At 43.3% G+C, this 144,179-nt stretch overlaps 5 protein-coding genes across 10 annotated transcripts in view; 2 read left to right on the top strand and 3 right to left on the bottom strand.

Annotated features, from left to right (window-relative positions):
* kif26bb (kinesin family member 26Bb) overlaps positions 1-1,173 on the bottom strand; it is a 24,764-nt gene extending 23,591 nt beyond the window's left edge. Inside the window, exons 1-2 of the mRNA XM_078289947.1 lie at positions 1,114-1,173; positions 511-894 (exon numbers count right to left, since the gene is read on the bottom strand). Coding sequence (XP_078146073.1) covers positions 511-894; positions 1,114-1,173 — 444 coding nt within the window. The remainder of the gene's footprint in view (positions 1-510; positions 895-1,113) is intronic.
* Positions 1,174-2,472: 1,299 nt separating this feature from the next.
* hnrnpub (heterogeneous nuclear ribonucleoprotein Ub) lies at positions 2,473-16,717 on the top strand. The gene is made up of 14 exons (XM_071920032.2): positions 2,473-3,086; positions 4,522-4,636; positions 6,861-6,940; positions 7,218-7,357; positions 7,687-7,786; positions 8,401-8,513; positions 9,020-9,283; positions 9,499-9,618; positions 9,998-10,126; positions 10,242-10,410; positions 10,785-11,066; positions 11,424-11,701; positions 12,997-13,143; positions 13,917-16,717. The coding sequence occupies exons 1-14, from the start codon at positions 2,618-2,620 to the stop codon at positions 13,965-13,967; spliced, it is 2,457 nt and encodes an 818-aa protein (XP_071776133.2). The 5' UTR covers positions 2,473-2,617; the 3' UTR covers positions 13,968-16,717.
* A 1,904-nt stretch (positions 16,718-18,621) lies between these two features.
* lft1 (lefty1) lies at positions 18,622-21,031 on the bottom strand. Its single transcript, XM_071920055.2, has 4 exons — positions 20,767-21,031; positions 20,313-20,559; positions 19,567-19,806; positions 18,622-18,946 (listed from the first exon to the last, which is right to left on the bottom strand). Exons 1-4 carry the CDS (start codon positions 21,029-21,031, stop codon positions 18,622-18,624), a joined length of 1,077 nt encoding a protein of 358 aa, XP_071776156.1.
* A 6,534-nt stretch (positions 21,032-27,565) lies between these two features.
* Positions 27,566-114,663, top strand: cdc42bpab (CDC42 binding protein kinase alpha (DMPK-like) b). 6 transcript variants are annotated; one of them, XM_071919981.2, is made up of 43 exons: positions 27,566-28,738; positions 57,102-57,193; positions 63,126-63,209; positions 64,895-64,990; positions 66,793-66,941; positions 75,991-76,084; positions 77,024-77,224; positions 77,761-77,899; positions 78,405-78,514; positions 79,294-79,373; positions 80,297-80,463; positions 80,632-80,754; positions 81,000-81,133; positions 81,718-81,839; positions 82,340-82,460; positions 83,016-83,126; positions 83,564-83,811; positions 85,918-86,023; positions 88,465-88,589; positions 91,134-91,239; positions 91,762-91,910; positions 92,261-92,352; positions 92,962-93,038; positions 94,365-94,403; positions 95,240-95,359; positions 96,091-96,174; positions 96,307-96,412; positions 96,859-96,995; positions 97,408-97,547; positions 97,761-97,842; positions 98,588-98,807; positions 99,705-99,767; positions 100,446-100,699; positions 101,347-101,471; positions 101,755-101,969; positions 102,487-102,584; positions 102,760-102,844; positions 103,477-103,600; positions 104,662-104,779; positions 105,472-105,589; positions 106,193-106,350; positions 107,611-107,685; positions 110,399-114,663. In XM_071919981.2, exons 1-43 carry the CDS (start codon positions 28,561-28,563, stop codon positions 110,528-110,530), a joined length of 5,397 nt encoding a protein of 1,798 aa, XP_071776082.1. In that variant the 5' UTR covers positions 27,566-28,560; the 3' UTR covers positions 110,531-114,663. The 6 variants fall into 6 exon arrangements, with proteins under 6 accessions (XP_071776082.1, XP_078145874.1, XP_078145873.1 ...); XM_078289748.1 differs by lacking the exon at positions 107,611-107,685 and having other exon boundaries at positions 105,487-105,589; XM_078289747.1 differs by lacking the exon at positions 107,611-107,685.
* A 1,743-nt stretch (positions 114,664-116,406) lies between these two features.
* On the bottom strand, positions 116,407-143,271 carry fzd3a (frizzled class receptor 3a). Its single transcript, XM_071919997.2, has 8 exons — positions 143,228-143,271; positions 131,164-131,360; positions 129,312-129,774; positions 128,370-128,669; positions 127,572-127,823; positions 119,205-119,353; positions 117,611-117,868; positions 116,407-116,985 (listed from the first exon to the last, which is right to left on the bottom strand). Exons 1-8 carry the CDS (start codon positions 143,231-143,233, stop codon positions 116,727-116,729), a joined length of 1,884 nt encoding a protein of 627 aa, XP_071776098.2. The 5' UTR covers positions 143,234-143,271; the 3' UTR covers positions 116,407-116,726.
* Positions 143,272-144,179: the final 908 nt, after the last annotated feature.

The following is a 144,179-nucleotide window of genomic DNA, read 5'->3' as shown; positions in this document are numbered from 1 at the left end:
TATAACAAAAAAGATTTATCAAAAAATTTGGGAATATGCCTCTTTTTGAGCTAGTATTATATTTATATTACACCTCCTATTGCAGTTGAACAAAAGAGAAAAAAGAGAGAAACACCTACAATTCCAATGTAGTAAACTATGCAAAATTATGAATCTGATCTACTTGGGGTATCAGTTAAATCAGATTTGACGCCTTATCAAAACTTATAGTCCAAATTTTGTTGTGCACATAAAGGAGATTCAATGGGAGGTTGTTTTTTTTTTTGTTTGTTTTTTTATCTATTATGGTCAACTCTTACCCTGCTGAAAAGTTATGAGATGTGTTTATATGAATAGGATTATCCTGTTGCTCATGCCAACACTTGAGCCAGCACATAGCCTAATTCTGATAATAGGCTAAGAGCTTAGGATTTCTGCCAGTCTAAAAAGGTGTGCAGACTGAGTTTATGTGTGTTTACCCTCCACTACATCCCTGACCAACTCATTCCACAGCAGAGGATGGTGACTGACTTTACATCCTACCTGGGAGGAGGAGAGGTGATGGTGGACAGCCAGGCTCAAAGCTTGTTTCTTCAGAGCAACCAGGGTCGCTGAGCACTTTTCACAACACGCAACTTTCCTATCAGACCTCCCGAAGCCTGGATTCCCCGACATAGCGGCTCTGTAAGTCCCACTTCCAGAGGAAATAGTGCTGAAGTGGTCCTCTACGGATCCGGGGAGAGACTTCGAGGATGGGACAGCGTTGGCTCTCTGGCACATAGTCCTGTGTGGGTCGCTCCTGGACCCTCCGGCACCCTCAGGAGAAGGGCGCTCCTTAGGGTGGCAGCTGCAGCCTTGCTCGGTACCCGAAGAAGAAAAACCGCTGGGTTCACAGTGATGCGGCACTTCTGAGCTCTGAGAAATATGAAAACGATACTCTAAAGAAGGATGCATGTGGGCTACGACGGTGGGAAATAAGAAATCAAGTGACGTGAACAACTGTGAAACCACACCCTAATGTTTATTCTAACAAATCAACAGTAGGCTATTATTCTTATCGGACAGGCTGAATTTTAGCACAATATTTTACTATGTTAACAATATCCTGTTCATAAAGAATAAAGTCTAACTTACCCAGTGTGTTCCTCTCACCGTGGCAGGACATTTCTCTCCTCTCCGCGAGAGAGAAGACATGACAACTTGTTAATGCAGGCTTTAAAGGAAATCCGAACAAAAGCAGACTGCACTTTGATTTACTTTTGCCAAACACCCACGAATGTAAAAAACAAATATTTTACTCATGGTAGGCCTATAGGAATTATTGGCCAAACTGAGAGGCTGGAGACACTTGCTCAGTGGTGGAGTGATGACAGTGGCACACTGGAGAGGAGGGAGCGCACACTGGCAGACACTATCTTCATACAGTTATTGAATTAACTTTTGCATTTATTATATTCTCCTCAGGGAGGCAGTAAGGAGCAACTCCTCAAACACCCAAAAGAAAAGACTGGATGTACAGTCTATGGTTGTGGACTAATTTCAAGCGCAAATGTTTTTGGTTTTGTTTTTTCCTTTTGCAACCTGATGCTTATAAACGCAATCATTAAACCACACACCCATTCAACAGCTTATTAGGCAACTGAATTGTGCGTCTTCCTGCTACAGAATTTGTCAGTCCATATACTTAGTCTGCATGGGCGTGGAGACTGCGCAGCGAAAAATCACTGCAATATTCCTATATAATATTCCTATATGAACTTAAAGCATGTCTGTGGTGCTCAAGTGAGTTTATACTGAACTTATTCCTACTTGATATTTCTATCTCCTGGCGTCAATATAATAGTCCTCAAAGCAAAAACCAATCATATTTCCACATTATTTTCCCTTAGAAGACCCCATCTTCATATAACTTGCATCTCTTTGATATTAGGCTACTTACTACATTAATTGACGTCCGTAAAATAATCGTGCTTGACGGTATTTTATATCTTATATGGTCACATTATATTATAATATTCCTACACGATAATGTAGGCTATAGGCTGTGGCATGTTTTACTCATAGTAGCTGCATGATATGCTATGAAGTTTTGTTATGATATTTGCATAATATCCTAAAGTGTATTAAGTGATTACTATAGTTCTTTGGGATACAATAGTGGATACACACTCCACAAATAAAAGTGGGTAAACAGACTTTAGGTAGGTTTACCCGCCACTACATCCCTATAGGCTACAGCTCAATCATATCCTGTGTATTTTTTGTGGTAAATATGATTTCTCCCTTTTCTTCCACATTTATCCTACTTCTTCCACAGCTCAAAGCTTGCTCTGAGATTTTTTTGTGTTTTAGTGTGATTAAAATGCACGGCTGTGACAGATGGCCCTCGAGTAAAAAAAACTGCCTGCGCTGCTCTCAGGGTCATTACGGTAACAGACGTCATCATCCTCCCCCACACCGCCCGCTAAGCAGAGCTCTTTTTTTTTGCCGGTGAAAAGGGCTAGGAACGCGGCTGCCATTTGGCGCAGTTTGAACTACATCCGCTAACAAAGGCGTCCTGTTATTTATTTATCGTGTTATTTGTGGATTTTATTTAACATAAACAGTAGCACGTACACATTTGTCGTTAATATTCGCCATGAGTTCTATCAACGTGAAAAAATTGAAAGTAAACGAGTTGAAGGACGAGCTGAAAAAGCGTCAGCTGTCGGACAAGGGGCTGAAGGCCGAGCTGATGGACCGCCTGCAGGCCGCGCTGGATGAGGAGGCCCTGGCCGGAGACTCTCCGCTAGACCAGGAGCCAGCGGACGAGGGTTTTGGTCCGGCCGCTGACCAAGAAGGCATGGGAGAGGAAGAGGAGGGCGAAGGAGAAGAAGGCCCGGTTGAAGAAAGCATGGAGGCCAACGAAGAAGAGGAAGAGGAGGAGGAAGAAGAAGAAGAAGAGGAGAATGGAGATGGCGGTGATGTCGTTGCGGAGGACGAAGAGATGGGTGAGGGAGAAGAAGAAGACGAGGAGGAGGAGATGGATCCCATGCTTAAGGGCGATGTGGACGACATGGAGAAAATAGACACAGAGGACGGTGAGCCCGGAGACCAGGCTGCTGAGGGTGAGTCGACTGGGTTGGTTCAGAAAATGTGACTGGCTGGATGGACTGTGACTGGGTGTCAGTTTTGCAATGCCGCTGGAGCCGGGTGGGGAATGATTGAATGCGTTACAATGGAGCGTCCATGTTGAGCCAGATAGCGTGACCTCGCTAGGCTAGCTAGCGGTCGCCACAAATTGTAGCCAGTCAGCTAGCTTAGTATCGGTAACCAATTCAGTTAACCTAGCTAAATATCGATAGCCAGCCCGCTAACGTTAGCTTTAGTAGTGGTAAATCGTAAGCTAACGTCGTCTAGCTACGATTCCATTGTGAGACAGTGAGAAGTAAACTATCTAGCTAGGTAGCTTAGCCAACGGCTTTTCGTTTCGGTTGGTTAGCATGTTAGCTTGCCAGCTAACGTCATGGTATTAGCTGACAAGCTACATTTCTTTGTGTCTGCGGTGCAGTGCTAGCTAGCTGGCTAGCCGGTTAGCTAGTCCAGTTGTTCCCATATTGATCCCCAGAAAAAATAGATTGTTTCATATGAACAATATTCCACTAATTAGACGTTGGCATAGTAAGAAAATGTATAAGAATGGCCACTGATCATAGATTTTCCTGTCTCCACTGTTAGCCCCAACCTACAGTATGGACACTTCTGTAGTTACAAATTAACAGTAGTATCTAATAAAATCTCATCAGGTAGGCCTACGTGATCCTTGGGATGAAATGTCTTCAAATAGGTGACTGTGGCATAATGTGTATTGATTTAGGAGTATTTGACATTAAAAGGTCTGGGAACTCCTGAACTAGCTAACCTAAGCTATCCAGAAGATGTTCAAATCGAGACGAGATAAGGCAGGTGTTTGTCTAGGTTACACGTGGTAAGTTTGTCCGTGGTTTGAATGGAAAACGTCAGCTATTTTGTCAGACGACGATAGAAAAGAAGAATTCCCAATAAATAGATTAGCCAACCTAGTAATTACTCAAGCTAAGATGGGGGAAGGGGGTCAGTGCAGGTCTAGGCAGGTTTCCCCTTTTCCTTGCATGATGCATTTGTCCCAGACAATAGACTTGTCCCCTAGAAAAAAAACTATACCCAAGTCTCTTTGAAAACAGTCTATTTTAAGCCCTTGATTTCAGGGTTATTGTCCCCGTTCTTTATTTTGCAGTGATTGTTTTCCCAATCCCAGCAAACACTGTTGTCATAATGTTCACTTGGACCAGCTTACATTGTAACTACTATCTGGTCATTAGAACTGTTATAATTCATGGACTTTGATTGTCTTATATTAAGTGTAACCATGAGGTGTTACCTCTTAGTTAATATAACAATAATAATGGTCGACACATTGTAATTAATGAACGGGCTTTGTGGGCCAGAACCCCACTGCCAGTCCGACCTCTCTCTCTCTCAAAAAGGAGCACCTCATTCTATATCTTTGTTTTATTTCCAAAGGGGATGCGGACAAAGACACGAATGCTGATCAGAAGAATAAGAAGGGTGTTAAGAGACGCCGGGAGGAACATGGAAGGGGCTACTTTGAATTTATTGAAGAGAACAAATACAGCTGGTAAGGATGGGACAGAGCAAAAATGGCCTTCGGCATCCCTGAAGCGCCATCCATAGCTTTGTTGAACTGTATTGGCTTTAAGTGCCAATGCACCTAACTAGCAAGTCAAAAACCCTCATTTTCAAGTATTATACCATTTATTAATAACTTTACTTTCACACATGTTTTGAGGGTCATCCCTGACTACTTAAAGAACCTTACCATTTACCTTTTGCAGTGCCCACTCACATTGTGTCTTTAATGGACTGCATTCTGTAGCAGAAGTGCATCTATCAAGTCTCTATGAATTTTTACATCTGTTCCTCATGCCACTTATTGTTTGGAAAGCCCATTGTGTCCTCAAGGTGAATCAAGGCTGCTCAAAGAGAACCCAGAGGGAAGTAGCAGATGTGCACTTTTGAAGGGAGGGAGGGTGGGGGAGGAAAAGAGGAGGGAGTGGAGGAAGGGTCCACCGCTGCAGAGTAGCACACAAGGATGTAGCAAAATTTTCCAAAGTGTTTTGGAACGTCCACGGAAGAATTCGCTATTGACCGTCCATCGTTCGGCCTCGCACTGATGTATCTTCTTCTTTTCTTTTTTTTAAGTTGTTTTACTGGTTGTATGATGTCAAAATGCTATTTCTGTCCCACGTATCATGTCTTGTGTGTATGTGATCATGTACGAGAGTGTGAATGCATGTGTTTTACGAGTCTCCTTTCTTCCCCTGCGCAGGTGACATCATGCATGGTGTGTGTGTGTGTGAGGGTGTATGTGTGTGTATACATGTACCTACTTCTTGGTCAGTGTTTTGTTTTCATTGCGCTATTGACTCAGTGTGGGGAGCGACTGGTAGGAAGCGGCGTCTGTCTACGGTTCTTGCGGACATCAGCTGTCTTTTTTTTTTTCTTTTTTTTTTTTCCATCTCAATAAACAAGTCTGGGATTTTTAACAGTTTTCTGTACCGGACCTAGATTGAGTCGCCCAAGGACCCAGGATAATTAGAACATGTTGGCATTGCTGTCTCTTTTCAGGGCTGTGATTTTGTTTTGTTTTTTTCCTCCAGTTTTTTCCCCCCCAGAATTTCATGCGGTTGACGATAGCTTCCCTTCATTTCCAATGGAGATTCCAGTTTTTCCTGCTTTTGCCCATCACCCCTGTTTTTTCCCCCTCCCTGATAACATCCCGGTGCTTTAATTTGCCCTGTGTGCAATCAAAGGCCCCCCAGGCAGTTACAGGCCTGTAGAGCCACTTCTGCCAGCCTGTGTGTGTGTGTGTGTGAGACCTGCTGGCTGGCTGCATTGACCATATGCTCCAGCTCAGACAGAACATGGCCGTTCTCCCATGTTACCATAAATCTCCCCACGGCAGCCATTTGTAGATCGCACAAGGCTGTTTGAGGATAAACAAGATGACAGACTCGGGGAGGTGTTTAGTCTGGAATAAATAATGGAGACAGGATGATGAACCCCAAATCTGATTCTGCCTAAATAATTATTTTATTCTACCGTACTTTATCATTCTCACACTTGAAGCAATGATCTACACTACACACAGCATTCTAATTGACTTTATTGGATTATTGGACAATATTTTGACAAGTTTCTTAAGTGTCCACAAGGGATTTTGGTATCAAATTCAATCTACAGAGTTGGTAAGTTGCTGTAGTATTTCATTTTGGCACAAATTCATGGCCTACTCCTGTTACACATTGACTCCTCATTTCAGTTAAGTATGGAACTATCTTGTACTTTATAGTTACACAGGACAGTTTGAGGTAGTCATGACCTTTTCAGTGAGGATCCTACACACAGGGAGTTAAATATAAAGACACCCATTGTTACTGGGACTGACCCCACAGCAATCTCAGAAACCATAAACACTGAAAGGGGAGAGGTCTGCTTTGATTTTTATCGTTTTCACCCACCGGTAGCCTTGCACACTACGGCTAGCGGAGGTGTTTTCTTTCTGTGTCTCTCTCTAGTTTTAGATTTCGCTGGATACTGCAAGGTAAGTGCTGTCTGCCACGGCTGACAATAAATCTAACTATCCAAAAAGCTTGAAGGCTCACGCCTGCCGGATTTTCTGTTTTGTATTCTCTGTTCCCCCAGTCTGTCTCCCCCCCCCCCTCTATCTGTCTCTCCCCCCATGTTTTTCAGCAGGTGGTACCCAAGTCACCTTTACAGGCTCCATGCAGCTACATTGACCTCTGACTCCTCTAACTGACTGGCTGTGCTCTCTCTTTCAGGGCCTCGTTCAAGTCCCCCGTGCCGCCCCTGGAGGAAGAGGATGAGGAGTTTGACGACACAAAAGTCTGCCTGGATGCTTGTGAGTATTACCATACCTAAATGTGACAATTTACTATAACCATGGAAATTAGTTTATTTCACATTTATTTGACCTAGTTGGTTATCCAAAATCTTATTTGCGTGGGAGGCCTGGCCAAGAACGAAACGGCAACATGGAAGTTTTAAACAGCTAGTACATTATCAATATCATGTTAAATTTACTATGTATGGCATCACATTGACTACCATGGTAAAGGTTTTAGTTAACCATTTCACTTGGACACAGATTTATTTGTGTGTGTATTTGTGTACTCTAGACAACTGCGACCTGCACTTCAAGGTGTCGCGGGACCGTTACAGCGCCTCCTCTCTCACCATGGAGAGTTTTGCTTACCTCTGGTCAGGAGGCAAGGCCAGCTACGGCGTGAAACACGGCAAAGTCTGCTTCGAGATGAAGGTAAAGCCAACCCCTCTCCAATTGTAAAGTTTAGTATGCGGGTCTTTGGACACGCATACTAAAGAGATTTTCTGTTTTCTTGCCCTACTCTACCATGCTTTTTTTGGTGTGTTTGATTCATGATTATATTCCTGAACGTTAATAATAATAATACCTCATGTAGCGCTAAACTAGCAGAGTTTACAACATGCTCATAAAATATAGAAATGGTAAAAAAAAAAAGATAAAATTCAAAAGGCCTTCAAAGTTACCATTTGTGTCATCGCATATGGACTAGTGGACATGGATACTGACACTTTTTGCTCATGTGTTTTGCGTCATGTCAACAGATCACAGAGAAGATTCCAGTGAAGCACATTTCCAGTAAGAACATGGACATCCATGAGGTGCAGGTGGGCTGGTCCCTGGCTACTGGCACTCTGCTCCTGGGTCAGTATCTATATTTCCTCTGTAGTCTTTCTCTGTAAGCCTTATATCGTTGGTTTTTCCACTTCCACTTTGGCAATCCATGCACGTAGATGCCAAGTCTCAAGTCAGTCTTAACTGAGTTATCCAATTCCCTCTATGCACACTACTTGGTTTTTAAAGACAAAGTTGGTGCCCAAGTTTAAGCTGTGATGGAATGCTAAAATTCATATAAACTGAATACTTGAGCTTTCTTGCATTCATTGGGTGCCTGCATAGTAAGCAAACCCAGTATTAAAACATGGCTAAATCAATAAACGGCACTTAAAATGTATGCATGAAGACAGGTGAAATCAGATGAGGAAAAACTTGAGGTTGATGTGCTTTTTAACAAAGAAGAATATACTTAAAGATCCCTCTAGTGGTGTATGGACAGCATGACATGTAAATGTAAAATGGCTCCACTAACCACGATGCATTATACTAATGGTGGCCTATTACAAACACAAATAATTCACTCCCACACACACTATTACATTGTCCTAATGACTCATACCTAATGTCCTAATGCAGAAATGCCGAACTGTCTGTTAATTGTCACGAAAGTAATGTTTTTTCTTTTTTCCATACATTTTTAGGTGAGGAGGAGCACTCATACGCCTACTCTGGGAAGGGCAAGAAGACCACCAACTGTGTGACAGAGGACTTTGGAGAGACCTTCGAGGAGAATGACGTCATCTGCTGCCTTATTGTAAGACACCCTCAGATTCAGTACTACTTTTTTTTTTTTTTACTATGTAGACAAAATGGAAGCCAAGTCATTAAAAAACAGTAACAACATATGATCATTTAAAAAAAAAAAATAAAGAGGGGCAGATTTCTAATGTGTACAGGTGAGATTAAAAAAATATATAATCTATCATTCTCACAGGACATAACCAATAGACCAAATTTGATATAACTATCCCATATGTTGTATATCTAGGAGGTGTGCCCTAACAGAAACTTATCTGAGATGTTAGAGGAAAAGGCTATTCTGTACAATACAAGTATTGTATTAATATTATCAGAAAGAACAAATCCACATACAAAATCACAAAAAACTGGGAAGTATAATTTAATTTGTATGGATGAATGTGGCATATGTGCCATTTTTCTATCATTTCAAAACCTGATGATTGTTTCTTTTGAATCAATTATAAAATCGCACATCAGAGCATTACTTGCATCTTACAAGTCTGTTTTGCCTTTCCTCAGGACTTTGAGGGAGAAGAAGTAGAGATGTCCTTCTCCAAGAACGGCGGGGAGCCGGCGGCAGCGTTCCAGGTCGGTAAGGACTCTCTGAACGACCAGGCCCTCTTCCCCCACGTCATCTGCCACAACTGCGCTGTGGAGTTCAACTTCGGCCAGATGGAGACTCCCTACTTCCCTCAGCCCGAGGGGTTCACCTTCCTGCAGCAGATCGCCGTGGACGAGCGAGTCCGGGGGCCCAAGGGACCAGAGACCAAGGCCAACTGCGAGGTAAAACGCACTGACCGTAGACATCATAGTTTGTAGCAGAGGCATGATTGTCGTCTTCTCAATTTAAAGTCATTTGTTTGGTAGATTTGCCTTTTTGGGGGATTGCAGCCATATAATGCAAATTAATTTCCTTGGTAAATATTCCTGATTTCCTGACTTTTTCTAGATAATCATATTGATCCTTTCCCCCCCCTCTTTTTTTTCATCTGTCATAGATGATAGTGATGGTCGGCCTGCCAGGCTCAGGGAAGACCACATGGGTGAAGAACCACGTCCAGGAGAACCCTGGGAAATACTACATCCTAGGCAGCGACACCATCGTGGAGAAGATGATGGTCAGTACTGATGATTATTTTTGGTAGCGCTAGAAATAAGACTGTGCTTGGAAGATAAGTGGCAGGAGGGTGGCCAAGTAGTTGGATCAACCATTCTGTAACCAAAAATCTCAGGGTCAGTCCTCGAAACAGCCAGTATATGCACATCAAGAGTCATGAACCCTTTGAACCCCCACCTGTTCACCAGCTTTAAGTCAGTTTGGATAGGAGCATCAACTAAATTGCTAAAATGTAAATTGAATAGATTTTGTGTACATCTGTGATATCCGTTTCTGTCCTGTCATCCAACGTCTAGCTTCTTTTGTAGCCCCAGTATGTTTTGTTTCATTGTTCAAATTGTGTATTCAATCAAATATTAATGTAATCTCATTTAATACAGATTGGCAGCTTGAAACGCCAGTCGAAGGACACTACAAAACTGACTGCCATTTCCCAGCGTGCACCACTCTTCCTGGGAAAGTTCATCGAGATTGCTGCTCGCAAGAAGAGGAACTACATCCTGGATCATGTAAGTGGCTATTCTTGATTCCACACACTGCTTGTGCCAATATCATACGGATATGAAATGTACCAAGACGGTCAAATCAAACATTAAAATCTGAGTATCATTCTTCTCTCCCCAGACTAACCTGTCCGCCCCAGGCCAGAAGAGGAAGATGTGTTTGTTTGCAGGCTTCCAGCGTAAAGCCGTGGTGGTTTGTCCTTCTGACGACGACTACAAGCAGAGAGCCCAGAAGAAGGCCGAGAGCGACGGCAAAGAAGTGCCTGAGCACGCTCTCCTCAAAATGAAAGGTAATAAGGTGTTGCTTGCCCTTTTCTTGACAAGATTTTCCGCAGTATAGGCTCACATTTTTCACATTCACTGTGCATCTCTTTATGTCCTTATTTAATAAAGAATTAGTTGCAATGTTTTTGTGGGGTTTTTTTGTCCATTGTTTCGGATACCGATGGATGCATTTTATTTCATTTGATCACATTTTCACAAGTTCAAAAGCTTACTTTGTCTTTGCGGCACCATCCTGGGTTGTAGTGTAGAATTATCAGCTCATTTTGGGGGTTGAAGTTCCTGACAAAATAACTTTCTGTTTTATATGCTGATGCCTCTGTAGTTGCACATATATTGTGCATCCCTAGTCATGTTCTTGTTTGTTGTCCTCCCTTTACAGGCTTCTTCTCTCTGCCTGAGGAGGGAGAGAGCTTCAGCGACGTAACCTTTGCCGAGCTGCAGAAGGAAGAGGCTGGCAAGCTGCTTGAGCAGTACAAGGAGGAGAGCAAGACGGCCCTGCCTGCCGAGAAGAGGCCCAACCAGGGAGGCATGCCGCCGAAGAGAGGCGGTGGCCAGCGCGGCGGCGGCCGGGGAGGAAAGAACCAGTTCAGCCGCGGCGGAGGACCTGGACAGAGGGGCGGCGGCCGCGGAGGCTTCCAGAGCAGAGGCAACTTCAGAGGAGGTAGGGCGGACATTTTGTCTCTGCTGTGTGATAAAATGGGGGGTGGGGATGCAATGCCACTCAATAAGAAAATATTGATGTAACATTTGTGGAGTCTTAAATAATAATGCCAAAACTGTAATTTCAGGATGTTTTTCGTGTCAGAATGGTTCAGGATTTGTCCTCCCATTCCCAAAAAGAACAGATTTATCTATTATTGACAATACGTGTCTGTTAGCTTGACTCCAGTCTGTCTCCACTGAAATATCCAGTGAGACTGACATTAGCAAAGGCTGCAGTTGGGAGGCAGTAGTGTTGTATTCCAGTTTTGAAACGGGCTTTAAACCCTAACTTATATTTCCTCTTGTCTGTCTGTAGCTCCCGGCCCTCGCGGCGGCTTCAGCCGTCCGCCCCGCGGCTTCCTGCCTCCCCCAGCCTTCAGAGGAGGCTTCCCCAACCGCGGCAACTTCAACCGGGGTGGCGGCCTCATGCCCAGCCTGGGCGGGTCCCCCAGAGGCGGACCAATGAGGGGTAACATGGGTCCTAGGGGCGGGTCCATGAATAGAGGCGGCCCAATGAACAGGGGGAACATGAGCAGAGGAGGTGGAGGCAACATGAACCGGGGAGGCGGTGGAAGCAGGGGCAACTTCAACCAGGTGGGTTTGATAATAAGACTGATACATGAATTACCTAAATCCACAGGTAAAAAAAAAACATTGGTTGCTTGGCATAATATTGAGAAATGTTGGAGACTAGGGATGCAAATTTTAATAAATTTTCTTAATCGATCGTCAGCCACGTTAATGACCAATTAATCAATTAATCATTATGTAAAAAAACAGAAAATAGAAAATACAAAATGTGTGTTTTTACACCTGTCTTTAGGCCTACTCAACAAGTTAATCAACCAAGCATAATTCAAGAGATTAACTAGTCGGGATTAATTGTTTAGTGTTAAAGGGTAACTTCGGTATTTTTCAACCTGGACCCTATTTTCCCATCTTTTTATGTCTAAGTGACTAAAGGGGACAACAATTTTTTAAATTGGTCCAGTATTGAGCGAGATCGCTTCAGCCAGCAGCCGCGAAATCCGGTCCGTGTGTAACTTCCTGCAACAACTCAACTTGAGCGAGACTTGGTTACACACAGACCAGATCAAGCGAAAGGTAAAGAAAAACGTTTAATTTCTCTGTAGGGTCCTTTCCATAATGTTGTCAGACACTTATAATAACAATCTGAGCCTGTCAGTGGCAAAAACAAGCACTTTTAGTGGACGTACATTGACGGTGCGATTTGCCCCGTCGGATTACATTGCAGCTCGTTTCGCGGCTGCCGGCTGAAGCGATCTCGCTCAATACTGGACCAATTTCAAAAATTGTTGTCCTCTTTAGTCACTTAGACACAAAAAGATGGGAAAATAGGGTCCAGGTTGAAAAATGCTTAAGTTACCCTTTTAATTACTTGTCTTAACATTGTGTCCAATGGAACCCAACTGGTGGAATATGCAATGAAGTCTCTGCACTGCACTCATGTTAATGTTTAGTGTTGAGCAGTGTTAGAATTGTCCGATTTTAAAAAGTATCAAGTTACTCTTTACAAATACCGTTAACACATGCTACATAGTTCAGAGAAAATGTGGATTTTTTTTTTTTTTTTTTGAGTAACGTGAAGTTAAATTGCGCCCTCATGGTGGTAAATGATTTCAGCAGAAAACAGCCTACATTGTCAATTAATCAGTTAATATATGCTTGATCAGTCAAATTCTTAACGGTGATTAATCCATCATCGATTTATCATTAACATCACTATTGGAGACCTATATTCTGTTGTTTTTTAACTTTTCAGCTTCATTTTTCTGGTTGTATGGATCTTTAATCTTATTTTAACTGCAATTAAAAGCTCTTACAAAGTTGTGAATTTAACTTGCTTTTCTCCTTCTCTTCCTATGTAGTTCCAGCAAAGAGGCGGTAACCGTGGCAACTTTGGCAACAAGAATAGCAACTTTGGCAACAGCAGGAATGGTGGCAACTTTGGCAACAGGAACGGCAACTTTGGCATGGACAAGGCCCAGGCCTTCAACCAGAGCTGGCAGCAAGGGGTCAGTATTACTGCAGCATCACATCACACCAGAGCTCCAAGTACAGATCCATATCTGTGCCGGTGTTTACAAATGATAATGTAAATGTAAACAATTTAAACCTAAAATGCATTTAAGACTCATTTATCGCTCTTTTCCTGTCAGTTGTTTGAATTGCTTATTCAGTTAATTTGATGGTGAGCAAAGCCAATACAGGTTGACTGTGGCTCAGCAGAAGGAGTCATACTTCATTTTCAGATTGTTCCTTTATCTAAACAATATCACTCATTTAGAACTTTTTTTTTTTTTTTTAATGACCCTTTTTCTTTATTGTGAAATACTGTCCATATGAGTGTGTGAGGTTTTTCAGACTAACGGCTGGGGAAGCTGATTACTGAATGTCACACTGATGCATTACTTTAGACAGTCAAAAATGAAGGTATTGAGACAGTCACCTTAACATTTTTTTTTTTTGCTGTTGATCCATCTATGGTCTAATATGAATTTTCCGTGAGGATATAAATAAGGAAACAATGGTTTGTGGATTTGAGAAAAATAAATTAAGGCCTTAATTTTTGAAAATGAATGGATGGCCTTGAAAGTAGCAGCAGTTTTAAATTGAAGGATTTCACCAGGATTTCTTCACTTGACAAGATCAGGAGTGGGACGAAATGAGGCCTCTGTGATGCTGAATTTCGACCAGTGTCATGCTTTCTGCCTTTTCATGCCTTCTTAACCTGCATTTTGCCTCATGTATGTGACTAAACTTTGCGTCTCATGTGTGTCCTGTGCAGTTCTGGAACCAGAAGCCATGGAGCCAGCAGTACCAGCCCGGGTATTACTAAGAAACTCTGTTCTAACGGACTGGTGGCCGACACTGAGACCCACCGCTAGCCACGGAACATCCCTCCGCCCCGCTTTTGTTTTGTTTTGTTTTTATTTTTCTTGTCCTAGAACCCACTTTTAAAAAATTTAAACCTACCAACCGACGACGATGACTTAAGCGATATGGAGCAACAACATTCCACATCAGAGAGGAGACCAGGCTATACAAGTCTCTTTGAAGCTTTATATATATATATATATGAATATATACATGTACAACGTGGGTTCAGTCTCATTCAATCATCTGTTGTTTTTTTTTTTTTGGTTGTTGTACATTTTATGATTTTTTTTTTCCACCACTTTTAAATCACATGCTTTTAAAAGAAAAAAAAAAGAAAAGAATCTCATGTTTGGAGCATCAGGAACCAGAAACATGTTGCCGGCCCGGCAGATGTTAGGAAAGTTTTTCAGGGTTGTGCATTTTATCTGTGCTGTGATTTTTTTTTTTTTTTTTTTTTTTTTTATATTACGAATTGTAAATATTTGTGTTTTTTTTTTTTGTTTTGTTTTTTGCTTAGTTTTATTTGTATGAGAAGTTTAAGAAACGCAGTAATGATTGAAAGGAACTCTGGCTTCTTAAGAAGTGCGGTAGCTGATCTAATATTGTTAGACTGTACATGTAGAGTCCACTGTCAACAAAACAGTTGAATTGACGCAGCAGTTGAATTTAAGCAACTATTTGGTTTTTGTCTTTTGTTCCCACTATCAAGCCTGTAACCTAAACTCCATAGACGTACAATAAACAACTCGTTGGCTTTTTTACATCTCTTACTGGCTTATGACTTTTGATTCAGTTCAAAGGTGCGTAAAGGACCTTTGAATGGGCGATGGCCTAGTTTGCTACTTCAAACGATAAGGACATCAGCCCCTCTCCGGCCCCAGTTGACACCTCATTAGTCAAGTATTCCCTTCATGTGTCCCGTCTTTGATACACCGTTTCTAGTACCTTTAGGTATTCTAATGCATATCGCTTTGAGAAAGTATTTTGGCCAAGCCATTTTTTTTAAGGATATGAGTAAGCCATTTTAGTACTGCATTATGCCTTTAATTTGTTAAATAATGCTTTTAATTTATATGTCTTAAAATTAGGGCACTGACTACGCTTGGTTCTCAGGTGTATGTTGGAGAAAATTGTGGTTCCTAGTTTGAGTATCTTGTCTAAAGGTTCCTTAGTGTGGTAGAGTTGTGACAAAACAATTAGCATTGAATTAGTGCAATGTATCGAGGAAAAAAAAACTAAAAATGAGGCACGTCCAACAGGACCACACAATAGCATTTTACAGTGTTGCATGTATATTTTCTATGTTTTATATTACCGCAATGATTTCTTTTTTTTTTTTTTTTTAATGAATAGAGATCTGAGGCTAGTTTAGCACAAAAGGGTCGAGACAGGCTGGGTGGCAGCAAGGATTCACGGTGGCTCATTTTCACCAGCAAACCAAAGGGCTACACAATGTCACAACACGTTCACAATCAACACCACTTACCAGGGTCGGGTCCGTTCATGAATGAACTCAATTTCAATTCAGCCGAGGAATTGGAATTGGAAAGAACCTGCAGGAAACAGAATTGGAATTTCAGAAAGTCGGAATTTAATTCAATGAAATTCCATGTTTTGATTTTTCTTACCACATATCTGAGATTACAAGTAGTGTTATATATTATCAATACTGAATAGCATAAAATGTTAAAGGGATGTTTCAGGTGGTATTTGATGTGTAACATGTAATCGTACTACATACATTATGATTGAATGTATTTGATTTGTTTAGCTGTCTATTTGATTTAGAATGTTTAGCGAGTCGAGACAAACTCTCAGAAGTGGAATTTCATGGAATTCAATTCTGTTTCCTGTCATTCCAATTCCAATTCACATTCTGTTTCCTCAGAGCTGGGTGACATTCCAATTCCAATTCCATTTCCAATCTAACTCCAGGAATTGAAGTGGAATTGACCAAGCATCCTCAGTTCAGTTCATGAATGGCCCCTGACTCTGCCACTTAACAGCTTGCAAAACCTTTGAGACAGACGAGAAAAGAAGCTGAGAATTAACCGTTTTCAACTTTAAGAAAAAAAACAAAAACAAAAGGACCCTGTGTTTGGAAGCACTTCAGAGATACATATTGGTGACTTTGTGGCCCTGCAAATGATGGCAGCTCCTCATTTTACAGCTCATAATGTGTCACACCACATTATTCTGGCAGAGGACACCCACCAGTGTTTCTACAGCTTGTGTCGCAGCGCTAGAAAAACAGAAACATCAGGCCCACTAATGTCCAACCAGAAGTTCTAATCGTTAGAGTAGATCAGGCAAAAGATGGTGTTTGGTGTGTCCATTTTTTTTACCTGCCCATGTTGATTATTTAATGAACATGTATATAGCTCACCACTATTTCAACCATGCATGAATGTTCATTAATTGACTTCAGGTAATGCTGTGTTGTGATTATGAAAGTGTTAGTTTGCCCGACTACTGGTATATGATGAACTGTCGATATATTTAAACTTTTGGAGAGTTTCCGCCCTCCCGTTTTATTGTACTGGATGCATAAACTTTAGCAGGTTGCAAGTATTGAGTTTGCAGTATAGTCTATAATAATAATAATAATAATAATAATGAAACAGACACACTATATTTTTATCGCTTTATGTTGCAGGTTGTATATCAGGTGTTTTATTAAACCAACAGCGCAAAAGCTTTGAGACTTTCTGACATTTGTTGTCTTTTCTATCCGACAATTTTTTGATATTTGTGTTCAAACTTTGGATTGTTTTTTGCTTTTTGCTTTTTTAAATTTCGTCTCAACTCTATTAAAGTAAAAAGAAGCTGATAAAGAATGAGCTTGTGATTTATTATATTTTTGAATAATTCAGCAGAATCACCCTGCTTTATAATGAAGCACTAGGAATAATTTCTTCCTGTGACATTCATTTTTTTCTTCCCAGTGCCACCTGAGTGTTTTCTATTCACATGCTGGAGGTCTATGGGGGGGAATCCACTTCCCCTCCAGACAGACAGCTTGACTTTGCCTATAGGCCACATGTTTGCCTCCATCAGCAGCATATTAGTGAATGACAAGACCCCCCGCTCAGACAGCAAACAGGGCATTAGGTATTGGCCCTGATTACCAATGTTTGGCCCGGTCTACATCTGCTAAGCCTGATGTAAACAGATGAAGACCTATTCTAGGTTAATGTGGATTGACTTCATGTTTCTCTGTATGTGGCCGTGTCGCTTCATCCCACTGTCAATATGCCAATACACACACCGAGGGCCGGTTACAAGTGTGTTTACCCATCATTGTCAGTGACAGTGTAGCCTCAGTGTAGCAAGTGTCATAAGTCATTAGCAAGGGGGGAAGTAACTAATTCCATTTACTCAAGTTACTGTGATTGAGTAGCTTTTTTTGTGTGCTTGTACTTTTCTGAGTATTTTTCAAAGTCAGTAATTACTTTTACTTAAGAACGGTTTTACTGAAATATTGTACTTCACTACATTTTAAATCACATCCATTACAGAGTATAGATTTTGTCTCTCCATGAGCAACAGAAACTGGATCATCATACACTGACAAATTGTGGAGCCATTCAGCAAAGAAGAGAAATCTGCCTTTACTTTGATTGTGCACTTTATTTTGTCATTTCCAAATTTTCCAATTTAAAGGAATCAAGTTTGAACTCTGTCCACTTGTCCTTTTAGAACTGCACATCTAACAATGTTCTTTTCTAAAAAAAAAACAAAAAAAGTAGTACCTTTTACTCTGAGTACATGTTAAATGAGCCACTACCAACCTACTTTTACTTAAGTAGATTTTGACACCAGTACTTTTACTCCTACTTGAGTAAAATATCAGCAAAGTAACAGTAGTTCTACTTGAGGAGGACATTACTCTTTCCACCACTGGTCATTAGGCAAATGTATTTGCTCTGCAGTACAATTTCCTATAAGTGTAAATAAAGAGGTGAAAGAGCCAGCTGTGCAGCTGCATGTGGCTCCATGTGAACTCCCTACAACATGAATGTGAATGGGCCTGCAGCAAGGAAGAGGAAGGACAGGAGGTGTAAATGAAACAAAATATTTTATTTTCCAAACATAAAATATGTCACTCATCCATACTATGTACAGCTTGAAAATATAACACATCTGAGATCAAATCAGACATGACTGATGAGGATTCAATACAACTCATACAATTGCAAAAAAAGATATCAAAATTCATTATATACAAAATATATTACAAAGTGCTTGTGGAAAAATATAGAGTTGGTTTGTGGCAGCAGGACTGACACTGCCTGCTGTCTCCCCGAGAATACCCATTTAAATAGAAAGTACTAGACGTGTTGTTTTAAACCATTATACATAGGATACCCTAACGAAAAATCACTATAATATTCCCATAATACTCCTATAGGGACTTACAGTGTGTCTGTGGTACTCTGTGGTGAATTCATAGTGACTTTATCATACTCGATGATATTGTCATCTTTTTATAGTGTCACTATAATATTCCTAAATCGTTCCTATAGGGACTGATGGTTTTCTGTGATATTTGCATAGCATCCTTCCTATAATGTATTATAGGATTACTATAGTCCTTTTCAGTGAGGGTAACTTCATACTATGGAAACGTTGTCCATCGTGCACGCGCACCTCTCTACAATCATGTTAGGGAATTCTGCCACTTCTATCTCGGTGTAGTCTCCCTTCTTGACCAGGTACATGATGGGTAACGGGGCGCTCTCGGCCACCGTGCACCGCCTCTCCCCGTAGCCGTAGTTACGCCTGGGCTGCTTGCAGCCTCCGGTGCATCTGAAGGCCTGGTAGCCGGCCGGTTCAATGATCCAGTACTGCGTCCAGGTGAGCGCGCGGAAGTTGATGAAGTGCTGCTCTCTGCAGCATGTGTCCTTGTTTTGATTCACCTCGCAGTCGCCACGAGAGCTGAAGAAGAAAGGACAAAGAGAGGGACTGTTAGGTGACTGTTGGGTGTCATTTGGGTATGGCAAGGTGTGGGCACTTGCTATAGTACATCTACATAGGTGAGTCCAAATTTTGATACTGTAGTTTTATCATTCTGATGGAGAGCAAAAATCTATTTAGTAGCCATATCTAAAAAAAAACAAAACAAAAAAAACAGCCATATCTATAGGCTAAGGGAAGCATTAAGGACCAACATCCTGTGTGTGTCTGTGCAAGATAGTTTGGTGACTTGAGTCTAAAAATATATCATATTGTCCATATTATGTATTGTCAGTCATCAATAATTGACTTGTTCCACTGTCTCTCCAGAAATGTAAGCTAGTATAATATATAGCTACCGGATAATTAATAAATATATATATATATAACTGAATTTGGAAGTTATGGTGGCAAATGATTGTCTACTAGACGCGGGAACTTGGCCATACCTTTGGGTTCAGATAATTGACGCCCCTGTGCCACACTACTACTCACACGCAACGGCGCGGATAATTAATGCAAATGGTGGAAAAAAGGAAAAAGGATATGGGCTAATTGTCACACTGATACAATATCCTGTATATCAAAGCGCGCGCCCTTACCCGTACTCTTCGAGGTTGAGTGTGTAGAGGATGAGCTCGGGCTTTCCCAAGGTGTTGTCCGTCTGGTCCTGGGTGGTAAAGTGGACACTCTTGGCCATCTCTGCCGCGTAGCTGCCAGGTCTCTCGCCCTCGATCCACACCTCCAGGTGCATAGGTGTCTTCTGCTGGGTCTTGGACCAATAGTGCACCGCCTGGGTCACATCAAAGCTCTTCCAGCCAGTCTCGTGAATGGGGATCAACCTAACACGCGAACACAGAGGGAGAGAGGGGCGATTAATTAAAAGAAATGTATCAGTTTATAGAACTCATAGTTCCGGCCCTCGCTTCTGATTGGTTGAGCCACGTTCGAAACCTTTAGGCCTTATAAAAACGTCTCAACTGTGAGTTAATCTAAATATTAATAGGCTACAGTGTACAAAGGCACATATTTTTTTTATGTTTTGATCATTGGTGCCATAATCCAGAGTGAGCAATCATATAAAAACCCAATTGAGATGTCAAAGATAATTACCGTTACTTATGTGTTGCTTAGCAACCACGTTGTTTGGTAACTATTCGAGAACTATATTACTAGGCGGAAGAATAAAATTTGATAACCCATTGAGGCCTTGATTAACAATGATTTCTGCTCTAAGGCCACTTTAAACACAAGTCACAAGATTTAAATCCTAAGAGAGAGACTATAATTTTTTGACAACACGTCACGAAAATCCAATTATTCACTTGAGTATCCTGTTCTCTCTTACCGTGAGTCCACCAGTGATGTCCGGTTGGATCCGTTGGGCAGCACCTCCACCCAGTAGATGCTGACTCTGGCGTTGTTGACGGGCCGGTGGCTCTTCCTCTCCGCCATGGAGCGCTTGTGGTAGGGAGCCCGCTTGTAGAGCTTCAGCTCCGCCATGTTCACCTCGCTGTTATCCGGGATCCTCGCCTCCATGTCGAACACCACGCGTTGCCGAGTGGTGTCAGAGTACACATACTCCCCAGAAATATCTAAATAAACAGGACATTTAAGCGATTAGGTGATTGTTTGGGTGGGAGCGATTCGGCGGCGCGTAAAACGGCCTTTGCTCACCAAGTGTCACAATTACGCATGGAAATATTTGCGTGATTCAACAGGTATCAGTGTCAAACCTAATTACACACGAATTCCAATCAGTTTCACCTAATAATTATTCAAATATTGGTAAAGGTTATTACCTGCATTGCCGGGGATCCCCCTCAGAATGCCCGCCAGGCTGGGCAGGGACCTGCGTTTCCTGCTGTGGTGCAGCTTCAGCATGGACATGTACTTGTTCTTGATATGCGCAGGAATAACCAGGTTCTCCAAATCCCTCTTGTGGATCTTCGGAACCTCGTCCAAGCCCAGTTTCTGCAGCAGCGCGTCCTTCATATCCTGGTGCGTAAAAGCCTTGGCGAGGGCGAGGAGAGCGGCGCACAGGACACAAGCGCGGAGGAAATCCATCAGTAAAACTTGAGTGGTCCAGCAGTGAAGGGAAGAAACAGCAGTACAGTAGCAGTCTGTTGCCCAGAGAGAGACAGTGTCCCTCTGACACTCCAGTGGCCCTTATATGCTTGTGGCCCTCCCAGTCGTTCGCACTTTGTCGATGGGGGTGGGGACCGTTATCAGAACAAAGGTGCGACAATAAAGCCCGTCCTAAACAGGATATCTAAGTGGCCATACTTCAAACAGCAACAATTAGACTCAAGTGCCACCCGTTTTGTGTTGGTGTAATTTCACCATACTTCCACGAAAACTATGCTTATGTCGGTGTCCTGTGTTGCATTTGATGTCAGAAAGAGGAAATCTGAAACAGCAGTTGAAAGTTATGAAATCTTATTTATGGTGTATTAGATAGTTTAGATTAAAGTTGAATGGGGGAATTGAGTTGTTGCAGCAGCAGATAGCAGGATGGAGGTTTCTCCCTGACCACAACTATATAAAAAGTGTAAAACCTGCAGTGAAATTTGATTTTCTTTGCACATTTTATTTATTCATTTAATTGTTCAGCTGTGGTTTTTTGTAAATTAATTCTTAATTTAAAGGCTCAATGTATCCCAGAGTTTGCCCCTCCATTGATTAAGTGCAGGTTTAGTATCACATGATGGTCTAAATGCTATTTCAGAGGCTTTTCCACCCTGACAAGAAGAAAATTCTGGGGGAAACACTGAATGCTTCTAAGTTTTTGGCATGAATGGTCAAATTTAAAGATATTAAATATTGGCACAAAATATTGGCTATCAGTGACTAAAAATATCAGTATCGGCCTTCAAAAACCCATATCTGTTGAACCCTAATTAATAGTAAATTCAATAACAGTGGGATTTGAAACTCCATATGGCTTTATGTGACTTGCTATTCTCATTTCCAATAAATCTAAAGAGCTGACTAAAGTGGCACCTGAATAGTTTTTCATCAATATCTGTTGTGAGCAGCCATAGCTTTCTGCTTTCTTTTAAATTGTTATTTTTGTTGTTATTTTCTCGTTGTTTCTTGATCCTCTCTCTATCATTTCTCCATAACCGAATGCTTTCCCCGCTCGTCCGTTCGAGCCGTCATGTGTCCTCTGCCTCAGCAGATGCGCTCCAGACAGACATCTCTTGACCCTGTGAACCTGAAGTGCCCCCTCTTCAGTAGCACCCTTGTCTACACACACCCCACACTCTGATGTGTACATTCCACTGGACGATGTCAGTCTGGCAACAGTCTGTCACACAGCGGCCTTATTTCTGTCACAGGCTCGATGTGTCTGGCAGGCAGAGAGGCCATCTCAGCCAGACGAGGTGGACAGAGATTAGGACGAACATAGCTGTATGAAAACCGGTCAGGGTTCATCATGGAACAAGTGTAGCGGGGAGGAGGAGGAAGGAGCGATGCAGGGAGGGAGGAGGGGGACTATAGGATTAGATGTTTATTCCGAGCCCCGGCACCCATTCTTGGCCCTCTCCAGCAGATTAAAATTATTAGCCAAACAGACAGTTAATCCAGGGGCCGGGGGGCCGGCGTGGATGTGGATTGGGGCAGGCTCTTCACAGGTTGGTGATTATCTGATTCCATTGCGAGGATTTGCCTTGCCTTTTTTGTCACACAAACATTAGAAGAGAGTCCTCTCACTGGCTGCCCAGAAGGCCCTGTCCTGCGGTTGTGTATTGGCTCTGTTTGCTCAGAGATGTCAGACAGACTGAAGGGGCACACAGGAAGAGCAAATGACAGATGACTGCCAGACCACACACTCCAGCCAGTCCTGCATCTTGCCAACAAGCAAATTATGACTGAAATCTGAATTAGTACTGCAGACCTCATATCCTACCATCACACAACCCATGTACGTTACAATCATGGGATACATTACTTTTTTGTGTTTTACACAGTTGTAAAATGAATGAGAAATGTCTAAATGCATGTGTCAAAGAGTCACTGTTTATGATAATTATTATAATACTGTGTAACTAGTGTGTAGGCTAATAACATTATTATCATAGATTTACAATAACATGATTATTCTAATTGTACAATACAGTATGTCATTATATTTTGGGTTTTAACTTAATGTATTACAAATGTATTACCAAACATCAGAACAAAAAAAAATGCAGTTTTCTTTTTGCAAACAATTGCAAAAAAATGTTTTATGTATGTATGAATACATTTCTAAGCCATGCAATATGCAATGGCACAGGGAAATGTAGGGATTATGATGTGCATGTGTTGTATAATCATTGTTTGTTCTTATATGTTTGTTTCATTCCTAAATTAGATATCTGTCATTTGAAAACTTTTCCATCTATTCTTACAAAATGATTGCTGGGATGAAGGTAAATCACATTATGGCTTACTAATTAAGTTTTGAGTCCCTTGTTTACAGAATAATTATGTTTTTGAGGATAGAATCATCAGTGTTGACAAGTGAAAATAAGGTAACAACATTTTCCCCAAAATTATATATATACACTATACAATTATATACAATGATAGGAGCATTTTGGAATGTAACCCTTCATATGTACAGTACTGTACAAAGCAGAGTTTTCTCCCTCAAAGCCAACTGATCTGCACTGAGATGAATCAGGAAAGGTAATAATTGGGCAATCAGATTGTCTGATGTCAGAATCATCAGTGTAGACATGTAAATTCAGGCCAAATCCATTGTCCAGTCCAGCCAAAGGCCAGTCTAAGTGCCTTCTCTTCAGAGCCTAAAATACACATGGTACGCTCTCCCTCACATTACAACCCCTAATTCGGTAAATTAAGATGCCCTTTGTGTGATATTTCTCAGTCTTTCTTCCTTCCCATGCCAATCAAAGACAAGTTTCCTAGTTCAAAGCTACATCTGATGCTCCTAGGTGCCATTTCTTTTCAATCAAAGGCCAACAAGCTCCTACAATCAACAACACAGGTGTTAATTAACATCCAGACATTTGCATTCAAAAGCAGTCCAATTTATAGGTCATTCCCTTCCATTTGTGAAACATGAAATCCCCTTGCTCGCAAACATAGAAAGTGCTATTGTGGAAGGTCTGGTTTAAATCCTTGTATAAGTTTACAATCTGCTCTCAAGACAATGCAAAATATGACAGAAGCTCTTAAAGGAGGGAGAAGAGGCCACAGGACCGTTTTGCATGTGGTTTGCACATTTCAGCCAAGCAGGCATCTCGCTTTGAGTCTCTCCCTGGAAACAAGGTGGAGCTGCTGCCTGCTCAAAAGTCAATATTGAAATTGTGTTGGTGGTCAGGGCAAATTCCTAATTATTTACATGGGTGTATTGTCACCGACTTCCTGATTACGCCAGATCTTGCTATAGCCCTCTTTATCTTAACATCAAATATTTGGGGGAATGAAACGCGCTAGTTTGCACCTTAATAGCCCATGCAGTTGCAGACGTCAAGCACTCAGAGTCTGGATCAATCTATAGAGCTGGCTGCCAATAATCATTGATGTAGTCTGAGTGGCATCAGACGGAGGGGAAAGCGCTAGACATGTGCAAGGACAATATAATTATTGCTCAATGGCCTCCGCATCTCGACAAAGTACAGGACAGTCTAATTGCATTTCGCACAGTTAATGACGAATCAATCAGCGCAGAGACGGAGGTTTTTAATCCCTGTGTAGATTTAAGGAAATAGGATCAGACATGAGTAGACTGATTAGATAGGACTAACATTAAATATTTTCGTTCACTTTTAATTAATCGACGGAGGGGAGACTTCAAGTGTGCAGGCTATTTCTTGTTGCATGGCAGATGGAAACGACCAAGACCTATAAAATCCCAAACTGATTTAATCCTGTAAATAACCACAATTACGCATCCTGGAGGATATTTGCTGTGGCTTTGATATTTCAATAAATACTGGAACCATCAGACACCATTTACATTCAAATCTGATATATTGGTGAGTTCAACGAAAGTCCGTAATATCATTAAAAGCGGCTGTTTTTGATTGCATAGTCACAAGAAATACAGAACAGTTAACAGTTGTGGGAAGGCAACTTGAACACCAGAGGGCGCGATAGTGACGCAACAAGAGGATAGAGGCTTTAAAAAGTTGGTTTGGCACTGCAGCATCATGGGAGAGAGAGAGAGAGAGAGAGAGAGAGAGAGAGAGAGAGAGAGAGAGAGAGAGAGAGAGAGGGAGAGAGGGGAGATAAGTACATGTTCTCAATTTTGTTGTACGATATTAAAGATATTGATGATTATCGCACAGGACATGTTTCCAGACCAAAACATCAATCATCTCAGTATGTTTTTATTGTAGAATGTACAAAACTGCTGTTTGGCTGTTTCTGATAAGCAGCCATGCCAACAAAGTCAGTGAATTCAGAAAGAGAGCGAAGAGCGAGAGAGAGAGAGAGAGAGAGAGAGAGAGAGAGAGAGAGAGAGCGAGGGAGAGAGAGAGAGAGAGAATTACAAAATGCATTAAATTAGACTCGGTCACCTTCATAATATATTTTATAGGACACATTGTGAGGCCTATAAATTTTATTGTATTTGTGTTTTATCACAGTGGCTCTGCTGCTTTGAATCCTCTTCTCTCTTTCATGCACACACACACACACACACAGACACACACACACACTCACACAAACACACACAACTCCCATGTCCATCTCCCTCCCCCCTAAAATTCAACTGCTATGTAGGCCATAAATTATTAATAGATGTACTTTGAGTAAGCAGCTCCCTTCAAAGAGATGTGACTTTTCTGAACAAAAGATGACAGATACTCTATAATAATATAATTTGAATAAAACCTCACATGTCTGCAGGCTTTCCAAGTTTATCTGCTCACGGTAGCTTCATAATACCGCAGATGAGCAGCTAATGATGTTTAATCTTATTAAATTTATAATTTATAACCACTTTGAGTCTCTGAAAACCGGTCTGTGTGTCACACCTGTGGATGTGTGCACAAATCCCATTTGGGGATCTGCATATACAAAAAGGCTGACTCACTGTGGCTGTGGGGTTTCAGAAGACCTCAGGGTCATCAGACATTCTTCCTGCAGGCCTGTTTTGGGGAGTGGGACACTTTTTAGTTTGCCTCTCTCACCTGTGTGAGCAGAGGAGGCAGACATGTTAGGTTTAGGCTAGGTGTAAACAACCAGAAAATCTAGGCCAAACTTTACACACCTTAACGTTGAGACCCCACTAGGGGCCATGTGATATGGAAAAACAATCTATCAAGTTAAAACAACTGCAATAATATTCAAAGATTCATTTTCAAATTAAACATCACTGCCAATGGCTTTCAGACTGTACATATTGTTGTTGTCCTTGACCGGCTCATAAGAACAGTTTGATTTCTGATTTTGATGTACAATTTACATCAATTTGATGTGTATTCTACTATGAATTTATGTTATAAAGTTTAATGTCAGTCTAAAAAGGTGGGTAAACTTTATTCTGCAAATCAAAAAGTGGGTAAACTCAATTTAGGTGGGTTTACCCTTGATTACATCCCTGGATGTAATTTGTATGATATAAAAACACAATTTTCTCCCTTCACCTTCCATAAAAAGGTAGGAAACTCCTGATATAGGCCTATAGGCTCCAGCCACAATAAAGAATTGGAATAACCATATAACACAACACATATAGGCAAACTATGTACTATTTTGTGCTGAAATTGTCAAAACTGGGAGCTTGTCTGAGTGTGGTCCACCAGATCAGATCTCAGCACAGTTTTCACTGACGCAGACCATTCCGTATCCTCTAGAAACTGGATGTTTGGAGCCAATTAAAGGGCCAGTCGTTGTTGTTCATTGTAAATTGTGTCATTCCCCTCCGCACCACGCCACCAGCAGACTGACAGCAGGCAGTTTCCTTTCATTCACAATATTGACAGTCCTGTCCTGCACCCCCACCCCGCCGCCTCCCTCCGCACAGCAGATGCTGTGACGGCAGTGTGACGGGCGCCATGATGATGATCTGGGATTTTGCCTGCAGCAGCTACCAGAAATGCTACACCACGGGGAGATTGGCTGTGAGCTGTAAAACAAATGACGGGTTACGCCATCACACAGCAAAGATGGCGGATTAAGCGGTCCCGTGTCCGTGCGCATGCGTGAAAGTTGAAGCATCGGCATAGAAATATCGACTTTTTCCTTTGAAAATGCTTCACATAATGGGCTTGAGCCGTCCCACGGGCCACGTTACAGAGAAGACATTATTAATTTAGGAAAATGAAGGTAAATGATCAGTATGAATTCCAAAATGTATGTTTTTAAGGTGCAAGTAGCATCCTGAAGCAAGCGTCCATTTGTAACTCATTCATATTTTACAGCTGAGCACTTCTTCCCCGCGACTCTCCCATGATCCAGTGCACGAGTCCTCAGACAATTTACTTTACCGAAATGCCTATCGAACGGCGTTACGGATAAAGCTATCTTTTTGACTCTCTTCTCTTTCGAGGCTCTCTGGTAGCAAGCTGCTGTAGCTTGACTGTGCAAAGACGGCAAGAAGCGACCGGCGGGGGAGGCAAAGGAAAGGAAGGGGGGGAATTTAGGCTGTGTCCCGTATTTGGAATAAGCAAGACTAGACTACAGCTTTCTTCTTGACGTGAAACGAGCTCCTCTGTAACCTTCAAAAGGACCCGCATTTTTGACGGCTACGGGCTATGGGACCTCTACCCCGACCGTCGTTTTAAACTGTGAAGAAACTAACAGACGTTTGGTTTCTGGACGAAGAATGGGATTTAAAGGACATATCTGCCAGCATTGAGTTGTGAAAACAAGGGGATATTTTCCAGTTGGGTAAAAAATTAACCCTATTGTCGAAAAGGGTCAAAATTCAACCTAGTCCTGTTGAAATTGTACTTAACACAGTCGGCTCTTGGAAAAGGGGGAATGTCGGCAGTTATGAAAGGAGAGAAGTAACGTTAACGTTAGCTCGCTGGCTAGCTAACTAGCTAACCTAGCAGCCTGCTAACTAAGCCGCTGTCGCCCTTCCATTCCTAGAGCAGAGGAGGGGCGCTGGGGCTTTGTAGCATTGCAGATCTGCCTTGCATTTTTGGTTGCTGCAGGAATGGAGAATCCCAAATATCTACCACAACTCAGGGGGATCTGCTGAACTGCATTGACGCGGCGTTACATTTTTCTTTGAGGAGACCCGAAAACAAGACTCCAGAAGGGGAGGAAATAACTGCCAGCTAACGTTAGGGTTTCATCAAAATCTGCCGGCCGGGGCAGGGTCTGTAATTGTGAGTTCTTCTTTTATGTGTCCTGTGGGAATAGGTCTGATGAAAATGAGGAAATACTGCACGTCTTATCCACCTCCCAGATACTGGATCGTGAGAGGGAGGTCATGAATAGATTTGTTTTAACCTGGAATTAGCCTCCGCTTGCCCCCAAAGCAAAGTTTTTTGTTTTTTTTATATTCAAGGTGAGAGAACTTCTTACAGGCCCTCTGCGTTACTAGGCCGAGGAGGTGTTTGATTGCTCATTTTTCTACACAATTTCCCCTCCATCATTTACTTAAAACACCAACAGCCGGAATCATGTCGGGAGAAGTGCGTTTGAAGAAACTGGAAAAGCTGATCCTGGACGGGCCAGCTCAATCCAATGGCCAATGCCTCAGTGTGGAAACGCTGCTGGATATCCTTATCTGCCTTTACGATGAGTGCAACAACTCCCCGCTCAGAAGAGAGAAAAATATTCTGGAGTTTTTGGATTGGGGTAAGACTTTCCTCTCCTTTTCCTTTTTGTATTCAGCTTCCTTTCTTTGGTAAGATGATAGGCTAATGTTGGTGGTGCAGTGGCCCTCCCTTCCCCATCACATTCCTTTTATAGTAGTAGTGGGGCTCAGTTGGCCTGCTCTTCTCAGGCTGGCCCTCCCCAAAAGCAAGGCCACTTTAGTTCAATTTAGTTTTCACAACCAGTTTGCATGCCATTTTGTTTTCCTTTTTTATGGGCGTGTGAGAGCTTTTCGGAGAACTTTATACCTAATAGCCCCGTTTTTGTTTCTTAACAACTCGACTTTGTTGTAACAAATGTTAAAAAAAGAAAAGTATGGTGTTGTCATTTGCTGCATATGCATCGCAGTAGCACACCCTAAAGTTTGGGTAAGGAGTTTGCTATGTTGTAACTTTCCCACTCCCATGTTGAAAACAAAGTTAAAAACACACAGGAGTCAGGAGGACCACACACAAACAACTCAGTCATTTGTGGAAAAGAACTGTGTGTGTGTGTGTGTGTGTGTGTGTGTGTGTGTGTGTGTGTGTGTGTGCATGTGCGTGCGCGCGTGAGTGACATCGGGGGTTTGGTTTGTGCATGAACGTGGAATGTGAACAACTCACCTTTTTTATCTGGCGGAGAGGCCCAGCTAGTTGCCGGAGCATGCCTGCCTGGCCTGCTTGTCTTTTAAAGCCTTGACACACGGGCAGCAGTTTGAGGTAACGCAGGAGCAAATTGTTGCCCTCAGCCTCGGAGGCAGGGACGTGAATTGGCAAATGGGGACAAATTAATAACATAGTGGGCTGTAAGAAACAAGCCTGTAATAGAAAAAAAGTACAGTTGGTCGTATTTGCTAGCAAAAGTTTCTATCTGTACTGTTTTCCATGTAACACAAGCTTTAGGACCATGCTCAATAGGCAGCAGTTTGACCCAGTATAGAGGGGCAGTGTTCCTGACAGGCAGGGTGGGAAGTTGCCATCAGCCAAATGGTGGCAAATTTTGGCTGTGGCTGCTAAGTTTGTCTACTCTACCAGTCACCATCTGGAGGGCCTATTCTACTCTAAAAGTGTAGCTGGCTGGTAAAATAATGAAAGCATCTGGTGGATTTGGGTGATTTTGTCCTGTGGGAATAAAAGGATAGTTTCCTGCCCTATCAACAGCTATGGTCAACATTATTTATTGATTGCTCATTTGTTTCCTGCAGCACACACTGTTTTTGCCCCACTTGCCAATCCCCAGCCCGTCTGCTGTAGACAAACCTGCCCTTCTAGCTTGCCTCACAACAATGCCGGTGTGCCCTGGCCTTTAGGAGAGGTGCCCTGTGCTCGTGTGCCAAGTGGTGACTTCATTCTGACATTTCCCTGTGTTGACACAAGACACTCGCTCACTGAACTTGGTGAGACACATTCACAACACTCACATACAGATGTATCCTAGCTGCTGTTGCTTGTGATTTTGCTCCACTCCAGAGAGGAATTGTTTGAAAGTCCTGCAGTACTGATGCAGGGTGGATGCATAGTGGATGGGGACTTATACAATCAGTACTGGTGTACTTAAATTACCTGCAGGATTCGCCCCAGAATCTGATGGAGCTGGAGTGCCGTAAACAATATTAAATTATTCTCCCACTCAGGAGGTGAATTGAGGATTCACTGATTAGCAATTTCACAGGATGGTGCTATAAAAATTCACATGGTGATGCAGTCTCACAGCTGAGTGTTTTTGGAAAAGACATGTACATACTTCAGTTGGTAGTCAAAAACAAACATTTAGCCATGGAGCACTGACTGAAAGAGTAGTGATTGCAGATAATACTGAAGAATAGCCTAGATTTACATCTTTTAGAATGGCCTGGAAGGCCTTTCAAGTGAAATGAGACTTGCTGTGGTGTGGTTTTAGCGTTGTGATAACGCACGGCCAACAAGATCGCAGACCACACCTTTTAGTGATGTAGACATCAACAAAAATATGTTATAATTGAGGTCAGGTCTTGTCTTGTCTTTTAAGTTTTTGGAGTGCTACCACTCCCATGTTTTTCATGGGTTTTTTTGGAAGACACTTTATAGTTCTTGGCAGAGCCCCCAGCCAGAAGGTCATTCGAAGAGGCACACCTGCTACACATCCAACACCTTTTGTAGTATTTGGACAATTACTAGCTAAATGTTTGCTCAAGACGTGATACAATGTCGTTACGGCCCTATTTATAACATCAAAGCCAAAAGCGCATGTGACTGATTGCAGCCTTTTAAAAAACAGATCGGATCAGAAAGTCAGCGTTGGCACATGCTCAAATCGCGGCATAATCCTACATCCTGAAAGAACATTCTAGATGGGCCTCATGAAACATAAGATCGCTCCAGCTTGCTCTTTGTCAGTCTCTCTCAGTGGCCGTGCCCCCTCCACTAGACTCACAGAAAAGATACATCATTGGTCCTTAGTCACCGGGCCTACGTACCTTTTTGATAAAGCGGTACGGCTCCAGTGACAAAGGCGCAGTGATGTTCCCTTTTTTTTCCTGAGAATGTATTTGAGCCCCAGAAGAAGACAAACATTTGTATTGGGTTTGCTTTTCTTCTTGTTTGGTGACCTCATTTCAGTTGAAATAGAGACCCCTCCATGACCCGCAGCCATAGGGGAAATGAACAGGGGACAGTACATTGTATCCTGATTCCTCCTCACATAGCCTATACCATAGCAGTTACTGTACCATATTCACTAGTTCAGGCCTACTCTTGTATTCTCTTATTTTGTAACCCTAACTAACCCTCGTCATGTGATACAAGGCTAAGCAAACCATAACACAGAGAATGAAGATAGGGCTGCAGGATTATGGCTAAAAAGTTATTTTGCTAGACATTGTTATCACAATGATTAACCATTAATTATTGGTCTCAATGATTTTGGCAACAATTACTTCACTTCTTGCATCCTATGTCAACATCTTGTCTAATTTTAATGATAGTGGGTGTTCAAAATGAAATGAAATTAGATGTTTAAATATCGCTGAATTCTACAATTATTAAACTAAAATTTTGATCTAGTCTTGTTGGAGTGAGGCTAAACCTTCATGCTTTCTCTCTAAAGTCTCCATTTAGGGCTGCACAATCAAATGTGTGTAGTCATATGACTAACTACTCAGTTTTTTTTTTTCATTGAGCAAGCACTTCTCAGTCAGGAGATGAATAATGAATGTTTGTCAATGTGATTCTGACATTTTTACATTGGTCCAAGGCTCAGTGTCTCAAAAGCTTAGCCTATTATCTGGGATAACGTTATATGCACCAAACATCAAGTTGACTTCCTTGTTAACTTCTGATTCTAATCTCAGCATTAACGTCATCTGTCATTGGTGTAACACTAATATTTTGTGCGTTAGGATGCCTTTTCATTTTTAAACAGGATTTCATGTTTTTGGGGACATAACACTCACATTCATTTTTCACAGATTTCCTGCTTTTCTCCTCTTATTTCCTGCTTTTTGTTTTGTCCTGATCTCATTCCCTGTTTTGGGAAACGGATCGCAGGGCGGTTGAATGAAAATGAGCAGCCATGCCAGCCCACAATCTGCAAACACTGGTGAGGCAGGCTGACCTTTTCTCAATCTAGACTGAATGCTAGCCTGCAGTGGCCAGCTGTTCAGCTGCAGCTGATGTGTGCTCCACCCTGCAAGGCTTTCATTGGCAGCATGCCTCACACACACTACTCACAGCGTGTACACACACACCCTCAAGCAAGCATGTACCTCACCCTCCATACTCACACAATACACGCAAAAACACACACCTACTCACACAGATTGGATGCATACATGCAAATGTGGACACACACACACACACACCGTACTGTATGCATTCTACACACAATAAACATAACAGACTCACTCTGTTGTGACACACACAAATTCATTATTGTGGTTTTGCCTAACTAGGCTATCTCTTGGAGCCCCTCCCTGTTGCCCAGTCTATGCAACACTACACATGCCTTCTATCAGTCTTTCCCCTGTTATTCAATAGACAAGACTTGCTGCCACCCCGCCTAAAAGAATTTCATTTGTGTTGGTTTCAAAGGAGAGTTTTAGTGTCACATGGTCTAAATACTGCTCGGAGGCCTTTCCACTCCACCAAGAAAAACAGCTCTGTACGCTAGGCTCAGAGTTCACATACTTGATGCATACAACCCCTGCAGTAATAAACATGTGGTGATACTAATTTAAGCTTACTGATTGCTAGCTGCATTGCCAAATGTGCTGCAGCAGTAAGCAGAACTACAGCAACGTGAGCGATCTTCTTCAACAGAAGTTTGACAAGCCTAATGCCTAGTCCAGGTGCAGATGGGCCAGTAAATGTTCACTGATGCTTGTATTTTCACCAGCCTATGGTGAGTAATACAGATAAAGTGTGTGTGTGTGTGTGTGGGGAGGGTTCATTGTGAATGTTTAGGTCAGAACTAGGACCGGACAGATACCAACTCCTATAAATATCCAGCTAATATTCTCCTAAACTTTTGTATTGGCTAAATATCCGCATTATCCTACTCATTGTTATCATCTGTGTTTAGATTGTAATAAATCCATGAACTAATTCAGTAATTGAAAACAATGCTTGATATTGAAACGGATGGATTTTGTTAGATTTATAGAAATTAGTTGAAATTAGTTTGAGCAACGCAGGGAAATCACATGCTTTCACAAGAAGTCTATGTCAGCAGATGAATCAGTAATCTGTATGTTTATGTAATCTGAACGTCAATATTGGTATCAGACCTGAAGATCCTGTATGGGTTGGGCCGTAGTCAGGACATCCTTGTTACCAATCTGGTTGTTCTACCATTTCCTTTCTGGCTGTCCGGTGGTTCCGGTGGGCACAGAGAACAGGAAGGAACAGCTAGGACTCACTGAGCTGCTCAGGACCCAACGGGTACATGATGTCATACCAGGAAGTGGGACAGCTGTACTGCATTGTGTCATTGTCTACTCGGTGGCTCACTCCTGTACAGCTTGTGGTGTTGTTGGGAAGGTGCAAGGTCACTAGCTTGTGTATTTCCTTGTCGGTCTATTCTTTTCTCACACCAGCTCGCACACTTGCTTGTTCGTTCACTTGCGCTCTCATACACTGTTTGTCTCTTTCTCTCTCATACACACACACTCAGTTACTTTCTCCCTCTCTGTGGTACACACCCACACGCACAGCTTTTTCCATCGACCCGAATGGGCTCACAAACAGCCAGACATAGCAGAGGGGGCCCATGCACCTCCTCTCCTCTCCTCTCCTGCTGCCTGCTGCCTGCTGCCTGCTGCTTCACATCAGACAGCTCAGTGTCCCAATTGGAGCAGTCCAGCAGCCACTATGCTCTTCTTTCGTCTTCCACATTTCATTTACTCTCTAAATTACCCAGCAGTCGATCCCAAACCTGTCAAAGGAAGAGAAAGAATATAGATCATTCATTTTCAGAAGGCAGTGAGTTGTCCTTAAAGGTACAAGACACATGGGTAACTCTTGCATTAATTCAGCTGGCAATGTTGCCGTAATCATCTACATCACCTGTGGATTATGGCCCTAAACCATGTAACAACAGTGCTGCACCCCCTTGTGAATTTTTAGTGTCATACTTTTTATAGTTTGCAACCTACTGTCTGTCAATCCACAAATGAAGAGTTCTATTCCAAAAATTCAATATTTCCATTTTGGAGAAAAATGTTTTTACTTGCAGGCTATTATTAAATATAGAATAAAACATTGAGGGTCCAGTGTGGAAAAGTATTAGCATTTTGTTAAAATTACCTAATATTGATTGACAGGTACCAGAATTTGTAATAATTTTGTGCTGTCAATCATTTTGTAAGGTTAGGTAACCTTTTTGTCACAATTTATTTTGGAGTGAAACTCTGGAAATGCAATGGGTAGTCTGCTGTATTTGGTATAATTGCTGGTGACCCAGATGGCAATCCCTAATTTGAAGTTTATGCCTGTTTTTCCCCAAAAAGTTTTAAGTAGTAACATAACATAATTGGGTGGGTTTCACATAGTGATGGATAAATTCTCCAAGTGCACTCAATGCATCCATGGAAGCAAAGATGAGGCTATAGGAATCCATTCAAAAATCGAGTACCTGGACTCAGTCAAAGTCTTTTACAGGCATAACACATCAGAAATTCTGCGTGGCATTTCCAGAGTCTGGGTATTTCACATATTCCTTTACATAGTCAGAAAAAAGCACTTAGTCAAGCTGTCTGGGAGTTTTGTAGGCAGGGAAATGCTTGCTAATTGTGATGTGTCATCAGAAAGTGGCAGGGGGAGGGCTGGCCTCCTCTCCCCGTCTCCCAGAGGACACACTGTAGCTCAGGTTATTAGCAAGCCTCTTAGGACCCTAGGGATCTGACTGCAAATGGCCTCTCCTCCCCCTTCCTCTTCGATTCACCTTCCCGTTTTTTCATCCTCCCATCTCCTTTTCTTCCCCTCTCTCTCTCTCTCTCTCTCTCTCTCTCTCTCTCTCTCTCTCTCTCTCTCTCTCTCTCTCTCTCTCTCCTCTCTTTGCTTTCTCCTTTTCCCCCCTGCAGTCCCTGTGAGCTCTGTGTGGGTGACCCCTCTGCTCAGCTGTTGGTCCCTTGCTGCACCCAGTCTTAACACAGCAATTGAAAAGGAATAGTGATAGGTTGGCAGCCTTTGGCTTATGGTAATGTTTCTTTTCCTATTGTGGCTGTTACGAAGTAAGTCCTACACTGTTGGACTGACTGACTAGCATGGAGCTGAGATACATATTTAAATTGTGTCGTGAAATCTGGCTGACTAGGAATCGTCACATCACTTTGATCTACTGCACTGCCATCTATATTCATATTGCTATTACTACAGCTAGCGCTTTTACTAGTAGGCCCTATTATTGGTGCTATCAGGCTACTGGCATTAGCATACAAGATGAGCTTGATTTCTGAGAATCACAAGAAAAAGCTTGAGTGCTGCTTTTGCACTTCTAAGCATTTGTGAGTGTGTTTCTAAAGAGGAATGTTACGCTGCTTTCCCTGTAATGACTCTTCAGCCAGAGGAGCAATTAGCAAGCCTTTCTTTTCCTCTGCCAGCTAAGTCTACACCAATGACACACACACACACACACACACCACAGACAAAGCAACATTGTCTTCTCAAATGATTTTTCATGTCATGAAAGGGTGAATTTAGGCAAACTGCTCGTTCCCTCCACCCTTCCCACCACCACCCTTCGTTTTTCAGCTGCCAACTGGCAAAGGTGCTTGCTCACATACTTTTGTCTCTTCCCTATGCTCACTGAACTGGGGGTTTGTGTCAGTGAAGGGGAGCGCATCCAAACTGCTCTTTGTGAGCAGGATGCAAGTGTCAAGCAAAAACCAAATCAAGACAACAACTGAAAAATGCAGAACACAGACATTACTCCCTTTTTTCCATTCATGAAACTGTCTTCTGATTGTCTGGAATCTGTTGTAACAAAAACAACAAATAAATGGATAACAGATACTCCTCCATTTCCTATTTACGAAACAACTTTCTGTTTGTGAACAGGATGTGTCAAGTAAAAAATAAACTGACCAAAAATTCATAACAGACATCTCTCCATTCCACATAAGTAGTATCAGTGAGCAAGATGTGTCATGCAAAACAACAACATAGAGATAAAAAACAACAGGGTCCATATATCAACTCCCATATGAGGACAGTAAACATAAAATCAGATTATTCTCTTTTATCTCTTCAGAAATGAAATGCTCCAAGCAATATGAGCAGTAATCAAGGCAGGAAATCAAATCTTTTACTCCACCAGCTACGGCAGCTGGTGCATCCTAAAATCTACCAGCCACTTTTACTATTTTACCAACCAGCTAGACTTTTAGAATTTGATGAAACTGGCATGTTGCTGGTGGATGACGTTAAATTTCCCACCCTGTTAATGATTCTATTACAATTGTATGTCGAATTTATGTACTTGGCACCTACAGTGTATTACATGTCATATATATTGATGTGAAAAGGAGCCTCTTGGGGCGCAAAACACTCAAATTTTGGAGAAAACTTTATGTTTAACTGCTATTTAATCTAGGGATGGAATTTAAGGCTTTTTGGGCACTGTCCATAAAGGTTTTTTGGCTGCCATACCATTTCCACTAGACCCCATTCAAATTCTGGCTAGGGGTAACAATTTCACACTATCCTGGGTATAGAAGTACTAACTATGACAGGATAGTAACATTTCACAGATCTCATCATGTCTAAACTGTGTTGGGATTATTATTGCATTTAAATTAGACAAGGTTCTAAAATACCATGGACCTTGCTTTGAAAGCACATTTCAATATGCAATATGCTTATCTAGAGTCAGACCACACTCAATTGGTTTCCTAACTAAAAATGCCCTTAAACAAGAGGAAATCTTTGTTTTTCATTGTAAGAATCAAACGCCTTAAAGGTTTTTGATAAGCTTTTGTTGCCTTGAGATCAGGACTGATATAAAATTTATTTGGTACAGATAGGAAGTGTTTTTCGAGACCAAGCCCTTAAAGAGGAGGGTCAAAGACAGATTGCCAGAAGAGGAAAACACTCACAGTTTTAAAAACAATGCAAGTTCAGCCCAGCTTTTTTACTCAAATAAATCTATCAGCCTGGGTGTGTGCCTACTGGCCGGCCCTCCCCTGTCTCCGACCCCGGGATGAAAACTATTAGCTGCTCTTAAAACCAGAGCCCCCAGGAGCCTCGCCAGGGCACAAGTTCATAAATAACACGGAGGGAAACTTCAACATGTGATCTTCTCTGGTCTTTGGTTTCTCCTCCTCCAGTCCCTTCTCTCCTCCTTCTCGCTATCACAGGATGTTTCCCTAACGCACAGAGAGACAGCCAGGGAGTTTGGCACGCAACCCCAGCTGTAATAGTATGGGGAGATGCCAAGGAATCCGATTCACCTCTGCTCTTCTCTGGCTTGTACTTGCCGAGCATGTTAGCAGGGAGATAGTGTTTGTCTTTTTTTTTTTTTTTTTTTTAGAAGACTTAGGGGATTTTTGGACCTACACTCATTGTGGTTTCTGTGGGGGATCTGTTGTATTCCTGCTTTTCATCTATTATCGGCTGTTTTCTTTTTTTACCTTGTTCTAAGCATGTTTGAATATGAGTGCACAGTCGCACAAACTTTTGCTCTGAAGAAACCATGAATTTTAGATGGTCACGTCAACCAGCTAGTCATCCTAGATCAGTGCTCCTTTTCTTTTATGTTTTATGCATATGGGCCCTGCTCTCAGCTCCTTGCTCCAGCTCCCCCTCTGTCAGCCTGTTATTATGTCCTGACTCTCATTCACTCGCTCCACCACTTAACTACGTCATCAACACACATTGCCGCCAGTTACTTAACCGATCCGAGTTTGAATTGTACCCATAGATCACACTTATTGCGTTACCCTCTGAAGTTTGTTCATTTCAAAACAGAAAATATTTTGCGTTGTGATGCAGGTGTTGCATGTGTTGGATTCATTCTACTTGTGTATTAATAATGCACCCGTAAACAAACCTGAATGTTTATTTGCCCTGTACGTTACTAGCTCTCTGTGAGGTTTTTGAGATAAAGATTTCAAAAAATTATGTTACAATACTACAAACATTATGTTTTAGCCACAGGATCCTTGCATAGTACGATGCAAATAGTTTAAAATAATCAGAAATCCTATGCTCAAGTTACAACAAGGCTCCCTTTACAACTGTAAAACTGTGAAAATGCAGCTATATTTTGTATCTTTTCAATTTGGAAGAGCTCTGCTAGTGCCAGATCTTTGCTCAGGCCTTCTGCTCTTAGCCTCATGTTTGTTCTTAAAGGCATATGTGTGCTCTTCTGCTCTTTGAGTCTCCAGCCTCCTTTCCCTGCACAAGCCCCAATCCTCTTTTACCACCTAATCGTCTGAAAAATCTAGGCAAAACTCCAAACCTCTGGATGTGGCTGCTTTATGTCCCTCTGCACGTGCCGTAGCCAGCGCATCCCCCTGGCTGCTTTGAGCAGAGGGCTCAGCTGTGTGTGTGAAAGCGCTGACTCAGGCCCCAGCCCCTCATAGCTGGGCTGCCTGTGGAATTTGGAGCTGAGGTGCAATGTTAGGGAGAACAGCAGCTGTTTGGATGAGGCCAGGCCTGGCTCTTTGTCCGCCAGCACCACCCGCCCCCATCCACTCTCTCTCTCTCTATCTGTCTCCTCTTGCTAGCTCTCTCGCTCTCATTCTTTCCATCTCTCTCACTCTATCAATCTGCTATCTCCTTTCTTCGCTCAGTCTTCGCTCAGTCTTCATTGCTGTTATGCAATTGTTTATTTGGTTCCTTTTTTTCTTGATGCACTCCCTTCTCTCTCTCTCTTTCCCTTTCTCTCTCTCTCTCTCTCTCCACCTCTGTTTGCTCTCTCCTCCTGTCCTTCCCCTCCCTTCCTGCCTCCCTCAGCTCCTCTGCCCCCTCCCTCGCTCTCTCACAGACTGCCGTATCCCAGCTTTGCCTAGTGACAGAGAATGGTCGGTTTGTGTGTGTGTGTTTTTGAGAGAGAGTGTACGTTTTGTGCATATGTGTGCAGGTGGTTATGTGTGCCTAAGTCTTAGTGCATGTGTGTGTGTTAAAGTGTGTATGGCATGTACCAGGCAGTGTGTGTGTTGAGGGGGTGCATGTATTTGTACTTGTGGGGGCATGTTTGTATGTGTGTACTCAGTGTGTGTGAGAGAGAGAGGCGTGCAAAGGCTGAGTCGATCAGACAGTGCAGTCAGTCCAACCAGCAGTGTCCTGACAGCACAGAGCTGAGTTGCATCCCTAATAAAGCTTTTTTGCTGCATCCACACACACACACACACATACACACACACAGACACGCAAAGACGCGCTTTCATCCTCTGTCTCACGCTGCCATACTTCTAAAAGAAACCTCCTGCCAAGTAAAAAGGACAGGTATTTGCCCTTTGAAATTGTTCAAGCTAAATAAGGACTGCACACTTCAGTGGCTAAATTAGCTTCTTAGCAGGAGCACACACACTTTACTGCGGTCGCCTAGAGGTACGACAAGCAGGCTTGTTCGAATCCCAAATCAGCCGGAAAAATCTGGGTGGGACGGTGAAGAAAAAATGCTCTCCCCTCCCTCATTAGCTACTGTCAAGGTGCTCTTGAGCAATGCAAAACTATAAAGGCAGATTTATAGATCGGCGTTGGAAGTGTCACCGTTGCTACGTCGTAGGTGCCTGCGGTCCTGACATAGCCAGCAGAGGCTGCTGCTGTAACTTGCGTGCACCTCCCCAAAAATGTAACTTAGTGTAGGGCAACGCAAGACCGCAAGAACTGTGATTGGGCATATGAATATATTGATTTGTACGACACCTCATCCCCAAATTGTAAAGATTACCAGATGTCACTGAATTCGTGGTGAGAAATATCCAAGAACCTGGGCTTCAGAGAATCTAAACAAGACTTCTTCTGTTGTTTTACTTTTGTGTTAACAAAACATGACACTGCCATCTAGCTTTTTGGTGGTCTACGCGCAGTCACCAACACAGAACTATAAATGCTTGCACTACCATAGACATCTACAGTCAGTGTCATCTTAACGGTGAACCATAAATTAGCCTTAACTCTAAACTGACCCAGTGGAGCAGCTCAGTGGCCAACAGCAGAAGACTATGGTTGTATTGGGCAGGTCCAAGGTATGAATGTGTGTAATTGTGTGAATCTGAAGCACGTTGTCGCTGAAAAAAGAGCATGTGTGCTCACTCAAACGGTCCTGGATAAATAAGAGTTATTTTTATGGCATTTCTTAATTAGGTAATGAGAGAAGGGAAAAGGAGGGAAAGAGTGGGATAAAGAGGGGGAGAGAGAGAGATCGAGATAAAGAGAAACAGTTGATGAGCCCATGCTATTGGCCTGAACTTGCTGAACCAGAAGATATAGGCTACATTTGGTTATCTGAAGTCAGTTCGTCCATCTGTCCTGCTCTTTGTTCTCTGATTCAGTGCTGCTCACTATAGCTGACACTGATGGAGCGTTGCCCTTGGCTTATGGTGCGCTGGTGAATTTGACGGTGACCCGATCTATTTTTAGGCCTACCTATCTATACTGCTCAATGTATATGCGCATGTGTGGCATACTTTGCTTGTGTTTGCACGGTCACTTACCACCTATGTGTGTACACATTTAGAGGTGTGTATTTCACATCACTAGCATGTGTGTTTGTGCCTTATGTGTGTGCGCACCCACTGTACCGAACTTCCTGTCTTCATAGTGGAGACACATGACTCGAATAACGTCAGATGGGCGAGCGCTCTGTCAGCGGCGTTCATCCATCTTCCACCTGAATGACAGCCATTCACTCAGGCATGCCTCACTCACATGCCACTGATCTGCTCGTCCCTCAAGCCTTCCTCTTAGGCCTGAATCACCATGTTGTCTGGATGGATTCACGGTAATAAAATGAAGCCCCTGTGCTGTGCATCGCCTGCTAATCTGTTTACACGTTTATCTGTGAGCATGTTTCCTCCTCAGCACTGTGAAAGAGTCGTTGCATTCAGACAGTGCAAAATAAGGTAGTGGTTTTGTGGTTTACATATTGAAAGTTTTTGTGGGTTGCGTGTGGTGAGGAAGTGGTGTGTGTGTGTGTGTGTTTGTGTGTCTGCTCATGTGCACAAGTGCGAGAATGAGTGTGTAAGATCGTTTGTGTGTGAGTATGAGTGGATGCGTTCAAGTTTCCAAGTCTGTATGTTTCTGTGTATGTTATATGAAAGCTAGAGTTGTGGCTTTGTTTGCCCTATTCTTCTAGTTGGACACACACACTCATACACACACAGAGGAAGCCTCAGCTACTGCTCCTCCCCCTCCCTCTTCTTCTCTCTCTCTCCTGAGACGACTCGGTGGGGAAATCCTGTGGTCGCTCCGATTGTCATCTCAATTGTCTTCCACTGAGACATCTCTGCTGTTAAACCTCTATATATAGAGCCGTGCCTCATACACTGCTTCCTCCGTACATTTCACGTCATGATGGACGTGCAACAATTTGAGACAATGCTGATGGATGAACTTCATCAACTCCCCTGATAATTTTTCATGGAATTTTTGTTCATTTTTAACCCACTTATGTTATCCAAATAGATTTTTTTTTCACCCAGGTATCACCAACAAAACTTAACGGTGCCACACCGATTGTCTTTTGTTTTTTTATTTGTTTACTATGAGTTATTGAGAAGCTTTTAAGAACTGGATTCTTACAATGTTATCTAATATTTTCTAGTAGTTAATGGATCTATTCACTGTATTGAGGGAATCAGTTGAGCATGGCCATTTAGAAAAGTAAACGGCATGCACAAATGTTACATAGAAATGATTTACTGTGTAATAGAGAAATGTGCTGTCTTTATATGATACACACGCTGCATTCTGTTATCTGCTGTCACTTCCCTCATTACCCACAGCACTGCCCTTGCTTTTATGCCTCCTTGGTGACTAACACACAGACACACACACACACACACACACACACACACACACACACACACACACACACTCTCACCACCTCTCTTCCTCACTTGTAGCCCAAAATCTCTTCCACTCAGATTGTAAAATTGCTTCACGCTTCAATAGCTGTAATCCTGAACTTGAGTTGGGGTTAAAAATAATTAGGCCTAGGTTCTTACACACGTTTCTGTCCATAAATACTTAATTTACGGATATTTGGTGATAATTACCTTCTAAATACTCTGGATGGTTTAGCCCCCGTAGCTAGATGCTTAGCCTTAATTGCTTTGTTGAGTATCCATCCGTTTCCAAAATGCCTTATTTGTGCAAATCTGCTTCCCTCTAGACACAGTCCTGCCCTGATAAGGAAATGATGTAAATGAGGCAATTCCATAAATTATTATAATGATGTTCTAAAGGTCGCAAAATAGCTTAGCTGCGGCACCAAGGCGTGTATTGCCCACCACACAAAGACGAGTGTGGTTATCCACCCAATGAAGTCTTTCTATTTCAGTACTGTTGAGCTTTTAATTATTATTGTTGCAGTAGGACACAGTCTACAATTTCAGCTAATTAACAGTGTTACTGTAGGGCTGCATGATTATGGCTAAAACGATAATCCCAATTATATTTGTAGATATAGTCATGATTATTAATCATGATTATTAGTCTTGATGCCTTGAAGAGCAAAATTATTATACTGCACTTCTTGCATCCTATATCAGCGTCTCATTTATACTCAGCTGCATCATGCATTTTAAAATAGATGTTTAAACGTTTGCTAATATGCTTGTCAATATGATTATTAATTGTGGAAACTAAAATCACAAATGATTATACATCATTATTATGATTATACATAATTGTGCAGCCGTATGTTACTGTGACCCTAGTTTAACATCTGGATTCAAAGAAACGTGTAGCAGAAGACATTTCTTCTGTTGTGCAAACTGTCTTTAGTCCACCATCAACTCAGGAGGCAGTGGGCCAAAGTTACATTCACAGCCACATTTATGCTTCCTTCTCCACAACATATGAAATCTGTCTTTGGCTTGAGGTTACTTCGAAGCCAGGCCTGAACAGCCATATTTCTTTTTACCAATTTAAACAAAGCCTTTGTCTATGTGTCACTGATTAGCTTAGCCTGTAAGCTAAAGATAATATAAGATGAAACTTTAATGACCCCCATGGGGAAATTGGGTAGAATGCATGAATGAAAAGTGTGGATTACAGCATGGTGAGGGTGAGCATAATAAAAGCAGTAAAACTTACTGAGGCAAAGAAAGAAAGAATGCAGCATATGTATGATATGAAAAAAATATTGGAATATAAAATTATAAAAATCTCTATACATAACAATGAGAAGGGTGCAGTAATATGCTGAAATGTCTTTCAAATGTTTGAATTTACAGTATACAGAGGATGTGAAAATATGTGCGCTACATTCACATTACAGGTCTACAGGCCATACATATGTACTAGGCATGTAGATATGTATTGTAAAAGACTATTCATATTCAGTTTTAGATGTAGATAGATTTGGATATGAGCACTGCTAGCTGTCCACTTATCAAAAACTCTGGATGGAGCTACCATATATGCAGAAAAGACAAGGCGCATGTGCGTTATTGTCTGTTCTCAGGATCACTATCATTACCAGAACATATTTATAGATGGAGGCGGCATGTGTACAGAAAATGTGTCCTGAGATTTATGGCTTCTCCTATGCAGAGAATGTACAGAAATATGTGCAGATCAGAAAACTGTGCATGAAAACGTTGTATAGATCGGGCCAGAGCATCAGGAATTCAAAAATCAATCCACGGTAGTTTGTATAGAAGTGCAAGTACCCCGCTTAGTTGGCTGAGGCTGGGACCGTTTGGACACAAAGCAATGTAGTGTGATGGTTTTTGGCACAAATGAGTGCCTAATGGTCAGGCGGAGGATGAAGGTGCTCCGTAGCTGCATGAGGCCATCATACTGGGGATGGGAGGAGTTGTCTGAGTCTTGGTTTATGCTTTCTGTGTGGCTAGACACGCAGAGGCCACAAACCTGCCATTTGCGTACCTTGGCATTCATGCTTCTTGTGCTTCTCGTGACGACTGTGCGCCTGAAAACTCCAGTACTTTAGTGGTGGGTCTACTTTGGTGCTGTCCACTGGCTACAGGTGACTGATAGAACATGTACATGTCTGTTGCATACATTGAAAGACCTGAGCCTCCTTAAGAAGATCAGTCTACTCTGCCCTCTTTTGCACAGTGCTTCCATGTTATCAGTCGGGTCCAGTCTGTTGTTGATAGACGGCACGGTGGCTCAGTGGTTAGCACTGTTGCCTCACAGCAAGAAGGTCCTGGGAACCCCGGTCCGTCCCAGGTCCTTTCTGTGTGGAGTTTGCATGTTCTCCCCGTGTTTGTGTGGGTTTCCGCCGGGTGCTCCGGTTTCCTCCCACCATTAAAAAGACATGTATGTTACTTCGGTCAGTGCCCCTGACCAAGGCACTGGCAAAAAGAACTGGAGTTGGTCCCCGGGCGCTGTACTGCGGCTGCCCACTGCTCCTAGTGTGTGTATAGGATGGGTCAAATGCAGAGGATAAATTTCCCCACGGGGATAATAAAGTATACAAATACAAAAATAAAATACTTGCAGGACTACACCATCTCCACCTCCTCACCCTGGATTTTGACAGGGGTCAGTGGCTTCTTGCTCCATTAGAAATCCACCTTACTGACATTGAGCTGCAGATGGTTCTCCTTGCACCACCTGACGAAGCTCTCCACCAGACTCCTATCGTCCTCCTCCTTGCCCTCACTGATGCATCCAACAATAGAGGAGTTATCTGAGACCTTCTGGCGGTGGCATGACCCAGAATTGAATCTGAGTTCAGGGGTGTAGAGGGTGTACGAGTTTGGTGACAGTACAGTTGCCTGCGGTGCCCTGTGCTATTCTGCAGCAAGTCTGGCATACTGCTGTGGAAGCAGACAAACTGCAGCCTGCGGTTTATCAGCCTGCAGAGACAATTGGTGTCAGCGATCACCTAGATGTCTCACATCCTCGTCAAAACAAGGGCCTGTCCCGCTGTAGCCTCCCACGCTGACTCAATCTGCTTATCAGTGAGGTCATTAGTCTCGTAACCCTTATCTAAGTGTCTGCCTGCTACTACAGGGCCACCGTTTCCTCTTGCCAGCTCACGGTGTTGGGCCTGAGCTAGTGCGTAAGTCCTAAATGGATAAGGCCTGAGTTTTCCCTGCCTTTTAACTCTTGGATCACTTAATTTATTCTCCTGACCAGTTAAATGAAACTATACTGAATAGTTTTTTTCTTGTATAAGACGTTTCTGTTGTGCTCCGATAGTACCTTGGCCTTGCTTAGGATTTCTGAATGGGTACTAATAGTCTTGTTTCTTCTGAAAAAAATTTTTTTGTGCTTTCAGAGGATTATTAGGTCATGTTAACACCCAAGTATGGATAAGACAGAGCAGCTTCTGTGCTAATCTTTTAGGCTCTTGTGCAAAAGCTAGAACATTGTAACCATTGAAAAAAAACATCCCAAGTCCCTCTAACATCACAACATGGGGAAGGCCCAGGCCCTGCCTGTGTCTCTTTGTCTGTGGCCATTCATTAACCTTGCAACTTAGCCCTACTTTGCTCCCTGTGAAATGTAATTCATTTTTTTGTAGCGGTCACGTGTGTATCTTCCTCCTGCTCTGAACAGGAGGCGCGTCTTAACACGCCCAGCTGTAGCCAGATGCATATTTTCAGGATGCTTTTGGTTACAAGTCCCAGCACTGACACCTTTCTTCTCGAGGTTATAATTAGTAGCCAAGCTAGTCTTTTCCAGCCACGGGTACTGGTTGTGGCCTAGAAAGTGTCTGTTGTGCATGGCTGCAGTGGAGGGGGAAGTGTATATATAGCGTAGCATTTCGGTCCCCTCCATTTATTTTGGGAGCAGAAAGCGGTAATTTAGTGGTTTTCTTCAGATTTCAGTGTCAGTAAGCTACACAGCCTACCCATTATTCTTTTGACTTTCATAACAGCAGAGGCCACCACCTGCAATGGAAAACTGAAGCCTGTAGCAGTGTTGTAGTGAGGAATTCAATTTCTCTTTTTCAGGATTTCAGGACACAACACTCCCCTACATTTCTAATGGACATTTCCTGTTTTTCTGCCTTTTTCCAGTGTTTTTGTTTTTTGTTTTACCCTGATCTGACCACTATGTGTGTACACGTGCACACACACACACACACACACACACACACACACACACACACACACTATAATTTTGTCAACTAAGGACCTGGGTTACCTAATGTCCCTCAAAAAGTTATATTATTTGTTCACATTTTCTGCTGTCAGCCATTTAATATAAGAAAATAATCACTTTTTTCAGATATCTGATTTTGGAATGAAACTTGATGTGAACCACACTGAAGTTTCAACTGTATTAGAAAGCGCCTAGCATATTTAATAGCTAGCATAAATACTGCACTTTGTTCAGTGCAGTATTTCTCAAAATAGCAGCAGTTACAAAGTCTTGTTTTTTTGCTGTCTTACTCTTATTGTGTTATTTATAAACTTGAAATAAAACACTACTATACTTTAGGGCACAGCTACAGCCTTAAGGCAAGCCTTGCACTGAATGTGTACTTGTTTGTCTTCATCTAGCTTAAAACCAATTTATCTCCTAATGACAGATGATGATCCAATTTTAGGAGCTAAAACAACGTTTTCCTGTTCAGACTCAAGAGAAGGATTTTCCCCTGTAACGTTGGGCCAATCCATTCCATCACTGTGTTTTTCCAAAGATGGTGTACGCAAAGTTTTCTCTCTCTCTTTCCCACCAGAGCTGCCTGCTTCCATCTTAACTTTCCTTTTGGTCACATGGGTGGACGTTGCGCATTCAAAGGTTATGAATGGTCACGCGTAATGGAGGTGCTTGATACACCACACTGGGGAAATTTCAGGGGAATTGAAAATATGAAAAACACTTAAATATCGCTGAATTACATGATTAATAATCGTGGAAACATAAAATTGTGATATATGATTTTCAATAATTAATTGTGCAGCCCTAAATGCAAGCATCCACCATGAAAGGACCTGTGATGTTGCCCCTGTTTTCTGTCTGTCATTGTCCCCTCCATGGTCCCCCTAGCTCCAGGTCCTTCCTGTCGGCCCCAGCCTGAGCACACCTAGCTGGGCTTTTTCCCAGAGAATGAAAGGAAGCTTGGGTTACCTCCACCATGACACATATCGCCACAGGGAGCCTGCAGCCGGACACATCTTAATGCTGAATAGAAAAGACCTGGGTCATCTGTGAAGCAAATGGCACTCTTTGTTTGTTTTCCCCAGTGGCAGCAGCGGGGGGAGGTGTGTGTGTGTGTGTGTCTGTGTGTGTGTGTGTGTGTGTGTGTGTGTGTGTGTGTGAATATTTTTACCCATGTGTGCGTGTAAACAGACACTGTAGTTTCATTGTCAGTGTCATCTCAATGTTTTCTGAATCTCCCCTCCTCCCCCGCTCTCTTATTTCCCCTCCTCTCACTTCTCCTCACCACTTTTCTCTCCTCCTCTTTCCTTCTCTCCTTGCTTCTCCCCCCCCTTCTCTCCACACCTCCCTGCTTGTATTCCCACCCTCCTCTCTCCTCCTCTTTCCTCCTCCCCTGTCTTGACTTCTCTCCCCACCTCTTTCCTCCTCTTCCCTTTTTTCTTTCTCTCTTCTTCCCCCACCTCTCTCCTCTTCCCTCCTCTCTTCTCTCCCCATCTCCTTTGCCCGAAACTGTTAGAATTGCCCTTTCCATTTACACCAGCTCCACCAGAATTGCCCTTATCTATTCATGGCCTTATTAGTGTTATCCAATTCACTCTAGCTTCAAGGGTCTTTTTAAAATATGCCGTTTGGTGGACCCTTTCATCCAAGTGAGTGGATCCGTTTATAGTATGGGTGGCCCCAGTGGGAATCAAACCCTTAAATGGTGCAGTGTGAGTGCTGCGCTGTACCCATTGTGCCCCCCTCCCCCTCCCCCACCCTCCGACACACACACACACACACTCACACACACTTTCCACAGGCTAGCAGACATCTAGAGGAAAAAATCAGAGAGAGGATGTTATCATTGTGGGACCTCACAGGAGCCCAGAAATGGCAGTAGGAAGCTTGTGCAGTAGCATCTGTCAGGATATTTTCACACCACTGATGATGCCAAATCTTACTATTGTTAAAGTGATTGATTATAGATTGACTGATCACAAATTTCACAAGGTGCTGCTGCAGACTGAGAGGGTGGAGCAGCACCACTACATTCGTTGGAGAGAACCCTGCATTTTTACCAACTCGGTATTGGAAAAATATTGTCTGGGTTGTTGAACATTCCCACTGCACATGCCCTGTATTCCCAGCTCTGGTTCTTGTAACCACCCTGTAGTCTGCTAGTGTTTTTCCTTTCAGGCTGATGTGGGAGCTGTGGCCTGTGCAGGCTCTCAGAGTCTGCTGTAAAGTCATTTGTTCCTGGGATTGAGGAGCGAGTGTTTCTGCTGGCAGTAAAAGCGGCAGATTCACACAGCTGTCTGTGTCTGTTTCTCTGGTGGCCGCCTCCTGAGCCTGCAGCTCCTTCCAAAGTCTGAAAGCCATCCTGGAGTTAGTGCAAACATCATACATTAAAATTATGATTTTTACTAGATATTATAATCAGGAGTATTCATTTCAATTACTGGTCTCGATGATTTGAGGAGCAAAATTATTTTAGTGCACTAGATGGATATTCCAATATTCTACAATTGTTGGCGCTTCCACCACTAATCAATATGGCAGATAGTCAGGAAACCAAGGCTAGGTAACATGGCCTGCCGGGCGCCGTTATTCTCTCTTTATCTACAGTTGGTATCCTAAGGTTGTGTTGACAGATTTGTGTAAATCAACTTGTTTGCCATGTGGGTTGAACATGTCGATATGCGGGTCTGAAGATCTCTTTGAAGTAGTGGGAACACTTCCTGTATAGAGAGCAGAGACTGGTGTAGCCCTGCCTCTCTAAGGCAGTGTTTCTCACGTTGTCGGCCTGGGTGTATGCTCACTGCAGCAGGCTTTCAGTTGTGACACTCTCCAGATCTGATCTATTGTTTCATCAAGTCCTGCCCTCCTGTCTTTCCTTTGGTGTTTGTGGTTTCTTAATATTTCGGGAACATCCTGTTTGTGTGTTTACTGCAGTAGGGCACAGATTGTTCAGCTTAAAGACTCTCCGACCGTTCCTGCCCTCTTATTAGTGTGACGGGGGAGAAAGATGAGAGAGAGGGAAAGGCGGGAGAGAATGAGAGAGAGTGAGGGATAGAGGTGGACAAAGGAGGGGAGGGAAGAATGGAAATGAAGGGAGAGAGATAGGCGGAGAGGAAAGTAGGGAAGGGAAGAAGAGGAGAGATGGAATGAGAGAGAAATCAGGAGATGGAGGGTGAGGTGGAAAAGAAGGGAGATGGGGATTGACGGGAACTTGAGGTTGGGTGTGGGGTGGAGGGGGTGGGGAGGGGTAGGGGGTAGCAGCAGACAGACAGCATTTGCTCTGGGAATTCTGGTGTCACTGGTGTGCACCCTAGCATTAAATGCAATTTAATGCTCCAAAGCATGTTTACGTGCTATGTAAGTGATTCCCAGGCTGCCCTTCACGGATTTCCGGCGCTTATCAATGATTTAACAGCGTACCCCCATCTCTCTGGTAGTTGACATATATCATATATGGCAAAATACATGTCGGGGCGCTGTCGGTGCCCCCTGGCACTGCCTGTGGGGATCAGACAGCTTTGCGTTTGTGTGTGTGTTGTGTGAGAGAGCAGTAGACCGAATAGCCTATGTGTCTTTTTTTGGAACCGATCCTGCCTGCCTACACATCTGTTGGGAGAGCCTCTGGCTGTGACATGAAGGGGCCTGGTTCAATTTCCATCTGTAATTTGGGTAATTTACTGGATGTTTTTAAGCTACTTGCAATTGAATTGCTAAAAGGGCCGTGTTTTTGAAGTGCCCCCGGCGCTGAGTCACTTTCCCTTTTAAGGACTAGGTTATTACAATCACACAGCCTTAGTTTTCCTTTGATGACCTTGGCGTGCTATTTATTCAGCCTTCAGTTAGTCCTATTTATCTGGCCTTTATTTAACCAGGAAGTACTTTTGAAATGAGGCGGCTTTTATTTCTGAGACCAAAGCCTTTGTATCTATAAAATTAGCAGTGTGAGGTCTGGAACAGTTTTTAACTTTTCACTTTTCTAAAAATAATAAATAAATAAATAATTCTTCATTTGACTGCTAAGCAGTTTTGGCCCACAGCTTTCTGGAACTGTATAAGCTTAGCAGCTTACTGGACTTTCTGTCAGGAAGCTTTGGGAACGATGGGACATGGCTAATTTCAGTGGCAGAACTCTAAACAGATTGCTGTAGGAGAAACCTATTACAGGAACTGGTGGGCCCAGCGTGAGTTGGCTCTGGGGTTTCTGCTGACACAGTGGCACTGAAATGTCACTGACGTAGCCATTTTGATTTGGAAAGTAATGTAACAGACAGTCTAGCAGAATAATTCCTGTGAAGTGATTAAAGCCCCGAGTGTTTTTTATGATGTATTCTTCTTAAGAAAAGCCAATGACCATATGACCGCACAGGGAAATTACAAGCTGTTAAAATCTTTATAGGTTGATTTTGCAACAAAAGAAGAAAACTTGTGATCATGAGATTCCTAGAGACAGAGACAATTGCTTTTTTTTGTTTTACCTGAATTTATCCAAGAATGACCACATACACCCCTTTTTTTTTTTTTAGCAATGTTCTGCTTCATAGTCACACAGTTACACACATTCACACCTGTTAGCAGCCCAGTACAATCACAGTCTTCTGCTACTTGCCAGTGGAGCTGATTCACTTTTCCCACCCAGATTTTTCCAGCTGAATTCAAACAACAGTCTCCCACCAACCCTCAGAAGTATCCATTGACCATGAGACATAATTAGGAAAAAAAGAAATCCGGCCCTTACTCATGGCTGGCTCTTTATAACGTTGGCACAATCATAGGCCATAGTCAGTCAGGCCTATCGTTTGCTCCTTTTTTATGACATGGAGTATTTCCTCGGCAAAGGTTTACACAGTCTAGGAAAACTCCCTGGCCTGCTTACGAGGTGTGATAAGTCCGCCCCCTCCAGCGGTCCCGCCACGGTCAGAGGGAAGGAAAGGCCATTCCCAGGTCTCTTTCTTCTTCCCTCCCTCCCTCTCTGCCTTCCCTGCTCTTCTTGTCAGGATCTGGGAAGCCCTGCTTGCTCTTTCTCTGTCTCTCTCCCCCATTTCTCTCTCTTTCTCACCCCCCATCTCCCTCCCTGTCTCTCCTGCAAGCGGCATTTTTGTGTCGTTACCTCACTGTGGTTGTAAATAATCCCTGTTATGGCTTCCAGATGTCCCTCCGTCCCACTCTGGAATTGGGGCTGGGGTTGGAGCGCTGTACGGATGTAAGGGTTGGACACTTACTGTAACTAGCTAGCACTGCTGACTGGGGCTGAGATGTGTTTTCTCGCTCTCACTCTCACTCTCTCTCTACCCCAGTTTCACTTTCTCTCACGACCTAAACTTTATTTTGTCCTTTATTCTTTGTTCTGTCTCTGTTCTATCTCTTTTTCTAACTCTGTCTTTCTCTGGCTCTTTATGTCCCACTCTTGTCCTCTCTTTCTCTGACTGTCATTCTGTCTCACTTCTATCAACTTCTCTCTCTCTTCCTGTGTCTCTTTCTGTCCTCTCATTTCTGTCAGTCTCCCTTCCTCCTTTAGCTTCTTTCTCTCTTCCTTTTTGTCTACCTTGATCATCTCTCTTACTCAAATTCTCAGTGTAGCTCCTCATCTTACTTATTTCTTTCCCTTCCCTTTGCACTCTCCCTCCCCGATTCCCGCTCTGCTGTACTTTCTTCAAGTAGCGAGGGAAAAGTAAATATACATTGGCGCAATGTAGGCGCTTAGGGATGCATTACTCACACATAGCCAACACGCATGGGCACTGACACACGCACGCACACACACACACACACACACACACACACAAGACAGGAACACAAAGACACACACGCAAACCGTGCATATGTAACACACATATAATACTTCTTACACTCTTAGCCGACACACAGACAGCACACACACATGCACACACTCAAAACACACCATGGAAAACACCCAGTGTGAGGCTTGGTTGTGAGTATTGAGCATATCATTTGTGGGCCGGCTGCTAAGTGAACACACTTGCCTGTAGTTACCAACTTTCACACAAAAATGGCTCTGACTTCTCTCCTTGGTATGGAGCGAGATGGGCCTGATAACCGCTCAGCATTTTGGGCCAAACCAGTCTGGCTGTGTGGATTAGCTGGCGTCACTCGTGTTTTTCCAGTTTCACTGCATCCTAGGGCCTCGTAGTGAACATGTGTGTGTGTTTTGCACAGGCAGCGTGTGTATAGCCTACGTGTGTGTGTGGATGTGTATCTGTGTGTCTTTTCGTGTGAGTGTGCCTGCTCAATGCGTGCTTATGTCTGCGGATGTCTACCCCACAAAGCACTCAATATGTTTAAAGTGACTGACATGTCATCTTGTTCCAATCTTGGCTCACCAGCCCTACACATTGCAAAACCCTCTGAAAACAAAGGGCCCCAGTCACGCCAATGCTTGGATATGCACCTTTCAAAGCGTTGTCAAGGGCTCCTACCACACCTCGTCATAGCAACCGTTGCTATGTTTAGGCCTACTGTATATTTTGCTAGTGAGTTAAGATATATGACAAAACTGTGTGGTATTTTTTTCATTGTAAAAAAGGCTGCAGTGTCACTATGAATCCAACTCAGCCGTAGGAAAAGAGCACAGACATTGATCCCTAGGTAAATGTCGGTGAGCTTAGCAAGTGTAGACAGTTCTTGCTTGACTCAGGGTGTTTTATATGTTGACCCTGCATATTGAAATATTGGCCCACTATTTCCAAAACACACACACACACACATGCAAACACACAATTGAATTCCATGTATAAATCACAGGCCAAAGCAACATGTTAATAGCTGCTGTGTGTTTCGATAAACCACCTGCTGTTGGAGGGGCGGCCAACATTTTTTCTCTCCCGAAAAGCAATTGATATAATCTGCTGTGGTGTTTCTACCAAGGCTAGAGCTAGACAGCCACCAATTATGTGTCAGATGTAGATGTAGGGAGCGGGTTCTTTTTGTGTGTGTGTGAGAGGGCGCACACATATTTGTATGTGTCTATGTTTGTGTGTGTACTTTGTTGTGGACAGGGCCTGTGGGCTCCTGGCTCAGAGATGAAAGACATTTCTCATGTGGCTGGTTTAGCCGAGCTCCTGAGTCAGCGTGCAGCTACTAATCAGTAGACTAGAGTGTTCTCCCTCTCAGCTAGCCTGACTCCATTCCCCCACTGCCTAGCCTCCCGCCCCTTTCTGCTCTCTCGTCCAATCGTTCTGAAGTGAATTAGGCTAGATGTGAAGGCTAGATCGTTTGGCTCACAGCTAGATATCAATAACCAACCCTATCTTTGTCAGATCAGTTTAGCTGAAGAAGACGAGGTGAAGAAACATTGTGGTGTAAATTATTGAGATCTGGTACCGTTGTCTTCCCAACAGTACTGGTCTTTGCTTTTGAAGTCATTGACTATTGAACCGTTTTGGGATGTCAGCCGAATGGGAAGTTCCTGCATTGGTCAAGGTCTTGGTGCTAACATCTAGATTAGTCTATATCGTATCAGTTATTGTTAACCATTAGGAAGGATAGTGCCTTTTGTGTTGACAAGGGAGGGGGGTAATTAGATCGCCTGGTTGTGTGCAGAGTGCTGGATTCATGGAGCCAACTTCTTGAGATGAGAGTAGTGCCTTGTTAGCTTCAGTGGCTAATGGCTAGCTAGCATTTATTGTTATGGCTGTCCTCAGTTAAACCTGTAGAATCTCTGGATATATCTGTAGAGGTATAGATGTTGTAATGCAGTTAACATAGCAAGGCTTTATTCACTTCTACAATGCCAAGTTATTGCACAGAGATTCCAAAGATGTATGCTCGCTCATAGGAAAATGTGGATAATAAGAGGTTTAAGACTTTCCAGCTATTAGTGATGTGGTAATGACACTGTACACTGTTAGAAAAAGAAGAATGTCCACACCGAAGCTTTTGACACAAAAATCAGAGGGATTAAATGTAGAGATCACTGAAGTGGCAGAAAAACTGATTTTCTTGCAAGAACAAAAAAAAATTGTTTACACCAAAATCAGTTTGTTGTCAGCAGCAATTTTTACTTTTGCATTATAAACCTCAGTGTAAACTGTGTGTTCCTCTCTTTTTGATATATTTAGCATTTAATTGGAACCTACGCACATGTAGCTGACAATTATATGGACTTGTTTTTGAAGAACACCGATACATCCCTTGTGTATTATAATAATCACCGTCATAAATGGCGTCTCAGACTTCAATATTCAGTGAAGACACATTGCGAGTCAGTGAAGATACACTAGCAGAGATGAAACTTTCCAACGATAAACAAGGTGTGCATGACATCAACCTTGCATACAGATGAAGTTGTTTTTTTCTCCTGACTGAAGAAAATTTCTCCTCTCTCCTCCCCACACAGCTTCAGTGTTTAAATAGTGAAAATGGGCAAAAACACCATTTCATATTTTAAGTAGATTTAATAATTTGTCAGCCCATCTCACAGTTTGAGATGGGCTGTGTGCTTGACGTTATGCAGTCAGTTAAGTCGGACAGGTGTTCATTTTGCCAGTTGTTTCAGTCGTCTCTGTATTATCTTGGGGCTTCCCATCCATTCTCGTCAGCCAAGTCACCATCGGATGCGTCCACGGTTGGCAAGTAAACTTCTGGACCTTTATCCGTCCTCTGTCCTTGGTCTTATTTTATTTTGGAATCGTACTTAGGCCGTTGGATATTGCATCAAATGTGTCACGGGGGACACAAGAACGCACAAGCATGCATTTTTAGAAAGACCGATTCAGTCGTTGTCACAGCCATGTTCATAAAACACAAGTAGGTGTTGCAGACTTGTGGTGTTGTCCTGGCCAATTACCTGCTGCTGGCCTGCCTACTTAAATCTAGCATGGTAGGTTCTGCCACTTAAAGTAAATTTTAAGCTTCTGGTCTTCTCACTCTCTTGTGATTACAGGAAGTAAAATAAAGTCACTAAGCGTGCTTTTCCCACGTCAGGTGTAGCCTCCATCCTACGCAGTGGGATGGCTGAGCCGTGTGTGTATGTATAGCCTATAGTCGTGTGCCAGAGCATGGCGCACTGCGCTCGCCCCTGTATTCCCTGTGCCCCCCGGCCGTGGCATGGCCAGGCCAGCTGTCAGCGGCGGTGGGAGGGCGGGCGAGGGAGACTGGGAGAGAGAGAGAGAGAGAGGTTGTTGAGCTCTCAGTGGCCTGTTTGTTTTATTTCGGCAGGCATTTCCCTTTTTCACAGTGGGAGAATGTCCTTTTCCTGAACAGTGAAGGTTCTGTGAAGTCATGGCAACCAGACGGTTTTAGCATGATGATTGGCCGATGAGGGATTGCAGAAGGGCCCAGAGTGCCAGCTATTGGCTGGTGGTCAGTTCCCACACACACACACATTATGCAGCAGCCAAGAAGAAAACAGATGTTTGTAAAGTAGAGGGAGATTGCTTCTTTGTTAAGCAAAGTGGCTATGGAAAACGCACATATGTAAGCATGTGTATTTATTTGTATGTGTATGCTTGCTTGTCTGTATGCAATTAATACTAAACAAGGCTAATCCTGCTAAAGCCCTGCTTGGGTGTTGTGAGTCAGCAAAACCTTTTTAAAATTACAAGTGAATTTGGCATGAATTCCATATTTCTACATGTTTCTGTCCATATTATCGGAAAGTCAGCATATCAGTGTAACCAATAGGCTGACCTAGGTGAACTTGAGCCAATCCAGGTTATCCTAGGCATGCTGGGATCATGTAAACCAGGAAGTGGTTGAATAGCTCCCCACAAATGAGGGAAATGCTGACTTTGTCGGCCATAGATGGAATCTCTGTAGCTTTGTGAGAGAACGCTGCCGACCCTTGCAGATCCCTCCCAAGTCCTTTTTCCACCAGGAACCATAACCACAGGGATAACAATAGGTGGCTTTATCATTCGGCCTCTCTGTGTCCGGTGTAGCGTGCTATAAAGATCCAGGTGGTCACTCACACTTTGATAAAGCCCGTTTTGAACAGCATGGCAGCCTTTTATGAACTATCGGGAAAATGGCTTGTCCCAGGTGGATTACCACATGACACAAGCACAATTTGTGTCTGCAAGTCTTGGTCACAGGGAAAGAATAAATTTACTCATTTTGGATCCCGGGCACACAGAAAATGTCTAACAATCACTGTTGCAATTACAGTCTCTGTCCTTAACCTTTTCCCCTAGCCATTCATTAACAACAGTTTTTGCTGGTCTTTATACAAAGTCCATTGATACGTTTTGGTTGATTTTGAATTTTGGTTGATAATAAGAAAATGGAAAAGGATGCTCTGATAATAGAAAAAGGATGAGACAATGTTTTTGATTAGCCTACATAAAATAAAGTTAGAAAAATAGAAGCAGATTAAAGCAGATTAATATGTGAATTGAAGCATCACTGTTGTGTTGTAGCTCCCTTGCTATTTCCCTGTGCAATCCATCTCTTAGTCTGTGATCCAATCAGTCGATCCTCCTTACACCCTCCACCCTGCATGTTTATTTCATGAAAAAATTATCCAGGGACTGACCAGAAAACTCAGTGCTTCATATAACCTGACTTTGGTGGCCTAAAAGTTATAGCAGTTTGAAAATTTCTATCCTCTTTGCATAGCGCTATATGTCCCTATTAGTGGATTCGGATTTACCCTAACTCTGTCTTCTTTCTCTCTGCAGCCAAACCCTTCACTGCCAAGGTGAAGCAGATGCGCCTGCACAAGGAGGACTTTGAGATCCTTAAAGTGATTGGACGAGGAGCCTTTGGAGAGGTAATATACTTCCTGGTTTTTATACTTTCAATAGACAACTTGCATTACAGTGCCAGAACAATACTTGCAACAATACACCAGGGTAAATGTGAGGAACCTGCAGTTCCTCCCCTTCTTCTCTTTTTGCTCAAGAAACAGGTGTCATAGGCTAGTTTGGAGCATTTTGTAATAGATGCATATTCTGCAATGTATGGTTTTTAGCTACTCATATTTTTAGCTACTCGTGTTTTAATATCTGGAGCCTCCTTCCTTGAGGTAGAGATTTTGCAATATGATCATTGGACAATACCTGCCAGGAAAAGGCTATTCTCTTCTGTACTCAAAACTAACTTATTTAAGCTATAAAAGCCAGTTTGGTGCGTTTGATAGTGAAATTAGCTTGTGCTGCATTCCAGTAGTGGTGCGCACTGCTACATGAGCATGACTCTACTTGCAGCTTGAGCAAAACTTCTTAGCCCCTCTTTCACACTTAACCCGCGAAAATCAAATGAATTAAAGTGCCACTGAAACCATCACCTGTGTTTTTCTTAGCGTGTGCCTGTGGGGAGGCTGAAATACAGTTGTCACTGGGTTTCAGGGAGTGATGTCAAAGCTGGGGAATGTTGGTGGGACAGGTAGTGCAGTGCTTAGCCAAGACTCTTACATAATGTCAGCGTCCTGTAAAAATCTTGTTTCTCCAATTTGACCATTTTCATCTTTTTATTTATTTTTTTATTTTCAAAATGCATTGTAAACAGAATGGGGAAATGAACAATCCCCACCAGCCAGATGCTGGTAAACACTAGGTTGGTAGATTTGTCTACTCTAGTTATCACTTTGGCAGGTAACCAACCGTCTTTTGGAAGTTGGTTCATCTTCCAAAACATCAATGTGGCTGCTAAAATATGGGCTGGTAAATTTTTGAATCTATCTCCATTCGTGAAAAGTTCACTCTTTGAAGCTATAAGGTTTCTGCTGGACATGGAGGCTATGGGACATATACTGTAGGTGTGTATTGCGTTATGTGATGTGGCAGGAGACCACACACACACACACACACACACACACACACACACACACACACACACACACACACAAACATACTGGAGGTCCTGGAACCTTGCCCAATATTCCAGGCCCCCCCTGGCTTCATCTAAGTTTCTTCTGAGGTTTTATTTCATGCGGACTGGATGAGCCACAATGCAGTGCCCTCTAGCATGTACCAGAGGTGTCTGCTGGGGACAAGGTTTTGCATACCCCTATGTCATGCAGTTATTTCTGGATCATCTTAGTAAAAATCAGAGGCATAGAGGCATATACTACAGCATATGCCTACATTAGGTTATCCACCCTCTAGTCTGTTTTCAGAGCTGTGTACTGCAAGAAAAAGAAAGGACAGATAGTGAGTGAGAGAGAGAAAAACAGAAAGAGAGAGAGACAGAGAAAGAGACAGACTGACAGATGGAGAGCGAGACAGAGTTGCCTGCCAGCACGTAGCTGAAGTACCAGCACTAAATACTAATGTTCTGACTTCAGCCACTGCAGGGACCTTTGGTATGTGCCTGTGTGTCTGAGTCATGTGTCTCTCTGTGTGTGTGTGTGTGTGTGTGTGTGTGTGTGTGTGTGTGTGTGTGTGTGTGTGTGTGTGTGTGTGTGTGTGTGTTTTGGGTTAGTGTGTGCAGCCGTGTGGTGTGACCCACAATAGTGCTACCTTGTGGTAACATTCCAGTGTCCTTCCAGCAAGCCAGCTGTGCTATTATGGGTTTCATATATAACCAAAAAATTAGGTTAGCTTGAGAGGCATCATGATTATCACACGGCTCCAATTTTTATTCACCTGATGTACGAAATGTACTGGGTGCAGCGTGTCGTAATTTGGATGCTACCATAATAGTACAATAGATTTAGGCATTTATGAGGTGCAGCTAACCAGCTGCCAGCTTTTCTTTATGGCTGTTGGCATCACAAAGTTATGAAGTCTTACTATTTTACAGTCGGATGACAGTGATGGCGGCCAGCCGACCAAATGTCAGACCAACCAAACACAGAAAAGGTTTTATTTTGGGATGGTCTCATAAACATTTGAAAGGGCTGAGATTGTATGTAGTAATTTATGTAAGATTTTGATAACAACTGAGCATGGAACTGAGACAGGGAGACACAGATGAACAGAAAAACACAGATAAACATAGAAACAGACAGACAGAGAGATGAACAGAGAGACAGACGGCCAGAGACAGCAAGAAAGACAGACTGAGATAGAAACAGACCTAGACAGACACAGGAACACAGAAGAAGAAAAACTTGAGAGAATCAAAGGGAGGAGAGAGAGCTTGAGAGCAGGATGTTTTGATTTCATCCTCCCATTGTCAGCAGCAGGGAGAGAAATGGTGCGGGTGCGTGACGTTGTGGAGCTCTCCTGGTGAGCGGAGCAGTGTGCACTGGCCTGCTTAAATTCCCACTGGGGCTACACTTGCAAAAAATTTATGCACTCATGGTAACTGGTAAATTGCTTTGGATTCAGGGGCCATCAGATGGTGTTATACATTATGGTATTGTTGGCTGGGTGCAGCTAAAAATGCCAACATAGGTTCGTAAAACACCACTTATTCAAAACACTAGCCACCAGCCAAATGCTTGTAAATATGGCCTTGGCTGGTAAGTGTCAATTCTGCTAGCCACTGGCAGATAGATAGTGTGTTTTCACTCTGCCTTTGCTATTCAGAAAGCTACTTCAGAAATTAGATTAACCACTGTGGCCGAGTAACAAAAAAAGTGTGTTTCATGGAATGCTCCCAAATGATAAAACCAAATTTGAAGACACATTTGAAACTCCCAGCTCACAAATCATCCCCAATGTGATGAAAAGCATCAACAAAAAATAGTTTGTCTGGCAAAAATAGACTGTCTTGAATAGCAAAATAAGTAAACCGTGGCTAGCGCTGTTTAGTAGACACCAGGCTAGAGAGAGAGAATAAGAGGAGGAAAGGAAGAGTAGAGAGAAGAAAGGAGAGATGGAGAAAAGGACAAAAACACCAAGCCTCTGCCAAGAACAGTGTGCTCCTCCCTGTCCTCCTCTCCTCCTCCTCCGTTCCTCCTCTCCTCTGGTGAGGGATCACTAGGGGAAATCCAAACAGTGCAGGAATGTTATCATTGTATTGCATTAGCAGCATTCCCCAACTCATTTAATAGACTGCAGACTCCTCTGTAGCATGGGCGCCTGTGTTTGTTTCACTGCTCGTCTGTGTGTGTGTGTCTACTTACAAATGTCTGCATTCTTGTGTGTTTTATATCTGTTTTTTACGTATTTCTGTGTGCATTTTTATCCGTGTTTATGCATATTTCTTTGTGCAATCAAGTGTGTGTATGTGCGTATGTGTCTATGCTAAACATCTGTAATTGCCTGCGTGTGTTAATCATCTGTGAGAGAGAAATTGTGAGAAACAGATTGGTGGTTTTGAGTTTTCCCCATGCCAGAGAACGAAGCCAGGAGAGAAGAAACCCATTTCCATCTACAGTATCTCTCTATCTTTGTCTCTCTCCTCTTTCTTTCTGTCTCGTCTTCTCGCTGTGATGGAGAAATACAAGCTAAAGTCGCATCTAAAAACCCGTTTTCTGTAAACTTTCGGTCCAAGACACAGTGGGTTGTAGCTTGAGTCATTCTTGCTCATCAATTCCTCTGATAGCAGGGAGCAGTATGAAGCAATAACTAAAAAGCTTTTATTCCAATTTACCCTGAACTGTAACTGTGGTTCTCATGACATTTTTTCCGCTGAAAATTGGCCTAGTACAGAAGCCTACAGCTCTTGGCATATATATCCTGCCAACTAGCAAGGCAACTATCTTTCCCTTTCTCTCTCTTCTTCCTTTCCAGTTACTTCCAACAACTTTTCCGACTTGCTACTTGCTCTATTGTCAGAGCTAGGTGCAGTCACAGGCACATCAGTAGACTCCCAGAGGGCAGCAGGGTGGCATAGGGATTAAGGAAACTGTCCTTCAACATGACAGCCCACGGTCAATTCACCAGTGACAACCAGCATCCGCCCTGCTACAGTGTCCTTGAGCAAGACGCTGAATCTCTACCTGCTTCAGAGGCGCTCTTCTGTTACTGACCCTAAGCTTTGACGTGAAGTAAAACATGAATTTCTCCGTCAGGGATCAATTCTAGCCAAAGAAAAAAGAATCAGGCTAAAAACAGTGCAGCCATGACTTAAGTTTGCATGAACATGTGCTTAGGCCGCCACAGTTTGCAACGGTTTACCACAGTGCAACTTGGGCAGCTCCTTTTTTGGCTAAAACTGAAGCCAGAGTTGAGGAAGTTTGTCATGGTAATGCTCGGCAATTACCAGCGCAGGGAAAGATGGCAGTGGTTATTCTGAAGGCACAAGTGTGTGTTTGTGACTGTGCATATCTGCGTTAAGAGTGGGTGTGTTTGTATAGTCTACCAGTAAGGGCCAATTAATACTCCAAAATCAAGAAGTGGTCCATCTGGGAGCTAAAACAATTGTAGCAGAGTTTTTTTGGGGCTGTTTGATAAGTTGCTTTCTTAGTGCTACTGCGCATAAACTTTTTCGCATTCTTCCCAGTGAACACAACAAGTTTTCAGTGACTGGCCACCTCTCACCTACTGTTCACATCTGTACAAACCTGTCCATTCACTGTTGATTTGTGCCCATTTTCAAGTTATTAGAAATAGTTATTAGAACTGTGGTGGGTTTTTTTTGTTTTTTTTCAGACCTCTTTCAGACTTTGCTAGGAAGCATGAATCAAATTTAAGTGTCCCAGCTCTGTCTGTCACTGGGTGTGTGTGTGTGTGTGTGTGAGACAGAGAGAGAGAGAGAGAGAGAGAGAGAGAGTGAGAGTGGGTGTAAGAGGATCCAGGTGGTGTGCGTCTATCGGCCTCCGAGGTCAACACCTCAGTGTCCAGGGTCACTTCCTGTCCCCGGTTTCCCCTTCCTCTCCTCCTTGGTCTTACTTTACTATCCCTCCCTGTCCTTCTTCCCTCTTCTACCTCACTTCTACCTCACTGCCTTCCCTCCCTCCTCTAACTCCCATTCTTCTCCTTTCTCTTTTCTCCTCCTTCCCTTCCTTCCTTGCATCTCTCTCTGCCCACCAAACTCATCCGTTCTTTCCTTCCTCTTCCAACTCTTTATTTCTTCTTCCACTCCTCTTCCTTCCTGCGCCTTTCCTCCAACTGTCTTTTTCTCCTCTTCCTCTTTGGCTCTGTCTCTCTTTCTCTACTTGTCTTTTCCTCCTCTTCCTCTTTGGCTCTGCCTCTCTTTCTCTCCTTCTACATTCCCAATTACTCTCACCCTTAAGATTTCCCTTCATTCCTGATTTCTTCCCCATTCATCCTTTCATTCTACTCCTCCTCCCTGTTTCCTCTTCCCCAGCCTTCTGTGCTCCTCTTTCCCCATCCGTTCACATGGGACGTATTCAGATCATTGATTGGCTTCAAAGGAAACATGGATAATGGATGGACAGATAATGGGATGGTTTTTACAAGCTGGGATGATATTTCTCTTGTTCATTAATTCACTGCCACAATACCACAACTTCTTAAAACATTGAAGGTTTTTAACTAGGGCTAATTATGGCTAAAATTATAATCCTGGTTATTTTGCAAGTTTTTTTTTAGGTAGCCTAATTCTTTTACTGCGCTTTTGCAATCTTATATCAACACCTTGACTATTTCCAGCTACACTGGTCATTCTGAATGATTGTGATTATTACTTGTAGAATTGTAATGTATGATTATAAATGATTAATTGTGCAGTGCTAGCTTTTACACTCCCTCTCATTGTCTCAGGGATAAGATTAGAAATATGCAATCTGTTTTATAATGTGCTGTGTTTTTAAACATGCTCCTTGTATTTTTATTGGCTATGCTGTGTTACAGATGTTTAAAACCGTGTTTTAACACTTTCTCCACTTCTTTCTCCCTTGTCTGCAGGTTGCGGTGGTGAGGGTGAAGAACGCAGACAAGGTGTTTGCTATGAAGATTCTCAACAAGTGGGAGATGTTGAAGCGAGCCGAGGTGAGCAGGTTTACTCAGCCTTTACCAGGGGTGCACCAGTACTGGTACTGGTGTCAGGTATTGGGCCAGTGCCACCAGCCTAAAAACGGGGCAGATCTATTGGGGAATTCCTCCAAAGATAAAAGGCAAAATGCCATTTTCCACACATAGAAAGATGTTAAGATACTACTACTAGTACTACTATTACTACTACAACTGATACTACTACTACTGCTACTACAAATAATAATAATACTAATCTTTTCAGTGAAAAAGTGCCTTCTGTGGACAATTTGTTGAAATCTAACAAAGAGTTACAGCAAGAGGGTACATGGTTGTTTTTCTTCCACATTTCTATAAAAACATTGGTAGCTAATAATGATTGGTGATTCCATTTTTTTCCTTCGCTGTTAAGGGACACGCAAACCCTTGTTAATTCCCCCTCAAATCGGCAATTGGTCGACATGCAATTTGCAGCAGATGTCACTGGTGGAGCCGCATGTGCTGCTGACGCATGTTTTTCTCATTGACCTCTTCCTGACAGTCATTCAGACATTCCCATTGGTCCCCCGGGTCTTCCATCTTCATGCCTCATACCTCACGGGGCAAAACTGGCCCCTGCTGTGTGTGTGCAAGAGCCTGGACATGGGAAATGATGTAGGATAACAAATGGACTGTAGATGGTGTACCCATCACTGTAGAGAGGAGAACATCAAGGCTTTGAGGATGTTTTTTATATTGACATTCAGTGGAGCTTCCCTCTTTGTCAATGCAAGATTAGAGGATATCATTTTTGGATGTGCTGATTTTTTTTTTTTTTTTTAAATTGAGTATCCAAGAGGTTCTGAAATTAGCTTTATAGTAGGGAGACTGGAGGGCATGGGTTTAAACCTCAGTGACAGCAGGGATCCGCCCTACTGAAGTGTCCTTGAGTAAGAATGAATCGCTATCAGCTCCAGGGGTGCTGCTCTATAGCTGACCCTGACCTCTGACCTCCCTGTGGAGGGGGAAGTTCTCCTTTGGTTACCAATAGAGTATCACACAAGTATATGCATCACAGAATGTGGGCTCTAGGGTTACATGATATTGACAAGAAAATCATGTTGCCAGTGTGTTTTTTGGCTGAATATTGTGATTGCAACATCAGCTGCAATTGCACAGGATTCAGCTTTTTCAACATGATTTATTTTCTATCACTTAAAATCTGCTCAATTTGAGATAGAATGAAATGCATGCAACTCGCATTAAATTTGACTTGGAGGCCAAGGATTCTGCACAGCATAAAAATAACTTACTTAGGAAGCTTTGTGAATGCTTCTCCCATGAGCCGAAATGCGTTGGCCACAAGCCGAAAGACCACAAGCCAAAACAAGTTGGTTTTACTAATACATGTTTGTTCTCAGCACTGCAAGTGTTGCTGGAATTAATTATTTTCCAGTGTTACCTGCCCATTCCATGCACTTTGTTAGTGGGTGAAGTTGTGCCAGAATACTTTTTCAAAACGGTAACATTACCAAGACTTTTTTCAGGATTTTCTTATGAAGTTACATGGCCAAAATCATCTGTGAATTGTAGAGTGAACATGTATACCACTTAAAACTGCAATGTCCAAACTGTCTTATGTTTTTGTTTAGACATATTGTTGCCAGCATGCGTGACATGTTGTAAATGTTGGTAACTGTGAAGTTTGTTTCCTCCCTCTTTAGACGGCGTGCTTTCGAGAGGAGCGGGACGTGTTGGTAAATGGGGACAGTCAGTGGATCACCACCCTGCACTACGCCTTCCAGGATGACAACAACCTGGTAAGAGGCGTGTGTGTGTGTCTGTGTGTGTCTGTGTGTGGGAAGGTGTTTTGTCCACCAATCCTAGTGGCTGGTATGTTTGAAAATTCACCAGCCACTTCTTTAAACCTTTATTTATCCAGGGAAAGTTGACTGAGCAGACATACTCCTTTTCAGCACCGCCCTGCTTCACATTCATACAGTCCCACACATTCACACCTGGGAGCTGCACAGTAAGCCAGGGTCTTCTGCTGTTTGTTACTAAGCAGCTCCACCTGCCACTTTTACCATTTCACCAGCCAGCTCAGTTTTTAGAATACAATACCACCTCCAGATGATGGCTGGTTGCTTGCCAGAGGCTGGACGGCACATTCATTCCTTACTGCAAAGTACAATAAGTCTTAGAATAGTAGTAAATTGAGCAATAGAAGTTAACAAGGCCCAAAAAACATTTACGTAAATGACCAAAGGGAATGACTTTGGAGCTAACTGATTGGTTGGGAGCCACACTCTACCTCACTTTGATTGGCTGCTGTGGCCATCAGTCTCTAACTGACTTGACAGTCTGTCCTCTCTCCCTGACCCCGAGTTCAAATGCCATGGGTGCTTGTCATTCCATTTCCCACATTCTCACAACAAATGCTTTACCCTGGACACTCCCCGGGGCTTTAAAAATACACCCCACGGCCCGTCCAGCCGTCTATTTTTAGGAAAAACCTCAAAAGTTAAGAAGAACCATTTAGGCCCTCGCTGCCTGAATGCCCTCCGCAGCAATTATACTGTGAGAAAAAAGGGAGAGGAGAAATGGAGGAGGAGGAAGGTGGGGGGGAAAGGAGGGCTGATATTTTGCGCAGTCAAAGTATGAGCACCGTCTGCAAATACATGATTTTTGATGTATTTGTGAAATCTGACGTCTCGTTGTTTCACAGTATACTAGTCTTGTTTCTAAAATGTGTTGCTTTTTAATTGGTTCTGCTCTGTATTATAAATTGCCGTTGTGAGGATACCTCTAGGTGAATATGATATTTTTCCCTCAGAGACATGTTTCCTATTGTAATTGGGCTTTTTCTTTGTACTGTGGATCCAGTTCAGTTTTTTTATTTTGAAGCCATCAACTCTCACTTTCTCTCTCTGCGTTTCTATTGATCATGTATTATGTGGCAGTGCAAATTGCCTCAATGCAGCATTTTCTTTTTAAAGTCTAACAGTACATTCAGATTACAAGCATTAAAGCTACAGAAGTAAGTCATTTTCAATGGGAGTTGGCAGCATGGAGCTACACGCATGTATTACACATAGCGCTGTGTGATGGGTGTGCCAGGCAACAAAGTTGAGCTGACATCAACTTTTTTCACACTCCAATGACGCGATGAAGCTTCAACCATTTACAATAATGAGAAAATTGCCATTATTTTCCATCCCCCTTTTCCTGAAGGTTCTGCAAGTACAAGTTCCATGAAACGCTTGTTGTTGTTATTCCACATACAATAAAAAATAACATTAAAGTACGCTTGTCCGTTTTGTAGCATTGTCGCTCGTAATCTGAACATACCAGTCTCTCTTGGTCCTCCCCCCTCATCTTTCTTTTATGTAATGTGTAATGTTTTACCCGAAATTGCCTATCTGAGGACATTAAAGTTGATAGGATGGCATAAAACTGACATTAAAACCCATTCTTATATCACGCCCCCTTTTTATCTGTTACTCTCATAATGTTCACTAATGATTTCTCTTTCTCTCAGTTTCCCTGTGGACCTTGTACTGCAGTACCATTTTTTTTTTTCTAACATTTTCTCTCTCTGTCGGCCTCTCTGTCTCTCTAGTACCTGGTCATGGACTACTATGTGGGCGGTGACCTGCTGACTCTGCTCAGTAAGTTTGAGGACCGGCTGCCGGAGGAGATGGCCAGGTTCTACCTGGCTGAGATGGTGCTGGCCATCGACTCGGTTCACCAGCTGCACTACGTCCACAGGTGAGGAGTAGGCAGAGTGTGTGTGCTTGTGTGTGTGCGTTTGGAGGGCATAAAAGGAGTGTGTGTGTGTGTGTGTACTTCATTATTTATTAGTTGTGCTGTCATTGCCACTGGAATCGTTTTTATGGCGGGGAGCAGGCTGAGCAATACGGCCGGATGATGAATGTTCAGTGTATTTACATCTTTCTTGCTGTGTGGGCAATTTTCCAGCTGTGGGAAGCCACCGCAGCTAAATGAATATAAATGGAAATACAGCTCGTTTCAAAAGTTGGTATACATTTTTATATAAATTATTAATGCTCACTGTATTATTAAATATCCTTCCTGTTTCCAGGTATACTGTAGGTCATGGCTGGAAATTTAATGATTGAGCAGAGGAAAATTGCTAAATTATCTATATAAATGATTATAATCATCATTATTAGAAATTGTATACCTAGTTTTGAAAAACGTGGCACTGGAGCGTGTTTCTGTGAGTAAAAAAGTTAGCAATGACTAACTTATAGTGTGTATTCCTGTGTGTGCCAGCATGTGTGCTATTATTTGACTCTCTATCAGCTACATTACATTCACAGGTGAGGTTGGGTTTGTGTGTGTGTGTGCGTGAACAAGGATTTCCATGTTTAAAAAATGTTTTATCCAACTTATTTCTGCGTTAGTCGTCCTGTTAGCAGTTCGTGCCCCTTTTTCATTCAAAGTCTCCGTCTTAGGATACCAAAGGCTGTTCCCAATTACACACACCACAGTCAGTCTCACTCAATTTAATGAATGAAAAACAAATGAACCACCTAAAAGCAGACCGTTGACAGGCTGAGGCCTTCGCAGCCACTTTCCTCTCCGACACAGATACCGAAAGATAGTTTCACCCAATAAAAGTTGCCCTCGGGGGCTCATGGGATAGCTGGCGCCGGCGCGGTGGGAACCACTCTCTCCCCCCCTGACACACAGGAAGTGGACTCCGCCAGATGGGAAGTGGTCACACCGGCCCGTTAACATAATGACAGCGTCGCCGTTGCCGTGGGCTCGTAACAGCAATTTTGTATTTGAGGGAAGGAGTGAGAGACATGAGAGGTGGATAGAGAGAGAGAGAGGGAGGGTCAGAGAAAGGGAACGGTGAAGCTAGAGAGTGAGAGAGGAAAGGGGGGGTGGCTGGTGGGATAAGGTTTTGGGTGTGCCTGTAGTTGCATTGATCTCTCATATACAAGTGGAAAGTCAGACGGGAAGAAAGAGATTGAGAGAGGGAGACAGAGATATAAAGAGATATGTACAAGTAAAGAGAGGGAGTGAAAGAGCCAGAGAGAGAGAGAGATGGGGAGCCACTAATTGCATGGTGTTATCTGGGGGTGTGGGTGGGGGTTGGTGGCGGCAGCAGAGACGGAGGAGTGGATGGAGGGATGAAGGGACGGAGGGAGGGAGGAGGGGACAGTGCTGTTTCTCTTTAAGGCCCCTCGTGGACGCTTTGGGACGGTAATGACGGGGTATGGGAGGGGTGTGGGTGGGGGTGTGGTGCTGTTACCTCCCCCAGCACACACACACACACACACACACACACACCAACCCCCCACTCTCTCACTCACACACACACACACACACACTCGTGGGAGATTGGCACGCTTGGTTTGTGGAGGGTGGAGACGGCCATGCAGGTCCCCTGAGGAGGGTGTGTCCTGCTGGCTGTTCTCTTCTGATCAGTGTGTGTGTGTGTGTGAGAGAGAGAGAGAGAGAGAGAGAGAGAGAGAAAGAGAGAGAGAATTTGCGTGTGTGTGTTTCTCAGTGATGGTGTGTACGTGATGGGTGTATGTTTCCAATCCCTATGACTAAGTGAAAGGACAATGCATTAACCCTATAATTTGAAGGCTGTAAGGTCCATTAAAGAGAAAACCAGCCGACCCGTTTTCATGGATCACTTTCAGTCACACCAAACACACACCGCCGGGGCACTTTTTAGGAAATATAAATGGCCTAGTTGTGGCTATACAGCACAGCAATGGTTTCCAAGCGCGTTCTCTCTTAGGACCCACATTTTCGGCGGCCATGGATGCCAGTTTCTCCCAGGATAATTTGAGGGCCCATTCTAATTCTCCTTGTGACACACCTTCGGGTCCTGATCCAGACTTTGGAAAAAACATTGAAAGACAGTCTATTAGTTCAGCCCTTAAACGACTTAACGCCCCTCTGGAACGGCGCTCATCAAGCTGCGTGTCGGCACCAAAAATGGATCGTGAGCTTATGTCTGGTGGGTCCCCACATGGCGAGAGTAATAATATGTTCTCGTAAGCCTGAGTCCCAGGGCGGGACTTAATTTTTCATTTGAGTTCCGGGCTTAAAAAAAAAAAACGTTTACAAACCTCCTGTCGTAGTCGAGTCAGAGGAATGATTCACAGGCATGGAGCAATCCTCATCAGCGACTCAAGATCTCCACTAAAACCCCTCCTGGCTTTTAGAGGGCTCACGGTATTAAAGTACTGCCTCAAATTATTGCACTCCATGATGTCTCGCACATCTTCTGCATTCTGTGTCTGTATTTATTAGTTGATACTGTTTACATCGCTGGCTCATCTTGCGCCTTTTGCTGTTTTCTGCTACAATGAGATGTCTGTTCAGTTTTGTGCCCATCATGTGTTACACATTATTAGTCCATGTATGTAGCAGAGCTTTTCCAGTCCTTTCCATCATGCTGTACTGGAAGCAATTTCCATCAGCCTTGATATTCTAATCTGAAAGTGTCAACAAATGGGTGGGGGGTTCGATGGAAGATCTAAAATGGGATACAAGTGGGGTGATGGAAGACCACACAGCAGCCTTTAGTAACATGCAAAGCGCCCATTCAGAAGCCCTACACAATTAAAATGACAATCGGAATTCATTCAGTCTTTATGCAAGGAAAAACAATATGCTGCATGTCACTTCTGGATATTTCACATTGGGCAAAACCCTACTCTATTGAAAGAAATGTCTAACTTTTAATCCATTATTTGTGTGACTGGCCTAATCAGCCTATAGTCTTAATTGTGGCATTTTAAGCTTAAGCCTAATTTGTGTTTTTCCTTCTTGTTTTCTTCTTTTTATGAAGCAGTTGACTTTGCCACAGTGTTGGGCCGTTTGAAATTCATATTTCCAATCCTGTTGACGCTGATGAAGCTGAAATGAATTGAATAGCAAAGAGCCTTGAGGTCAACCTTCTGTCCCCCTCGGCCCGGTCCCATGAGAGACAGCGTGTGTGAGAGGGAGCGAGGCCAAGGGAGTGTGTGTGTATGTGTGTGTGTGTGTGTGTTCATTCATTCAGTGACCACTGGTCTGCATGGCCTCCCAGAGGGGCCTGACAGACATTTCAATAGGCCAACCCAGCATGGCTCTGTGCTGGCTAGCACCACATCTGTCTGCCCTGTGTGTGTGTGTGTGTGTGTGTGTCATTCAGAGAGAGTGAGAGGTGGGGGTGGGTACAGACAGAGAGAGAGAGAGAGACAGAGGGAGAATTTGTGTGTGTGTGTGTGTGTGTGATGATTGAGAGAGAGGGAGAGATGGACATAAACACACACATACAGTTTTCACACAGTGTGTGACAGTTAACATCTGTTCTGTGTGGGTCTCACTACTGTAGAGTCCTGTGTGTGTGTGTGTGTGTGTGTGTGTGTGTGCGTGTGTGTGCGCGCGCGTGCAATGATGTGTGTTTTCCTATTGATTGGAGCCATATGTGTGTTTTATTATTGATCAGGACCATGTGTGTCTCCACAGCCCAGTGATCTAAGAGAGGCTAGTCCTTACACACACACACACACACACACTTAACCATCATTTGCCAATCACTTATCAAAGAGCTTAGGTTACAGAGTTGGCTAATTAGCTACTTGCTTGAATGGTGGCCTATTGTTAGAGGGATTATCCAATTTGATCCAAGTGGACACTCTTAATTATAATTTAACTGTAAGCCTTTGATAAGGGAGAGAGGTGTGTGTGTGTGTGTGTCTGTCTCTGTGCGTCTGTATCAAGTGATGCTCAAAGTCTATAGACTAAAAAACCCTGGGCTGGAGCCATGTGGAGATGTCTTGTCCATCCATTTTCCAGTGTCGCCACAGGCCACAGTGTGTGTGTGTGTGTACACGCGTGTGTGTGTGTTGTGAGGTGGCGTCCAGATGGCCCTCACAGATGGATGCTGCGGTCTTAGAAGAGATTACCTCCCTCTATTCTCGGCTCCGCGCTGCTCCTTAAGACCGCAGGAGCCCTGTGACACAGTAGCCCAATTAGCCACGCTAACTAGCCTAGCCTAGCATGAGCTTAACGTTAGCTTAGCATTAGCATATCTCAGGGTCTGTCCATGCATGGAAGGCTAAATGTAAGTTGGCTTGTGTGCTGTTGGCCTCTAATGTGTTTTAGCTGGAGGCATTAACCTGGCTGCCCCAACCGTCCATGGGCTCGTTACAACAGTCTGGTGAGGAGAGAGAGAGAGGGAGGGAGGGAGGGAGAGAAAGACAGAAAGCAGAGAGAAGACTGATGAGGGGATTGAGGAATTGGTAAAAGAAAGATGTTAAGGGGAGAGGGAAAAAAGTACAGAGAGAGACTGATAGATGGCTTAATTGAGTGGAATCAGAGAGAGAGAGAGGGGGGCAGAGAGATTGAGTTGGATGGGGAGGGGGCTGGTAGAGAGACCACTGGTGGTAACTAGAGAGAGAGGGAGGGATTGGGGAGACAGAGAGCCATGTTTGTTTGATCTGTGCCTGTTAGCAGCTCAGGGGCTTCGCTGAGTACTAAATGGTTTATCAGGAGCAGCGCCAACCCCTCTTCCCTAACCCCTACCATGCTGTTTGTCTGCTACACACACACACACACACACACACACATACACACACACACCGGCAAGGGTCAACTCACGCTGTCTGCTCTTTGGCAGAAGAACAGAAGTCTTTGGACCAGATTAAGGCCTTTCGGCAACGGAAACACCTGCGTACGCAGGTGCAGACACACTCACACGGTCTAGTCCAAGTGTAACAGGTGTCATTCATGATTTGCAAGGACTACCACTTCCTGTCATGGAGCCAGATTTTGTGTCCAGAAGTCACATGCCTGTCGGTATGATAGATAGCCACACCGGTGATCGAGTTAAATCAAATGCACAGTCCACAGAAAAGCTCTCGATTTATCGGTTGATCTTCGTTCCGACTCTTAGCCATGGTCACAAGCTCTGGGTAATGACTAAAAGAATGAGATTGTGAGGTTCCTCCTCACCTTGGCTGGCCTCACTCTGCGTGATGGCGTGAGGAGTTCAGTGAGTTGATTTTTTTAACATAATGAGCAATAAACATCAGGTATTCTTTTTTTCCAAATGCATATACTGTATTTTGGAATGAAAAGTCTTAATTTCAACCATAAGCAGATTAAAAAAATTTGAACCTGGGTCTTCCGGTTGAAAGGCAGGCTCCCTACTTCATACTGCTGCCTGCTAAAAGGATGAGTCTGACAAGAGATTTGAAGTTGGATCGCTGGATCCAAAGTCTGCCGTGCCAGCCATTGCATAATGGATTTCCCATTCAAGTTTAAGCTTCTTCACATCCCCATTTACTGGCATGGAAGTGACAGCTCTTCCACCTAGGGTCCACTTAAAAAACAATACAAATTACAAAAGCCACTCCAGTGATTGTGTAGCAAAAACTAAATACTATAAATATCTTGTGTTTGAAGTCCATGTGTCTTACACTAGCTAAGTTAGGTTAAGGTTTTGGTCAGAATGGACAGCAGCATAGAGCCAAAAGCAAAAATCTTGGAGACAATACAATTTTTTTTTATCAGACCCATAATCCTCTAACCCCAGTTGTGTGCCTTTAGGTATATGAAGGATTTCTTTCCAAAATGCTATATATCCATTCTGACCAGAAATTCATTAGTCAATATTTAAAAAATACAAATTCTGTCTTCAAAAACATAAGGACAACAGGGCGGTGTAGTGTACGCCTTAAGATGACTCCTAAGTAACCCATGATGTAATTTAATTTCATGCTAACAGTCATTTTGTAAGAGTAGGCGTCAATTTGTATATCATTTTGGTGTGTGTACAAGTCACATGTGTGCACACATTACTTTAATGCTGTGTTTTATAGGTTTGTGATTTAGTCACTGAAGCGGCTAGATAGCTAGCCCACCCCCAGCTCAAGCCCCATGGGACGGCCTATTAACACTACTGGAAAATGATGGGGGGTTCACATCTGGCTTTGAGCAGAGCTCTAGCTGAAGACAGAGACATCAAAGCTATCTTCAAAGTAAATTTATGTCTGTTCACTGTTAAAGAAAAAATCTCTCTTAGGCTAGGGTTAAAGCCTCATGTCTTTATTGAGTAGTTGAGTAGAATTTGAGAAGAAGAAGAATGAAATTGAGTCGTGTGGAAATTTCTTGAGCTTCAACTGATTCTGCTTTTAGATAAAACTCTGCTGTTAGAATTGCCTGTGTTGCCAGGCAACATTAACACATTGATGATCGTCTATCAGGGAAGAACTGGAAACTATTTGGCACCTCAGTGATTTTTATAGTGGAACTTTTACTAGATAGACAGCTCTGGTTAGAGCGCTGTTTGAACCAAACAACCACCAGTCTAAGCGGTGCCATAGTGGTGCCAACCAGACCCACCGTCATTCGTAAAGATGGAACAAGGAGAAGATTTTTATAGCTTCAATGATTGTTATTCCTTGTCAGTACCAACACACACACTCAAAATGTTGGTTCATTTCAGCCTATTACAAGAGCTGGATTTTGGAGGCTGTTGCATATGAGTTCCATTTTTTAATCTAAGGAGCTTAGAGATCATTGGGAGTGTTATTAGTATGTTTGTGTTTGTATGAGTGGGTGGGTTCCTGTGTGTGTTTCAGTGTGTCTGTCTATGCATTCAATGTTGAGTTAGACATCAGGGTTTTTTTGGTTGTTTTTTTTTGCCTAGCCATGCTCACATCACCAGACAGAAATAGTATTAACTTCTGTAACCTATGACATCAAGTGTGTGTCTTATGTAGTTCACTTGATTACATATCAACTATGTAACCTGTGACATTTGTGTGTGTGTGTGTGTGTATGTGTTTTATATGTGACACCAGTCTAAAGAGCTTTCTGTGTGCACTCTATACCTTGTGTATTCAGCCGTGTCGTGCTTGTCTGTACATTGATAAGAGGGTCCCAGACAGAAGGGCGTGACATGGTTTGCCCTCTGGGGAAATCAGTGGAATGGTCAGACGAGGACAGGGTCTATATTTAGCCCTGGTGGAGGGATACAGTGACCTCTCCACTTCAAGCAAACCCAGGCCAGTATCTATCAGTTGGTTAGTTTATTTTGGCGATTCTTAAAACACATGGTGCTCAAACAAATATATATGTATGTTCAAAACATCAATGATGACACAAGAAAGTCACTGTGGAAACGGAAGGAGAGAACTGTTTCTTTCCCTAAGCGCTCCAGAAGAAAAAGTTGAGAGTTTTGCCCACTGTGGGCACCGAGACTGGGCCAGACCAAACCAGGCCAGGCTAGGAATGGATCTATGTAGGCAAACTCAGCCTTCCATGTTGGCTAATAGCACAGCTAGCCCAACACAAACCACCTGTCAGTGACCACCTGTTAAACACACTGGGAGATCTCCTCCCCCTTATTCCCTCCTGCTGGAGCCAGGCTAAATTCCATTTAGCTTGTGGGAACCTGTGAAGGGAACAACGCAGGCTAGGCTTGTCATTTTCACCAAGCCACTGTAACTTCAAGATAGTAGATAACTATATGATTCAAATGATTCCATATGATTCAAAACTGTGGCACTTTTGCTCCGTCTGCCAAGAGCTGCTCCCTGGGGCAAACTTTTCCTTGTAAATATTCCCATGCAGAGGGCGTAGGACATAGGGAGGAAACTAACACCAGCCACCAGCCAAAATGCTGGTAAATTCTGACTGTGGGTAATATGTTTAGTACGTCTCTCTCTACCAGCCACTTTGGTGGTCCCGTTCTATTCTAAAACCCAAGTTGGCTGGTAAAATAGCAAAAGTGGCTGGAGATGAATAAGCTAGTTTCCTGCCCTGTGTAGAGATTAATCCCGCTGATTAGAATCAAGTCACGCTCTCTGCATGTATGTAGTAAGTATATCGTAAGCAGTAAGTAATGTATAACAGATGCAGGGTGGGGAGAACTTCTACATTGGCCACCACTGAATCCTTCAGACTGGGACGTATTGGCATGTGTATGTAGCCTACATGTGTGAAAGAATTTGGTGTTGGCAACCCTCCACCCACCCCTTCTCTCTTCACAAACACTATTTGTGGAGGTGAAAATAAGAATGGGGGAGTGTGTCTGTCTGGGACACAGGGATCTTTTTTTGGGAGTGGGAGTGTGTTTGTGTGTTGCATATTTCCTCAAAAAGAGATAGTGTGTGTGTGTTTGTGTTGAAGCTGTGTTCCGCAGTTGGGCCAAAAAAAGTCAGAAACAAACACACCACTTCATGAAGGCGTCCAGGAGCGCACACACACACACACACATTCAAAGTATGCACACAGAGACAAGCACTCACAGACTCTAAACATATGCTTTACACACACACACACACACACACACACACTTTCTGTACAGCCAATGCACTTATTCCCCCAACACAAGTCCAATTCTTTCTCGTGTTTATCCTTTCTTTTGCTCAATTTAGAGTTGTCACGCTGCTGATTAATGGGCCGGGGGAAATTACAGTTAATTGAATCACAAATATATCTGAATTATAATACACTAGCATTACTGGCAAATTAAGACATAGTTAAGTTCAAATTTGAAATTATGATAATCGATGGGGAGTAGCACAGTAATGTGAGACCAGGCGCTTGTGTGTGTCTGCCTCTGTTCATGTGTGTTTTGGATGTCCCATAGGTGGTGTTTTGTTTGGAAGAATGTCTTGTTTTCTTCATCCTCTCCCTTCTTCTCGGAGGAATTGCTCACTCAATTTGTCTTTCTCCCTCTTCCCCTCCTTCCCTACTCCCTCTCCCTCCTTCTCTACCCCCTTCGTTCCCTCCTTTCTCTCTCTCTTTCTCCCTCTCTGTCTTCTTCCAGGGACATCAAGCCCGACAACATTCTGATGGATATGAACGGCCACATCCGCCTGGCAGACTTCGGCTCCTGCCTCAAACTCATGGAGGATGGAACGGTACGTTTTACCACACTGCCGGCGCTTCTCCTGGTCCAAAGCAAACATACCAGAACCATACCGACCTCCTTCTCAACCCGCAGGGGTCTCTCACTAGGGATGTTTGGTTTGACTGCTTGGCTCTGCCTGCGGTTAATGATTCAGAGAATTCTCCCAGCAAAAACTTTCCCCTCAGGTGTTGAATCTAAAAAAAAAAAAAAAGAAAAGAAAAAAAGACACAATGAAATAAAACGATCAAAGAAATACCTGGGTTTGTACCTTCCAAGGTTTACATAATGACGAGATTAGATGGAAATTAAATTCAGTGCTTGTTGGACACTTCTTGAAACATTATCTCAAATTGAAACAATTCATCCTGTGGTCTGAATCATGATATGTCGAATGTGTATTTCTTTGATGTTTTGTCTGCGTTGAAGCCACTTCCTGGGGATAATGGGAAGCGAAGATGCCAGAATGTGACGCATGAGATCAAATTCTCTCAGGTCTTTTCTCCAAAATCAGCTTTTTCTCCGTTCCGGAGTTTCCAGTGGGAAAGTTTGGGACTCTATAATGACCGTAATTTCTGAAAATTCAAGTGTTGAGGTCATCATAAGAAACTTGTTGTGTTTGATTCATGAAACTTACTTGCTGCTTCAATGTTAATTTAGGATCCAGCATGAAAAGTGCGTTCACAAGAGCACCCTAAAGTAGTACGTGGAACTAGACCTCCAGAACCCCCAAAAATGTGTCTTTCCATTTGGGTCTGAAAGCTCAAGCTAGGACTTCAGCCTGTATCTCTTACTATTGCCAGCATTACCTCGCTGAACTTAAATCTCCATACTTTTCATACTTCTGAGCTTCTGAGCTCTGTTTTGCTGACTCGTTCGGATCAGTTGTTGACTTAAGTTCTCTGCTCTCGTCTTCTCCCTCCTTCCTGTCTCCCTTCTCTCCCTCCCTTAGGTTCAGTCCTCCGTGGCGGTGGGGACACCAGACTACATCTCCCCAGAGATCCTGCAGGCTATGGAGGACGGGAAGGGCAAGTACGGACCTGAGTGCGACTGGTGGTCCCTGGGCGTCTGCATGTATGAGATGCTTTATGGTGAGACGCCCTTCTATGCAGAATCCCTGGTGGAAACCTACGGCAAGATCATGAACCACAAGGTGAGATTAGAGTCTTTGAGGTTGATTTTTAGGCTGCTTCTCTGTAAAAGTAAATCATATGTGAATGGAATACTAACAGAAATATCAATGCAATACTAAGATAAATATGGAAGATTTGATAAATAATAGAAAAAGAAGTTGAGAAATTGTTTCTCTCTGATGACCCAATTAAGATGTATGAACAGAGACACACTGAATAAAGGATGTGAAGGCTAAGAAACACTTAATTAGATTGAGACATGCCTCGGTGCGTGTGTGTGTGTGTGTGTGTGTGTGTGTGTATTTGGGGTTACCATGTTTTAGTTAAGGCAGGTCCTTGGTATCAGCCTGTAATTAGAGTGTGTGCAGATAATAGTGCTGTAATGGAATTCTCCAAATAGAAGTCAGAAACTAACATAAGATTGCAGTTTATCATTTTGTACTCAATTTAGGAATTTAATCTGTTTTTAGAGACTGAGACGCTAAGCTCTAACCTTGTGTTTGTTTATTCTCTCTCCACACCCACACACACACACACACACACACACACTGCACAGGAGCGGTTCCAGTTCCCACAGCAGATAGCAGACGTGTCAGAGGAAGCAAAGGATCTGATTCGCCGGCTCATCTGCAGTCGAGAACACCGATTGGGCCAGAATGGCATTGAGGACTTCAAGCAGCACCCCTTCTTCATCGGTACGGGCTGGACTTAACTCAACAGATACCATGATATATTATAACTCCAAACATTGCTTAACAGAATAGATATTGCAACAATGCTCAACTCAATATCACAACATGGCTTAACTCAATATAACAGCATAGCTTAAAGCGATTTCTGGACATTTTTAATTTTGGGCTTTTTTTTCCTTCATCAGTCAATTGAAAACAAGAGGAACCACTAGCTGTAGGCTTGCTTGTGAGCTTGCAGCTAGCCGTGCTAATTGGTTTCAATAAGGAATGCTAATAATGCTAACAGCTGAGGAACATAACAAATATTAAAAAAAACTTTTTTGCCCATCGTGTAATGAGTGTCTGGTAGCTCAACTTAACAGATATTACAAAATTGCTTAAATCAATAAATACCAGAGTGTAGCTTGACATTTATAATTGCCATCTCAGCTACATTGGTTAAAATTCTTTGTGTCCTTTCTCTGTGTGCTTATGAAGTATTCTGTCATGATTTTCCCCTTGTGTCCAGGCATCGACTGGGACAACATCCGTATGTGCGAGGCCCCCTACATCCCAGAGGTCAGCAGTCCCACAGATACCTCCAACTTTGACGTGGACGACGACTGCCTCAAGAACTCGGTAGGGGCGAGTGTTTATGGATCAGTGGATTAAGACATACACCATATCCTCACAATGTTGTTTGTCCAGTCTGGCTGACTATCTTTGAATGTATTTCTAGTTATTTATAATCACATGTCACATGTCACCCCCTGGCTCTTTAACCTTGAACATGCCTCTATTGTTTAAACTGTCCAATTAAAAAGAAGTGCCACTGTAATATTACTACTACAAATAATAATAATAACAAAACATCTCTCCCTCTGCTCTTTCTCCCTCTCTCGTCCACAATCTACCTCCTTTTTAGCCATGCTCTGTCTGACTCTGTCTCCCTCTCTCCTATTGTTTGTTCCCACTTTTGTTTGTTTCAAAGCCAGGGGCATAATGCGCACAAAATGTTTTGAGGTGGGGGCATAAGTTCACACAGACAGACATGTCAACAGTGCAAATCAATAGAGAATGCAGATTGTAAGACCACATATGAAAGGGATTTGCCAGCTTGGCAATAGCTGTGTTTTCAAATACAACTATCTTGTGGAAGGAAGCGCAATCTATGACACAAGTAGAATCATCGTCTAAATATTGGAAATGAAAAGCTGCAAAAATGTTGATTGGATCTCAAATATTTGAGGCGCCACTCTTGTGCTCAAAGCACATCCTTCCGCTTTCTGTTTGTCTCTCTCTCTCTCTCTCTCTCTCTCTCTGCCCTCAATATTGCTTCCTCCGTCCGTCTCTTTAACTGATGAAAAAGTCCTGTTTGTTTTCTCTGACTCCATGTTGTCCTTTTTATTGTTTTTCAGGAGACCATGCCCCCTCCCTCTCACACAGCCTTCTCTGGCCATCACCTGCCCTTTGTGGGTTTCACCTACACCAGTAAATGGTAAGTGGCATCATGACAATCACTGCAAACCTTGTATCCTTTGGGTTTCGGCCATTTTGTGTCACTTCTTGCAAGTCATCTTTTACACTCAGTTGGACATGCAAAACCGGATTTTTCCTCCAGTATCTTGTCAGTTTTCTAATTGACAAAATTGAAATTATTGAATAGATGAATGCAGACTAAAGACAGACAGCAGAATGAAGGGAGAGAAGCGTGGCAGCTTATCATGAGCTGGTATCATATCTATGCAGTCACTTTAAATGGACAGATTCCCAGACAAGCCCTCTTTGTGCGTAGCGTTCTTTTCAATTTAAGAGAAGCGTAGGAGTATTAAATTTGCTTCCCTCCCTAATAAGGTGATGTCACACTGAAGTGCTACCCGTGAGAAAGAAACGAACAGACCAATTAGTTTCTTATCTCTTCAAGGCTCAATGATAATGGCCTTTCCTCTCGCTCTCTCTCTTTCCGCCTCCTTCCCCCCCGCACTCTCTCTCTCTGTCCCATCTCCCTCTCTCCTCCTCCACCCTGCCTCTCTCCCCTTCTTCCATGACTCAACATCCTCCCATCTTTCAACCATCTCTGTCTCTCTCATCCACTGCTCTTTCCCATTTCCCCTCCCCTGCTGTTTCTCTATCCTTTCCCTTTCCTCTCATCTCTGTTCTCTTTCTGTCCCTTCACCACACATTTATTTTGAATTTCCTTTCTCTTTTTAACACCGTTACTGCCCTTTTCTCCCCCTCTCTCCCCCTCACCTCTATATTCCATCTCTTCTCTCATCTCATCATTCACCCTCTCTGCCCTTTTTACACATTTTCCTAACTCTCTTTATCACTGTTACTCACTGTCACTGTTCCCGTGCCTCACACCTTTATTTGCACCTCTTTCTCACTCGATTCTGTCCATGGCACCCTCCTCCCGTTTAGCAACCTGTCTGATCGGGGCTGCCTGCGGGAGCTGTCTCGGGGAGGGCATGACCAGATGGACATTGGCGTCCAGCGCAGCCTGGAGGACAGTCTGGCCACCGAGGCCTACGAGAGGAGGATCCGCCGCCTGGAGCAGGAGAAAGTGGAGCTGAGCCGCAAACTGCAAGGTGAGGCCGAGAGAGACACCACCACAAAATTCGCCAGATTTCTAAAAAAAACAAAAAAAATTCAACATTCTACTTTTATCAAAAAATGTTTTCTCTGCACCTCAGTGTTAAATAAAAGAAAAAAAACGCAAATAACTGATGCGTCTAACCTGACTTTACACTTTACAGAGTCGACTCAGACGGTGCAGGCGCTGCAGCACCCGACAGGCGAGGCCCCCCCCAGCGCCAACAAGGAGGTGGAGATCAGGAGTCTGAAGAGTGAGATCGACATCCTCAAGAAACAGATCGCTGGTCAGTAATTCATCTGTCCAAAACTCACCAGCTGCTTTTACTATCTTACCAGCCAAATAAGATTTTTAGAATTTAATAGGACCAAATGGTGGTGCAATATGTACCTCATTTTGGTGATTGGCAAAGAAAGAAGCAAGGTGGGGAGATTCTACAGACATTTTCAGTTGAACTTAAAACTATATGTGTGTGTGTGTGTGTGTGTGTGTGTGTGTGTGTGTGTGTGTGTGTGTGTGTGTGTGTGTCAGAATCAGGCCAGCTGGAGAAGCAGCTGGAGGACGTGACGTCGACCCGCAGGGACCTGGAAGACTCATCCAAACACATCAGGAGTCTGGAGAAACAGATGAGGAGCGTCACACAGGAGAAGGACGACCTGCACAAGGTACTACCAGGGCTGGAGTGTGTGTGTATGTGTGTGTGTGTGTGTCTCAGTGTTTTCTTTATATTCATTTAGCTGCGGTCCCCCCCCCACAGCTGGAAAATTGCCTCCACAGCTTGAAAAATGTAAATACAATGAAAATGTGTTATTTGGTCTTCTTGATCAGCCCACAAAGGGAAAAAAAACAATAACATTTACAGAATAACTACCCATATGCATACGTATTTCATGACATAAATATCCAAATAAAAACCACACTTACTGGAATTGATCCTGGAATGGAATGTATGTATGTGTGTGTGTGTGTGTGTGTGTGTGTGTGTGTGTGTGTGTCAGAGGGTTTGGGGTTATTGCGTGCCTAGAAAGTGTAAACTGAATCTTGGGATTTGGAGGCCTAGACATCACCTGCCTCGGCACCCAAAACCATATGAGTACAGTACGCCAGAAATCAGGTCAACTGGCTTTGCTTTTTGGCATCTAAATCGAGTCATATAAGGGCCTGTTTCATATTTAGATGATTTTTCCTTTACGCCAGTTTGAGAATCTTGTGGTTAACTACATTTATACGCTGTACCTGTTCTGTCCAGGACCTTGTGGAGGCCAGTGAGAAGCTCAAGTCTCAGTCAAAGGAGCTGAAGGAAGCCCACAGCCAGAGGAAACTGGCCATGCAGGAGTTCTCTGAGCTCAACGAGAGACTCACAGACCTCAGGTAGCGTCACTGCAGAACCCCATTCACCAAAACCAGGAAACCTACACACCTTATGGACACACCTTGCAGCAGTCCGAAATCTGTTTTAGAGCCATTTTGGTTGGTTGGTTGATTGATGTTGACAATTTAAAATACCTACATACATAGAAAAACCATAGAAAACAGCAGTTGTTGTTTTTTTTTTATACACAAATTATAATGCCATGTGTGGACATATCCTGTAAGCCAATGGGAGCTGGGCACTGAGAGCACCTGATACTGGAATCAAAGTAGTAAATCATACATGGCCTCTCCAGGGTTTTCTATGTACTAATAAAACACCACAAATATTTTTCCCCCTGCTTTCTTGTGTTCCTGATCATATCACTGCATATATAAGACAAATGACCAATAGGATTCCACAAGAAAGCCCTAAGGTCCCATTTCACTGTTGTCCCCTGCTCTATTTTTGTGTCATTTGTAAAAATTTCCAACCTCTTCTGACCGAACGTCACACCCAGGTCGGCCAAGCAGCGGCTGGTTCGCCAGCTGCGCGACAAGGAGGAGGAGATGGAGAGTCAGACTCAGAAGGTGGAGGCTCTCCGCCTGGAGGTGCGAAAGGCCGAGAGGGCCAAGAAGGAGGTAGAGTAGACTCCCCGTGGTTGCTAGCACACCCTGTCGTGTCTCTGTTTGCTGGTTGGTGCACACTTCAAACTTTTATTGGTCTTTGTGTGTGGTATCCATATAGTCTGTTTATAAATATTTATGGAGTTCCATGAATATTTATACAGTATATTGGTAGCACTTTTGCATTGGCTTTATTCCAGTGTATAAGCTTGTGTTCTTACACCCTTCTAAGGACATTATACTGTGTATTTTCGTCAAGTATTCTACATGCACAGTTAAATACACTGGAATAAGGTCACAATGTTTATACAAAATTTATATAGATTTTTTTTTAAAAGCATTTAAGTGAGAGTGCTAAATCTCATGTGTACCAATGTAGTTGTTGAATGTGTAGTTTGTGTGTCTGTGTGTTCCTTCTGTAGATGTTGGATGGATTGCGTGTGAAATGATGCCTGCTTTTGGTCCCGGTGTGTTAGTATGTGGATGAAAGGGAAAAATAGTGCATAACATGTTGGCATCCAATTGCTGATTTGTGTGTGTGTCTGTGTGTCTGTCTGTGTCCACCATCAGATGGAGGCGCAGGCGGAGGAGCAGGCAGCAGAGTCCCAGAAGGAGAGGAAGCTGAGGGAGCGCAATGAGCAGTACAGCCGACAGTTGGAGGAGGAGTTGGAAGGGCTTAAGGTAAGCCTACAGACACACACACACACATACCCAGCTGTATGTCCATCTACAAGGCATCCACCTGTTTAAACGTCTTAAAACCATGCCATGACAAGCTTCTTTGTGCTGCATGTGCACTTGTAGATTAATACAGAAATATGGTTAATGCAGTATGCCTCTTCCCCTCTTTCTCTCTCTCTCTCTCTGCCCATCTCTCCTTCTTCTTTCCTCTGTGTCCATCTACCCTCCCCCACCTCTTGCCTGCCCTCTCCCTTTCTCCTCTCACTTTCTAAACATCCTGCCTTTCTCTCTCCTTCTCTCCCTCTATCTGCCTGTGTTACTTATCTGACCCTTCTCTCCCCATCTAACCTCTGTCTCTCTCACCCTTCTCTCTCTCATATCTTTCTAACCTCCCTCCCTCATCCCTTTCACCCAAACCCCTCACCACCACCACCCAGTTGAAGCAGTCCGGCCCCTCTGCCGCCCCGTCCTCGGCAGACCAGTCCCAGGAGGTGGGGCGCCTGCGCGGCGACCTGGAGAAGAAGACGCTCCTGTACGAGGAGGAGCTGGGGCGCAGGGAGGCGCAGCACGCCACCGAGCTGAAGGCGCTGCGCAAGGAGCTGCGGGACGCCGAGGGCCAGCACCTCGCCCTGCAGAAAGAGATCCTGATGCTCAAAGACAAGCTGGAGAAGACTCGCCGAGAGAGGTATCATACTTTTATTTATTTTATTTTATTTGGCCAATTTGTAACCGTTATTTAATTTTAATATATCCAGTCTTCTTTGATTCAGACATTTTTTGTGGTGGTAGTTTTGGTGTAGGGCAGGATTAGTGGTGTTTGGGTGCCAGTGGGGCGTTAAGGCAATGTGGTTATAATTAGAGCATGTTTTATGAGCATGTGCATATTTTCCTAAGTGTGTAAGTGTAAGACTTAGCTGCATAATGTATGGCACCTTACAAAAAACCCATATCCACACCATGCGTATCCCACATCTGTAGCACCTGTGTTCATGGGTAATGTCTTCAACCCACACTGAGCTGTATTTACATAATTTACAGTCTAATACAATATAGGACTGGTCACAAAACCAGTGTTGCAAGATATCTAAATCATCGTGGCAATTTTCTTTGTTTTCTTCATTGTCTTTTCCAGTGATGATTGCCTGAGGTAATTACAGATACATTAACAATAGCCCAATCCCCTGTCTAGTATACATGTGTAATAGTTGTGAATTCCCATTTCTTTTGAATAGTTCATTTTAGTATTCCCCAGTATGGAATTGGAGTTATTTTATCCCTAACCCAACTAGAAGTAGCAATGCGCCCTGATCCAGGGGTTCTCAAGTCTTTTCATACCCCCGAATTGACACATAATATATGAAGAGTTTAATTCCAAAGATGATATCCACTCCATATTTGAAAAAAACCTGCTCTTATAAAATAATTGCTGGTATGAAAATAAAGCCTATTTTGAGCTATTATTATAATTAGTATGAGTCATCTTATAACCTTTGCTTATAAAATAGTTATATTTTTAAGGATAGAATGATCTTTTGAGTTTTTGAAAGACTGATTAATTTCATGTAGCAAAAAGTTTTCAAAATGTATGTATAGCATTTTGCAGTGAAACCCTTATGCCATTTGCTGGATGCTTTTCTCCAAAGCAGTGAACAGTACCATGAGTGCAGACATTTTTATTATGGGTGACCCCAGTGGGAACCGAACCCCTCGCCCTGACAGTGTTGGCGCCTTGCTCTACCCATTGAGCAATAAGGGAGCATTTTACCTGGGGACTCTGATATAATGAACTTATTAAAGCCGCAGTCAGTAAGTTTGAAGGAAACCAGGAAGACGCACGCACTTACATGTGCTAAATCGGAAATTAAATACTAAGAAATAAAAAGAAACTATTCTTTATTTTTTTCTGGCGGGACCCCCTGGGAACTACTGAGGGGCACCAGACCCCATTTTGAGAACCGCTGGTCTAATCAAATTTTAATAAAATCTTGTTTTTGAGCAGCAAGCCTCAGAGCTTTGTTTTTGTAGCCTCTCTAACCTCGCGGACTGGTGTTGCTGACATATTATTCCTGCTACTTTCTAATTCGTTTTTATACACACTGGTATATCACATTCTAACTGCATTAATGTGTTTGGGCAGAATAATGTGTAACTGGTCTTAGTCCCAAGCCTTTCGTTTAGGTTTTGAAGCATTGTGCGGAGCCAAAGGCCCACACACACACAAGTAGGAGGATGATGAAGCTTTCTGAGGCACAGGGACTGAGATTGGTGAACATGTGATTGGATGTGTGACACATTTGTACTTAATTTGTTCTAAGGCCACTGCATTCAGACTAGCTGGTGTAACTATTCAAAGGAATAAGATCACACTTGACCAGCAAACAGTCTTCAATACTCAATTTAAACTCATGACAGACAAGAGATGGATGTCTAGTGTCTAGAAACTAATGAAGGTCGGCAGGCCAAAAACATTCTGTCATGAGATTTATGAATCATTGAAATACTGTATATTTTCTTGTTTGAGTGTGCCCTTCGTTTTCACCGTTAAGTGTTTCTTAAATGTCCCGACAAAATAGAAAACTCAGAAGAAAGGAAAGGACCGTGCAACAGACTACATTAGTAAAAGGCTTATTTTTAAGAAAGGGCTAGGGTTAGTATTCGTGTTGGGTAAGGGTCAAGGTGTGGGTTGTGGTTAGGCTTAGCGAAACAATGTAACTTTGTAGAATGTTTTCATAAGTATGATAACACAAGTGTGTGTGTGTGTGTGTGTGTGTGTGTGCTGTCTCCCTTCCAGCCAAAGCGAGCGCGAAGAGTTTGAGACGGAGTACAAGCAGAAGTACGAGAGGGAGAGAGTACTGCTTACTGAAGAAAATAAAAAACTATCCAGTGAACTGGATAAGGTAAGTTATCTATTACACACAGTGACACACACACACACACACACACACACACACACACACATTCTCTGTCAGAAGTCACACATAAAATGTAAACATCCAGTCATATACATGGAGATGAGCCTTTGAGGGTTGAGCCTAAACACCTTTCTCAGCTTTTTCTTTCCCCTTCCCTTTTCTCAATCTCTCTCACTCTCTCTCTCTCAAACACACACACACACACACACCCACACACACACACGGAAGACCACAATTCCCTAACCCCAGGTAACCCCTCTCAGTCGTCCCTAACTCTTTCATCACATTCCTCCCTCCACCCCCTCTCTCCCGGCAATGCCAAAGAAATCACTGTTCAATATCCCTCGTAAAAACACCCTGTAGCCTCCTACACACTCTGATGGAATGGCTCTCTGGATTACGCTATATTGACTTTGGAAAGGGGTCGAAAAATGGGAATGGGTACTTGGAAGTTGAAAGTAAGAGGCTCCCAAGTTAAATACTGTCTTAAGAAGTAGGAGGCGTTTTGACATATGGAATAAAGAGCCAGGGTGTTTGTTGTTTTTATGGTCTGCAACTGATGAACAAAGAAAAGGTCTCCGTGAAATATAGAGCACATGTGGCTAGGGGCCAACGGAATGATCGCACATAGCACTATAGTTATTGTATGTATTATTCTGTTATTTCATATACTGAAAAACAATGTTTTCAAAAGCCAAAACACTCAGAACGGATTAAGTCCATCTACATGCTGCCCTTTCATAGATAAGTCTTGCGCAAAATAGTACTTGAATACATTTTGTGGGTTTGAAAAATATTATTGTTTGACTTGTCTTATCTTGCAAGGGGAATGCCCGCTTTTGATGCTGCTTGCCTTGCAAGAGAAATCAAGCCAACTTGACTAGATGAACTATATTGAAACCATATTCAAATATAATGCCGTGTCTTGCTGTAGTTTCTATGAGGGAGAATGGGTTTGCCAACCTCTTTAAGTTTTATTTTCACAGTAGAAATGATAAGAGATGTGAAGAGAAGGCACAGTACAGAAAGACAAAGTTTCTAAAGTTTCTACTGGAATTCAAGCATAGGTAATTTTACCAGCCAACTAGATTTTTTGAATAGAATAGGACCTTCAGATATTGGTTGGTTATCTGCTTTAAGTGGCTGGTAGCGTAGGCCAACTTAATAGCCACAGTCATGATTTACTACCATTTGTCTGATGTCTGGTCGTCATTTCCAAACCTGGATGGGATGTGTGTTTCCAGGTGCAAGCGCAGTCTTCAACTGCTACATCACGTCTGGGCATGTAAAGATAAATGTGATCCATCGAATATCAAATCCCACATATACCTATAAGTCAAACCTGTCCAAAGAATAAGTTAAATGCTTAAAAAAAAATGAGAAACACTTGATTTATCTTATCATGCAAGCGATGTTTCCAGTGTTGAGGTTGTTAAAATGTCTGCAGCGATAAATCAAGCGCACCTCAAGTAGTTTAAATACACCAAACCATACTGAACTTTATGTTTCTTTTCAAGTTTGGAGTCTTTGCGTTCCGATTAGCAACCCATGACTACGGTCACACTTACCTATTATGTTTTGTCACATGGAGAAAACCACTGGGAAACCATTACATAATATAGCATGGGCTCTTACCTAAAGAGTATCATACCCTATAATCAGTATGTATTTTTTCACCCCACATTTGCATCTCTCTATTTCAGTGGTTCTAATTTTTTAGAGCAGTGACAGACTTATTTTATGACTTATTTTATGATCCTTCCAGATACTGAAAAATATAATTTCCTCAAGGCAACCAGTGATTTAGATTGGAAAGCAACAGCAAAACAATATGAAAGCACTGTCTTAGCTTGAACATTACATCATACTCCGTGGCAAGATACCAAAAATATTACCCTGAAGTTAGGTATTAAGCAAACAACAGTGCACCCAGAGACGGTGAATGATGTCACCATGGTAACATCTTCACACACCTTGACAATAAAGGATTTAAGATAACTTTTCAAGCTTTAATCTCCCTTCCTGTGTGTGTGCGTGTGTGTGTGTGTGTTTCCCCAGCGGCATTTTGGTCCACTTTGATCGAGCATCTGAGAGAGGACTTGGCAGAATGACATAAAATCAACCATAACCTTCAACATTACTCTGATACACTTTACATATAATCAATCATGACAACCATGGCTGAGCACCTTTGCTGTTAGTCATACGACAAGTGTAAACATTATATATTAGTACGGTTTTTAAATTACGTTGATTTAAGTTATTGAACAGAATGACATAAATCCAGTCATCATACGTACATAATGCTAGCTTGTTCTGCATTAAGTTAGTGTCCGTATTTGAATTACATCATCAGTGTTTGCCAACACTATGATCTATTTTCCGTGTGTGTATGTGCTCATGCATTCCTGTGCTTATTCCCTTAGTTGACGAGCATGTTTGAGAAGGTGAGCGGCTCTAACCGGCAGCTGGAGGAGGAGATGAGGGAGCTGGCCGACAAGAAGGAGAGTGTGGCTCACTGGGAGGCCCAGATCACAGAGATCATCCAGTGGTGAGACACAAGCGCGCACACACACACACACACACACAAACACACGAAGAAGAGTGTTACACACAGGCAGGCCCAGATCTTTCTGTGGTCAGGGACAGAGACACGAACACACCAACTTTAATACACGCAACACAGTACACAGAGTTGGCTGACAAACATTCATCATGCTTGCAGTGGGATGTAAGCTTGCTTACATTCTCAGTTTTACATTTTACTTACATTGCTGAATTTTCAGATGCTCAGTAACACCTCTATAAAAGCCGGCCTTGGTTGGTTGGTTCTTTTTTTTGTGTATAACGCTTTGTGTAATGAGCACTGCTTAGGGAAATTACGGTATGTGCTCTTTAGACACGCAGAGCCCTGCATGAGAGAAATACAGTGTGCGCTCGTACACCAGGCAGTACGGTAGAGGTCAAACAAGCCTGAGCCAGCTGTAGGTTGGTGTACATCCACATACCAGGAAGCAGCTAAGTGATTTTCTGTCTGTAGTGGTTAAGTCAGCGCATGAATTAAATATTTTGTTCAGCGATTCTCCTAGTTACAACAACACTGTGCTACCACAGCACTTTAGTGGATTTTTTAAAGTCAACGTACACACCCTCCACTGCTCCACCCAAGCACTTAGAAAATGTTAGTGAACTTCTTTAACCATTATTAATCCAGGGAAAGTTGACTGAGCAGCCCTGCTGATTTTCAGCAACACCCTACTTTACACAGATACAAACCTTCACCCATGGGAGAGAGAGAGGAGAATGTTTCTCATTCACTTTCCTCATACAGACTTTCCAGGCTCCAGGGTTTTGAACCTTTCAGTCACAAGCCTCTGCTGTCACATATACACACACAAATACACAAACACACATAGACAAGACACACACATACAGGTTTGCCCAAATTCTCTTACTGTACACAAATGCACAATTTAATATATGAACCACAAATTTGCCTCAAATACTGACATGTACATACATATATCATGTATGCTATTGGCACACATAACTTATGCACACACACACACACACACACTAACTTTCTCAAATTCCTATACTGTACATGAATTCATTCTTGAATATATGAATACATCCCCCAAATACTCATAGTTTACCAACATATTTACTCTCATATATCATTCAAACTGAAAGATGCAGCCATACTCAATCTCACTCTAAGCTATAAAAGCACACAGACAGACAGACACACACACACTCGCATTCTTCCACGATGTCTAGCACTGTATTGGGTTCCGCTATAGAGTATAACTGCAGCAATTTCCACATACCTCCGAAGATCAGAGCTACTTGACCCTCCCATCCTCTCAGATCACTTCCCATTGCAGCTGACACCTCGCCAGCTGCTCGGCTTCCCTCTGTTGGACAAGCCTGCAGTCTTCACATAGCACGCATACCACACACACACACACACACACACAGACACACACATTCACATACAACGATGCATGCATACAGACACAGAGGCATGCATATGCCAATGCACACGCACACAAATTCCACACAACATGCACACTTAAACTTCGACCTGGAATGTGCTTTGAGAAGAATTCAGTGGTTGATGTTGCCCCCTGGCTGACATGCTGCGCTACTGCAATGGATGAACCAGGAAATGAATTACTCAAAGACGCTTAACATAAATGGGATACACAAAAAACACATGAATGACTATCATTGAATAAGAAGACAGAGAATAAAACCTTTTAAATATTAACAAATTATGTCAATTTTTGGTCTGATTAGGAAAAAAGTCTTATCAAATGAGGTTTACAGAAGTCTTAAACCCTCAGTTACTTCAGAGTGAGCGTGCATGAGTGAGTGATCGCATGTTTGAGTTAGGGTCAACAAGAGTTGACGCTATCATCACACACTGTTTATTCTGCATCAGTGCTGGGGATTAGTAAGGTGCCCAGAGCTACCTGCAGGCTGTACATGTATCTGCGTATATGTGTGTTTGTGTGTGTGTGTTGTGTGTCAGTGTGTTGTCTGTGAAGTTAATAACGCGGAAGTGATGATAAGTCTGTTGGGTCACAGCTGTCTTAAAGACAGTGTTTATATAATGGGTGTGTTTGTGTTGGTTTTCATTTGTCCTCCTGTGAGGACGTTTGTAGAAATATGAAAAAAAATTCTACAACGTTGATCCTCACTTTAAAAAGTGGACATTTTGGGGTTACGGTTAGAATTGATGCAGAGGTAGCATAGAGGTCAGAGGAGCTCCCGGAGCGGCTGTGAAAGTCTGGGTGGAGAAAGATGAAAAGCACATTCTTCTGTCCCAAAAACTGTTACCATTGAGGTACTTTTGAGCAAAGCATGCAACCCTCAAGGCTACAGTGCAGCTGCTCAGTGGCAAACAGCAGAAAACTGTGTGAATGTGTGTAATTGTGTGAGTGTGAAGCAGAGTGTAGCTTAAAAGGGTTAGCTTAAGTTAAGGCATTAAGTTTTGTGTTAGACCTTTAATGATTAAGGTTAAGGATTAATGTAAGTCTGTGGGATGTCGTCACAAGTATATTAATGCAAACGTGTGTGTGTGTTGCAGGGTGAGTGATGAGAAGGATGCTCGGGGCTACCTGCAGGCTCTGGCCACTAAAATGACGGAAGAGCTGGAGGGACTGAGAAACACCAGTCTGGGAGCGCGGGCCACGGTGGGACACACACACACACACACACACACACACACACACACACACAGACATTGTCTCAGACATTAGTCTATGATTATAAATGGTAGACAATTATTAATAATAATCATTAGTCTCAATGATTTGAGAAACAAAATGACTTTATTGCACCTTTTTCCCTCCTATATCAACATCTTAACTATTTTCAACTATAGTGGACGCTCAAAGTGAAATGAAATGCTTCAATATTGGCAATATGCAAGTATTCTATGATTAGCGATTGTGGAAACTAAAATCGTGATGTGTGATTTTTATTTTTGATAAATGATTAATTGGAAAACCTTATTTGGCATTCATTTACATTTTGCATTTATGTCGCAGAACAACTTACAAGAACTCTAAACTGTAGAATATGTGTATCGCCAATGTCGCAAATGGCCTGATAATTCACTCCTTTTTTCTCCCTTTCCCTCATCTCTCCCTTTCCCTCCCCCCCCCAACTGTTCCTCATTCACTAACTTGTATTTGTTTTTCTCTGTGTCCCAGGACATGCCTTGGAAGATGCGGCGCTTCGCCAAGCTGGACATGTCGGCCCGTCTGGAGCTGCAGTCGGCCCTGGACGCTGAGATCAGGGCCAAGCAGAGCATCCAGGACGAACTGAACAAGGTCAAGGCCAACAACATCTCCACAGAGTGGTACGGACACTTTACAATAACAGTTATAAATACTAGAAGTCAGATGTCAGTCCCTTAAGAATATTGCAATTTTCCTGTGATTATTGTGGTGGGAAAAACCTTGATTTTACTGTAGCCTTTTTGAAAAATTGCAAGGCACTTTGTGGTGCTTTGTAATTTTTCACAAAATAAAAATGTAAGCATTGATAAAAAATTAGACAAAGTTGTGAAAATGTGTTTGCAGTGATTTATGAAAATAGTGGTTCCAGTCATTTTTTGGTTTTGCATCAGTGTGGCGATTGGTCAAAACTACAAGCCCTGTACAAACCTTTGGATAATATTCTATGCATTTATTCTCCCTGACCTACCAGTAAACTGCAGGAGGTGGAGAATAAGAACCAGGATCTCTTGGCTGAGATCGACAGACTGAAGAAAGAGACTGAGGAGCTGCGGCTACGCAGGGGTGAGACTGGAAATATACAAGTGACCTTTGTGTTTTCCTCCAGCCACCTGAAGGCATAAGGAATGATCTGGCAACCAGTTGCTTTGAGAAACACAGTGGCCCCTGCACTACTACTGATGCAGAACAAAGGGGCTTTTACTATCACTACCACTGTAGATGGTGGTGATGTCATGGTTGTTTAAAAAGTCACATTTAATCAAGAAATTAGTTTCAGACACAGTGGTCTGAAATAGCATCAGAAAACTTCAAGTTACAAGTTTTCATGCTATCAAAAATATCTTTGAATGTTACCGTTGATAACATTACAGTTTCTTTCTTTACTGAATGGACATTGCATAATGTAAAAGTTCACTTTGACTTCTCTTGAAGAAGATTATGGCTGTAAATGGGGGTTACGTTGCAGCCAGGAACCCAAATTAGGAATTTACCATGCATATTTGAGAAATACAGCCTTGTGCCACAACTATGAAAATGTATTGTTACTTTGGTCATATGAAACACCCCCTCCTTCTTAGAAATAGTCCTGTGACCCATTTAGTTTAAGAAACCCTTTGATGTTTTAATATCACCCACTTTACCATGGTTGTGTTATTTGTTCCGTGTCTGCAGGTGTCAAGCACCAGGATTCCCAGAATTCCTTCTTGGCTTTCCTCAACGCCCCCACCTCAGCCCTTGACCAGTTCGATGTAAGTATCCATCTATTAGCAACACTTCAGACAGACAAAACATATCTATCAATCTGGCTTCAAAGAAGTCAGCAGCATTTTCAGAGCAGAATACTCAAGATCCCCGATCATGAGAAACCACGTCCGTCATGACTTGATTCTTTCAAAGCTAGTAAATCACAGTTTGTCCCCATGATGTTTTTCTTTAATTTCTTTTATCTTTCAGTTCTACTATCATTTCTAGATCTGCACGTCTATAAGTTACATCACTGTGTTCTTTCTTTATGCTTTTATCGTTTTTGTTCACATGAATTTTTCAAATCTGTGTTTTTGTTTTGTCTTTTTGGTTTTTCCTTGCTTTCATGCTCTGGTACACCAGGACTCTTATTCCTCATCCTCATCCTCTTTAATTGAGTTTTGGGAAGACGTAAGTTGCTCTTGGCTAGGCGGAGGTCTGTGAGCACATTCACTAGCTGAGAGAGTGTGGATCTGTGTACGTGCATAGATGAGTGTGTGTGTGTATGCATGAGTGTATGTGCGTGTGTGATGAAGAGCAGATGCACTGCAGAAATGTCCATCTTGACAAGCCATTTAATCTAGATTTAAAATCTTATCTTTTTTAAAACAAGAGGAAAAATCTGCCAATGGGGTGACACAATTTCACTTGCTTCCAATGCAAATCAACTTGTTTCAAGAATGTTCATGAATTTTAAGTGACATTATCTTGACCCTAGCAGGGTGATCTGCCTTATTTCAAGATATTGCATAAACAACTTGACAGATTTTTCTTTTATTTGCTTTAACAAAAATAAGAGAGTTGAATATGAATACTAAGATAATAAAAATACTGAATACAAGACTAAATGACTTGTTAAGATGGACATTTTTTGCAGTGTGCTGCCCTTGCCCAATAGTATGTGGATGCTAGCCAGTTGTTGTAGGCTAGCGGGCTACTTGAATGGCTCTGCCTCGGCTTTGTAGCGCTAGGGCTTGGCTTCAAAACAGCAGACAAAGTACTCAATACATCATTTAAATCTTTCTTTACATCTATTCATATCTTCAGTCAGAAAGAGAACTTGTAGTTGCTGTGCTCCGTTTTGACTTTCCCAGCTGTTCCCTTCCCCATCACCATGTGTATTCCTTTGAGTCGTCACTTCATCAAACTCTCCAAACTCTATCCTTATAACTCCATTTAACGAAGGCTTATGTTACCATTTTCATGTTTTTTTTTTTTCTCTTTCGGTCTGTGTAAATGTTTGTTTTCAGCTTTTGTTAGACAGCCTCTCTGATATTCACTCATCTCTTTGTCTCTGCCACTCTCTGCCTCTCTCCTTCCTCCCACTGAAGCGCTCGCCATCCGTTGGCCCAGCTAGCAAAGGCAGACGTGTAAGCACCATTACTGTGCTCTGTGATCGCTGTCATGTAGCCCCAAACTGTCTCTAAATGTGCTGTCTTGTCCTTGTCGCATGGGTTTTTAATACATATGTGTGTGTGTTTCTGTGTGGCTGTCTGGTTGCATGTTAGGGGCTTTGGAAAATGGCTCCCAGAAAGGCATCCATGTTTTTTGACTTTCTGTACTTTTGCTTTTGATTGCATGGGGAATTGGGAAATGTGCTGCCTTGTCCTCCTTCAGCGTGTGTGCTTGATTTGATGTCTGTGTGTGTTTTCTTTTTACTCCTTAATTTAGCTCTGTGAATGGCCATGCATGGTGTATGGTGTGCGCTTGCGGTGTCTCAAATTAGCATGGTCAATGGGCTGTGACGTCTTCCCCTGTGTTTTGATACATGGTGTACAATAAAGTTGTGGTTCGTTTTTCTATGTAGCTTCCAAAGCCCAGTGGATCTGGCCACATATCTGGACCACAAATTCTGTTTAGTCTTTTTTCCTTGTGTGTTATGGTGCCTGCCCCTCTCCCTAAGCATGGATGGTGCATTTTGTTCCCTGGTGTATTCTGTTCAGCTGTCCAACACAACCACTCCAACTAACACTCCTTTCCTCTTCCCTCCCTTCTTTCTCTCCCTCTTCTTCTTCTCATCCTCCTCTTTCCTCCTCCTGCACTGTCACCACCACCTTCCTCTCCTCCTCTCGTCCTCCTTTCTTCCTCCTCTCCCTTGTCCTCACATCCTCTTCATTTCCTCCTCCACTCTCCTGTCTCCCTCCTTTTTTTTTTCTCCTTTCTCAATTCTCCTCTCTTCCTTCCTCTCCTCCCTCTCTCTCTTCAGGTGGACTCTATGGATAACTTCACCCCCTCCAACACTCCATCCCGGGAAGAGGACCCTAAGTCCCATCTCAAGTCACGATCGCGTTCGCCCTCCATGGCTAGCGATATGGAGCCCATAGAGGTCAGACGAGCCCCAAGTCTGGGCAGGAAACTTAAACTTTTTTTATCTACAGTCCACAGTGGCTGGTACATGCTGAAATAAACAGCCACTTCCACTATTCACTATACAAAAGGACCTTTGAGTGATCATTGGTTACCTGCTTAAGTTGCTTATTGATAATCACAGCAAAACATTACTAGAGTTTGGCTGGTGGTTGGTTGTAATTTCCCATCCTGCCCTGAACGATCAGAAAAGGCTGTTGAGGACTATTTAGAACATCCACATAGAAAATTTGATGCAGAACAGGCCTGTTATCAAACATGACGTCTGCATGTCTGGCATGTTGAGGAACAAGAATATGACCGTTGGAACCCACCACAACAGCTCAATTGACAATTAACAATTAAGCGTTTAGCTGAAGCTTCTATTCAGAGCATCTCACAATAACTGCAACTGCAGAATAAGTCGACCCTTGTGAATCGCAAGTAACCCAATAATGGACAAGTCCAAGGGCCAACAGTGAGAAACAACGCTGAGAAAGAGAGCATTTAACTTAACTTGTCCCCTCAACCCTCACTCCCGACCTCTCTCGTAGAATCTCTCGTCCTTCTTGGGGAATCTTTGGCCTGGGTGGCTTTTAACCATGTTTTTTGTCACTAATACATTTGTCAGAAACTCTAAAAATTCAGCTGATTTACAGGAATGTGTGTGTTGCTCACTGCTTAATGTTTGTTATGGGTTCTGTCATGCAGTTGATAGACCATCCTCCTCGTACGGTCCAAACCCCTACCATGCGCTCAGGGGGGTATGGCAGCATCGGACGCTCCTCACCTAAGGTTAGACATTTCTCCGTGGGTCACACGTCATTGTTGAATAATCTAGCCTACATATGAAGCAATGCCACCAACAAATGACTATAATTCATAACCATTGCCTCTTTCTCTCTCGCTCTCTCATTCCCACTCCAGCCCAAAGCCCACCAGTTTGTGGTGAAGTCATTCAGCACTCCCACTAAGTGTAACCAGTGCACTTCCCTCATGGTGGGACTCATACGCCAAGGCTGCACCTGCGAAGGTAAGGAGAGGAATAAAGCAAGGGTAGCTGGAGCGGGCAGTCGGGCACAGTGGAGGGGAGTGAAAAGAAATAGATGGGTGTTGAGGTGTTTGGGGAGAAGATGTTTAATGTAATGGTGTTTAGCTGGTTGACGTGCATGACCTAAACTCCTAAACTGTGGTTGGATCTCATTATGTTGTGCATTATTCCACCAAGTCCAGTTAAGCCTGTAGACTCCAATGGAGTTCTACAACAAGCCCAAATCTTCCTTAGTTTTTACCTGGAATGATTCATGTTCTTATATTTTATTCTAATTAAAAGGTATAAAAAAATATATGAAACTGAAAAATTAAATCTCTTCATTGTTTTAAAATACCTGATCCTGGGCTCCATTCCAGTCAAATGTCTATACAGAAAGATTTGACGGGTCAAACCTCTCATTGGTCTCCCTTTGTCTCCTTGTCCAGTGTGTAACTTCTCCTGCCATGTAACATGTGCGGACAAGGCTCCAGCTGTGTGTCCCGTGCCCCAGGACCAGACCAAGGGCCCGCTGGGTATCGACCCCCAGAGGGGCATCGGTACTGCCTACGAAGGGCATGTCAGGGTAAGTGAAGCTGACAAAGGTCTGGGTTGTCTTTGGACTCAGACAACGTTTTCGTTATCTATATCAACACAATGATCAAACAACCAACCATCCACCATTTTAAAAATGTACACCTACTCTTACAAAACAATTAATGGCAGAAAATTAAAACAAAATGGCACCTTTTAAAGCATAGTGGGTAACTTGAGTGCTTGGTTTATAAAACGACCCTTAACAGACTGGATCCTCCATATTTTAGAGATATTGAATGATCAGATCCTAAAATGGATACAATTGTGTTTCCAACACATTAACATTGCTTGAATTGTGTTTCATTAGACACCCACCCGGGTATCATTGAGCATTTTGACTAGGACCTTTAAGATTTGTTCAAGTGTCACTAAACCGTGTCTCTTCTCTGTGTCTGTCCCAGGTGCCCAAGCCAACAGGGGTGAAGAAGGGCTGGCAGAGGGCGATGGCCGTGGTGTGTGACTTCAAACTGTTCCTGTACGAACTGGGAGAAGGAAAGGCCACACAGCCAAGCGTAGTGGTCAGCCAAGTCATAGATATGAGGTAAGAGAAGTAGAGGCCACGTCAGCGCTGAATCTCCATGACAGTTAATACCAAAGCTGTGGACAGAACTGTGAAGCACTGTATCAACATAGGATGGTTTACAGGATACTGAGAGCAAACAGTAGAATAAGTAAACAGTTCTAAAGTATATGTATACTATCAAATGTGACGCGCTCCTTCATATCTGACCACCCGTCTCATTCTGTCATCCAGGGACGAAGAGTTTTCAGTCAGTTCTGTCCTGGCCTCTGATGTCATCCACGCCAGCCGCAAGGACATCCCCTGTATATTCAGAGTAAGTTCTCTTTGAGAGTGTTGCTACTGTTTGTGCAACGGGCAGTTTCAACCAATCCATCAGCCAAGCATTTCACTCCTGTTGATCATTTCTATAAAGCACTGACTTTATTAGTTGTTATGCCAGTAAGTAAATGTGTAAATTACATCTGTTGGTAACTGTGGTATAAAAGCCTCAATACCCTTGAGCACATTCTTTATCGTGACCAAGCGTGCTCCAGTAATGCCTATTGCATCACCATTGTACCCATAACCACAGTAAAGAATGCCCCCTTGGGCGTCCTGGTGGATCAGTGGTCTGAGGCGCGCATATTATGTATCTGGGACGTCCTGGGTTTGAATCCGACCCAGAACCTTTGTCACATGTCATCCCCCCCTCTTTCTACCCCAGTCTTTCCTGTTTCTCTCCACTTTAAAACTGTCTAATAAAGGCAAAAAAATGCCCAAAAAATAATAGTTAAAAAACAAAACAAAGCAAAAAAAAGAATGCCCTCTTGTGTATTATTGCTATGGTAAATATCACCATGAAATATGTTCCTTACATATCTTTATATAGCACTGTTCTTTGGTCATCACTTTGTGACAATAGTCCCTTTGAAGCTCAATCAGTCACTAAGTCCAATAAGTGCACAGGAATTGGTTTTGGTCGCATTAGTGCAGAGACATGCAACAGCCAACAATAACAAAAATACTACCTGACATCCAACGTGACCTTTCTTCCTTCCCTCCCTCGTTCCTCTCCTCAGGTGACGGCGTCCCAGCTTTCTCCCTCCAGCAGCCACAAGCCCTCCATCCTGATCCTGGCCGACAGCGACCAGGAGAGGAACAAGTGGGTGGGTCTGCTCAACGAGCTCCACCGCATCCTCAAGAAGAACAAGCTTAAGGAGCGCTTCGTCTACGTCCCCAAGGAAGCGTACGACAGCACCCTGCCGCTCATCAAGACAACACAGTCCGCTGCTATCATAGGTGGGCACTGCGGATGCACATTTCCATTCAAAAACACACACATGCACACACATACAGCACCTAGCCAGTGGCCTTTGAGTTAAAGCAATATTCCACTTAGTTTTAACATGAGGGTTATTTGGCTCTGGACCACCATGAAAACCAGAAGAGAACATAGCGGAGGAATACCATTTAGGAGAGATAGTTCCTGTTTGGGAGACCGGATCTACTACATCTAATTTAGTGTACACATCTATTTTAGTGTAAACCAAGAATAGAAATTCAAAATGACAGACCCAGGACTGCTTTATTGTCTTAAAAGCGGGATCTGTTGTTGAATATGTTCATGTTTATATTCTGGTTTTCATGGCGGTCAAGTGCAGAATAACCCCCCATGTTAAAACCAAGTGGAATATTGCTTTTTATATTAACCTTTCTTTCAGTTTGTGATGTTTGTGTATTAGAAGAGAGCACAAGTTGTTGCACGCTCACACGACCAGGAGCATAAGAAGTAACTTGTCTACATGCGCAAGCTAAACCAGAGTCTAATTTTAAACATGTTACTGCTTATCTAGATCCCAGACTGGCACACATTCTTCGCTTTTACCCAATCTTTCTCAACCGTTCTGTATGCAGTCATTATCTCAAAAATAAATCCTTCCTTGTTTGTGTATTTGCTGCAGAAAATAGCCATTACAGCTGAACCTTCATCTCTGTATGACATTATTTTGGCCTTCATTGCTCCCTGCTGAATTCAGACAAGCAATTACATCTGAGGAACCCTCCAGGGTTGGCAGTACGACACCGTGTTATGAAAATAGAACTCAGCAGATTGGAACATTTTCTGCACAGAATGCCCTTTTCTGTCTTCCGTCTGGCACTGAAATAGCCGTCTCCCTCCATTTCCTTTGCCTTCAGATCACGAGCGTGTCGCCCTGGGCAACGAGGAGGGCCTATATGTCATCCACGTCACCAAAGATGGTAAGATCCACTTGAAAGCTTTGTTTCCTGTTCTTTGTCCTTGTTCATCCTTGTTGTCATCTTTTTTTTTTTTTCTCTTGTGCTGTGTGAATGTCTTTGCATAGGACATTTGATAGAGTAATAGAGTAGGCTGGCAGTGACATTGCAGTCTGCATTGATGTTGACTTTGTTCCCTTCTCTATCCCCATCCTCATCCATATTTCCCCTCTCTCCTCCTCCACTTTTCCTCTCATTCCTTTTCATTCCTTGTCTTTCACCCTGTCTCTTCTTCCTTTTCTTCTTACATTCTCTCATTCCCTCTTTCCTGCTTTGGCCTCGCTTTCCCTTGGTCTCTCCAACCTCGCCCCTTATTGCTCTGTCTCTCCTCTTTCCTTTGCTTTGCTTTGCTTTGCTTTCCTTTCCTTTCCTTTCCTTTCCTCCCCACCCACCCATACCCTTTCTTTCCTCCCTATGTCCTTCCCCTCTCTCCCTCCCTATCTCCTTCTTTCTGTCTCTTTCCGTCCTCTCTCTCATCTGTCCCCTCCACCTCTTTCCGCCTGCTTTCTATCTATTTCCATCTATCCATATCCACCCACCTCCATCCCTGCATCCCTTCTCCTCTTCTCCCCTTCTCACCTCTCCTTGTCTCCCTCTGTCCCCTCCCTCCCTCCCTCCCTCCCTCCCTCCCTCCCTCCACAGAAATCATCCGGGTGGGGGACAACAAGAAGGTGCACCACATCGACCTGATCCCCCAGGAGCAGCTGCTGGCGGTCATCTCCGGCAGGAACCGCCACGTCCGCCTCTTCCCCACGCAGGCGCTGGACGGCCGCGAGACCGAGTCCTACAAGCTCGCCGAGACCAAGGGCTGCCAGGCCATCGTCTCCGGCCCCGTCCGCAACGGCTCGCTCACCTGCCTCTGCGTGGCCATGAAGAGACAGATTATATGTTACGAGGTGAGGATGCAGGGCCGCTGGGCGATTGTTGGTCTGTTGTGTTTGGTGGGCAAAATGGTAAGATGCAAATGATTTGAAAGGTGTAAGCCACTTAACAAAGTTTTGGCCCTTGCAAACTACCTAAAACTTCACCCCACCCAAGAACCTCTCACTACATGTTGGATAATCTAATGAACAAAATAAAACTGGTAGAACATATTATGCAGTCTCTATAGTAGAACTACTCTCAAAATATTTTTTTCTCTCTCTTTCTTTCTAGCCAACATGAGCTCTGTAGTGTTTTGTTTGTTGTTCCTTTTTTCAACCTTTATTTTTCCATGGGAAAGTAGACTGAGCACACATTATCTTTTCCATCGAAGCCCTGCTTCACATTCAGACAGTCCCACTCATTCACCTGGGAGCTGCACAGTACAACCACAGTCTTCTACTTTCTTTTACTTCTACTGGCCACTGAGCAGCTACATTTGTTGACAGGTTTCTCAAGGACATATTCCAAGCCAGTGACGGGGATTCAAACCAACAACCGTCTGGTCACAAGCCTGTTCCTCTAGCCTCTAGGCTAATACCACCTCCCAACATGTATTGTTATTCTTCAGTTTGTTGTTTCCTCTCATCTCATCCCCTCTCCCTGTCGCCCTCCTCTCCAGGTGAATAAGAGCAAGGCGCGCCACCGTCGGCTGCGGGAGCTGCAGGCCCCGGGGCCCGTCCAGTGGATGGGTCTGCTCAGCGAGCGTCTCTACGTGGGCTACCAGGCCGGCTTCACCCGCTACAGGTACCGCACCTGTTTTTAAACTGCTTTAAACAAAACACAGACCAGCTCAAAAACCAGACCAAAAAAAGTAAACACAACAATCTCAATGTAATAAAATATTTATTACATTGAGATTGTTGTGTTTACTTTTTTTATTTTCACATATTGTTCAAGTGTATGTGATTTGTCACATCAGCCACCAGGCCACCACTCTTACTATAAACTCAAAATTTCTAAAGAATAAAATAATTCTACAGAAGAAATTTATGTCTAATTCTGATTGTGGTTGTGATTTTCTGCACAGCGTCCACGGTGACATGTCCCCAGTCAGCCTGCTCCACCAGGAGGACCACACCCTGGCCTTCATCTCGCAGCAGGGCCTGGACGCCCTCTGTGCCGTGGAGATTTCCAGCAAGGAGCTGCTGCTGTGCTTCAGCGCCATAGGAGTGTATGTGGACTCCCAGGGCCGCAGGTCGCGCCAGCAGGAGCTGATGTGGCCGGCGGTGCCCAACTCTGCCTGTGAGTTTACGCCTTTAAGTTTTGTACAGTGCTAAAACATAGAAGCAGATTGATTAAAAAACACAGTAACATGGATAAACTATGGGGATAAACTGGGTGTCAGATCATGTTCTAACAAATGAACAGAATTTGGGAAAAGTGGCCAACTGTCTTGAAATAAGACAAAATAAAAGGCATGGTGCTGCTTTTTCTGTCCCAAAGTTTTCAGGTGCAGTTCTGTTTCTTTTGAACATGAAAAAGTGTGAAATTGTCACAGTGGCATCTTGTGTTGCTTGATATTAAAGTATAGCAGATTTTTATGTTTGAATGTTTTTTTTTAATATATTAAAACAGAACAAGAAGCAAATACATCAAACCATCAAATAACACCATATACCATGTAATATGAACCAATAAAAAATACACGTCATAATGAAAAAATAAACAAAATAAACAGAAATATAGGGAAAATGCTAAAAACAGAGAAAGGCAAAACATTACCAAAGACAGACTGAAAGTGGTGTCCTCTTCTCTCCAGGCTACAACGCCCCCTACCTGTCAGTGTACAGTGAAAACGCTGTCGACGTGTTTGACGTCAACACCATGGAGTGGATCCAGACCATCCCACTCAAGAAGGTCAGTGCTGTGGGCTAATGGTGAATGTGGCGTTATTGAACCTTCAGCACAAATGAAGGAAATGTGTTGGGCAGCAGATGAGATGACTTGATTCTGTGAGGCTTTCTCTGGCTCCACCTGGTGGACTGAATAAATGAATTCAAACTGACCGTCGTCTTCTCTGATTCCCCTGCAGGTGCGACCTCTGAACATCGACGGCTCTCTGAACCTGCTGGGGCTGGAGACAGTCCGGCTCATCTACTTCAGAAACAAGATGGCCGGTAAGAGTTAAGAAATGTGTCGTGTGTGTGGCGTCCTGCGGTCTCAGGAATCGGGAAGCTTACCATGTAGTCACACACACTCATGAGTTTGTATCTGGTTTCCATCCTTAATCACATGCAATCCCCTCTTTTCACTCACCCTTCTTTTATTTCACTCTTACTATTACATTTTACATTTTAGACATTTAGCAGACATTCAGTTCAGCGTCTTGATCAAGAATACTTTGACAGGACACATGGATGTTGATGGACATCTCAGATACGGGACAGTCTTTTTAACCATTAGGCCGTACTGCCACCCTTCCACTATTCTTCATATCTCATCTCATATCTATCTATTAAAGCAGAAAAGCCATGAAAATAATTCTACAAACTTTGCCATGTCATTCTCAGGCCAAGCCACCAGACTGTAACAAGTGTGTTTAAATTTTCATTGATTAAAAGATTCTTTAACTGCACATTGTTGTAGAAAGAGAGAAGAGAAGATAATTTAAATTGAGAAATTATATTTATTCGGCTAGTCGTGCTGATTAATTATTCCCTCAGAAAATCCATTCCACTGAATTATATCATGAATGTTTTATAGCCGATAATGTAAATACATACTCTGTTTTGTTGTGCTGATCTTGCAGAGGGTGACGAGTTGGTCGTCCCGGAGACGTCAGACAACAGCAGGAAGCAGATGGTGCGCAGCATGAACAACAAGAGACGCTTCTCCTTCAGGGTGCCGGAGGAGGAGAGACTTCAGCAGAGGAGGTAGCTTATCTAGGGCACAAGGCGCACACTTCACTATACACAGAGCTCACTACTCACTACTGCAAATCACACGACTTTGTCTGCTGACCAACTATTCAGAATTACTATTCTCGCAACAAAACTGATTTCATGGGCCATTGTGTGGCACTTTTCTGTTGTTTATATTCTGTTATCCAATCCAGTTATGTCTTAGTTTGTCATCTTGATTTTTCATTTGTTTTGTGTCTTTCTTCCTTGTGTTTTGTTTTGATGTGAGGTGTTTTTTTTTTTTTATTTCACCTGGAGAAATTAGTTATTAGCATCTCCTCTTTCTGTTCGTTTTCTTTTTCATCATTGTATTTTGTTATTTGTTTCACTTTTACTTACATTTTTATTCTATTTCCTTATTAACTTCGCTACTAGCCAATGGGAGTAAGGAGGAAAGGTTGCGACAGAGGATATAAACTGATGATTACTTTGTCTAAACTGTGTAGTCGACACTAGACGCTACAAACACATACACTCACCTTTACAGCTGCCTGCCAGTTAAACAACCATGCAATGGAGGCAAATACAATATTACACACTGAAGTGCAACCTCACAACCATGTGGCTAAGTGGGGGTTCACAGTAGTATGAAAAGCAAATGGCAAACCATTCACTACACTCCTGTGCTCATTGCCATAAATGTACAATTCATATATAATGGAGGAGAGTTCTAGTCGAGCGGGCAGCTGAAGGCACATTCAGGTTCGCTCAATCTCTCTGCTATGCACCGGTGCTCTCCGTCTATTCCAGGGCGCAATGAGGGAGACTGATGTGTGTGTACATACAGTACGTGTGTGTGTGTGTGTGTGTGTGTGTCTGTACATGTGTTGTATGTCTGTTCACATGTGCAGGGTTGTGCTCTCCTGTGCTTGGCGATGAGCGTCCACACACATCTACATCTGCACCTTTGTGTGTGTGTCCATGTGTGTTTGTGTTGTGAAACCCTTGGTTACTCTTAACCAAGTATTTGTGCCTGTACTCATCTTTGTGTGTGTGTGTGTGTGTGTGTGTGTGTGTGTGTGTTCTCAATACAGAGAGATGCTACGAGATCCAGAGATGAGGAACAAGCTGATCTCTAACCCCACCAACTTCAACCACGTTGCCCACATGGGACCAGGAGATGGCATCCAGATCCTCAAAGACCTACCCATGGTATATTTATTTATATATATGTATGCAGTATGCACACACACAGACACACGCATAGATGCAAACATGTACATAAATAAACACAGACGCACACACAACATCCTGAAAGACCTGACTATGGTACAAAAGCAGGCACATAAAATCAGTTACACATAAAACACAAGGGGAAACTAGCACACACACACAGAAACACAAACATACAAAAACATCGACACACATACACACACGCTCTCCAGTTGTGTTTGTGTGTAGACCTGCTGCTTCTATAGGAGTAGTGCCACCTCTTCGTTCCCCTTGTCCTGTGATGTACAGCATGCAAACAGAGGAATCCATGTAGAGAGAGAGTGGCCATTTCAGTTTTATTTCCCATTTTACAACCTGACCTAACAGGTTGAATCACATAATAAAACCTCATCATGTCAAGTTCACAGATCCTGCTCCACCTGACCCTTGTTGCATGCCTGTTTTTGTGTTTACACTTAGGCTGCCCACACCTCTATGGTCAAATCATGTATGGTCCATTTTATTATGCATTTGTATGAGTGTGTGTGTGTCACGTGTGCTTATTGCTACATATTTGTGTACGTGTCACTCCGCACCCTCCTCATCCCTGTTCCCCTGCACTGCACTCTGTCTTTTGTGTGTGTGTGTGTGTGTGTGTGTGTGTGTTTGTGTTCTGTGTGTGTCTAAACCAGAACGTCCGTGTTCAGGAGAGTCGCGCCGGCTTCAGCGGTTCCGTCAGCATCCCATCCATCACCAAGAACCGGGCCGAACCGGGCCGCTCCATGAGCGCCAGCAGCGGACTGGGCATCCGTAAGTAGAAGATCCCCATGAAGCCTTTTCATGACCTGATTCGATTCAGTAAACTTCATCACAGCAAGGCAAAGTTACAGAGTTACACTACCATTTTCAAATTAACATTGTCACCTGCTGATCACAGTGGCTGGAAGATAAAAAATGTACAAGCTGCTGTACCAAATTGATTTTTAGAATAGTGAAAAACTTCTGAAGGCTGGTTAGATTCCTGCCTTGGTTAGTGGCTGTTAAAATAGACAAACTTAACAACCAAAATGTACCAGCGTTTAGTTTGGTGGCTGTGATTTAGAATGTTTTTGGTACTTGGAAAGATCACTTTGACTTCATTTGACATTAAAAAATAGATACATTAAAAGTAAACTGGTGGGACAGAAAGGTTATAGCTAATACTACAATATGCAGTATGCAACAGAAGTGCCTGTCACTTCACAAATTGTGTTCTCCAGAAATTAAATAGTGTCACTTTTAAAGACTTTGTTTGTCACTCTCATTCTTGCTTCTACCTTCTTTCGCCCACTGCCTGAGTTTTGTGCCTCTCCCTTACTTCTTGATAACATCTCCCTCCCTCCATCCCTCCTCTCTCTCTCTCTCTCTCTCCAGGTTCGTCCTCTCAGAACGGCAGTGCGCTGCGCAGGGAGCTGTCAGGAGGAAGCTACGGATCCAAACGCCAGACCATGACCTCTCCCTCCGAGAGCTCCCTGTCCTCCGGAGGGGGCATGGACTGCGGTGACGCGCCTCTCTCCCAGTTCGACAGAGAGGTTAGTAAAATACATCCAAACTCTCTATCTGACTCAAGCAGGAATTTTGTGTCTAACACTGAAAGATTTAGTGTAATATTCCTTACATTACTGAGAGGGCATACAGTTTTAGAATGGTCCTAGTGGGAACTGAACCCCTAATCTTGTCTTAATGTCATACTCCAACTTCTACTAACTGTCGAATCAGGGCAAATCCGATTGGACAAATTGTGCTATGGCTACTTCATAGATTTAAATGTTAATGATCAGATCTTTTGTCTCAGAAATGAGTCTTCCTGGATATAAGTTTGACTAATGACCCCAACAACTGCTTTATATGGACAAATAAAGTCCACATATACGCTCATTGTACAGTAACTGTTTCTTTGCCATATCGATGTAGAACCTAGAGATAAGCGCATCAAATATTTGATGGAAATGGATCACATTGTTGCCCATTCCAAATCTGCCCTCTATCCCATCCGCCACATACATCCCGGCCTCTGCGTGCGGCCTCTCACCTCATCCCACTTCGACTGGTTAGCTCCCTGTGATGTCATACTTCTACCGCAGCGCTTCATAGTGAACTCAGTGCTGAAACCTCTGGCCTTCTCCTTTCCCTCGGTAGAGACTATTGTCCCGTTCCTGTGACACTCGCTTTGGGCTTAGTTCTGGGCTAGTTGTTGCCTCAAATCCCTGAAGGAGACACTGGGACACTGAGTTATGTGATACGACCTCCTTTGTCATGTTCCTTTAACAATTCGTAAATAAAACCTACAATGTAAAAAGATTTGGGTAGTTGTGACAGACTGTCCAGGGAGTGACCTACTTAATAGAAACATTTTATTAAATGTATTGCCCTGTGTCACTTAATTTCAAGAGCATTTCTGCCCACCTGCATTGCCCTTACATTTTTCCAGAGTAACACAGCAGTGTGGGTTGCTGGATTTCATCATGCAGATAAAATGACTGGGATCAAACAATGATTAATATAGTAGCTTTTGCGGTTATGGGCATCTTTTACTCTTTTCCACCCACCTGTCCTCAGCCGGCCTCCAGAATCTCCTCCCATCCCCCCCGTCGCTCCCCCATCCTCTTGGCCCACATGCCTGGCCGCTGGCTCCTCCATCGTGCCCCATTTTGTCCCATTTTGCCCCATTTCTCGCCTTCCTCCACCCTCACCCAGCTCTGTTCCACCTCGCCCCGCCCTCCCTGCCTCGCCCCTCCCACCCCAGCATGTTGTCTGTGGGCCGGGCGCTGAGTCTTAACTTTCCTCTGCAGTGGCAGGCGGTCTCGCCATCGGAGAAGACCCCCGATCTGAAAAGGGCTTTAAGGACCCTGCTTAGTAAGATGAAGGTAATGTCAAACAGCTGCAATGACTTTGCACTGAACACACAACTGTGAGCACCGTGTCCCTTGAATATGCGCGCACATATAGAACACAGTATATCATGGACATACACATGAGCAAACACTCACTTATAGTAGCATGAGGTGCATTCAAAACACATACACACATCACACACACAGTCACGGTTTGCGAGTGTCCGCCCCAGCGTCCCACCGCCCCTCGCTGCACCATTTCAACCCCGGTCATATCAGCAGCATCTGATGGCTTCTCACAAGTCCGTCTGTCACTGGTCTGGAGCATCAGTTGCCTCTTCACTCTGTCCAAGACTCGGCCTTGTTCCTCCTCATTACCTTTGGTTTGTGTTATGCTGTTGGAATGGTGCAATGCTGCTGCTCAGCCATTTTGCCTTCTTAAACCCACCGCTGCCCACCCAGCCAATCACCGAGCATGTCTGCTTCCATGCCGCTCGCTAGCGGCCTGCCCATGTTTCTAACCATGAGCTGTCCAGTTCAGAGCACATCTAGGCCATAAGGATATGGATAAAGCGATATAATGGGTACGCTGTGTGATCTGTGCACAGGATTCTCCCCAGGATGTCGCCATGCGGTCTTGCTGTGACGATATGGGATAATACTCCTGACAAAGTGATCGATTATAGATTGGAGCGACTGGAAATTGGAAACAAGATGGTACAGCAACCACTGTTTTGTTTTGGGGAGAATCCTGGTGCGCATCTCTTGCTCAAATGACTGTTCAATAACTGATTAGTCAATATGGGCGGAAAGGCAGTGTGCTCTTAAAAGCCATGATACATAGGCAGACTGTTAAAGCAATGTAGCTGGGCAATATTCATCCCAATACTCACGGGGATCATAATCAATCTAGATAATATATTGAGCTTTGAAGAGCAGAAGTCTGATTGAAAACACGACTGCCCATCTACATTGACTGGTGCAATGCCGTTGTATCGTGACTTTAACGTGTGCTGTGAGAGAGAGACAGGCTGCTGATGTAGCTTTTCCCTCAGTAGAACCAGCAAGTAGATCCAACCAGCTTACGTGACAAGTGTCGAGTGTGAACATGTGATTTTTCATAGCTCCACGATCCCTGCTTTTACTACATCCACTTACAGTAGAAACGAGACGGTAGGATGACAGTGGAAGTCGGTAGAGTCGTGTCTGTGAGGAACATGCATGTCACGATGAGTTGGTTTTGTGCAGCTCCACTCCAGCAACTGTAATAAAAAGACCTCCTCTTCTAAATGGATTTTAAAGGGACACTTTGATATGCTGTATTTCAGTTGTTATTGAATTTTAGGCACTTGTCACATTGTGGCAAGAAAAAAGTGGCTTGCTATCACAGTTAAACCAGTGGGAATCACTAACTACACCTTGCTCTCAATGAAGATCGGTGAAGAATGCCAACAAGCTATTTTAGAATAGCTCAAGGACAAATATCAAGATTTTTTAACATTTTTTGCCATAATGTGGAAACTTGCCTGGCAAAGAATAATAACCAACTGAAGTTATATCAAGATGTTCCTTTGAAGGGGAATACGCTCATAAGCCGAGTTTAATTCTGTCCCCATGGATGTCTCTACGCTGTACAATAAAAAAAAAAAGAAGAAAAAAAAGATAATAATACACTTTTCAAAAACAGAATTACAGATTTACAGTGACTCATACCAGTGTATCTTATGACTGAATGCTCCTCAGTTCATTAAACCCGAGGCCAAATGTGTTGAGGCTAATGTCGTCTAGATTGGATACAAACAGGAGATGATTACTGCACATCAAACCAAATCTAGTACAGTATCGCTGAACTGGAAAATGATGCATATGTACAGAACATGAGATAATTACATCCCCCCCCCACAATCTGAGGACATTATCATTGAACTGGAAAGAGAAACATACATGACATCCACAGAGGTCCAGGATAATCATGTGTTTGGGCTAAATTCTCTTTATGTACACTAGTCGATTTGTTCAAATGGGGAGGGTCGGTACGTAAAGAATTGTTTTCTGTCAAATTTCTCCCCAAAATAAGGGGGATGCAAGTCATAATCTGTGTTTACAGCCCCGTCCTCTCATCCCCGCCCCCCCCCCCCCCCCACTGCTGCCTACATGTTTGTTTTTGCTTCAGCTGATCACTTCTGGTCAATTGAGCTGTTCATTCACTGATGATGTGGAATGAACCGGGGGAAAATGAAGGGAGGGGGTGATGATAATCGTTGTGTTTGAGACAAAAAAAAAAACACAAATACACACGGTTAACCAAGTGTACAGCAGTGAGCTCCCTGGGGACTGTTGCAGCCCAACTGAGAGTTGCTAGTTAGCGTTCAGTCGGCACAAACAGGAGAAATAATTTAGGAATTGTACAAATTTACTCAGTTCATTTATACCTCTGTTACCGCGGGTTAAAAGCATTTTCTCCAGTTTCCTGCAATCTGAACTAAGTACAAGAACAACTTTCAAAGGGAACATCATCTAATTAGTCTTTTTATTCCTCTCCCTTTCCATTCTTTTTCCCTATCTGTCCATACCTCACTTCTGTTTCTCTTTCTCTCTTCATCACACTCCCTTCATTTCATCACTCTGGCCATCCCTCTTTCCCCTCTTTCTCCATCTTCTTAAAATCTCCTCTCTCTCTCTCTCCATCTCCGTCTCTCTCTCTCTCCTTTCATCTCTCTCCTCTCCTCCTGTCTCTCGACTCCAGGACTCGGACTCCCCCCGTCACTCCACGGCCTCCAACAGCTCCACCTTCAGCAGCCCTCCCAGTCCGGCCTCCCCCCACAAGACCAAGTCCCTCTCACTGGAGAGCACAGACCGGATGGGCTGGGACACATGAGCCCCGCCCGCCTGCCAATCAACCGACCGACCGACTGACAGCACAGGACTCCAATCCTTATCCTCCACTGCGGCCTTCGGGCCCGCCCCCCCCCCCCCCCCCACCCTCCCCGCCCCCCCTCGCAGGGCCCGGCCTCTCGTATCTTATCTCAATATTTCCCCTCACTGCCCAGAGAACTGCACCCGCTGTCCACTGGTCCCTCCTGATATGCGTTTGTCCCACTTTACCTACTTTACACCCCCCCCCCCCCCCCGATTTGTCCCGGTTGGCCCGCCCGCCACACTTCCAAGACGGGGCAGAAATGTCCTCATCGACACAGGGAAACGGTCTGTCGTCTCTTTGAATAAGAGGGGAGTTCTGGGGGAGAAGCTGTCGCGTGTTATCAAATGTTTGTGTGCGTGTGTGTGTGTGTGTGTGTGTTTGGGGTTGTATGAGGGTGCGAGTGTGTGTGCGTTTGTATGTTTGAAAGAGATTGTGTGCGCTTGCAGGTGTGTGTGTGTTTATTAGGAAAGGGCATATGATATAGGAATGAATACTTCTCATCGCCCCCCCCCCCCTCTCTCCCCGCCCCTTCGATCGGCTCTTTTGCTAGAAACCCCGTTAACGGAAGCGCGGAGCTTCGTCCGCAGTACTTTGTTCGCAGCACTCGACGCCCCCAGCCGAGTCCTCCGGTGATCCGCCTCGCTCAGAGACACTCGAAAACCTCAAGATGCAACAAAAAGGAAGAGGATTATTATTGAGAGAAAATGATTTGTACTTGTACATAGGACCCTTTGGGTTTTAGGGGACAATATTTTAATTTATTTATCAATCTTTAGACGAGGAAAGGGAAGCATACGAGTGGATTTTTAATCCCACGGCTCCTGACTTCCCTCCGTTGCTTTCTCTTTGGGTGTTAGTTGGCAACAGAACCCGGGAAAATTGAAAATGTAAACAAACAAAAAAAGGAGAAAGGAAAGCAATGATTTTTTTTTTTTTTTTTTCATTTTGCTCATGAAAGTGATACTAAGTGCAGTGACTTTATATAATTTTTTCGTTCCGCCATCAGCAAAAAGCTATAAGCAGCATTAATAAGCAACGCGGCGGGGCGTAGCTGACCCCGCCGGCTCGTAGAAGCTGACAGAACATTCTACCCGATGACATCATCACGGCGCCCTCTGTGCTACTCTCTCCTCATCGGTCCAGTGTGAGTGACATCATCCAGCGGTCCGGGACCATTCCTCCATGTAGCGTGTAGACCTTCCATTGAACACTTTGCTGTACACCAAACCGACCAATTTACAAACGCCGATTCCCATCACAATAATGTACATAGGTTCAAAGTAGAGAGTAATATATGATAAGGAAAATACTATAGAGAAATACACGGGAAGAAAAAAAAATCCTCGTTTCTTTTAAGTTGTTTTTTTTCCTTCTTGTTTTGAGAGTGATTTGGGGTTGTGTTCACACGAAAGCCATTTTAAACCACTTTCCAGTTTTCCTTTTTACCGATTGCTTTTAGATTTGTCGTTTTGTTTTCTATTGTATGTATGACACGCGTTGTCGAGTGTTGTTTTTTTATTTTTTTTTCCCACTTGGTTTGCGTTTGAGTGAAGAAACTCGTATATATGGATCAACACTACTGCCCGTACTGTAGAGTGAACACGTGCATTTATCTGACGCAATAGTCCTATCACAAAGATCCTGTCACACACACACACACACATATACAGTATACACACACACTGAGCTGGTGTTTTTTATGCAGCAAATGCCTTGTCCTCCCTCCTCCCTCCTCCTCTCCACACTTCTAACTATCAGAGGTGGGAGCACAGTTTCCGATGTGTTGATCACTGTCGACCTTTTTGTGTGTATGTCCAAATCCCCTGTGGTGCCCCGGATGCAAACAGCCAGCTGGTCAGTCAGTCCTTCCACTTGCAGAGGAGAAGCTTGTTGTAACCAAAAAAAAAAAAAAAAAAAGAGACTTTGCCCGTCTTCAAACTGTCTTTCTAACGGCCTTGCTTACTCTGAAGAATGTTTTGATGATATGTTAGTCAGAAAAAAAAAGAGATGCTACAGTACAAAAAAAAAACGACCCTAAAAATGAGAATGTAAAAAAACGTATAAAGGTGATGCTGCGAGAAAAGTCAGCACTTCGGTGTTTCTGTTACCGAACCCTCTGTCCTTCTGTCTTGGGTCGACCGCTCGGGCGTCAAATACTGTCTGCTGATGAAATGACCTCAGTGCAAACCGTTGTGTCTGTAAATGAACCGGGCTGGGTCTCTCAAAAACCAGTGTTCCCCCCTCCACCTGGTTTCTCTTTCCCCGGGGGTGGAAAAAGCTTCTGAAATGGCATTTTAAAAATCACGTGACACAAAAACTTCACATTGAAATCAATAGAAGGGCAAACCTGTTACCTCTAATATCTTTTGTTGTTTTTTTCTTTCAGCTTACAAATGGATCCGTAGCATTTTACTTGAAGGGTTGCTCGTAAGACATTATAAAGGTATCATAAGCACATCATGAGATCATTATAATCATAATCTGAACATGGTGTAATATGTAATAAAACAATGTGCAGGAGATGGGGGTTTAATACTCTCTCTCTCTTTAAAACTAGAACCATAATGTATTACAATGCTGTTATAGTGTGGCGTCGCATTGTAATGTCTGTCATTTTCCAGTGTTTAAGAATAGTGAACATCCTCTTATAAATGGGCTTATGCTGCACTTCAAGTAAAGTGTTAGCAGAGGATCTTAGTGCTTTATCAAGTGGTTTTTGAGAAACCCGGCCCCGGTCTCTATCTAGGGAACGGGTGACAATTACAAATGTGGCTTTGATTTCGTTCTGAGAGTTCGGAGAGTATTTGTTTTCACTCGGCAGAACATGTGGATGAGGATCATTGTTGGTGTAGAGCTGTGGCTGGATTGAAGTGTATCAAGATCCTTTTTTTTTTTTTTTTTTTTTCAGTATATTCCGGTTATAGAATTATCTAAAAGTTTAGAAAGGGAAACGACAACAAAAAAAAAATAAAGACTTTGGCGTTCATTCCTGCCGAAGTTTTATTCCCCTGTTGAAGTGCAACAAAGTCGCTCCAAACAACCCATTCCAAGTGTTTTTTAGAGTTCCATTTTATATCAAGAGGAGAGGTTTTTTGGGGGGGAGAGGGGGGCGCAAGAGTGCGACTAAGCTGGTTTTATTCCAAAACAATCACCTCTTTGAAACTTTCTTTTTTTAAGCTAGCGAGTCTCCTTATTTTCCTGCTGGACTTTATCTGTAGAATGTATTAGCTGGGGGAACGATGAGGAAAAAAATATCTTAGCCAGGTGTTTTATTGGCCAAGTGTTTTATATTGTACAGAAAAAGCCCTGAAATCCCACTTTTAAAAAGGAGAGATGGAAAAGAAACTCAGGAAATGTCAGAACCAATGAATATTTTCATCTTAATGAAAATGAGTGTGTTAGGACTTGGGGAGAGACGGATGGATGGATGGATGGATGGAAGGATGGATGGATGGAAGGCAGGAAGGAGGGAGTGAGTGAGGGAAACTTGACTCTAGCTGTAGCGTAGATGTAAGCAGGGTGGAAACAGCAGAAGAAAGGGGGCAGCGAGGACTCAGACGGGTGTTTATGAAATTGAAAAATGATGAAATAGCGTCGGGGTGAAGGGTGAGCGGTGGTTTGATGGTAGTTGCAGGCTGAGGTGCCACAGCGGTAAAACCATTTAAGAGGAAGAAAAGTTAACAAAAAAAAAAAAAATCAAACGCCTTTGCATTTCAGTGAGGTCTTATCTACAGTACCTTCTATATTATTTTGCTCTTTCATATCATATTACACTTTGTTGTTTTTTTTTCTAGGATTGCTTTGTAATAATTTGTACAGTTTTGCATGTTATAGATGTAATCATTTTTGTTTTTTTTTTGGTTTGTTGTTTTACTTGGACTTGCTCCTTTTTTTTTTTTTTGAACGGTTTGGGCGTTTTACTGAGGATAACCCACTACAGGTGATGTAGATTCTTTTTTGCACAAAAAAATATTTAAGGTGTAAGGTCAAAACAAAAAATAATGTATGGAACTGGCTGCCACGCTTATGTGGAGAACTCATTATATTAACCTGACTCCGATGTATTTCAATAAAGCGGAGGGCTGTTACAAATACAAACCCAGTGTGCTGCTGTGTCGTCATTGATCCTCTGACTCTCTGGCCGTACTTTCAAAAAACTTTATTACAAATGAACCCGCAAAAGTTCAATTTTTTTTTTACATCTATGCACAAATTTTGCCACTAGCAGAAACATAGGGCTAACATTTATCTATACAAGTAAGGATACACTTTTCCAGACGGGACAAACTATTTAAAACTCTACACTAATTTATGGGCGAATAACGCACACTATCTTCTATTGTATTCAAACTGTAAGGCAGGAGTTTGGATTTAGCTTTTTTTTTCCTGTACTTCAGCCCTTTCATTCAAAATGGCCGACCACCAACAGACTGACTACAAGAAAAGTGTCTTTCTCCCTCCTTCATATACATACATTGTTGCTGCATCTATCTGCATCCATCTGAAGTGCAATGAAGACACCAAATATAAAAAGTACCTCAACATAGTAAAACAGTAGTCTGACATGAGACGAGGCTTCTGTAAAGGTGAAAGGTCATGAAATGAGTTGCCTTTGTGGAGGAGTCTGTCAGCAGCCGTGTGCTTTTGTGTAAAACATTTCTAGACGACCTGACGTGACATTGGCTACATTTTCACTGCTGCTTAAAACACTTACTTTACTGCAAAGCATTTACAATTTTGTATTAGCCTAGACCTCATTCCCACGGCGGCCATTTTGAACTTACATCACACTTGAGGTGGGAAACTCATTGGGAATCAGGACAAACATTTATCATTTAAGATTCCCCACTGAAAAACATATTAGACATGAATGGATCTCAAGAACCTGGGTGGATATAGGTTCACATTTTAAGGTAATGTATTCTCACTATAGCTGCCAGAATCTAGCCACGGTAGCTAGCTTGTAACGAACTAGCTAGTAAGCTAGCTAACTTCTCTGCAATTCAAGTAGTTGTCGTTCCTGAGATTGCCAGCTAATTTGACAACTGCTAGTTTCAGGTTTATTTGAAGTCTTATGTGTTAAAGTAATGCTACTTTCATATATGTATTATCTTCCAGGTGGAGTTTCCCATCCCAGCAGTGATGTAAGTTTAAAATGGTGCAGTGGGAATAAGGTCCATTACAGCAAGGTAAATTCCCTGAATTTCCTTGTTAACATTTTAGGCATTTAGCTGACACTCTTATCCAGAGGGACTTACAGTGAGTGAGCAAGTAGAGCTTCAGTGTTTTGCTATAAAGACAACTCACTGACAGCAGGGATTGAACCTGTGAGCTTCTTGTTATAGCACAGACTCTTAACTACAGGCCACTCCTCAACAAAGGCAAACCACTCTTAATCTGTTAGATGCAACTGGACTATAATGGAGACGTCAGTAGCTAAAGAGGTGCAAAACAGTGACAATGTAGCCGATAAGTCTTTACAAAATACCCTGCTTCCACCTCCTGAGTGCTGAGATGCACAAACTTCATTCAAATCCTGTTCAGAGTCCTTTTACACATGATTTCAGTACAGTACAAGGAAAGACAATCCACAAGTGAAGTCTCAGTGTTGTTCACATTTTTCTTTTGATAGGCTCAGTAGCGTAGGTCCAGTGTTGGAGCTTTGATATCATCTTCACATATCTGGTATCAAAATGTCATGATCAGGGCCACAAAATCATTGTAGTATCTTTATTCCACTTTATGTAAACCGGACAAAAATGATCTTGTCCGGTTTACTTGGAATCAGCCCAGTGCTTTGAATTAGATAAAGCTGAGAGGACATTTTAAGGCGTCGATCCAAACTCAGTCCCATCGGTTTGGCTGGATGTAACTCTCACCAAGTCCGAGCTCCCAGACTTATACAGATCTGACGGATAACTGTAAACAAAATGGCTGCTACTCTATTTCGACTGAGAAGCGTTAGCCTGTTTCTGTCTCGCTTACTGTGGCTCCTTTCACATTCCTTAGCTCTCTCGTAAAAAGAGAGAAAAAGTCGTCCTTTCCGCTCCAACTTAAACCCATCCAGTCCCATCACATCTACGTGGACGTATCCAGGAACAGGAGACTAGCTAGTTCCCTTGAGGACAGAAACACTTTTGTTTTTGTCCCGTTTTCAGGCTGTGGCCCCGTCTTCCTCCAGGACCCTGCGAATCCCGTTTCCAGGAACGCTGTGAATACCCTGGGTGGCGTTGCTAAGGTCTCTGATGCTGCTGTGCCGCGATTGGCTCTCCAGTCGCTGGGTGGAGCCGTGCCGCGATAGGCTGTCCAGGCGATTGGTGCTGCAGTGTCTGGACTGTGATTGGTCGTTGAGGCGGGGCATGCTGCCGTAGGGCAGCCGGTCCTCCGCAGCCCGGAAACTGCAGGCCGTGTATCTGAGGAACGAGAGGAACAAGAGGAACAGGTGTCAGGACCCGACAGATAAAGATGTAACCATAGCAGAAATATTGCTTAAACTCAAGAGATATAATGTGGTGTTGTGACTCCACCCAGCGGGATTTATTTTTATGACTTACATTATGTACTAGGGTTCGACTGTACAGGTTTTTGAAGGCAGACACTGAGAATGTTAGATTTGGATAGAAGCTGCCTGCAGTCAAAGTATTCAGTGTTTCCCCCGAGTATTTTACTCTTGGCAGGGTAGAAAAGCCTCTGAAACAGCATTTAGACCACTGGAAACTAAAACTCTCTGCTAAAACCCATTCGAATGAAATTGTTTTAGGGTTTTCAACTCTTTAATGCAGACCCACCCTGCAGGGAAACTCTGGGATACATTACTACCTTTAAATGAATAATAAATTTAGAGGAAAATCCTGTTGAAAATGAAAATCCATTGCAGGTTTTACAGACTTTTACAGGCAGTTGAATTTTGTTTTAAAATGTACTGATTTGCTCCTACTGTGCAACATTCAAGAGGGAACTTTCAGCAGAATGAAAGCAGGACAGAAGCAGGAGAAATGCGTGAAGGCTTCACTTCTTCACTTGAGAACTGAAGCCCACCTGCCGTCCCGGGAGCGGTGCAGGCTGCCGTGGTAGCTGCTCATCTTGGAGCGGGCGCTGCGGACCGAGCCGGCCCGGCTGGTGCTGGCGCTGGGCGGCTCGTCCAGCATGGCCAGGTGGGTGGAGGAGGCGTGGGTGGAGGTCCCCTGGGTGGAGGTGCCCCGCGACTTCCTCACGATGGGCGTGTTGGGGTCCCGGAGCAGCAGCTGGGCGAAGTCGGGCTCCTGGAGCACCTGGCGGCTCTCGTTGACCATCCCGCTGCAGCAGGGAAAGGAGGAGGGCAGGGAGGAGGCGGTGGAGGAGGAGGAGGAGGAGGAGAAGGGGAGTGGAGGCAGGGAGGGCAGGGAGAGACGCAGGAGGGTGGGCAGGGAGAGGGGGAAGGCGGTGGGGTAGCGGGTGTGGGAGAGGAGGACGGAGGAGCGTGTGGAGCCGGCGGTGGGAGACGGGGTTAATGCTCTGAGTTCGGAGGGGAGGGGAGTGAGTGCAGAGAAGGGCCTGTGTTCACCAGGAAGACGCACAGATCCTCGGCTACGGTTACACCTGTCACTTCAACATGATCACTGAGATCTGACTCTAGAGATCAGACTTCAGGAGATCACAACGCTGTACGTCCAGTCTTGGCCTCAAAATGGCTGCAATGTGTCTCCTGTTGTATTTATTTAAATCCGCCTGTGCGTTACTTTTTCCTGCTCACCCTTTCCATCGAGTTGCATTGTTCTGTTTTCACATTGTGGCTGAATTGTGTCCAGACTGCGTAGAATCTCAATCACATTGCAATTCTGACCAATTCTATTTCTGGTTTTGAAGATCTGATAGCAACGTGAGCAGAATCTGATTTTTGCGCGTCCCGATCCGTCACTTAACGGGTCCTGGCGTGATCGGATAATAAAATTTGAATTGAAATCACAAGTGTAACCGTAGCCATCGATACTCAGCCTCATGACTGATGTCTAAGGACTCTGATATCAAACAAAATGGGAGACATGGGAGACATTCAGTCAGATAGCATTTACAAAGCATTTGTTTTTGTTGTTTTAATCTGCTTGGAGTACCAGATGGGAGGGGTTGGCTTCATCAGGGCGATTCAGATAATGTCAGTTCAGTTGTCAGTCAGAAAAGACTAAACTGAATGCCAAATGCTTTCCTGTAATTGTGTAGCGATTGTTCTGTTGCGTGACAAACCTCATCCATCTTGTTACTCCAAGCAGGTTAAAACAAGCACGTTATTCACAATAGCATTTGACCCAAGTCTGCATACAGTATTATATTAGATTAAGTTATTAGATTCAAAATCCACTGGCCTTTATATCTAATTATCATTACAAAGGGATGAAATGCTTTGCATACTCCTTGCAAAAAAAAAAAACCTCAAAGAAAACTGAAATACTGGGATGAAACTTATGTAAGAAACCTGCATAGCAAATGTTTTAAAGATTCATTTACTGCAAAAATATTTTACATCATTGATTTTAAAATCAATTCCTATAAACTGCTTGACAGATTGAAGCCGATAGCGTATTAGCTGCCAGTGTGATAGACTAATAATGAAAACGGCAGTGTAAATGTATGGGTGCCGGGTGTTTAAAGTACGTACTCTTTGCGCCGCTTGCCGTGGAAGAAGCTGGCCCATTCGAAGCAGGTCTTCTTGCTGCCGACCCAGAAGACCGAGGGGATTCCCACAATCAGCATCATCAGGTACTTGATCAGGAACAAGGCCAGGTCTGGACGGCTGGTCCGCTCCACCTAGACAAAACACACACACACACACATACAGGAAAGGAGGTTAGTGCACAAGTGTGTTTGGGTTTGCGTGACTGAGTGAGTGAGTGAGCGAGTGAGTGAGTGAGCGAGTGAGTGAGTGAGCGTCGAAGGGAGAGAGAGAACAGAGATCAATGTTTGTGTGTGTGTTTGGTGGGGGATGTTGGAGGTGGAGTTATTGAATATGAGAGAAAGTTTGCAGGCTAATTCCACCCAAATATTGACTGAAGAGACGTGTGTATTTAAAGCCACACTAGGCAAGATTATTTTTTATGTAAAAATACACCTATCTTATCAGACTAAATCACAACTTGGGGCGGCAACAGAGAAGACCCTCCCATTCCCACTAACTGAGACGCTGTAGATTTGCCTTATTTGACCAAATTATATATTTTGGTATGGGCGACAAATCCAAACTTAAGAGTGAAATTCAAACCGTCTCCTAAACAACAGCGAGCAGCAGAGGAAGCTGGACTCACTCATCTGTCTTACTCTTTTGGTATAAAGCATCACAGACCGGCCGGATTGGAAAACATGAGCTGTGAGCAGTTTACATCACATTACATGGTTTCTGGGTGCTGAAGTTCAATTCTTTTCAGACAGTTACCTCTCGCTGCCATTTGGAGCGGCCAGTGTGCAAAATTGCCTAGTGTAGCTTTAAATAAATGATCCGCTCTGTGTGTGTGTGTGTGTGTGTGTGTGCTGTTAATGGTTTACTGCGGCTCAGAGAACGGTGCAGCAGTTTGAAATCAAGTGGAAAAGAGAGAGAGAGAGAGAGAGAGCGATAGGAGAGATGACAAAGTTGTCTGCAGGCCATTTCGATAGTCATGCACTTTAAAGTCATTGAGTCACGCATGTATATGGGAGCATGTATGACTGAATATGAGTTCACGCTTGCTAACTGGATGTATTCATTTCGAGTGTATGTCTATTTTCCCGCATCATCACCGACAACTGAGCAGCCTCACGCTAGAGGCATAAACACCACAGCAGCCAACACAGTGCTCTCTCTCTCTCTCTCTCTCTCTGTCTATCTTTCTCTCTCTCTCTCTCTCTCTCCATCCGTCTCTCTGATGGGTGTGTGTTGCAGATGCACCGCCTGTGCCTGCAGGCAGAAACGTACGCTCTGTGCCGGCCTTTTCATCATCATCATCCCGTTCTCCACTGATTTAAAGACAGATTCTTTGTTTAGAGTTAGGAAAACACTTCACGTATCGACAGCGTGTCCAGCGGTTTCAGTCGGGTCGTTTTTGGTGCTACTCTTTGTGTTGAATCTTCCCTTGAAAACTGAAAACTTTTCATCTTTTCTCCACTGAATCATATGCCGTCTCCTCTACTAGCTCCGTTTTGCACTCCTTAACAGGGTTTGACTACAAAGGGCGACGGCTGATACTGATATCAATATTTTTGGGGTTGAAGCTGCCGCTAGCTGATGTTTGGTGATAGTTTTAATTTCTTTAAATCTGTCAATTTTCATGCTGAAAAATTCCCCAAATTATAAAGTATTCAGTATTATTGGATTAATAAAAGGTCTATATCGGCCCAATATATGGGTTTGGCTAACCTTACTGTTTACTATTGGTTGACTGTCATGGTGGTGATCTTGGAATTTAAGCTCACCTGCTGGTGCTCTAAGTTACTGTGGATAAGAACGTCAGCTAAAGGCCTAAAATGTAAATATTAATTGTTCCATAATAACCACTAAATTCAGAGTGGTGTTTCAGTCACAGTGAAAATAAGGTCATTTATCTACTGTGGAAGTATTTTGTTGCTTATAAGACAACAGAGCAGGACGGCGCTGTGAAGAGTCACCGCACCCATCCTGCTTTCTGCCATAGCAACAGTGCTATAGCGTGCATGCTGCAAGCCACAGAAACACCGTCTCTCTCTCTCTCTCTCTATCTCTCTCTCTCTCTCTCTCCCTCTCACACACACACACACACTCATGCAGTCATACACAGATGTAGTCATCATGGCCTCATTATGAGCGGGCCAGGCGGAAAGCCCCGGGGCTCAGCGATGCTCGGATAGACTCATTACAGCAGACAGATAGAGATAAGAGAGACTGAATCACTGTAACCAACGTTCTCCTTAGATCTCTCTTAAGTTCTGCTGCATTTCTACTACAGCTTAAAACATCAACATCAACTTCAGTGACTATTTCATCATCTGAGATAACATCGTGAAATAGCCGACACGAATCAACAAAATTGTTGGATGAGTTGATTTACTAAAGCAAACTCTAAAAACAGTTACGATGCAGCTGCAAATGAGAATGAAAACAGCCTTGGTCTCTTTTCGTTTGGCAAGTCTCATGTGGGTTGAGCCAATCGCTGTAATAGCAGCGCTGCATCTGACTGTGTGTGTGTGTGTGTGTGTGTGTGTGTGTGTGTGTGTGTGCTGTGGAGAGGAAAGGTTGGGACTTCACTCTGGTCATGTATGTATTTTCTGAACAGGAGAGTAGAGTACCGAGCCTCGGGGAAGAGCTTTTTTTAGATAAATATAGGCAGGCTCTTTGAGTCTTGGCTCTCTTTTTATGAGCGATATGGGCTTTGTGTATGTTATCGCTGGTGAGTGTGTGTGTGTGTATGTGTGTGTGTATGCATACATGTGGGTGGGCTCATGAACGCCAGGAGCGGTTGGGGGTGGGTTGGACAAAATAACAGAAACACTTCTGTTACTTCTGTTCTGTTACTGTCACGTGAAAATTTTGAATCTCCAATTTGATGATTTTCAAGTTTTAACATCAGTTGAAGCGTTACATCTTAAATAAATCTCCGATCCTTTAGTCTGATGAAACCCTTTCAAAACCAACTGGATAAACTCAAAAATGAATGTGGTTAAGTGGAAAAGAAGGCCGTTTTTCTTAGTTCCTGAAAAGTTGACTTTTGGGAGATATGAGGTTTTCACCCAACAGAAACAAGATCAAGTAGCTAATGATACTTAATAGAGCCAGTTTTGCCTTCAGAAAAACGTTAAGTCCTCCTTGATTTGCTGTCAAGTGTGATGGGTGTGTGTGTGTGTGTGTGTGTGTGTGTGTGTTACAGATAAATATCATATAGTAGCAATCTGAATACAGTAGCCCTACATATCCATATCACATTACATCCATATAACATGTTTTGGCTGTATAGATATATATTTACACCCATTTACACAATATTCTCTAGATCTGTATATATTTCTGTTTATTCTTTTTTTTTTTTTTTTTTTATCTATTACTGACCTCTATAGCTTCCTATCAGTGCAGTCAGTCAGGTATGTGCATACTGTATAGAAGAGACTTACAGTGTTTCTTAAATTTATATTTTTCATTTTTGTATACTACTTCTACTTTTTCTATATTACATGTACTTGCATGTACTGTATACTACTTTCTTCATATACGACCTCAAAAGGAGATCTACTCCCTAAATTTCTACTTTCTATTTTCTTTTTATATATGCTCCTTATGTAACTTTTGTATTGCTTTATGTTCAGTGTGACGTACAGAAGCAACTCACTCACTTCAAATTCCAAACTTGCCTCACCAATAAAATTCTGATTCTGAAACATGAACTGTAAGCTGCACATCTCAGTGTGAGAGCTGCTGCGTGCATCCACCATCCTCCATTCAGCCATTTTTCCATTTTTCTAACATCTTACATTTTGCATTAAGCCTGGAGCTTCTGCAGCTTCTGTTCAGATCTACTGTAACATGATGTGGAGCAGCTTGACCCCGCTGACCCACAGAAACACTGACACACTGGATTACCGCTCTCACAACTCAGTGTTTGCATGATGGATTAAGAGTAGGACTCTGCATCTGAATACATCTCTTCTCACAGCACCCCCCCTTTGTATACACATGCCTATATACACACTGATGCACAACATGCTAACAGATGCACAACATGCAAATGTGGACAAACACACAAACACAAGGTGATGCAAGTGAATACACATAGTGATAAACAAGTATGCCTGCAGACACACACACAATTCCCATGTTCTGTGTAAGCAAGCTAATACGCTGCTATGACATCATGTGTGACCTCATCCCTGTTGGAGCTCTCACATACACACACACACACACACACACACTCACACACACACACTATTATCATATCACTTGAGTCACAACACAATAAAATTGTTTCTTAATCTTTTCCATTGTAGTAAGCATTATATTTGTGTGATTTGCTGTTGTGATATATTGCATTCTACTTTTTTGACAGCAGCTAAAAGCTAAAATAATATCTCATTTGGCAAAATCAGTTATAACCATATGAATTAAAACTACCGGATGAAATTCAAGAACCAAGAAATGTTCCCATTTTGTAGAGAATTGTTTGATAAGAACATTATATGGTCGTTCATTAAAAGCCATGGAAATAAATACTGCACCAATCTTCCCCCTCCCCTAAGGCTGAGTATCCTGCTATCAAGCCGAGTCACGTCTTGCTGCTTGAATGCAAACAGTTCACTGCTCCCATGAGTGAACATGAGACTAGCGTTATACAACACCAATTCAATATTCACATCATGAGTCACTCTCTCTCTCTGTGCTGAGCCTTAGATGTTTGAATAAAAGTTTGGTCTGGGCCAAGAGAATTGTGGTTTCAGTGCTGGTAAAGAAACAGTCACTGAGATGATCTAGTTTTACACTGGCTCTAGTCACAGTGGATTTAGGCTATAACCAGTGGCGTAACTGTGTCTAAGACATTGGGGGGGGGGGGGGGGGGGCAAACTGAAGGTTGGAGGACATAAAAATGTACTAATATTAATATATTAAATGCATTTCCTGCAATTCTACAGACTTTGGCATCACTGTTGAGCTTTCTTGAATACAGTAAAAGACTAAATCACCTTCACCAATAAAGGAAAATGCTGTGACAAACTATTGGCCTAAGTTTTGAACACAATTAAAACAGTTTTTTAATACCATCCTTTTCTCTATTCGTTATATATTTTTTCTTTTACAGTGTAATGTGTCTACTTGGAAAAATCAGACAAGTCTCAAGTCAATCAAGGCGTGTGGCGTGTTTATACTGCAAGGCTGTTAGACAACATTTAGGCCTATATCACTCACTCACACACACACACACACCTAAGAAGCATGTGACATCCAATGGCACATACATTTTGACTTATTTTACATACATTAGTCTTGAAAAGTTTGACTTGTAAATGCATGCATCTACAAGCCTCCAAATAGAAATAAAGTTCTACGTAACAGGCTAAATATCTTTTCAAATAATCCAAACTCATTTTTGGCATTCAATCGGCAGCTTGGCCCTCTGTTTCTCCTCCACCAATCAGAACACGGCTTCACTTCGGCATTCTAACCAATTATGACATCATTGGATGGAGCTGGACTCTGCTCTACCAATCAGAGCCTGTCTCAGCTGCACTGATGACATCACAATCAGAATTCTGAGTGTTTGGTCGCAGCAGCCCAGGGCATAAAAGGCCCCGCTTGAGGTCTTGAGCTTCATACCTTACCACGGTAAGGTATGCTCCCCTGGGTGCTGGTACAGCTGATGCTCGGACCGGCAAGAGGCTCTCTTTGGGAACCTTTTTACAAAAACCGCCATGAGACACCGAGAGATGGTCAATAATTTTTGACAGTTTGGACCTGGTGGCGTGGCGGCTAGTGAATGCGGTTTGTTGAAGAGGTGGTGGTTGGTACGAAGAGGCGCAGTTTGCGTCTCACTGAAGCCAACCTGCCAGCCACTCCAAAGGTGTGGTCTGGAGGTTATCGATGGTGGTTCATTGAAGAGGTGGTGGTTGGTACGAAGAGATGCGGTTCGCCTCCCACTGAAGCAAACCCGCCACCCAGTCCAAACAGTTTGTGCTCTTCGTTAGTATAGTGGCTAGTATCCCTGCCTGTCACGCAGGAGACCAGGGCTCAATTCTCAGACGGGGAGGCAAGCTTCCCTGAATTTCACCAAGGGGATTAATTAAGTGCCATCTTATCTTATCTTATAGGGTCGTAGGCCCTTGTCAAAGTCCACAGTAAGAGCTTTACCAGGGGCTCCAGGGAACCTACTGGGTGCTGCCGCTGCTGCTCCTGCTGCTGCAGCAGTACTTTTAAGCCAGGTGGTCGTAGTCAGTAGTGGCAAGCAACAACACTGCTGCTGCTGCTGCTGCTGCTGCTACTACAGCTGCTGCAGCAGTATAGGCCTAGTAGTGGTAGTTCCAGTAGTTCTCATTACAGATATTTGAAATATCTTAAAGTAGCATTTTGGCTAGTCATAATGTAATGAGAGATATCTCTCATTATGACCAGTCGAAATGCTATTTGATATTTGATATTTAGACATCTGCAGCGCGCCCACATTGGAAATAATGGTTATGCGCGCACAAAAGACGCCGCATGTGAACCATCAATTTTAATGGGGGGAACAATTTTGCCTACTTTGAACATTGGGGGGGGGAGACGCGTCCCCCCCGTCCCCTCAGCCGATTACGCCTATGGCTATAACAAACAAAGAAATCAGCCATTGGCATTTTGAGCAGTAATTTATATCTGCTTATTAATATATGCTTATTTCTTACTGGCTCCAATTATGGATTCAATTGACAAGACAAGACAGCAACCACCTCACATTAAAAGCTGTAGGAATGTTCCTCTGTGTTTGTTCTATCTCTACAGTTAGAGCACTGTACTAACGCTGCTGTGGTTTGGGGTTTGATTCCCATTGGATGGGAAAATATATGGTGAAAATATACACGCATGCTCTTTGGATTAAGTTTCCGCCAAATGGCTTTTATTCATTGTGTAACTGTTTTGAACGATGATCAAGCGGTAAGTGGATGTTGTTTCTATCCAAGATCAAAACAGGTACTAAATACGGTACATTATGTCTTTCCAAATGTAAAAATAATGATTGAGTTTCTTAAGGATGAACAAAGATGTAGATCTGTCTGCAAATCCAATCCGTACTATACATCCAACTAATCAATGCATAGGAATTGACTAATTAATCAATCATAGAAGTTTGAGGACCATTACATCTCCAGGTTTACATGTAAAATCGCTTAAATTGTTTTTAGTGCTGGGGAGAAATGAAATCAATAAATCGATTGAATTAATTGAAACACAGGAAAAACCTTTACCAAGTTGAGTCCAAGACAAGTCCAAAATGTCAAAAAAAAGTATTGTCAAGACAGAGACCGGACTCGAGTACTACATCCCTAATTAGAGGGTACAAGTCTTGACTACAATGTTAGTGAAAGAAAAAAAAACCACACAAAACAAAGCCAGAGTCTGTACTACATCTGCAACACTCCTGCGCTCTCAGCACTAACACAACAACAACCCACTTTAAACATGGAAGAGTAAAAGCGGATATGCAGGCGCTCTCATGTGAGGCGATCCCTGGCTGTGTGAAAGGAACAAAAAGAACGAGAGAGAGAGAGAGAGAGAGAGAGAGCTGTTTGAATTATTAACCGCTCCACCAGATGAGTGGGAGAGTGTGTGCTGTTGCTGGAGGCCACTGCAGCTCTCTGAAGTAACCTGAGAGTCATCATCACTAGGTTCTCTCATGTATGATGGTGTCTGTGTGTGTGTGTGTGTGTGTGTGTGTGTGTGTGTGTGTGGGGCATCGCTGGAAAACGGCAAGCATGCTCAGTCCACTTTCCCTGGATGAGAAATGGTGTTGTAGCCATTAAAGGAAATCAGCTTCTAATGCTTTTATGTGCCATTTTGATTTCTCAATGATATTTCATGATAGTTTCAGTTTATTGATATTTTGACTGGTTTGTGCTTGTTGATGATTGATGCCTATAATGCCCTTTCCTTTGTTAGGGGAAGTGGTGGCGGAAATATGCAATTTTTTGCCCACTTTCATTACTTGGACTGTTTCTTTGTTTGATTCGATATGAATATGATTTAGATTTAGAGACATGTTTGGGTTAGGTTTGCATTAATTCAATAAATAACAGCCCTTGATAACAGCTAATATGCTTTCAGATGAGGTAAGCTAACACAAAGTTAGAATACTGGAACTGAAATAAATTTGTTCATTACTTGCAAAGTAAAAAATGTTTCCTGTTTTGTGTTGTAAAGTAATCAGGTAGATTTCCCACTAAACCTGACCCAGTGATACACAAATGTAAAATGTAGTGTAGAGGCTGGTAGCGGTTGCCAGTCTTAACATAGTACTGATTTATTGATGTTAAAATGCTGAACACAGCTCCTTTAATAACGTCATGTTACCTGGTAGGGGCAGGGGATGTGGTAGTCTCTACACTTCTCCTGGACCCAGGTCGTCTCCCACACGGCTCGGTAGCTGTTCTCATACAGGTAGCAGGCCAGAACCGTCAGCAGAGGAACCAGGTAAAGCACGGAGAAAACGCCGATACGAATCATGAACTTCACCAGCTTCTCCTGGTTCTCCTTCTCCAGCGGGATCTCCATGCGGACTCGGTTCAGCGCCGCGATGCCCGCCAGCAGCAGAGCTACGCCCACCTAGGAGGGCATCGAGAGAGGGGCGGGGTTATGGTTTTCAGTCATCTTGTGGAATAGATGGGAAGGAAAAAGCTGTCAGAGCTGACTGCATGTATCTGTTAGCGATCAAATGTGATGCTTCTATTAGTTCAGGAATGCTTCCTTCAAAATGTGAGGCATTTCATCCCAAGACAAGATATTCACCATTTGAAAAAAAATGACACACAGTCTTACAAAATGATTTTGAGGTGTATGTTGTGTGGTACTGCTGTGAGATACTGTTAAAGTTGTGTGTCATGTAAGACTTTTGCATACAAAACAGTGAAAGGCCGATGGAAAAATCAGTTTAGTTTAGTGACACAAGAGAGGGGGTACAAGTGGCAACATCCTCAGGAAGCAACAGGGTTTATGGGAAATGTAGTCTTAATTTTAAGAAACACCAGCACTAACAGTACCATTGGTGTGAGATAGAGCCTACCAATCATCTTGGCCATGGTCAGAAAATATATTTAAAAGCTGAGACCTATCTACAGTATCTCTCGGTCTGTTTCACTCTTTCTTCCTCACCACTACGTCCAGTCCCAGCGGGGCGAGCAGGAACCAGCGCAGCGCCGTCACGTCGTAGAGCCCCACGAAGCAAACGCCGCTGATGCTGTCGCCCTCGATCTTGTTCATGGCCAGCAGGGTGACGGTGAGGGCCCCCGGGATCCCCCAGGCGCAGGCGTGGAAGAGCAGGGCCTTCTTCTCTATCGCCTCGCTGCCCCACTTGGGGACGGCGGCCAGGAACCAGGTGATGGTCAGGATGACCCACCAGACGCTGCCGGCCATGGTGAAGAAATACAGCACCATGAAGAGGAGAGTGCAGGCCTGGAGAGAGAGAGAGAGGATGGGAGGGAAGGAAAGAAGGAGGAAGAGGAAGAGGAAGGAATACTGCATTAAGTAAACGGTCTTTGTCCAGAACCTGATGCCCAATTTAAAAGTGAGATAGTTTTGTGGTCAATAGCCCTGAAAGTCAGTTACTGAGACAAACAATAATCAATAACACTTAATTATACCTGTCCTCAATCCTAGGCACACAGTTCCGATTTCAAAATTCCACACTTTTTCTAGACCTTAATTTCTTGATTTGAAGACTTTGGTGCTCAGTATAATTTACACAGACATCTTGCCCATAATAACTATGACATATCACATAGCAACAAAAATCTAAATATGCCAGATGACAAGGGTCTAAAATCACAGAAAATGTGTAGTCGTATGTATATTGGACAGTACAACAATATTTTTCCATACTTTTCCAATATTTTGCAAACTTATCACAGCCTGGAAATTACCAAATTAGTTTTCCATACAATTCCATCCTTTCCAGACCTGTGTAGGAACGCTGAGATTCAATCCTCTGGAGTCTGGGGGAATTAACTACTCGACAATCTCTGGGCACTTTTATCACATTATAAATTATAAGTTACATGACATACAGGTAACCAAATAATGTTCTGGTCTGCTTACCTTATTATGGGAGCCTTGCGTCACCGTCGACGCCCTGAACCTCCCGGGGCTCGCTGCGTTACAGGAAACCCTGTCCTCCAACAGGAACCCCAGGAAGAACACCAGGGACACCATCATGTAACACACAGCGTAGAATATAATCGGCCGCTCCGGGTAGCGGAAGCGCGACACGTCGATGAGGAAGGTCAGGAAGGTGAAAAGCGTGGCGGACAGGCAGACGATGGACACCACCCCGATGAAGTAGCGGGCGAACGCCAGCTCCTCGCGCTTGAAGTACATGTTGGGACAGGGGGGCGAGCAGTCACGGACCCCCATGAAGGAGTAGCCGAGGTCGGGGTCGATCTTGAGCTCACGGGGGCACCAGAAGCCGTAGTCTCGCTGGACGGCGACGGGGGATTCGGTTGTTTCGGAGATGGACAGGAGGTCTACGGGACGGGGGTAAGACTCGTCACAGTCTGGGAACCTGGGGGAAGACAGATGGACGGAGCTCAGGGTTATTAATTATTGATATAAAGAGCCTTTTTTCCACAAACCTAAGAATAGAATAGAGAATTGATTGAGATAAAAGTCTTCCTCTTGGATTAGGCTTAAAGGAACACACCAAGTTTTGGGGAGATGAAGTGATGAGAACATAGACACCACAATTATCCGTGTGTCCCTGGTAATTCATTGGCTCCGGTACTCCATGCTAACACTTTAGCATACACACTATGTTGAGTGATAGTAGGCAACTAGCATTATTAAGAAGACTGATGTTTTAGTGTTGCTTTTGTTATATGGCCTGTAGTTCTTACATTTCAAAAAATAAATATCATTAAATCACAACAGCTGATGAAGCTAGGTTTATTTTTTTAACTATTTCAGGTGAGCAACCATGTTATCATCCGATGTGCAGAGATTTGTAGCTACAAACTATCCTATTGCCAACCATGTTCACTTCCTTTGTAAACAGGGAAAGTAGTAACTGGTAGTTCAAAGCAGTATGTAATTTTTGTAGCATATTTCTCAGCCAGACTTGGCTGCATATAATTTAAGATTTCCTACCATTTAGCTTTACAGCTACTAGAAGTTCTCATTTGTTAACTTTTTTTTTTTCCCCGATTAACAGTTTTTTATTTTTCTTAAACATAATACAAAATATATGCATCACAAAGTATACACACAAACCTCCCACCCTAAACCCCCCAACTCATCATCACCACATACACAATTGACCTTGGTTGTCAACATAAATACGTTCCAAGATATGCAGTGGACGCAAATATTTAAAACTAGACAAAACTCAACAAACAAACCATCACAAAACAAGGAAGTACAGAACAAATACATATTTTTGTCCATGCATAGATTGTGACACTAAACACGAAACATGTGACTCCCCCCAGAATATGGCCCATGTCAGGAGCAAGTATTTGCCCCATTTCCTAATATATACATCCAATCTTCCAAACCATTTATAGGACATCTTTTCGAATGCTGCCACTCTTGCCAACTCAGCAGCCCATTTCATTTGCTAAATTTTGAGATAATGCTAGTTGTCTACTATCACTCAACATAGTGTTTGCTAAAGTGTTAGCATGAAACACCGGAGCCAATGATCTACCAGGGACACATGGATGATTTTGGTGTCTACGTTCTCATCACTTAACAGGTAAGTTAAGACGGGCCAGTCTCCAAAAAACTTTCCATCACAGAAGTCCACCTTTTACCTGCTTGCTGCACTGCTGCTGCACCATTACTCCTCTCACAAGAGGAAAATCCTGCTTTACTAACACAGAACGGTGCACAATGACTACCGCCGTAACGAATTTGAGAGCGACAGTTAAAAAAAAAACATTTCTCCTCTACCAACCTGTTGCAGTCCATCTCCTCCGGCCAGCTGACACCAAACATGTCCATCAGTTTGTAGCAGTCGCTCTTGGCCTGCAGACAGAGGCGGCGGCAGGGCAGAGTCATCCGGCCGTACTCGGTGCACACCGGGGCGTAGAGGGCGCACAGGAACATCCTGAGCTCCGGAGAACACTGCAGGTTCACCATGGGGTGGAACGGCTGCAGGGTGAGAGAGAGACAGACAGAGAGAGAGAGAGAGAGACTTTAAAGTGTACATCAAACACACCAAATACAAAATAATGAATCTTTTGTTTTTATTTGAAACAATTTTTAGAGGAAAACACTGCAGTCCCATGCCAGGAACTGCAGGGACTTTGAAATGTGGGACAAACAGGAGCACAAAGAGGCCACTGGAGCATGTTGTCAGTTTCTGGAGATGAGTCCATAAAAACAACTCTGGCCCCTTTCCTAATAATCCCCTCTACCCCCATTTTTTCAACACCACCCTTCCTCCATCGCCTCTTCCCCCCTCCCCTCCCCTCCCTCCCTACCAACCTCCTCTCTCCTCCTTCCTTCCAATCTCCTCTCTGGCACACTAAAGCAGAGATAGGAGGGGCAGAACATGCCGGGTAACCCCCACCACTCCAACACACACACACACACACACACACACACACACACACACACAGGCTGCTGCTGCTGACAGGGTCTTTGTGTTAGAGGGAGGGCCACGCTGTGAATGACTGACACACTGCTGTAGTGCACACAGACACACACACACATACTGCCAAATGTACCGGCGGAAGTATATTATTTACACACTAACACATCCTGGTACCAACACATGAACAGTCACACACACACACAAAAACAAGACAGCCAAGAGGCGTTGTGAGAGCAGGGAGCATCTGTGGGGCATGTCTTTAATATGTAAATCCCCAAGGGAGGGTGTGTGTGTGTGTGTGTGTGTGTGTGTGTGTGTGTGTGTGTGTGTGTGTGTGAGGCAGAGAGAGAGAGAGAGAGTCTGTGTGAGAGTAGTTGCATATTTCTGTGTGTATGCATGTGCATCTACCTGCATGCATGTGTGATATGTGTGTGTGTATGTTTGTAATAAATAAAAGGCCCCCAGCCCCATCCATGCCATCCAATCACACACACACACACACACACACACACACACACACACACTCTCCCCGAAATCTGAGGGCAGAGGTCTACATGACAGACAAGGACAGAGTGGGGGAAGGGAGGGGAGAGGAGAGGACAGGCAGGGGACAATTGGTGAGTGTGTGAGTGTGTGTGTGTGTGTGTTGGGGGTGGGTGTTAAGGGGGATGCTGTCACCATGGTAAAAAGAAGTTAAAATATTCAGTCCACCTTCTTAATTACAGGTTATATGGGGAAAATAATACTGTGCCTGCCTACCGTCTCCCTTGCTGACAGATTTTGGCAGAAAACATTTTTTAGTAGGAAAGTAATTCACCTCTCCTTTATTTATTTGGAAGACGAGTTAAAATCAAGGCCATCTAAAGCTTGGCCCATGGGCAAAATTTGGCTCTCCAGATGTTTTTTTCATGACCCTCCAAATACTTCTAAAGAGTGATGTATGATGTATTATTTATTTTGATGGTCTACTGTGATCAGGAGTGATTTTGAGTCATCTTTTTACAGAGCATATTAAAAACCATACTGATGATATAAGACCTGAGAGCCTATTATTTTCTTTACCTACTTTTTCTAAATAATAATGTTGAATAGCATTGGTTTGTCCCACAGCCTGCCAACAATATTACATCCAGACCCAAGTCCTCCATGTGAAAAAGGAAAGACTTTTCTATTAAAATGTAGTGATTTCTCTCTTATCCTCAGCGAATTACAATGAGCAGACAGGTAAGGGTTCAGGGTGTTGCTCAAGGACACATCGGCAGAACATACGGCTGTAAAGAGACATATATTAGCCATTGTAGGGGTCGAACTTGTGAGCTTTCCGTTACAGGACAGACTTGAACCAGTAAGGCCTTTCTGCCACCCAGGAGCCCCTCAACTTAATGTTGTTGCATTGAGAAGTCAAGCAGAAGCAGAGTGTGGTTTACCCAAAAACATCTTACGCTCGATTTACATAGATTTACACAGATCACTGAATCTATTTTTACTGTTTCTGACCCAGATGTAGCCTTTCTTTGCTGGGTAAACGTGAAAAAAAAAAAACACAACACATGTGAGTCACATACCAAGAAGTCTGAATACTGGGAGGTTAAAAACTGGAAAATCCAAAAGAAAATTGGAGACTGCTGTTATTCAACTGATCATTCCGACTGATCCTTGTGCATTTGGTGAAAGCGGGTGAAACAAAGTTCACTGCTTTTAATCCAATATTTATGATACAGCCTTAGGCATGAAAACATAAACATCTCTCGCAGATTTCTCGCACAAAGCTGTCGCCTCAGACACATTTCTGGCTCAGAATAAGGCAATAAATCATTTGATGGTTTGTCTGTCATTTACATTTTAACAATTCCTGTGCTGTTTTCCCACCCTAAGATACACGGTGACACCGTTATATATGTGTATCCCTCTCTTGACAGCATGTTGTGTCTAGCTTGCCACCCACATGTGACGTCTTTATGTAAAAGGATTAGAATGGGTGTTAGGCTTGGCCCTCAAAGCACAAAGCATCCGCATCCACGCAGCTTTTGTCATCGCCTTGCTCATATCACACATTTCTGGCAGGAGGACATTCAGCTGCCGCGGACGAGACAGAGAGCGATAGTGAGGCAGACAGGCAGGCGGGCGTTGAGGTATTCAGATGGGTAAGTCACTTCTAATGTGAGGGATCAGGCATTTTCAATGAGCGGCACACGGGCGATGACAAGGGAAGGATGATGAATAGGATTTATGTTCAGACGCAGAATCCATAACGTGAGTCTTAACTCAAAGCAGGGGAATTCATATTTTCTCCATGACGCAGAGGAGCAATTTAGGCTACTTACACGCCTGTCATAACTGAGATCAATCAACCGGTCGATCGTGTAATTTCTGGACAAATGGAGTCATCACGTTTCATTAGGCGCCACTGTACGAAGACACAATAACACGAGCACTCATACCATGTTATGAGCCCTACAGATCTATGAAGCATAAACACAGCAGAAACGAGAGAGATCCACCTTGAAAAAGGGTCTATTACTCCAGATTGATGATATCAATCTCACGGTGATCCTTTCCATTAAAAATACTCTTCTTATGGTGTAGGAAGCCAACCCTACTCCAAATTAAATACAGGGAGAAGAGTCTCACATTACTTTTTTCTTGTCACTGGCCTTCAAAAATCTTGCACTTATCAGAAAAGGGGGAAATGATTTTCCCCATAAACACAAACACATTTTTTATATTTCTACAGAATGCTGCAGAATGTCAGAAAATATTTTTGCTACGCAGGTGGCAACATTGCATATTTATTCAGAGTAAAGTAATAATCCGTGACATTTTCATAAATACATGTCAATTTTGCTATTCTGTAATACCGACCGATATCACATGATTCAACCTTTACCCAGTTCATTAAAGCTTTTACATTTCCTGTTCTGAACAGCCGGTGTCACATACAGTGGGTCTTCCCAAGGAAAACACAGGTAGTGATGCATTTCACATTTTCGGGAGCAGCAGCAGCAGCAGTTTGTTTGGAGTAAATAGAAGAAGAACTGGTAGTCAGCATGAGCAGCGATAGCCACCACGGCTGAACAGATAAAATCCAAGCTTTCCTTTTTTTGACATAATGATCTCTGGGCAGTGCGGTGCAGAAACACCACAGCAATGAGCGCTTAACAACAAAGATGCTGCCAAAAAAAAAAAAAAAAAAAAAAGTAGGATCAGACAAAATAATGACTCCCTTTTTACTTCAAACACTTTTGGAAGATTACATCATGACTGCATGCCAGCTGGGCGCTTAAGGGACCTTAAAATGGGTGAAAATGAGTGAAAGAAGCCCATAAAGAGGACAGCGGAGCATGTTATTGGACATCATTTCTGAAGAGGAGTCTATAAAAAAAACTCTGGCTCCTTTCCTAAAAATCCCTAACTTCACCCTACCCTGCTGCCCAGCTGATACCGGAGTCCCTTTGCCCTTCGCTGCCAATGTGCGGTCCTGTGACATCTATTACTTCATCAGTGGTGCCCCGTCAGGGTGAGTTAACCACTCAGACATGATCTAATGCAGCTAAAGTGAGCCTGCACCCACTCCACTTCCACTCCCGCAGGCGACCGAGACGCTCCATGGCACACAATGTACTGTACTGTACTGTACTGTACTGTACTGTACTTTAATGTGCTGTGCTGAGATGCTATGGGAAGCGGTCGAATAAATATTTAGGCTGCAAGGATTGGCAATCCACTTAAAAAAAATGTCTCTGCTTCCATTTCATCCCTCTTCCTATTCATCTTTACTTCCATCATCCGTCCCTTTCTTCCCCCTGCACGTTTATTTTCATACACCCTCTCTCCCGTCTTCCTTAGCTCCCCTCCTCCATCCATCTCCATCCATCCATTTGCATTACGACCGCACCATCAGCGGCGATCAGCATGTGAGTCAGTGTGGTGGTGGATGGGACATACGGTTAGTCGCAGCTTTATCCACACTGCAGCCCAAACAACTAGAAGACCAACATCTTGAGGCCCTGCGGAGCCTGTATACACACACACACACCATGAGGATTACTAGATGTTATGGCCACACTGGAAACAGCTGGTGAAGCGCTGGTCGGGTGAATGGCCAGGGGTTTTTTCGTGGCGTTGTTAACCCCAGAGCCGGCCGTGTAAGGAGAATCAAGCGTGTAATACACAGCTCTGTCAAGTGCTGCAGGCCTGAGGGGGGTATGCTAATGTAATTTCAGCTCCCATCCCGCTGCTAAAGTCATTATGTATTCATGGGAGTTTGTTAGGGGATTTTTGATCTCTGAAAATGTGGAATAATATGCCACTCTGGAAATAGCAGGGCTCACACACAGTCAGACACATCAGTTAGCACTGCAAAAAGCCAGTGGATTTTGGGGCTCCAAGAGAAGGCCAACAAGCCCTCAACTGAACGGGGTAAATGAAGTTATAACAGCTATTTTGTTGTGGGATTTTGAAAATTCGTCAACACTGGTTTGTACAGAAAGTCGGTCTTGGAAAAGTCATGGAGGGACAAGTTGAAAGCTGAGATAATTCAATTCTAAAATTCAAAATTGACATCAATGGATGGTGCTGGGCTTTTCTGGTGTTAAAGATACGACTCTGTGTGTGTGTGTGTGTGTGTGTCTGTGAGCAAATGCCTATCTAGGGCTGGGCAATAATTCAATATTATAGTTTAGCGTCTTTCAATAGAATCATATTATGATAAAATAGTAACATTGAGTTATTGTGATACTCAATTCTGTTGTCTAAGTCAGTAGTTTTCCATCCTGGTCCTCGGGGTTCAGAGTGCTGCTGGTTTTCTATCCTACCAGGTAGTTAATTGCAGTTAATTACATTCAACTGGCATCCCAGGTGTAAAATTGTCCGTGATTAGATGGCTAGAATGAAAAGCAGCAGTTCTCTGAGCAGTTCCTGAGGACCAGGATTGAAAACCACTGGTCTAAATTAATGTTAAAGAATACTAATTCAAATCTGTCACAAAATGAAATCAAAAGCAAACTAGGGAATATTAGTTGGAAATTACACTACACTTTATATTACCATGCAGTTCAATGTGATGAACTTAAATTTGATTACATAACATATGATTTTGCATATAATTTCTGTCGGGAAAAAACATTGTCTCTCCAAAATGTCAACTTTGAGGAACTAATACAAAACAGCCTTGACCTTAGCTTGACCACCATGCTTTTGAAAGAGTTTCATAAGCCCAAGAGGTCGGAAAATTTTCTCAACCCATAGAGGAGCATGTAATCCATGTAATTTCAATTTAAGTTAAAACATGAAAATCACCAAAATGATGTGGTTTTAAGATGACAACAGCGATATGTTTGCAGATATTTTTATCCAACAAATCAAAATAACTTCTTATAATTATCTTGATATTAACTTTGTCCATAGCCCTATGCGTATCCAAGTGAGTCTGTATGTGGCTTCCTAATTCTAAAGTAATTGGTATTTTATGAAAGCCTCGTCCCTGAGATGCGGTGACTGATGAATCACTGACAAAGAAGCCCTTTGCGGCCAACTGGTCTACAGTGATTTGGTCTTTTATAAATACCTTGCAGTCACCTCTCTTCCCATCAATCCCCTCCCTCCTTCAGCCCCCTTTTCCTCTCACATTTTCTCTGCCTCTCCCCTTCTATCCTCCTTTCTCCTTTGCTGCCATACCAATTCTCCGAATTTCCAAGCTCAGCACCATGGCGACCGACGAGTGATGCATCAGCAGGGAGGAGGAGGAGGAGGAGGAGGACGAGGAAGAGGGAGGAGAGCAGGGTTCGAGGAGGTCAGGGTGCGGGGCGGAGGGGACCACCTCCCGGGAGGCAAGAAAGCCCCTGCTCCCTTTGTTAAACAGCACAATTGGGACCGTTTCCTGGGCAACCGGTGAGGCCCGCGTGGGGGGAGGGGGAGGACAAAAGAGATGAGGGTGGGTGGGGGGGGGGAGAGAGAGAGAGAGAGAGAGAGAGAAGAGGGATGGGTCGACCGAGTCAGCCGTGTCATTTACCGCTAAGAAGTGTTTGAAAACCTTGTGCACCGACAGTGTGTAATGTACACACACACACACACACACACACCAACACACACAAACACACACACACAGTGGTTGTTGTCAACCAAGGACTCACTCTCTGCTTCTCATTCACTCCGGAGCCAATAAACACGGTGTTGGACATTAAATAAAACAAGAGGTTCTTTTATGGCCCGGGTCACGCTGGGTAGGATTTATCAGACCGTGTGTGTGTGTGTGTGTGTGTGTGTGTGTGTGTGTGTGTGTGTGTGTGTGTGTGTGTTTAGCTAGGATACATCCTTACATGCTGACAAAATAAGCATGTTAAATAGTGCGTTTTCGGTACACTGCGCACATTTTTACTGACTGCCAGCTGTCAGCGAGCTAGGTCAGCATTTTACACACCCACACATACATACAGACACACACACCTTACCTCTTTTTCTTTTTTCTTTTTTTTACAAATCCATTCACACCGCATGGGTGGGGTATCCAGGCTATTCTATACAACGGCTGTAACACGACACGGTTTATCTGGACACATTGTAAACCTGAGACAAGAGGCTGATTTAATGACCTGAAAGGAGCAGGAAATGAGTGTAAGTGGGACTCGGCAGATTAAAACACAGACTGTGGATTCAGGCTTTGTCTCGCTGCAAACCCTCCATACAGTAGACAATACAGAACATGAGAAATGCCATACAGAGAATCAGGAAGAGGGATCAAGAGGATTAGGAAAAGACTCAGAAATAAGAGTTTAGTGGAGTCTTTTCCATTTTTCACTGTGGTCCCACTGGCTGTAGGCCTATACACTGACAAATAGTCATCGTCTTTGATTTCCACAACAGGGACAAAATAGGAAAGTTAAGGCTCGTTCATTATCTGTGTCACTTAATCCTCCCCCCCTCCAAGACAACACAACATTCATGTGACTCTTTTAGCATCTTGCTGCCATTAAAGATGATTTGTTGGCTGGGCTACAGCTTCATGTAAACAAACCTCCTCATCGATCTTGTTTCATTAACATTTTCAGTTGGCCTTAACCGCGGCGCGTCCCATCTGGCCCCTGCTGTAGAAAAGCGGTCATGCGATACCAGTCCTCACTACTTTTACCCTGACAGGCACAGACCGTTTCTGAAATCACCTCCTCAATTCAGCCTCTCCTCCTCCTGAGTACCGACAGCGTAATTTCTGTGTCTTGCAAAAAGTCTCGGAGAAATTTGCCAGGAAGTGAGATAAAGTCGCTCATCTTCCTGTTAACACGTGTATTTTTGACCATTACAAGACATTTTCAATGCTTTGAGGAGCATTTTCTACACATGGTGGACTAAGCTGTGGACTAAACAAAGCATTAAGTGGCAATGCAAATCTTCTGCAAGACACTAATGAATTGTTATCTATGTGAAAAAGCAACAGTTTCGCAGCTCACTCACCTATTCAGTATTTTATGCTTTTTTAAGATAGTGGGATAGTAGCAAGGAGAAGAGAATAGAGAAAGCTTATATGTAAATCCAGCGGCGGAAGACTTAACCACTCGACTGTCTCCAGGAAAGAAGAGCAACCTTGACGTATATTATCCCAATACCATCTGCTTTCTCCATGCCAAATTCTGACAGTTCTTATCAACTTAATTGATTTATTGTGACGATCCTACACTGCTTTGCATTCATCTGTTGGCTGCAGGACACATCTACGGTATCTCAAAAAAAAAGAGGATTTACCCTCTTCTTTTTTTTTTTCCCTTTTTGTTAATGCCAGTCAAATCCGCCATGCTCCCACTTATCTAACACATTGTGGCACAGAAATAGCCGATTCCCAGCCCCGGGGCCGCTGTCCCACTTCAGCTCCGAGGTCATCCCGCGGTCAGCGATGACTGGCGAGGCGAGGATGTACGCCGAAACAGAAAATCCTGTTTTTAGAAATCACTCTGTTTGTTTTTTTGTCCCCCCCCCCCCCCCCCCCGTTTAGACAGTCATGAAAAAATCAGATTTGTGCAACAAAGAGTAAAAAAAATAAATCCTCTCTTTTGTGTAAATCCAGGCTGTTAGTGTATTTCTCAGTGCATTTCTGGTACCGTTACCATACTGAGCAAAAGCATTCGATGAAAAACAGTAAATTGAACAGCACAGTTTTAGTTATTTTTCAAAAGGCAAGGCTACCAGACGCTTTATGCCGACAAATTACCCCCCAAACCCCCCAAAATCCTTCTTGAAAAAGCAAGACATGAAAAAAAAAAAAAAAATCACACAGACACCACTTCAGGGGGTTTCCACAAAAACTGCAAGAACGGCAGGCGTTGGTTCCCGTCCAACTCCCAGTTTCTCCACGGTGCGAGGCATTCATCATCATTATCATGGCTATTCAGCGGGCCTAATTCCCTTTAAAATCAACTGTCAATTCTCATTTGGCCGCCCTCACCCTCTTATAGGCTTTGAATTCTCCCATGAACTGCATCTAGAGCAAGTTATCGGGGAAAACAAGGGCCAGATAGAGGCGTAGTGTCTGTAATTTGGAATCTATTGGGTTTTCATGTGTTTTCCAAACGCAACGAGCGTTTCTCCGCGCTAAAAGAGACTTAATTGTGGGTCCATGACCAATCAAAGTGAACACCGTCTAAACCAGAGGCGCCTCTCTCTGTTCAGCGCACCCCACACACACTTAAATTAGGCATAAAAAGCTAACCTGGCCTCAAAACAACACAGCGCTGGGTTCAGCAATGTGAAAATGATTTAACCTAAACCGCACACATCCAATTTGATCTAAAGATTTAGAGCACATTTTCCAGAAAACATCAGATAAATTTCTTGATGTAAAAAAAAAAAAACAGCCAAAGATCTTAGATAACAACAAGGCAAAAGTGACTAAACCCAGAAGATGAGAGTGAATATTTAGGCGATGACAAGGAAGGACACAGCATGGGAAGGAGGAAAGAGCAGACGGGGGAGGAGGGGGGGGGGGACGAGGGGGGTGTTACATCTTTTCCAGAAACAAGCCCAAAGCCTCTGTGCGCTCAGCGAGTGCCGCTGTGATGTGGTGCGATGTGATGCGATGCAGTGTGCTCCCGGACCCGGGCAGGGCATGTTCATAGGTTACATAACCCTGGATTTTCGTGGCACACAACTCCCTCCCTCCCACCTCCGTCTCTGTCTCTCTCTCTTGCCTCCTCTGTCTCTCTAAATGTGTCTATGTGGAGTACAGTGGAGCGGAGGGGAGCAGGAGGAGCACAGATGGCCGGGACGGGCTCTACACATCATCATCATCATCATCATCACTGTGCCAGGCAGAGCGGGGCGAGGCGGGCGGGGCGGGGTGGGGTCGAAGGGCAGAAGCGGTAGAGGGAACAGGAGCGGGTCAGAACATGAAGGATGGATGTTGAAAATGGATAAACTGATAGATTGAGAAACGTATTGATGGACAAATAGGCATACTGAAGGATGGATGGCTGGATGGATAAATAGACAGACAGACAGATAGATCGACCAATAAAGCACCCAATCCAGCGTTTGGAAGCAGGTTGGCTAGTAATTGCTCGATAGATTGAGATTCCAGAGGGATCTGCATACATAAAGGATGGGATTAACCTAACGAGGTGATGCATCTGCTCCGTGATTGTGTTTAAATGCCTACCACGACATTTCAAAGAGGATAACACAGCCACAACAGTCAGATGCTACGGGTGGTAAATCTATAGATAATCTACAGAAGGGGGTTGAAACAATAAAACATGGGCTAAACACTGGAATCCCGGCTTAATCCATCATCTGAACTAAAACTGAAACAACGCGATAAAAAACTGTTCAGTACATTCGCTCCCGCCTGCAGCCTACAATCCCCTGTTAAGTTGGCCGACCGGTCCAAAGCCTGTTATGTAAAAAGGTTTCGGTGCAGAAATGATGTGCAGAGCGTCTGCATGTTGTGGTAAATCACTCCGCCTGTCTACATGCCAGACGCGGGGCCGGAAACCATTTTAGGACAACACACCCAGCTAAAATCACAATGGCTTTTAATAATGCACTGTTCTCCTGGCCCCCCGGGAGAAATATTAAAACTTAATTTTCTGCTTAATGTTTTGGTAATACGCTCCCAGCCCCCGGAGCTAAAGCAGCCAAATTAAAGTAGGCTACCACTTTGATATTACCAACAATTAGCTGATACCCAGTTAGCCATGGTGATAACTATCTAGGCTACTACCAGGATGTCCGTGGGGCCGGCTGCGCACCACAGAGACACACTGAACCACTTATTATACATGTGATAATTATTTCACAAACCCATGTAAATTCCCAGTCCTGACCTAAGAGCATATAGATAGAAATGTGTGTCATGTAGATAGTGTGTGTGTGTGTGCGCCTGACTGTCTGTTTGTGGGTGGGTATGTGTGTGTGCATGTCTGCGTATGTGTGTGAATTTCACTTCTGCACAGTGACAAGAACATGTGTCACAACAGTGAGTTTCTTCATGTCTTATATATGAAAAAGTGTGAAAGAACCAGAGGAAGATAAGGGTGCTTAGAAAAGGTCAGACAGGGAGAAAGTGGAAATAGGGAGAAAAAAAACCAGCCACAACACAAGCTGAACGAGCAGAAAAGGTCACAGCATGAAAAACTGATGTATTACGTTATTTCCCATAAAAACCTTGTATCTCCAGAAAGTCGCTTTGTTCAGGAATTAAAAATAACGTTTTTAGATTTCAGATTTTTGAATAGCATACAATTTGTTTTGAATGGGTTTCTTGGGCCCTGAGGACATCAAAATTACTCAAAACATTAAAAAAAAAACATGAAAGCTTCTTAGCTTTGTTCCTCCTAGGACAAAAGGATACAGTTTAGTCTCTCAACATAAGACCCAGGCCAATTGAAACATATTATTACTTTCTCATGTGGGATCCCATCAGGCCCATGACCCATTTGTGTCCCCAACCCACAGTTTAAGAAACACCAATTAAGAAGAAAAAATAATACCAGGATTATATCAGTTTCTCCGCCTCCGATAAGAGGTTCCTCCCTGACCACAGCTACATAAAAACAGTCTGTAAAACCTGCAATGAAATTTCATTGAAAAGCCCTAATGTATCCCAGAGTTCCCCCTACCATCAAATAGGTATGGTGGGATTTCATTAGTCTGGGTTTCAATGGAGAGTTTTAGTGTCACATGATGGTTTAAATACTGTTTTCAGAGGCTTTTCCACCTTAACAAGCGTAAAATTCTGGGGGAAACATTGAATCCTTATAATTTTTTGTCAAGAAACTATTAAAAAATGTTGAATATCAGCACAAAATATCATCTATCTGCAAATTCAGTCTGATCTCAGTATCAGTACCGGCCCATGTCAGTCGAACCCTAACTAACCCACATAAACTGGAGATTGGACAAGGTTTTTTACATCTTTCACATGTTAAAGTTACTGTACCTCCATGGCGAGGGCGGCGGTCTGCTGGTCGTAGTGGTTGAGTACGTTGGGCATGAAGGTGGAGTTGTAGGAGAGGCCCTGGCACATGCGCAGGGTGATGGGCTCGCAGGTGAACATGCTGTGGCTGCCCGCCGCCGCGTCCATGGGGATGGCGACGCACGCCGTCAGCATGGACACCGACAGCACCCATAGGAGACCCATGACTGGTCCGGACAGGGGGGGAAGGAGAGGAAGGAGAAAGACCAGGTGGGGTTTGCCGGTTAGGGAGCAGGAGCGGGGTTGGGTCCGTCCAGCATCAGCTTCATTCACCAGGAAGGAGAAGGCTGTCTATAGTTCTTCCTCCTCTTCGACTCACAGAGAAGCAGTCTGGGTCGGGCGGCGGCGTAATCCAACACGGCCATGGTGGAGGCTGGTTGCATCCATCACCTTGGGGTGGGGGGGGGGGTTCAGTCAGCAGCAGCAGCAGTGTGTCATAACACCTCCATCACCTGAAACATGCTGTGGTCCTTTAAGATGTCCTGGCTGCGCCGGGAGAGAGCGGCTCACACTCCTCCTCCTCCTCCTCCTCCCTCTGGCCTTGACGGACAGCGATGACGCTCCACACCACAGAGGAAGAATATGGATGACGGACGCTGATGGAGGCAATGTTTGGTCTGGGATCTGGAAAATACATGCACAAAAATCAATACACATCTTTCATCTAATGGTATATGCTCAGTATTATTCTGGTTACTCAACAACTATAGTATGTTTTGCACATGGTCTGAAACTGACCCCCATTTATTTTAATGAAAATAAAACAGCTAATTAGAGACAGCAACTTAAAAACACAAAATGGGCTGTTTCAAGGGGGGTGGTAATTGTTTTTATGGTCACCGTTATGGTGGGTGGATGCTGTGAATAAATGATTAATTGAACAGCATTAAAGACTATTTACATCTATTCTGCTCAG

Source organism: Centroberyx gerrardi, chromosome 18 (genome assembly GCF_048128805.1).
Source record: "Centroberyx gerrardi isolate f3 chromosome 18, fCenGer3.hap1.cur.20231027, whole genome shotgun sequence".
Taxonomy (NCBI): domain Eukaryota; kingdom Metazoa; phylum Chordata; class Actinopteri; order Beryciformes; family Berycidae; genus Centroberyx; species Centroberyx gerrardi.
The sequence above is the reverse complement of the archived record's forward strand: the minus strand, read 5'-3'. Positions and strand labels throughout refer to the sequence as shown.

What these genes read in the sequence shown, in the direction of transcription:
- fzd3a (XM_071919997.2), bottom strand. An exon ending in GAGGAGATGGACTGCAACAG is followed by an intron (nt 129,775 to 131,163) that starts GTTGGTAGAGGA and finishes GTCTTCCCCCAG; the next exon opens with GTTCCCAGACTGTGACGAGT. An exon ending in CGCTGGGACTGGACGTAGTG is followed by an intron (nt 127,824 to 128,369) that starts GTGAGGAAGAAA and finishes ATGCCCTCCTAG; the next exon opens with GTGGGCGTAGCTCTGCTGCT.
- cdc42bpab (XM_071919981.2), top strand. Translation starts at nt 28,561, where the DNA reads ATGTCGGGAGAAGTGCGTTTGAAGAAACTGGAAAAGCTGATCCTGGAC. An exon ending in GCTGAGCCGCAAACTGCAAG is followed by an intron (nt 80,464 to 80,631) that starts GTGAGGCCGAGA and finishes TACACTTTACAG; the next exon opens with AGTCGACTCAGACGGTGCAG. An exon ending in CCTCAAGAAACAGATCGCTG is followed by an intron (nt 80,755 to 80,999) that starts GTCAGTAATTCA and finishes TGTGTGTGTCAG; the next exon opens with AATCAGGCCAGCTGGAGAAG.
- lft1 (XM_071920055.2), bottom strand. Translation starts at nt 21,031, where the DNA reads ATGGATTTCCTCCGCGCTTGTGTCCTGTGCGCCGCTCTCCTCGCCCTC. An exon ending in GGGGATCCCCGGCAATGCAG is followed by an intron (nt 20,560 to 20,766) that starts GTAATAACCTTT and finishes CTGTTTATTTAG; the next exon opens with ATATTTCTGGGGAGTATGTG. An exon ending in CTCAACCTCGAAGAGTACGG is followed by an intron (nt 18,947 to 19,566) that starts GTAAGGGCGCGC and finishes TTTCTTCTTCAG; the next exon opens with CTCTCGTGGCGACTGCGAGG.
- hnrnpub (XM_071920032.2), top strand. Translation starts at nt 2,618, where the DNA reads ATGAGTTCTATCAACGTGAAAAAATTGAAAGTAAACGAGTTGAAGGAC. An exon ending in GGAACTACATCCTGGATCAT is followed by an intron (nt 10,127 to 10,241) that starts GTAAGTGGCTAT and finishes TTCTCTCCCCAG; the next exon opens with ACTAACCTGTCCGCCCCAGG. An exon ending in CGCTCTCCTCAAAATGAAAG is followed by an intron (nt 10,411 to 10,784) that starts GTAATAAGGTGT and finishes CTCCCTTTACAG; the next exon opens with GCTTCTTCTCTCTGCCTGAG.